Consider the following 144,179-nt stretch of genomic DNA (forward strand, 5'->3'; position numbering starts at 1 on the left):
CGAACAATAAGGAGGAACGTCTTATCTGTGTAACAACTTTCTCCACAAAAAGTAATATGGTGAAGAAAACTATCAACAAATATTGGAATCTGATATCTGAGGATCTCAATACTGTGTGCCCGCCCCTTCACGCCTTTAAAAAGGCAAGGAACATTCGAGATCACGTGGTGCGCTCTTTCCTCACGACTCCGGATGCACCATCAATTGCTACCATGTGGAATTTGCCTCCTATTGTGGGACACTATCGATGTGGTTCTTGTAAAGCCTGTCCAAATACGATTCAGACTAAGATCTTCAGCCACAAACAACACCAAGTTCCTCTCAAGTCTCACACCAACTGTAATTCCACCAATGTGGTATACTGTATAATATGCCCCTGTGACTTGATATATGTGGGACAGACACAACAACGAGTCAAAGTACGCTTCCTGCAGCACTGCAGCCGTGTTAGGTGCAAGGTCGTAGGTGCCCCTTTGGTTGACCACTGCAATGCAAACAATCACCCCCCGGAAAGTCTGAAGTGGACAATTTTGGAACAGGTCAGATTAGGCCCGAGGGGCGGTAGTGTAGAACCGGTCCTTAATGTAAGGGAGATAGAATGGATCCGATTTTTTGATTCAGTCACTATGGGTTTGAATGAATCTGAGAGTAGTTTTGCACAAATGGCAACCCTGTGAACCATGTCAATGTTCCACACATTGGTGGGTGTCTATACATATCTGGGACCCCTCACACTCATTGCTCTCTGAATTCCTTCCAATAAGTCAAAAAAAATTTTCATCCATTTAGTTTTCTGAGTGCCTTTAATGACCTATGAGCGCTTGACTACCATGTCTGGCAGGTCCGCGCCAGTAGAGTACCACCACAAATGGATGACAAAATGGTATAATCGGTAACACAAGTTTGCTTAAATGAGTGTATGACTATCATGTTGTTACAGTGGTACTAAGGATTGTACGTCCTTCTTCATTTAATTTGTACCCCTTTTTGGAATATTGAGCGCCTGACCGCCGTGCCTTGGCAGGTCCGCGACTACAACTTTTCCTGTATTCAGTAACGTGCATGTTGTTGGACATAATGATACATTCTGCAATATAAGAATGTCTTCCTGCTGTATAGGAAAATGAATGTATGACCACCATCCTTCACAATGGGAACAAGGAATGTACATTTTGTGACTGCTCTCATGATTAATCCTTTTCGGAATATTGTGCGCCTGACCGCCATGTATGGCAGGTCCGCGACTCCGTTTCTTCCAAGTGGTTTGTAGTAATGTAACTCTTCCTGCATCCAATAGCTTGACAGCTGTAGGTGTGGTTAATCAGGCGAGCGTTTCTGACCGCGTTGCTAGCAGGTCCACGCAAACCATGATGAGCCAGCATCTGTTGAACATAAGTTTTTCTTTTAAACGTCCGATTTTTCCATCCTGACGTTCTGTCGATTTAATTGATACATTCTGCGACAAAACTTAATGGGAGTCTTTCCTCCCCACACCTCACACTGGACGCTACCAGGTAACCTAGCAACACGTTTGAGTCTTTCCTCTAGGAGTCTAGAAATCTACCCCGGTTACCTAGGCAGCACTTCCTAGTTGCAGATAGACGCGGAGAGACGCCGGCTCCCAGGCTCGGCTTTGATCACCTCGGGTGAGTTTCTTAGAGCAGCAGCGGCTCTAATCCGTTTTTTCTAGAATCGAGCCATGCGTTTACTCCTAACACCTCTCGATAATCGGTGTCTTACAGATGGTTGACGAGTGGGCCTGATTATTTTATGGAACACACTGACACGGAGAAAATTAATCCTTAACTAGGAGACGCGCTGAGACGTCCGACTGTTCCTTCCTTGAAACTTTATCGTTTCTCCATCGGGTGAGTGCCAGAGTATAAGTAATGGTGTGCCCACCAGTCATACCTCTTCTGTCCGATGACTATAACTCCGTTTTAATTTTCGGTGTTTTTCAGACGTGGCACGATCGCATTGTAAATTTAGAGAATTTTGAATACACCAAGGCACGACGTCAAGATCGGTGATCTACACCTCAGTGTCTATTAAATAAGGTAGGCCCCCCATGCTAACGCCCCAGACCTTCTGCCAAACGGAGTACTCATTTTGGGGCTGTTATTTTAATATTAGTTTTTCCATTGTGATTTCCAGACAATACCACACTGGACAAAGGCACCGCCCGGATACGGACCAAGCCCGACGGGCAGGCCGTTTTCTCTACCTGCCTCGCCAGGTAACATAAAATAAGTCCATTGGGTTGTCCCAAGTTCATCCTTAGTATATTTAACCTCTTTTTAAATCTTTTTATTCTTCCTTTTCATACTTTAAATACCCTTACGGGTCTCCGTTTCTTTTTGAATGACTATGTCGGGACTTTTTTGAGACCGGTTTAAGTAATTTAGCGTTCTTTAATTTTGTGCCTAGGAACCAGCCCCACTTCACCCTCACCCCCCTTCCCCCTCACGTCCTGATGAAGACCCGCGAGTAAGGATCCACAGTCCTACACCTTTGGGTAGAAACGTAGACCATCATCTACAATCAAGAACTCCTAACCCCAGTTTGATAATAATAATCATTACGGGAGTCTCTTTTCATGTAAATTGTTTTGTTTGACATATGTTTTTCTTGACCTCTCCCATGTGGATCAATGATAATCATGGTTTAACTGTTGGATTCATGCTTTAGGATTTTTTTGATTAGTGATGTATAACTAATTGAAACACATCCCCTCCCTTGCACACCTTCCCTCCCTCCTGTGGGCGCACTTGAATTTTGTGTACTATACCATTGATTTTTCGATCATTGAATGTCCTTTGGTGCAGTGAAAATAAAAACACTGAGCACCATCATTTGTTTTTGATTCTATTTAAATAATTATGTGAATGAAAATAATTATCTATGTTCTTGGTCTGGGACACTTCCATATACCTCAATTAATTACCCAGGTCCCACTGACTACATGGGTCCAACCCCTCTATTTACAATATACTTCGAGCAGACGCTGGTCTGCGAGGTTTTTTCTTTCATAAATCTAATTTTTTCCTTTGCTTTTTGAACTTTTCAAATATATTTTTCATTCAACCATTATGGTTGATAAGGAGGTTCTTTCTTATACTGAGGATTACATTAAGCAATTTCTATCAGACTCAGCGAACAGTTTTTTGTCCTCAACCACACCTGCGATTGATTTTTCTCTTAACGATAAAGTTAATCAGTTGGAACGTCTAGAGAAAAAACTTATTAGAACCAAACTCCATGGGCATTTCTTAGCACAGTGTCTGCAATCCAACATCATCCCTGTAGGCCTACAGGTTAAAGTCGAACCTGCAATTTTTATTGACGTTCCCAAGTTCCGAGAAGGTTTCAGTTTTGTCGCGAACAATTGTTCGCGACATTGGATGGTCCTCGGCATTGAAACAGCTAGCGAACAAATTGCCATTCTAACCAAGCAGATAGCGGACCTCAAAGCCGAGATAAGTGGGGATTCCACTCTTACTAACTCCAAAGAGGCATTGACAAAATTGGTGGCTACCCTACAGGACTTTGAAACTACCACAATAAAGAAGAAACTTGAAAAATTAGCCCGCGATGTAAAGTCGTATGACAAAAAAAGAACATATCCCTATCTGCAGGACGAATACTACAGACAAGACAACCAAGGGAGATTTACAAATCGGGGCCGCGGGTCCTACCGGGGCAGGCGGAACTTCACAACTTTCTCAGATTCCTCGTATAGTTCGGGTGAGGACTCAGATCGAGCTGGTCCCAGTGGTGCATACGGATACCAGGACTCCTACGGTCCATCGTACCAACCCCCTTTTTTAGGACAGGGAGGATGGAGACCCCCACGGGGCAGAGGGAACAACTGGGACAGGGGAACTGGCAGAGGCCAATTCAATGCGGGCCAGGAGTGGGACTCCGGGAGAGGGAGAGGCACGAAGCAGGTGAGCTTCCCCAAAGAGGAACACGGGGAAAGATCCACCCGCAGGAAGAACTACAGATGGTAGAGAAGACCTCCCCTGTGATCAACATCTCAAAGTACACTCTCAAGGAGGATGAAACGAAAGTGTTAAGCCGTGGTTTATCCTTTGTTCCCACTTCCATACCGGATGCCTTCAACACTGTGGTCGAACTCCACAGGTTCTTTAGGAAGATAAGACTTAGATATTTTTTTAAGGACAAGCCTTATCAACAATCCTCGTCAACAACGAACCTAAGGACGCCGTCTACATTTGTACCATCTACGTATGCCATGACCCAACGCATCTTGGCATACGAAAGTCTAGTACTACGCGATGTAAAGACAATCCTGGAAGACAAGAAATTTGTTAAACACAACACTAGCAGAGCTGAAAAGTTCGCACTTAAATCTCTAAGGAACAACACCGAGATAGTTGTCAAACCCGCTGACAAGGGCGGCGCCATTGTAGTCCAGGACCTGGACAACTACACGAGGGAAATTCTGCGACAATTAAACGACGGGATCAGTTACAAACAATTGGATGGTGATCCATCTAAAGATCTTATGGCTGAAATTCTGAGGGTCACACAAGATGGTCTACAACAAGGGTTTCTTACAGAACACGAATTCCAGTACTTGAACCAGAAGCACCCCCGACTCCCCACCATTTACACTTTACCGAAAGTCCATAAGGATCTCCAACAGCCCCCGGGACGGCCCATCGTTTCTGGATGTGGTTCACTGCTGGAACCTCTCTGTAGGTATATAGATTTCTTCCTAAAACCACTGACGGAGGCCACAACAACATATCTGAGGGACACCACTCATACCATCAACCTGATCGATGGACATCCATATGACTCTACCCGACATCTCTTGGCAACATGCGACATTGTGTCACTGTACACTAGCATACCCCAGGAGGAGGCCCTTGTGGCAATGACAATTGCACTTGACAAACGGGAGGCACCCGTCCGGGTACCCACATCATTCATTATCTTATTACTCAAGATTGCAATGATGAGGAATTTTTTCATCTTCCAGAATTGCTTTTATCTTCAGACCAAGGGTGTGGCGATGGGGGCGGCCTTTGCCCCGGATCTGGCCATAATCTTCATGTCTATGTACGAAGATACTTTTATACTCACCAAGGCCAACCCATTCAGATCTCAAATACACATGTGGATGAGATATATAGACGATATCATTTGCATCTGGTCAGGAACCGAGGATGAAATCACCACCTTTTTCAACTGGCTCAATGATAGGTCTCCCGATATAAAATTCACCATCAAATTTGATAAGAAGTCCATCGACTTTTTGGACTTAACAATCTTTGTGGATAATGAGACCCTTCAAACTACCCTTTTCAGAAAACCCACGGAGAGAAATTCTTTACTTTTGTACTCTAGCCATCACCCTAGGGGCCTCCGCGATAACCTCCCATTCGGCCAGTTTTTGCGGATCCGCCGTAACTGCAGTAGGAAGGAGGACTACATGGAACAATCAGCAATACTAATGGAAAGACTACTAGAACGCGGATACCCAAGGCGATTGGTCAAGAAAGCCATGAAAAGAGCATGGTTCAACCCCAGGGAAACTCTACTACAATCAGGAGAGAAATCGAACAATAAGGAGGAACGTCTTATCTGTGTAACAACTTTCTCCACAAAAAGTAATATGGTGAAGAAAACTATCAACAAATATTGGAATCTGATATCTGAGGATCTCAATACTGAGTGCCCGCCCCTTCACGCCTTTAAAAAGGCAAGGAACATTCGAGATCACGTGGTGCGCTCTTTCCTCACGACTCCGGATGCACCATCAATTGCTACCATGTGGAATTTGCCTCCTATTGTGGGACACTATCGATGTGGTTCTTGTAAAGCCTGTCCAAATATGATTCAGACTAAGATCTTCAGCCACAAACAACACCAAGTTCCTCTCAAGTCTCACACCAACTGTAATTCCACCAATGTGGTATACTGTATAATATGCCCCTGTGACTTGATATATGTGGGACAGACACAACAACGAGTCAAAGTACGCTTCCTGCAGCACTGCAGCCGTGTTAGGTGCAAGGTCGTAGGTGCCCCTTTGGTTGACCACTGCAATGCAAACAATCACCCCCCGGAAAGTCTGAAGTGGACAATTTTGGAACAGGTCAGATTAGGCCCGAGGGGCGGTAGTGTAGAACCGGTCCTTAATGTAAGGGAGATAAAATGGATCCGATTTTTTGATTCAGTCACTATGGGTTTGAATGAATCTGAGAGTAGTTTTGCACAAATGGCAACCCTGTGAACCATGTCAATGTTCCACACATTGGTGGGTGTCTATACATATCTGGGACCCCTCACACTCATTGCTCTCTGAATTCCTTCCAATAAGTCAAAAAAAATTTCATCCATTTAGTTTTCTGAGTGCCTTTAATGACCTATGAGCGCTTGACTACCATGTCTGGCAGGTCCGCGCCAGTAGAGTACCACCACAAATGGATGACAAAATGGTATAATCGGTAACACAAGTTTGCTTAAATGAGTGTATGACTATCATGTTGTTACAGTGGTACTAAGGATTGTACGTCCTTCTTCATTTAATTTGTACCCCTTTTTGGAATATTGAGCGCCTGACCGCCGTGCCTTGGCAGGTCCGCGACTACAATTTTTCCTGTATTCAGTAACTTGCATGTTGTTGGACATAATGATACATTCTGCAATATAAGAATGTCTTCCTGCTGTATAGGAAAATGAATGTATGACCACCATCCTTCACAATGGGAACAAGGAATGTACATTTTGTGACTGCTCTCATGATTAATCCTTTTCGGAATATTGTGCGCCTGACCGCCATGTATGGCAGGTCCGCGACTCCGTTTCTTCCAAGTGGTTTGTAGTAATGTAACTCTTCCTGCATCCAATAGCTTGACAGCTGTAGGTGTGGTTAATCAGGCGAGCGTTTCTGACCGCGTTGCTAGCAGGTCCACGCAAACCATGATGAGCCAGCATCTGTTGAACATAAGTTTTTCTTTTAAACGTCCGATTTTTCCATCCTGACGTTCTGTCGATTTAATTGATACATTCTGCGACAAAACTTAATGGGAGTCTTTCCTCCCCACACCTCACACTGGACGCTACCAGGTAACCTAGCAACACGTTTGAGTCTTTCCTCTAGGAGTCTAGAAATCTACCCCGGTTACCTGGGCAGCACTTCCTAGTTGCAGACAGACGCGGAGAGACGCCGGCTCCCAGGCTCGGCTTTGATCACCTCGGGTGAGTTTCTTAGAGCAGCAGCGGCTCTAATCCGTTTTTCCTAGAATCGAGCCATGCGTTTACTCCTAACACCTCTCGATAATCGGTGTCTTACAGATGGTTGACGAGTGTGCCTGATTATTTTATGGAACACACTGACACGGAGAAAATTAATCCTTAACTAGGAGACGCGCTGAGACGCCCGACTGTTCCTTCCTTGAAACTTTATCGTTTCTCCATCGGGTGAGTGCCAGAGTATAAGTAATGGTGTGCCCACCAGTCATACCTCTTCTGTCCGATGACTATAACTCCGTTTTAATTTTCGGTGTTTTTCAGACGTGGCACGATCGCATTGTAAATTTAGAGAATTTTGAATACACCAAGGCACGACGGCAAGATCGGTGATCTACACCTCAGTGTCTATTAAATAAGGTATTGTTACAGAAAAGGGGGTTAAACCCAAAAGTCACGGGGACCTGGGCGCTATGCGGTACATATGAGGGAGGGTCCCCGTAAGAAAGGTGTATTGTCAGAAGCATACACAAATTACTAAGAACAATTAAACAAAAATTTTTCACAAACTTATTGGAGTGGTAATAATGATTTATTACCAAACAAAGCGTTGTTTTCAAAATTAATAACAGTTGTATCAATTAATATTTTGCGAAAAAGCCCCAAAGGGGGGAAGGGAAGGAGAGAGTGCTCAAAAGGAGTGATAAGAATTAGAAGATTAACACAATATACAAGAATAACACAGCATTCCAGTTTTCTTGACAATGTAAGGATAATTCAAAATATCATGGCCAAACAATCAGACCAAAATTACACCATTACAATAAATCATATTCGCAAGGCACTTCTGATTGCTAGATTTGATCGGGGATGTGCCGGAATACAAACAGAGAAAAGTCGACGTTTCGACCCCTATCAACAGGCTCATTAAAGTCCTTTCACGGGGTCTTCATCAGTACGTCACACTGGGAAAGTGAGGGAGGGGGGCCAGTTCTGTGAAGAAGAATGTTTCACTTTAGTATATAGTAAGGACGGCAAATCATCCTAAAAACTATAACAACGAGTGGAATGATAATTAAAATAAATTACCATGGGGTACGGCCAAGACTGGCTCAGTACATGGATGGGACGCCACGCTAGGGAGTCGTGGTCTGTCGTCAGTGGCAAAGAACTACGCTACAGAGGAGATAAAAACAAAGGTGTCAGCGGACTGATATGTCCCAAGGGTTTATACAACAGAATATAAAACAATCTCTTGGAAAATAAGGCAGAGCCCTGAGAGGGTCCTAGGGCCTTATTACCAAAATAACCCCATGAGAGGGTAGTTACGGTAAAATAGAGTAGTACCTCTGAGGTCAGATGGAACGTCACGAGTAGGTGGGTAATTAAAATTTCAGCTTTTAAGTCCGCAATTTCCTTACTTAAGGAGACTACCTGTTCCGCACCACGTCAACAAATATCACAGGCTCGATTTTAATCGAGCCTGTGATATTTGTTGACGTGCCAAAATTTAAAGAGGGTTTTAGCTACGTGGCAAACAACTGCTCCCGGCACTGGATGGTGCTGGGAGTGGAGACAGCTGCGGAACAGGTAGTCTCCTTAAGTAAGGAAATTGCGGACTTAAAAGCTGAAATTTTAATTACCCACCTACTCGTGACGTTCCATCTGACCTCAGAGGTACTACTCTATTTTACCGTAACTACCCTCTCATGGGGTTATTTTGGTAATAAGGCCCTAGGACCCTCTCAGGGCTCTGCCTTATTTTCCAAGAGATTGTTTTATATTCTGTTGTATAAACCCTTGGGACATATCAGTCCGCTGACACCTTTGTTTTTATCTCCTCTGTAGCGTAGTTCTTTGCCACTGACGACAGACCACGACTCCCTAGCGTGGCGTCCCATCCATGTACTGAGCCAGTCTTGGCCGTACCCCATGGTAATTTATTTTAATTATCATTCCACTCGTTGTTATAGTTTTTAGGGTGATTTGCCATCCTTACTATATACTAAAGTGAAACATTCTTCTTCACAGAACTGGCCCCCCTCCCTCACTTTCCCAGTGTGACGTCCTGATGAAGACCCCGTGAAAGGACTTTAATGAGCCTGTTGATAGGGGTCGAAACGTCGACTTTTCTCTGTTTGTATTCCGGCACATCCCCGATCAAATCTAGCAATCAGAAGTGCCTTGCGAATATGATTTATTGTAATGGTGTAATTTTGGTCTGATTGTTTGGCCATGATATTTTGAATTATCCTTACATTGTCAAGAAAACTGGAATGCTGTGTTATTCTTGTGTATTGTGTTAATCTTCTAATTCTTATCACTCCTTTTGAGCACTCTCTCCTTCCCTTCCCCCCTTTGGGGCTTTTTCGCAAAATATTAATTGATACAACTGTTATTAATTTTGAAAACAACGCTTTGTTTGGTAATAAATCATTATTACCACTCCAATAAGTTTGTGAAAAAATTTTGTTTAATTGTTCTTAGTAATTTGTGTATGCTTCTGACAATACACCTTTCTTACGGGGACCCTCCCTCATATGTACCGCATAGCGCCCAGGTCCCCGTGACTTTTGGGTTTAACCCCCTTTTCTGTAACACTTTCTGAGCAGGTGTTGACCTGCGAGGTTTTCCTAAATTAAGTTTACTTATACCATGGTGGAATCAGAATTACTTTCATATACAGAGGAGTATATTAATCAGCTCACAAAGGATTTGTCAACTACTTTTCTCTCTACTTCTGTCCCCCCAATTGACATCACCCTAAATGATAAGATAGCTCGTCTTGAAAGATTAGAGAAGAAACTTATCAGAACACGACTCCATGGGCACCTCTTTACGAGGTATTTGCAAGAGAACATAATCCCGGTGGGATTGCAAATTAAAATCGAGCCTGTGATATTTGTTGACGTGCCAAAATTTAAAGAGGGTTTTAGCTACGTGGCAAACAACTGCTCCCGGCACTGGATGGTGCTGGGAGTGGAGACAGCTGCGGAACAGGTAGTCTCCTTAAGTAAGGAAATTGCGGACTTAAAAGCTGAAATTTTAATTACCCACCTACTCGTGACGTTCCATCTGACCTCAGAGGTACTACTCTATTTTACCGTAACTACCCTCTCATGGGGTTATTTTGGTAATAAGGCCCTAGGACCCTCTCATGGCTCTGCCTTATTTTCCAAGAGATTGTTTTATATTCTGTTGTATAAACCCTTGGGACATATCAGTCCGCTGACACCTTTGTTTTTATCTCCTCTGTAGCGTAGTTCTTTGCCACTGACGACAGACCACGACTCCCTAGCGTGGCGTCCCATCCATGTACTGAGCCAGTCTTGGCCGTACCCCATGGTAATTTATTTTAATTATCATTCCACTCGTTGTTATAGTTTTTAGGATGATTTGCCGTCCTTACTATATACTAAAGTGAAACATTCTTCTTCACAGAACTGGCCCCCCTCCCTCACTTTCCCAGTGTGACGTCCTGATGAAGACCCCGTGAAAGGACTTTAACGAGCCTGTTGATAGGGGTCGAAACGTCGACTTTTCTCTGTTTGTATTCCGGCACATCCCCGATCAAATCTAGCAATCAGAAGTGCCTTGCGAATATGATTTATTGTAATGGTGTAATTTTGGTCTGATTGTTTGGCCATGATATTTTGAATTATCCTTACATTGTCAAGAAAACTGGAATGCTGTGTTATTCTTGTGTATTGTGTTAATCTTCTAATTCTTATCACTCCTTTTGAGCACTCTCTCCTTCCCTTCCCCCCTTTGGGGCTTTTTCGCAAAATATTAATTGATACAACTGTTATTAATTTTGAAAACAACGCTTTGTTTGGTAATAAATCATTATTACCACTCCAATAAGTTTGTGAAAAAATGTTGTTTAATTGTTCTTAGTAATTTGTGTATGCTTCTGACAATACACCTTTCTTACGGGGACCCTCCCTCATATGTACCGCATAGCGCCCAGGTCCCCGTGACTTTTGGGTTTAACCCCCTTTTCTGTAACACTTTCTGAGCAGGTGTTGACCTGCGAGGTTTTCCTAAATTAAGTTTACTTATACCATGGTGGAATCAGAATTACTTTCATATACAGAGGAGTATATTAATCAGCTCACAAAGGATTTGTCAACTACTTTTCTCTCTACTTCTGTCCCCCCAATTGACATCACCCTAAATGATAAGATAGCTCGTCTTGAAAGATTAGAGAAGAAACTTATCAGAACACGACTCCATGGGCACCTCTTTACGAGGTATTTGCAAGAGAACATAATCCCGGTGGGATTGCAAATTAAAATCGAGCCTGTGATATTTGTTGACGTGCCAAAATTTAAAGAGGGTTTTAGCTACGTGGCAAACAACTGCTCCCGGCACTGGATGGTGCTGGGAGTGGAGACAGCTGCGGAACAGGTAGTCTCCTTAAGTAAGGAAATTGCGGACTTAAAAGCTGAAATTTTAATTACCCACCTACTCGTGACGTTCCATCTGACCTCAGAGGTACTACTCTATTTTACCGTAACTACCCTCTCATGGGGTTATTTTGGTAATAAGGCCCTAGGACCCTCTCAGGGCTCTGCCTTATTTTCCAAGAGATTGTTTTATATTCTGTTGTATAAACCCTTGGGACATATCAGTCCGCTGACACCTTTGTTTTTATCTCCTCTGTAGCGTAGTTCTTTGCCACTGACGACAGACCACGACTCCCTAGCGTGGCGTCCCATCCATGTACTGAGCCAGTCTTGGCCGTACCCCATGGTAATTTATTTTAATTATCATTCCACTCGTTGTTATAGTTTTTAGGATGATTTGCCGTCCTTACTATATACTAAAGTGAAACATTCTTCTTCACAGAACTGGCCCCCCTCCCTCACTTTCCCAGTGTGACGTCCTGATGAAGACCCCGTGAAAGGACTTTAATGAGCCTGTTGATAGGGGTCGAAACGTCGACTTTTCTCTGTTTGTATTCCGGCACATCCCCGATCAAATCTAGCAATCAGAAGTGCCTTGCGAATATGATTTATTGTAATGGTGTAATTTTGGTCTGATTGTTTGGCCATGATATTTTGAATTATCCTTACATTGTCAAGAAAACTGGAATGCTGTGTTATTCTTGTATATTGTGTTAATCTTCTAATTCTTATCACTCCTTTTGAGCACTCTCTCCTTCCCTTCCCCCCTTTGGGGCTTTTTCGCAAAATATTAATTGATACAACTGTTATTAATTTTGAAAACAACGCTTTGTTTGGTAATAAATCATTATTACCACTCCAATAAGTTTGTGAAAAAATTTTGTTTAATTGTTCTTAGTAATTTGTGTATGCTTCTGACAATACACCTTTCTTACGGGGACCCTCCCTCATATGTACCGCTATTAAATAAGGTAGGCCCCCCATGCTAACGCCCCAGACCTTCTGCCAAACGGAGTACTCATTTTGGGGCTGTTATTTTAATATTAGTTTTTCCATTGTGATTTCCAGACAATACCACACTGGACAAAGGCACCGCCCGGATACGGACCACGCCCGACGGGCAGGCCGTTTTCTCTACCTGCCTCGCCAGGTAACATAAAATAAGTCCATTGGGTTGTCCCAAGTTCATCCTTAGTATATTTAACCTCTTTTTAAATCTTTTTATTCTTCCTTTTCATACTTTAAATACCCTTACGGGTCTCCGTTTCTTTTTGAATGACTATGTCGGGACTTTTTTGAGACCGGTTTAAGTAATTTAGCGTTCTTTAATTTTGTGCCTAGGAACCAGCCCCACTTCACCCTCACCCCCCCCCCTCACGTCCTGATGAAGACCCGCGAGTAAGGATCCACAGTCCTACACCTTTGGGTCGAAACGTAGACCATCATCTACAATCAAGAACTCCTAACCCCAGTTTGATAATAATAATCATTACGGGAGTCTCTTTTCATGTAAATTGTTTTGTTTGACATATGTTTTTCTTGACCTCTCCCATGTGGATCAATGATAACCATGGTTTAACTGTTGGATTCATGCTTTAGGATTTTTTTTTGATTAGTGATGTATAACTAATTGAAACACATCCCCTCCCTTGCACACCTTCCCTCCCTCCTGTGGGTGCAAGATATGGGCAGGCTCATTTATGATTTTTGTTTGTTTTTTATAGCCCTGCAAAATAAAGAATACATGTGAGGCTTTACAAGTTACAAGAAAACAGAAATTGAACTCTCTAAGGGAAAGTACAAATATTTGTACTCAAATTGTTGACGTTTCTAGACGTAGTTCCCAATAATGCACAGTGCTGAACTCATGTGAGGCAGAAAAAGCCAGAGTAGATGGTCTACAAAGACACAGCAGTAGTAGACAGTCATGCTTCCAGTTATCAAATATGTTCCTTGCCTTGTGTAGTGGGATGGAAACCTCTGCTTATCACATTAGTATTGTCACGAAAAGATAAAATTTACAGGTTGTTATTATTGAACAAATGTGTAGAGCAATAACATATGTTACTCAGGGGCTTATTCATAAATGGATGGACAGGCCATTGTTCTGTCTGGGGGATGGAGTAATTTACCATATCCTCCTGGTCGAGGGACCACTCGCCACATTTATAAATGATTGCCAAGCAGGCGGTCATTTAGAATGCATTTGCAGTAACCACTGTCAAGGCAGTTCCTGCTGCTGCATTTCACTGTTTGAACAGTTTTCTTTTTTTTTATTTTCACAAAGAAAATCCCAAAATACGATGATCCATGACTGGCAGGATACGTTACCTAAAGTCACACTCTTTCTGGTTAATTTTTTAACCTCAGATGCCTCGCTGCCCTCCCATCTCAACTTTCTCTTTTCTTTTAACAACTTAAGAGTTCCCAAGTTAGTTATCAGCACACTGTTACCAACTGTTGTTCACACTTCGCATATGAGGGTGAAGTAAGGTGGAATGCAACCGTGACTCCACTATATCATTTCCGGGGCGGTCGAGGGACGAAGTGAAGCCACATGGCAACATAACAGTGTACCTCAGCAATGCTATGAATTTCTCTGGACCTATTGTGGTGCCCAGGGTATATTTTAATGTGAGGATTCTGCAGTTAGAGTATCCACCAGAAAGAGTGTCAATATTTATTTGTTCTTTCGGTGCACCGCTGATGCTTCTTTTTCCTAGGTTGTAATATGTTTGTTTGATTTGTCTCAAAAGAATGCATTGCTTGCCATTCAAAGATGTTTTTTGATGGCTAATGAGGTGCTTTTATTTGTGTGGTTAGATTTTTGTGATATATTCTTTTACATGGGAGTTGACATCAGTGAAGTGTTCAATGTTTTCTAGTGCCTGGCTGAGGTGGGCCCCTAGAACTTTTTGGCTTATTTGTTAGGAGTTTTTTTCAGGATCTTCTTTGGACATTTTTGGATAGTGTGATATGGGTTCACTTGTGTTATATTGAAAGGGTAGAGGCGATGATAGGGCCGTTGACCTTGATGGTCTCTGCAAAAGTTAGATGAAAGGGACAAAGATGACTCTAGTGTTTTTCTGGCTTTGTGGGAGGTGGGTGTTAGTGGGTCAGTAAAAGTTGAATTTCTTCACATGAATATTGATGTTGAAGGAACACTTCTTGTTTCTCTTTTTCCTCTTAGTGCTGAAGTCACCATGGATGTTATTTTCTGTAGAGAACATTTGGCTGTCCATGAAATAATAAATGAAGTGCTTTGAGAAATCAACTCTGTTTTCTTGGAGAATGTTAGATGATTTTTATGTATGTTCTTTTGGGTGGCAAGGTTCTGAGGCTGATTTTGAATCCTTTGAAGAAAAGTTCAAGGTTGCAGATTTTTTGATGATGCGATGTGAGTAAGTGGGTGGAGCCAGCGAAGGAAGTGGGTAGAGCCAGAGAAAAGTCGGTGTGGCCTCCGACAAACATTTAAGCACCTGCACTTCATATTTTACAAATTAAGCGCTGCCCTTCTCTTAAAGGGATTTCCAAAACAGCCTTTGTAGCCATGAAGGTACTGTTCGCGTCTTTACGAGTTTCCCGGGAATTATTGTGTTGCCTATAAACAGCTTAGATACGAAGGCTCGTAGCCTAGCGGTATTGCATCTTTTGTAGAAAAAGGACGCCTGCAAGCCAAGAATGACAGTCGCATCAGGGATCCTTTATTGCTTTGCCTGAAAAAACAAAGGTCAACTTGAAAGCCACAGTGGTTACATCTGCAACAGTTGAAGGAACCACTTGAGTCATGGTTTAACCCTTAATTTAATCCTTGATTGTATCATGCCTGAAATGCTGGGCACTAAACCCGAAACCCAGACAATCAAAGAATTCATGGAATAATCTATTAAAAGATATTTAGAGGAGGAACTAAGGACCTCTGTGAGGGAGGCGGTGGATGCGGCATTGGTTAAGAGGAAGCGGGAGACCCCTGTAGTGACTGTTTTTTCCCCCACTCTGATGGGGACTCCCCTTCTACCTCGGAACCCCAGAGAGGGGGCAAGGATTCCCACAAGAGGAAACTTACTGAAAAGGCATTTAGCCGTGCCTGTGACACAGATAGCCTTTGCCCTACAATAGAAAGTGGTGCTCTTAGTAGCACAAAGGAAAGGGGCCAATTTGTTAGGGCATAAAGAAAAGTTGTCCATAGCAGCATGATTGAAAGAAGTGACCTTTATGGTACAAAGGATATACTTAGCAGCCTAAACTCCTGTGCGGAGAATGATGATTTGGAGATAGATGAATTTGTTTTTGATCCTCAGGACAGTTATGAGTTTTTGGCAGGAATAGACAAGGATCTGGATCAAGGCTCTTCCTACCAAGAGGTTAAGAACCTCTTTGGGGTCGAGATATTTAACTCCACTATGATTAAACATCCACACAGCGCGAAATGGTGGCCAATGAACAACGTTGCAAAGCACCTCAAACATTGGGTCTGGAAGTCTCTTGATAAGGAAACATGTAATTTGCTTCGGACAGAATGCCCTAGGCCCCCTACAGTGGATAACATGTGTAATACGCCAAGTCAGGATCCAGAACGTATTACTTTACTGTTTAAATCTGACAACAGCCTTTAGAAAGGGTATTGAGAAATGTTTAAAACAATGTCAGGAGTAAGTCCTCGATATTCTGGGCCCACTTACACATATCCTTGATAAGGCAGAAGAAGCCAGAGGCAAGGACAGTAGGATAAACATTGACCTTTTATGGGGTTGGGCACAGCATGCCATTTGTATGCTAGGCAATGCCAATGCGGGCCTGTTTGCAGAATGATGTAAGGCAGTGTTAATGAGGACTAATGCTAAATTGGCTGATCTGTCCTCTTGAGACGACATGGGAGATCTCAAATGTCTCCTTTTTGTGGAACGTTTTGTGAAATCCTTAGGGGAAATATGTTTCCAGCTTTACAGCCTTTAGCAAGGCTCAAACTAGCATGTGCAGGGTCTTTGGCTCTAGAGCTATTTTTTAACATGCCGTCAGGAGGGGACAGGCTGTCAGCCACGGTTCATTCAGGTCCCAGTTTTATCCACAAGGGCAGATAAACTTTGGTATACTATGGCTGGCGTTACAGCCCCAATTCAAACTTCTATCCCCACATACGAAGAATCTCTAGAAACCGTGGAGGAAGGTCTAGGACTTCAGGTTCAGGATATCAAGGAGGGCAATATGGAGAAGGTTAAAATTCTTTGTTCAAAATTGGGAGAAGATCACAGAAGACAACTGGGTGTTAGAAATTGTCAGTGGCTTCGGAATAGAGTTTTCGGAGTTTCCAGCTTAAATGGTAAAACCCAAAAAGTTGTTGTTTGATGCGCAGAGAAGATGGTTTGGAGATAGATTAATTTGTTTTTGATCCTCAGGACAGTTATGAGTTTTTGGCGGGAATAGACAAGGATCTGGATCAAGGCCAGATCCTCCCTGGACTGGAAACAAGCAACCTAGGACCATTTGCTCACTACACCACTGAATTGAAGCTAGTCTGGCTGATGAAGGGTGATGCCCTGAAACTAGTCCCAGGATGCTTGTTTCCAGTCCAGGGAGGACCTGGCTTGGCAGTTCGGGCTGGACTGTTCCCACAAGGAACAGGGTCAAGACTGATTTGCATCTGGCTGGGTCCAAACTGGGGTGGTGTGGTGAGCAAAAGAATGATGGATTAAACCCAGATCCTTTTGACAACAAGAAGAACAACAATTAATGTGAATGTTTGCATTGTTCAGCATTCCATCCATCAATTGTTTCTTTCTAAGTGGAAAGGGCATGCCTAGATGTGGTTCCCATGCTCACTACACCACTGGATTCAAGATAGCCTGGCTGGTTAAGGGTGATGCTCTGAAACCGGTCCCAGGATGCTTGTTTCTGGTCCAGGGAGGACCTGGCTTGGCAGTTCGGGCTGGACTGTTCCCACAAGGAACGGGGTCAAGACTGATTTGCATATGGCTGGGTCCAAATTGGTCCAGTGAGCAAAATAATGATGGATTAAACCCAGATCCTTGTGACGGGGGTGAATGTTTGCATTGTTCAACATTCTGTCCATCAATGGTTTCTTTTCCAGAACAGGGAGCACTAGGGGGCTTTGTGAACACTGTTTTTCTTATAAAAAAGAAGAACAAAGGTTGGTGCCCTGTTATACATTTAAGAGAGTTAAACAGATTTCTAATCTATAGACATTTCAAGATGGAGGGTATCTATCTTTTATGAGACATCTTGCAGGCCAAGGATTTGTCAGTAAAATTAGACCTCAACGATGCTTGCTACACGATACCCATGGACGGGGACAGCCAGAAGTATCTGCCCTTCTCTTAGAGAGGCATTCTTTATCAGTTCCTTTGCCTTCCTTTCGGGCTGTCCTCGGCTCTGTGCACTTTTGCCAAGGTGCTAACTCCTGTGGTAAGCTTCCATAGGCAGAGAGGAGTTTGCCTCATTATATATCTAGACGAGATCCTTATTATGTCTCAGGACAGAATGGAACTTCTGAATCATTTATAGATAGAACTTCTGGAAAACCTGGGTTTCATAGTGAATACAGAGAAATCTGTCACGGTTCCCACACAAAACATAGAGTCTTGGGGTTTCCAGGTAGATATGATGATATCTCAAATGATTCTGCCTCAGAAGAAAGTGTCAAAGATAAAGCAGGAGAAGAGATCAGCTTTGTCCCAAGAATTAATTTTCCAAAAGGAATGTGGGGAAAATTCTGGGTCTTCTATTGTGCTCAATGTAGGCAATTTGTCCTGGCCCACTACATTACAGGGGTCTACAGAGATTGAAAGCTTTGGAATTAAGGAAAGGCTTATGTTATGGGGATTCGGTTCCCCTATTAAAAGACCCTTTGGAAGATCTGGAATGGTAGTTGAGGAATCTCGAAGCATGAAAAGGCAAGGCCATCTTCAGGAAGGTTCCTGACATTGCAGTGGAATCAGAAGCAAACAACTGGACTGGGGAGCTTGGCTGAACAGGTCAGAGACAGGTAGATGATGGTTAAAGGAGGAACAGTCACTTCACAGAAACTGTTCAGAAATGTTAGCTGGTCTGAATGCCTTAATGACTTCAGGAAATTATTGACAAATTGAAGCACACTGATTAAGTTAGGCAATTTCACAGCCGTCTCTTACATAAACTGATTTGGAGATGCAAGGTGAAAACCTTGGCAGGTGTTGGGTGACAACTTTGGTATCTGTATTGGGTAGACAAGAGTGTGCTAAGAGTGGAGTGTATTCCAGGCTTTCAGAATGCAAGAGCGGACTGGAAATCCAGATTTCTCAAGGACTCCAGCGATTGAAAGTTATACTCAGAGATTTTCAGTTTGATACAAGGTTTGTGGGGGCGATTCTGGTAGGCTTATTTGTAAGCAGGTTAACAGTCCAAGTACCAAGGAATGTCCGTTGGAGGCCAGCTGCAGGGGCAGCGGCTGTGGACACTCTCCTACAGCTCTGGGACAGGAACAAGGGATATGTGTTTCCCCCCTTCTCCATGATTAAGGGAGTATTGTGGGAAGCGAGGTTGGAGTCCTCCAGCATTATCCTAGTGACTCCCTTAGGAGGTCTATGGTTTGGTTCTCAGGAGTGATGGAACTCGCAGTAGCCATTTCATGACTGGACCAGGTACCCTTGGGTCTTCTACAGGGTTTAGACGGAGGGGAACATCCTTTATTTTCAGAAGGGAAGATGAACCTTCTTGTTTGGAAGATTTCAGGGGTTCAAGCAGATATTCACGCCTTTCAGGAGAAGCTAGGGGTTTATAGGATGAGTCATGAGCCCCAGGAACAAGGAAAAGGTACAAGGGTGTTTTGAAGAAATGGTGTAGTTGGTGCGTGGAAAGGGGTCGGGATCTCGTTGAAGCTCCTATCCAACAGGTAGCCAATTGTCTAGCGGAGCATTTTGACTCAAGACTTTCTTATAGGATAATTCATTGTTATAGATCTGCTATTTCTTCTGGTCATGCACTGATTAATAATTTGGCAATTGGGAGTAATCATTTAAAAAAGGAGTCCTGAAGGGTGTGAGGTTCAGAAGACCCCATAGGGCTCGTTATTGGTCCCTCTGGGATGTTAATTTGATTTTCAAACTCTTTACTTCTTGGCCAGCCAATGTTTACCTCTCTCCTAAACAAATATCCATGAAGTTAGCAATCTTGCTATGTTTGATTTCATTTAGGAGAGTCTCAGGCATCAAAGTTCTAGAGTTGTCCAATAGATTCTATTCACCAGAGGTTGTTCATTCTGATGTTTAGAAAAAAACGAAAAACAATGTCATATTCTGTTTTCTATCCTTTTTATCATGATTGTGACAGATTATGTGACGTTTGTTGTATGAGACTGTATGAGAGCAAGGTCCTGGATTTCAGAGCGTCTGGTGTTGATCAACTGCTTTTATCCTATGTAAAACATTGTAAACCTGTTTCTGCAGCCACATTGGCCAGGTGGATACATATGACTATGAGTGAAGTTGGTGTGGATCTTTCCAGGTTTGGAGCACATTCTTCTAGAGGAGCAATGACTAGTAAGGTTTTTTGGGCAAGTGGATCCCTACCTGAAATACTTAAAACAGCAGACTGGTCAAATACAGATATGTTTGCAAAGTTGTATTTGAGACCAGTGGAGCATGTTAGTAATGAAGCTTTGTATGGCTTTTAACATGCATGGTAGCCTCTGGTCTTGTAATAAATGGAGATTCTCCAATTAACATGCAGAGAGAACATTAATTTCATTATAAAGTCAATGGGCAAATATTATCCCACCCTCCTCACCCTAAAGGAGAGGTATTAGGAAGGTGAGTATCCAGAATTAATATATTTCATTGTTATCTCTGTGGAGGTGGTTCTAGGAAAGTATCTCTCTAAATAATTTAGTTTACAGCTCAGGAGTTTACAATATGGATTAGATTTATTGTGAGGTTTTTTTCCATTCTTTTAGATAATGCTTCATAAAATTAAATGGAATTCCATTAAATGGCTCATTTCCTGTTTTGTCGCAGCCTAACGAGGAGAATGTCTACGTGCACTGCATATTTTTATGTTTTCATGAACATACTAAGTGCTTTATGATGTATTACTATTCTTTAAAGGGCTGCTTGTTGGGACAGCAATAAAAGGCTATTGCATAATGTTAGCCTCCGTTGTCTTTAATGAAATTACGTTTCTCTCTGCATGTTAATTGGAGAATCACCATTCTTTGGTGTCCTTGCAGTACTTGCAGGCCATGCAGTTCCCACATTTGTAATTTTTCGTCAGGGGTGGTAAACCCCGTTATGATGCAAGTATGGGTGTAGAGGGCTTTGGTAGGGCTACCCTTACTTATCAAATCCTTAATATTAGATCCCCTTTTGAATGAAAATATAGGGCTGTCTGGTTGTGTGCATTGTTATTAATGGCACAGCAACTTGTACCACTACAGGTGATAGATGCTTTATCTGCTCCCTCTTCTCTTTCCCTACAGGTGTTTTTTACAATATATAAACAGGCACTCGTCCTATGGAAGGCAGACATTTCTGCCATGCCTGGCACTGAGCCAAAGTCTCTAAACATGAAGTAAGCCCAACTCTAAGATTCAGTTAGTACTCTATCTTCTCTGTGCCATCTCCAGCTGACACTGGGGCACATATAACAAGCCCCGATCGCCACAGAATCGTCACTTTTTACGATGTTCCTCTGGCGATAGGGGCTTCTCCTTATTTACAAGGCAGAGTTAAGCCACTTAACGTGGCTTAACACTGTATTTTATATAAGGCCCCCTTTCAAGCTATGCTTAGCATGAGAGGGGAGGGCAATGAGTGTTGCTGTGGGCGTTCCACCGCAACACCCATTGATTATGATGCTGCCCCCTATTTACAAGGATGGTGTTAATTGGAGGCAGCGTCAGAATTAAGACCAGGGAAAACCTGGTCTTTCCCTGGCACAATGAGGAGAAATGTTTCATCTCTCCTCGTTTTTGCGTGTGTGCTGCATTGTACAGCACACTTGAAAATAGCAAAAGGCCAGTGATTGCTTATGTACAGGAAGGTCCCCCTTCCTGCACATAAATAATCCATTTTTTTAAAATGCCTTTTTGCAACATCTATGTGTGCTTACAAAACGGGATTAAAAATTGTTTATGTGCTGGATGGTTCCCCTTCCTGCACATAAACAATCTTCCCCTGCACGCAGACAACCTTGCACTACGGTGCAAATTGTGCCTGCGTTGGCGCTAGGCTGCAAAGTGTAGCACCAGTGCAGGGGGAAATGCAGAGCTGCACCATATTCTTGTAAATATGTTGCAGCCCTGAAGTGGCAGAGTGAGGCGTTAAGCCAGGAAGGCTAACACCTCACTACGCCACTTCCCTTGTAAATATGCCGTTAGGTGTAGACCTTTGTAGCTGCTAGTGGAGCAAGGAAATAGTGCTTAGAGCTTAAAAGGTGAAACAGACAAAACAAGCATAAATGGCTAGACCATATACACTTCCTATATCCCTATATCGGTAAGAAACATCATTATTACATTTACCTGGTGTGTAATGTATGCTAACTTCACCAGATGCCTGATTAAATTTGCAGAACAATATTTTGTATGATTTGACTGTCAATTCAGAAATTATTGGCAGAAAATGATTCAAGGCTGAAACAGTTGAAAATTATTTGAATCTGATTGGACGAGTGTGTAATTTCAGGTTGTAGATATTCTGGTATTAGATCTGGCATTTGATTGGCTAGCAGGGATAGGAAAAACGTTGTTGCTGCTGTCATTATGTAATGTCATTGCAATAAGTATGTGGCTAGTCGCAGATCCGACGTCTCTCTTCCCCCAAAAAATAAACAAATGTAAAGGGCGGGAGCAGCATCCATCAAACCCAAAGGGAATATGGAGGATAATAGAAGCCAATCACCATTTCAAGTAGCACTGGGAAGCCTTACAGTTCATCTTACATTTTACAAAAGGTGTCTGTACACACAGTCAGGGGTCCAGTAGCGAGCTTACAGCTGAGGAGTAGAAGAGCCTGCAGACTTGAACAGTGTCCACCCACAGGAGTCAGGACATCCTATCCTTTGAATGGTTTGATACGAAAAGTACCACTGAGGTGTTTTTGGTTCTGAAGAATGTGCGGGTTCTAAGTGACCTCCTTTCAGCAGAAGCTTCCAGACCAGTAGCTTGGTTCGAATGCATGTTCGGCCAGCTTTCAATCTTCTTCCGGACCGGGACAATAGAACATCAAAATCGTTTTTTTCTATTGCCGAAACAATTTAAATTTTGTCATCTCTTTTGGAAAATCCAACTTACACATTCCTGTTCCGCTCTATTTGGTTGTTTCGTTTGTGAGGATAAAGATCATGGAGTCAATGATGTGGGAGCTCATTTAGGAGACCCACCAGCATCACTCATCTTACTAAATACAATGCATCAGGAGAGATGATAAAAGGGTGTCATGTGCTGTTGTGCACAAACAAGCTGCATAACAAGAGACCTTCCTCGAGTCTGACTGACAGGGTTATATGCCCAAAGACAACACATTTGGGTAATGGGTATTAAGTGATATTCTGCTCTTCTCAGTTTCTAGAGGTTTCGGACTCACTGAGGTCAGGAGTTTAAGAATGCTTCCGGTGTAACTTCAGGAACTGATAGGAACTACCTTCAGCTGGACAGGAAGTGACTGCCTACCAGCAACATTCTTGTGCTGCAAGACATGCATGGTGGATGATCTGCGTTCTGAAACACCGTCTAATGTCGTTTCCAATCTGGACTCTTTTGTTCATTTGTTTAGAGTTTTGAGAGTGTACAATTCGCTAATTACCCTTTACCTCAGTTTTATGTGTCACGGGATTACAAAGCGGCAAACCCTACCCCGTCTGAACAAGAACATTGATTTTGCTATGGTAACCACCGCATCACACGAGGCATCATGTCCATTGATGTCATTTGGTGATGCGTTGAGATGGAAATGTATCTGTAAATCTCGTGTTTCATGAAAAAAGAAACGTGGCTGGGAAGGCACCGTCTGACTGCATGAAGGAAGAGAGGGAAAAAAGAGGGGCATAGTATGCTCAACATAAACAAAATGCTGTGGGATCCGTGGCTCTACATGCGGGCCCATCGTGAACGGGTGCCTGGTAGTATTTAAAGCGGCAATATTTTGCACACTGTAGCTGTTGATTCACAAATTATTGGCAAACACTGATAAATGGGTTGAAAAGTTTAAAAATTAGTTAAATCTGATTGAACGAGGGTGCATTTTTAGTTTTGACCATTCTGTTATTGGATCTAGCATCTAGGGCCTCATTTAGGAGGTATTTTTGGCACAGGGCAGTGCCCTGCATCAAAAGAAATGGCAGGAATGCACCACATTTATGCAATATGGAGGCGTTAGAATATGATGCATTCCCAGGTGTATGATTCCTCCTAAATCTGGGAAAGCTTCAGATTCCTTGGGTGTTGCGTGTTAACACCCACAGCAACACCCAAGGGGGCCTCATTTACGTGGCCCTAGCAGGAACTTTTGCGCCGCCGGAGTGCCACTTTTTTTATGCACCTGTGGCGCCATGTGCCGCAGCATATTTACAAGGCCACACAAAACCACTTTTCCTGGCCTTGCAAATATTTGCCCCTTTCAAACAGAACACTGCATGAAAGGGGAGTTCCACAGGTGTTGCTATGGGCGTTCCCACGTAGCACCTGTGGAATCTCAAGCATTCCCAGATTTATGAGGAATAGTAAATCTTGGAATACGTCAGATTCTAAGGCCATCCAAAGGGTGGCGCTGGGAAGACACAACAAGGAGAAATATTCTTATTTCTCCTTCTTTTTCCTTTTTCTATGTGTGCTGCATTCTGCAGCACACATATTAAGAGAAAAACACCTCTTGTGATTGTTGTTGTGCAGAAGTATGTCCCTTCCTTCGCAAAAACAATCACCCCAACAATGCAGGACACCCTTGCACCTTGGCACAAAGGTGCCTGGGTTGGTGCATGGCAGCCCATTATGAGCCAGCACAGGGGAAAAGGACAGGAATGCGCTGTATCTCATAGATACGGCACATTCCTTCCCTTTTCTTTCGATGCAGGGCAGCACAGCAAGATTCCTTGCAGCACTGCCATGCGCCAACACCTCGTAAATGAGGCCTGTTGAATGCCCCTGTCACGCAGTGTTCTGCATGAAAGAGGCACATATTTGCAAGGCCAAGAAAAGCCATGCAAAGTGGCTTTGCGTGCCCTAGAAAATATGCTGCGGCACATTGCGCCACCAGAGCATCAAAAAAGTGACGCTCCGGTGATGCAAAACTGCCGCTAGGGGCCTCATAAATGAGGCCCATAGTGTGTGGGGCCTCCGACATAGACCATTGGAGGATTTGCGCTTAGTAAAAAAGAAAGGTTTGCATGTCTTAATTAACCCACATCTGAGGCTATGGTATTTGTCCAGGACCGGCTCTAAGGCGGTGTGATCGGTGCCACCGCACCGGGCGCTGACTTGTGGTGGAGCGCCCTGTTTGCAAGCACATTTTTGTTTTAAAAGCACCTGCTGCAGCGTTCCTTGTTTCCGGCAATTTTCAGTGGACAATAAAAATGTCAAGATCACTCCAGTGATTATTGTTCCTGCTGGAGTGAGATGGTAGGTGGAAGTTTTAACTCATCCTAAGGTAGTGCAGTGGGTTAATGTGCCTATAGCAAAGAATGTGTACCATGCACATTAAAAAGTACATATAATGTAAATAGGTCAGTGGATTACTGCTTGTGTCCCAGGGATACTTTGTTACTTTTTTAACAGTTTAATAAGTTACAATTCTAATATAGCATAGTGAGCTATTAACTGTCATCAAATAGCAGCATGTAAACTACAAGATATGTATTAGCGCTATATGTCTTTTTGCCCTGTCTTTCATCAAACTAAACTTGCAAAAAGGGTTCATTTGGATTGAGGCAATACATATTTATTATTAAAGAAAACTCCTAACAGTGATGTTATGTTTTACATTATGAATTTGTGCTTTTCCAGACCAAGGACTCAAACTATACTGCCTATCAGTATAGATGACATATGACTCCTACACCTTGTAGTCCTCTGTCTTATGTAACATTTCCTATACACTGATTTACACATGCAGGATTGTCTCTGTGCGAATGTGTGTGTGATTTAAAGTGCTCTGACACCCTACATTGGTATGAGTGGCACTATAGAACGAAACAAGTCTGAGAAAGAGAGAGTGGTCATAGAGACTTGGGAAGCACTGTTAAATATTGGTAGAGCGGGAATCTGTGGTAGATGTGCTCATTGGGGGGGCGCCAACAAATGTTGCCGCACAGGGCGCCACTATTGCTAAAGCCGTGTATTAGTCACCGATTAAGGGTTCTGGGCATGTCGTTTTGGCTCATGTTTGTGGTATTTAAGATAGTCTTTGACAGGTTTGGGGAATAGGATCTCTAAGGTGATGGTACATGAGATAGATCCGATGTGAAGCTCTCTTTATTTTAGATTTGGTTACTATAACAAGATCACATGAAAAACTTGTGGGATATTGATGTTCTGAATTAAATTCAGTATGGCCAAGCTGTAACTTTCAACCTTGGAATATCACTCAGTACATAGGGACATTAAATGTAAAAGGTATGCATCACGGTGACTACATATTTGATTGACAGCATAGTGATGTCCAAAATCTTCCTTTGTGCAAAATTAGCACAATTGCGTAATCACATTGAGATGCAAATTTATATGTGGGTGCAACATCATCAAGAGTGACGAAACACTTTTAAGTGCACAAATCTGGTTTTTAAGATGAAATTCACATTTAGGAACACAATCAGGTGTAAAATCATCCTTGGTGCGATATTAGCAGGAGTGTGGAAGCACATTTAGCTGCAAAAACGCGGATAAGTCTAAAATACCACTATGCAACATTGAGAAGAATGTGCAGACACTTTTGGGTGCAAAAACACACAAAGGAGAAAAAATCTCATATAGATGCACATTTAGGTGCAATATCACCCTTGGTGCAAAGTCAGTAGGATTATGCAATCACCTTTAGGTGCAAAATCACTGAATACAGAGAGAATATACATCACTTTAGGTGTAATAGGAGTGCATCAGAATGACATCATATTTGATTACAACACAATAAAGTGAAAAATGACTCTTTGTGAACCTAAGTATGAATACAGAAAATGTAAAGGAGTACAAATCATGTTTTGATGTTAATTCACGTTTAAATGTAACATCAATTTAGGTGTAAAATCACAGTTGGCGAAATGTAAGCAGCATTGCTGTCTCATATTTAGAAGGAAAATCACATTTCAGAGCGAAATCATATTAATGTGTAAAATCACCTATTGATGCAGCATCAAGGAGTATGGAAACACTTTTGGCAGCACAAGTGTGTCTCCATTGCAGACAAGAAACACTTCGCCACACCATAAATGCACTGAAATGAGAAACCCTCTTCAGGTAGTAATCCAATGAGCTCTGCACATAAAATACTGTTCTTTGATATGCATGATACACATGATAAACATTCTTTGCAACAGGCATGTAACCCTAAGTGCTACCTTAAATGATTCAAAACTCCCATCTCGCTCCAGCAGGTACATTAGTCACCACACATTGGTGAACCACACCTGAATATAAGTGAGGGCACTTTTATTGTTGCCTGAAAACTGCTGGATATACAAGGAACCTTGCAGTGCCAGCCCCCAGTAACAACCCCCCCCCACCCCCACCTTTCCAGCCTCCCAAGAAAACGCCTAATGCCCAGTACGGCCAGTTCGGCCTTGCTACCACCTCCAATGGTGCCCCTCATCTTCACATAGACCCTCTCTCATGTGTAGTTAATTTCTTTTATAGTGCTACTTATCCGAAGGATGTAGGGCTGGGTGTCAGAGTGTTACATCACACACACATTCTATAGCGACAATGACTCATAAATGTGAAAGTCAATGTATATGAAATGTTACTTATGTTAATGGGGGCTACTAGCTGTAATCATTCTTTTATCCATAATTCAGTTTTTCACCATTCATTCTGTCCTTCCATATGTGTGCCCATCCATGTCCAAACATATTCAACCATTTGCAAACTTATCCATCAAGTATCCTTCCATCCACCATTTCACTCATACACCCCTCAATCCACTAGTTCACTCATCATCCATTGTCATCCATCCACCCTTTCATCCTATCCATCCGCACATTCATCCATCCACTCTTCCAACCATACAACCAGCCATTTACCCTTTCACCCATCGAGCCATCCTTTCACTTACTCATCCCTTCACCCAGTCACTCATCCTTCCACCCATTCACCCTTTAGTCATCCATCCATCCTCCATTTCTCTCTCCATCGACCCTTTCACTTAGCTATCCATCCTTTCTTCATCCACCCCATCCATCTACTCATCCACTCATGAATCCATCCATTGACCCTATCACTAATCCATCCTTTCAGTCATCCATCCTTTCTGTTATCCATCCGCCCTTTCACTCCTTCACTCATCTATCCATCCTTTTGTCTATCTACCCTCCTTTTCACTTACTCATCCATCCTTACATCCACCCTTTCACTCATCCGTTCATCCCTTCACTCTTTCACTTATCAATTTGTGGTAAATAAATAAATTATTACCGGATCTATTTTTCGGAATTAATCAATAAACAGGTAGCTCAATAAATAAGAGTCAAGATTCGAGGTAGCTGAAGTTTACAGACTTTAATCAGGCATAAAGGACAGGAACAGGACAGCCTGTACGGGAATAGGATGGCAGCTGCCGGGGGCAGGATCTGGGAGCATAAGGGATAACTTTTAATAACAGTGCACAATATATATAGTTAAACAAGATACATTACATTCAATACAGTAGGCGTAGCAGTAGGCGTGGTTCGTAACAGTCGCGAAAGATAAGGCAAAATGATGTAACAAGAAGGCGTGTACAGGGCGTATACATAGACAAGTGATGCAAACATAACAGAATATGTCATAAAACGGGGCGGAAACATGGAGGGGGAACCTGAGCAGCTGGGACCTCTTACCTAGTGGTGCGCGCAAACTGACAATGACGTGTTACCAGGGAGAACTGGGGGCTATGACTTCTATGCTAGAAGAGGAGACTAAAGTCTGGAGTGTCAGAGCGACATGTACCCAGGCATATCTAGTATCTGGTGTTTAGAGTACATGTTGATAGAATCCAAAAGTTATCAGGGTAAAGGCTAACAGACACTAAGACTGGTGCATGCATTATTTTATATGTGGTGCGTGTGCGGGGAATATTCTATGAATATTAATACAGTATTTCTCTTACATGGAGACATAAAGGCTAGACCATGACGGAAACTATTGATGCGATTCAGTAGCTTAGGAATGCAGAGAAGGAGGGCTGGACTGATAGCTAGAAACATATCATACTCTTGGCAGACTGGGAGGCAGAGCCAGGCCGGGCCGGGCACTGCGAGGCATAAAGTAAGCTAAGGGTCAGGGATGCAGGTGGGGGCTGTATCGCTCCTCGGAGAGGGTTCAGGAAACAGGAGCTGAATCTGAGTCCGGGCCCTTTTGAGGCCTAGAAACGGGGACAATTCAATGAATTAACGTGCACACTGTAAAACATGGCAACGTAGGTCAATACTCGTTGCTTTCACGAAGACTGGAAACTGGCATATTAGAGATGGACACAACTGTAATTGCGTCTTTAATCGGTCAGAGGGGGATACATGCATATCGATCATGCACATATGACATAACATGGGGAACACGTAGGCACATATAACATGACAAAATTTACTTTTCCACATTCCCTCCTTGTTCCCTACGTTTCCATCAGGAAACATCAATATTCATGATACCATCTATCATTTCATATAGCATCATTTGCTCGTCTCGAATTGTCTTGGAACGGGATTTAGGACTAGGAATACAAGAGGTAGCGCATATGCCGCAAATCGCAGGGCCACATTGTATACAGAGGCAGCAACTGAATATAATCATTACTGCAATACCTAGGAATGACAATACTTTCCATCCCCAGGCAGATATAATACTCCAGAGCCAACCGGACCATGTCCAGGTGCCTGGATTCTGGTGTAACTGATGGGCAATTTTGTGAAGTCTGGTTATAGCTGAATAAACAGACGGCGCGTTATTAGGAATAAAAATGCAGCAACTAGATCCGATGACTCTACATGCTCCTCCTCTATCAGCCAGTATGACGTCAAGAACGAGACGATTTTGGAGCACGACAAATCTCATAGCAGATTGCTCTTCGGTTAAGTTACCTAGAGCAGAAGTTGTCTCATTCACTACTGCTTCAAGGGTTCTGGTTAGTCTACGTATTAACTTACTATTCTGGACAGGGCCTATAAAGAAGAAGAAACCTTTATTAAAGTCTTGATACTGTTCTAGAGTAGTTTCAGTTTGATCGACAATTGGGGACTCGATCTCTCTTCTAGGTCTCACGTGTACTAGATGTGTATTTCTGTGATAATCAGATGGGGCTAGGAAAACTGGTGGCAGTAGGAAGGCAATGTAACATGTTCCATCCCAATCGAGGGGCAGACGAACATATGCAGTCTGACCACAAATAAAATAAGAATGACGTGAGGCTTTGAAAATAGATTTCCCACTGTCACTATACTCGACAGTAGTAGTACAATCACTATGTCCTACATGTGCGGAACCATTCTTTCTGACACATAATTCGCCTTTGACTGGTAGTACTGAAATAGCAGGCAAATCCGGAGTGGTATCAGACTGAACATTCAGGACCATAAAATTCGAAGAATAATTACCTAAATTGTAAACTTCATTTTCTAGGTCTAACCCTGTTCTATGGGAGAGACCTTGCTTGTCTGGAAAACATGTTCTATTCAGAAGGGACATATCATTTGAGGATGACGTTAAGGTGGACCATGCTCCACACGAACCATTATGTGAAAATGGATAAGGAAAGAGTGGCAGAACTCCCTTCGGTGTCTGGAAAGGGGGGAGTCGACCACACACCCAACAATTAGTGGCATTGCTGGTCTGGTGTGAATAGTGTAACATTCTAATAAATGTATTATTTCGCATAGCAAGACGATAGGATAGCTCGTGAGGAGGCAGATCACTAAACGTGTGCTCTACTGTAGCATTAAAAAACTTATTTACATGAGAAATTGGAAAACATAAATGTAATGCATAACTTGTGCAGGTAACCATTAAACTTAGAAACAATAAGAAACTTAGAATGACGATACATCGTATAGAGTTTTGACTAACTCTCTCACTATGGGGGTCTATCTCATACATGTCAGGGACCTGTCTAACCGTTTCACCCGAGAGGGACTTAGACAATTAAACTGGCTGACTTATTTTACTAGACCTCAACTTTGCTTTATACTCCTGCTGCGGAGTTTTCTCTAACAGAGGAACTTTAAGTTCAGAATAAAGTTCAGAGTCTCTTTTTGGGCAGTCTTTAGAAATGTCCTTTGTAAATGTCTTTTCACGAATTCCATGGAACTTCTTTATATGGGACAGATGGACCCATCCCTTCCGGCCCTCCAACTTCACAGCAGTCCTCGTGGTTAATAAGACTAGACGTGGCTCCTTCCAACGGGGCTCCAGTGGACTTGAACGATCAAAATTCCGTACTAGCACGAGGTCCCCTGGAATGACCTCATGTGGTTTCACTTCAGTATTGTCTGGAAATGCAGCGGCAACCTGTGAACGACAAGAGTGTAGGGCAGACATCAAGGAAGCTAGGTAATCTGTCAGCATATTACTGGAAACATCTGTAATACTGCGGGGTCTAGGTGTACCCCACATGTTTGGGGGGCGGCCGAATACGACCTCATAAGGGGACAGACCTGATCTGGAATGTGCAACCATCCTCATAAAAAATAAAGCAACTGGCAGGGCAACTAGCCAGTCTACACCTTTCTCTTTACATGTCTTGGCAATACGGATTTTCAGGGTTTGATTATGTCTCTCTACGAGACCGGCTGCTTCAGGATGGCGCACACAATGGAACTTCCACTGGTACCCTAACAAAAGGGAAACATGTTTCATAAGCTCGGATGAGAATGGCTGGCTGTTATCAGAATACACGACCCTAGGGAGTCCATAGCGGGGAAAGAATTCACGAACCAACTGCCTAGCAGTGGTCGCAGCTGTGTAATCTGGGACTGGATATGCTTCTGTCCACCTGGACAAAGCGCATACAACTACGAGGACATACTTGAAACCTCGACATCGCTCCATCTGAATATAATCCATCTGGAGGACTTCAAAAGGGTGGTCAGGAGGTTGGAATCCACCTTGTTCCACCGGGACACTTTTACCTGGATTGAACTGGCAACATATCATACAAGTACGGACTTTCTGCTTGGCTGCAGCTCGTAAGTGTTTGTTGAACCAAAGGTTCTGTATACTGTCTAACATGGCTTTTTCTCCTAGATGTGCTGGACTATGTGCGGTATTAATAATGACTTGAACCATAGAGTCGGGGAGAAGCCATGTGGCTTTTCCCTTCGTCACCCATCCTTGATCTGTCTGGACCCCTCCTTGTTCAGACCATTTCTTGATTTCTTCGGGAGTGGCATGTAACTGTATGTCAATGACATCTTGTGTAGGGTCCTTAACTGTCATACAAGTAGTCTGATCTGGAGTGAGTGTCTGTATCTTGTTAACTGGAATGTCTGGAGTCTGAGCTGTAAGCTTGGCTGTTCGATCTGCTAGATCGTTACCTTGGGAAATGATATCAGTAACTTTCGTATGTGCCTTGCACTTCATGATAGCGATAGCTGTCGATAAATGTATTGCATCTAACAGAGCTTGAATGAGGAGACCATGCTGAATCTTGGTTCCATGAGAAGTCATGAAACCTCTCTCCTGCCAGAGCACTCCGAAGTCGTGTACAACTCCGAATGCGTAACGTGAATCTGTATATATGTTTACTTTCAGGTTCTTGGCACGTATGCAGGCTTGGGTCAGAGCAACTAGCTCTGCTGCTTGAGCAGACAGGGTGTCCATACGGTGTGTTTCTATAACTTCGGTTTCAGTAGTCACTGCATACGCGGCTACTAGTTCTCCTGTACTAGTTCTCATACATGAACCATCCACATAAAGTGTCAGGTCGGGATTAGGTAATGCAATATCTGTCAGGTCTTGTCTTGGCTTGGTCATAGTGTTAATAACTTCCACACAGTCATGTGTGGCAGGATTTGAAGTAACTGACGGTAACAGTGTAGCAGGATTTAGAATGTTGCAGCGTCTGATTTCTATGTGTGGCTGGAACAGTGTCAGTTCATAACCTGTTAAACGTGCAATTGTCAAGTGCTGAGTCTGTGTTCGGTTTAAAAGAACTTCCACGGAGTGTGGAACTTGTACTGTCAGGGAGTGTCCTAACACTATGGAATCACTTTGTCTGATAGCTAGAGCTGTGGCTGCAACTGACTTGAGGCACGCAGGCAAAGCCTGGGCTACTGGATCTAATGTGCTAGAAAAATAAGCACAGGGCTTGTATTGTCCGGCTTGATCTTGTGTGAGAACAGATAATGCAGTACCATCACGTTCTGTGACAAAAAGTGTAAAAGGCTTACTGTAGTTCGGTGTTGCTAGAACAGGTGCTTGGCATAAGGCTTTCTTTAATTAATTAAAAACAAGTGTATGTTCAGATGTCCAAGGGAGGACAGTCGATACGGCTGCCTCCTGTGTCGTTAACTGTATCAGTGGCTTGGCTAGAAATGCATACTGAGGAATCCATTGTCTGCAGTAAGAAGTGAGGCCAATAAAAGCTCGTACCTCCTTCTGTGTCTTGGGCTGTGGAAGACTCGCTATTAACTGGATACGGTCTGGTGTCAACTGCCTACCCCACTTGGACAGTAAGTGGCCTAAGTAGATCACTTGCTGGACACAGAATTGTAATTTGGAAGGGGACACCTTGTGCCCCATCTCGGCTAGGAAATACAGAACTGTAAGTGATGCACGCTCGCAGTCACGTTCAGAACGGGCTGTGATCAGTAGATCATCGACATACTGGAGCAGGGCAGTGTCAGTTGGCATGTGAATATTGTCTAGTTGTCTCTTAAGTGCTTGACTGTAAATACTAGGACTTTCTGTGAAACCTTGAGGAGCTCGTGTGAATTTATAGCTCCTTCCATTTAAACAAAAACCGAAAAGGTACTGGCTGTCTGGATGAATGGGGACACTGAAAAATGCGTTCTTGAGGTCGATAACAGTGAAAAATGTAGCTTCAGAATCAATAGCTGTCAATAGGGATGAAATATCTGGAACTACTGGATACTGGGGTATGATACATTTATTAAGTTCTCGAAGGTCAATCACTAATCGATATACTGGAGGTGCATTTGGATCAGTACGTTTCATGACTGGAATGATAGGAGAATTACATACATTGGAGTCAGTTTCTACAACCACTCCTTGAGCAATAAGCTCGTCAATAATTTTGGATAAGGCTGCTACAGCCTCAGGTGGCAATCTGTACTGTCTGATTCGTGGCAAGACTATACCTTGTTTGAGAGTCACACGATGGGGTGTGATTTGCATAAAACCTACATCAGTTGGACCTTGCGCCCATAAATGCTGCGGTACATTCGATAATCTTGGATCAAAATCACGTAATACATAGTGACCTTTGAAGTCTCTGAGGAAAAATCGGATTCCTTCTGGGGAGCAGCAAATAACTGCACCTAATGCTTTCAGTGTTTTAATGCCTAACAAATTTTCTGGACATGATTTCGTAAGTAACAAATCAGTAGTTCGGGACAATGGACCAACTTCTAGAGAAACTGGTTTTGAAATCTCGTTCACAATAGGCTTTCCTGAAAATCCAAGGGAAACATTTTTAGAGCCTGAGAGCGGAGCCCCTGGAACCTCGTCATGACTGATAGTAGTCCTACTTGCCCCTGTATCAATCAAAAACTTTCTGTCTTTCCCTAATACTTGACTGTGTACATAGGGACCCTCTTGATATACAGGTATCTCGATGAGAGGCAAGCCTACCTCCCTCTCTAGGCTGTTTCATGAATACTGTTGATACTCTGGATACTCTGACTGGGCATACTGATACATCTGCTGTGTAACATGCTGTGCTGCAGCGATAGGCTGCGGTGCTGGAACTGTCTGTTGTGCATTCTGTGGTGACTGAGAAGTCTGTGAAACTTGTTCTTGTCTAGGCGGACGTGGTCTTTCTTTAGTCTTACCAGTAGCTATATTGTGTTTCAGAACTGCACACTCGTTTATAAAATGACCTGGCTGTTTACAGTAATTGCATGTCCCTTTAACGGGAGCTGCAGGATGACTGGCTTGATTCGGACCCCTCTTCTGACTGTCTTGTGGAACAGATTGTGCAACTAATACTTTCATTTTCGTGTCTTTCATACGTCTCCTTTCGTGTTCTTGCTCTTCCCTGATTCTGTTCTGGTGATACTGGAGCATCTGAAGCATTTGTGACGGGGTATTAGCTTGCCAGGTACTTTCGACTTTCAGAACTCGATTTTTAACTTGTGGACTTGAATTCTCGACTAGTTTAGTAACAAAAAGATGAGGGTATGACTCGCTACTCGTCTTCAGACCACTGTTAATAATAAAACATTTTTCAAATCTAGAATAAAAATCACTAGTGTCTTCATCCTGTTTCTGTTTACATGCTGAGATTGCATCCCAATCTTCCTTTTTCGTGGCTAGTAACCTTGGCAAAACTTGTATCAATAACTCGGGCAATTCTTTACATTTGTCCCCAAGACCGGTACCTGGTACTCGTATTTTATCTTCAGCTTCTAGAGCTGTCCAATCAATCTTTTTCTCTCCCACCTCCCATTCTTTTTCCTTGAGTTTTTCATATACCCCTGCGGGCAACAGGACCTTTAGCATTTTAATGATATCTGGATACGTGTATTCTCCCATACGGAGCATGTCTTTTAATTCTCGATGGAACCCTGCTGGTTCTTTGTCGTGACAGGGAATTAATTTCTTCATCTCTAAGAGTTCCATCTTTGTGATAGGGGTGTAAACAAATACTCGTTCTAGTTCACCACCCGCTGTCCTAACTGGGTGTACTTCTCGTAACGGATGCTGTCTATCCATGTAAAATGGTTTACTTTCTGGAGGTGAGACGTGAACAAAATGCGGATTCAGAAACGTTCTATATTTGTGGCGCTGTTCTAGAATGACACTAATTAAATCTGTACCTAAACCTCTCCATCTATACTGGAGTAACTCGTTCAGAACATCATGTAACGGACCTGGGTCAGAATGCTGTCCCTCATACAGTGTAATGAGGTGCTGGATCATGTACATACCCACCAGTCGCTGCTCGGCTGGGGGCAGTTTCAGAAACATTTGTGCCACTATTTTGTCTGGAAAAGTGGTAGAATCAGTAGTCCATCGAACTGCTGATCGGGCTAGTTCTTGTTCATGCATGGTACTAAGTTCACTATAACCGATTCGTGATTTCAGAATGTGCTCGGTAGCTTGAAATACTTGTTCTAGAGAACCTTGTTCTGGTGCTGGAAGAGGAAAAACTTTCTTGTGTTCTAGACGTGAATGTCGGTCAGGAAGTCTAGTTCTACCTACATACGCTATTCTGGTGGGATTCTCGTCGTCTACCTCTTCAGTATCAGAGTTGTCTTCTTTCTCGCTTACCTGTGCTGCTTTGCGTTTCTCGTGTAACCTTATTATTTCCTTACGAATTTTCTTGTACATACTCTCTATACAACTTAGTGTCCTGTGTCTTCCCTCAGCTATATGATCACTCCACCTTGTCAGGACTCTCATTTCGGTCGGATCTTTAGTCGGATAATCTTGTTCCCTTATTAAACAATTAATTAGAAACTTTAATAGCATGAGCTGAGTCTCGGCTTTCCTTTGAGACATGGCTTCGCCAATACTTTCTGGGTCTATTCCTGTACGGATGAAACAATATATTCTGTCTAGATCTTCTTTCATATTCGGTAGGGTGTCCAAATACTCGGTCACCCGTCTTACACGCAATGAATATATAACCATATTATCATCGCCTGGGACTGAATCATAACGGCATTCGGTAAGAGCTCGTTTGATATCTGCAACGGACTGCTGTTTGGGCGTACGCTGTAACGCACGTTCATGTAATTCGAGTAATGACAGACGTTTGTGTGGCGGCGGGGTACGAGGAGGATCTCCCCCCCCCGCGGCTCCTAAACTAGAATCGTCGACGGGTACTATTCGTGCTGGGAGAGTGACTGATGTAGCGGGTACATGGACTGTAGGCTGGACCGGGGGTACCGTAACAGGTGCTGTAACAGGTGCCCCGGTGGCTGGAGGAACAGGAATTACATTATTTACAGGACCTGGCGGAACAGGATTTGCATATTCTGGGACTGTGTCGTCCAAGTATGACGAGAGAAAAATATCAGCTGCGGTCGGTTTGTGACGCAGCTTAATCGGAACTAATGGCGGCGGAAAATTACATGGTGCTTCCGGGGTTGCTTTCGGCAAGCCCTCGGCAAGAAGAGGATACATACCCTTAATGAGGGCATTTCTCTGTCTGTCTGAATGTTCGGCTTTAACTCGTTCACCTACTTCAATTAATTCCCTTTCTTGGGCTCTTTCTGAGGATTCTCTACTTAATTCTGACTTTCTGATTTCTTTTTCTGTTCTTTTATGAGATTCTTTGCGCCATAACTCGATGGCATCTTTCTGGGACTGTCTGGCTTTCTTTTTCCATTATACTTCTTCTACTCGCATGATGCACTCGGCATCCCACGTACCTGATACGGGCCATCTATATTTCTCTTCTAATTCCTTGGTGTACTCCACCCATAAGTCTAGATATAATATGGCACTTATGCCATGCTTGTGATACATAAAATGACCTGGACTGTCCCTAGGCGGGACAGGAACTGCTTCCTCTAGCAGACCTTTTCTAGTTTTTAACTGACGTAATTTCAAAAACAGAGGCATAATTTAGGCTGGAGTCTGGACACAATACAATACACGATAAACACAATAGTAACTAAGAAAACAAATCACTCATACCACGACATTGAAAACACATGGAATAACATTTAAAATAAAAATTCGGACAGAATATTACCTGAAATACTGAAAACAGAACACATGAATTTCTCGAGAACAGAACTTACTAGAATGACTAGATGTACTGCTAAAACAGCACGAAACTTACCGGTCCCATAAAGAGACACGTCAGGACCCGCGTCCACCTAAGTGAACACTTCGTGTTGGATTTGCGTACCCAAACCCACGGACCAGAGACAAATTAATTGACCCTGTCTAGATACTACCCCAGCAACGGTACTCACCGGGCAGCAAGAACGGAAGGCCTCGGACTGGACTGGACTGCTACGACGACGGACGGACGAACTTCGGACTTCAGTTACAGGTGGGCCTCCGGATACCTCGAACCTTGGACTCTCGGCTTGGGCTCTGGTCGGGACTCGCCGCGTTCCTCACCGCCTCGTCTGGACGCTGGACCGCAACCTCCGTCTCCTCCGTGGGCCTGAGGGATACTTGAAGCAGAAATATCTGCACGTGCACGGTATGGTTCCGTCACGGCTGCAGAGGATCAGGGGGCCTGCGTGGCTTCTCCGGCGCGTGGGGAAAGGGCAAGTCCCTATTCGGGCGCCATTATGTGGTAAATAGATAAATTATTACCAGATCTATTTTTCGGAATTAATCAATAAACAGGTAGCTCAATAAATAAGAGTCAAGATTCGAGGTAGCTGAAGTTTACAGACTTTAATCAGGCATAAAGGACAGGAACAGGACAGCCTGTACGGGAATAGGATGGCAGCTGCCGGGGGCAGGATCTGGGAGCATAAGGGATAACTTTTAATAACAGTGCACAATATATATAGTTAAACAAGATACATTACATTCAATACAGTAGGCGTAGCAGTAGGCGTGGTTCGTAACAGTCGCGAAAGATAAGGCAAAATGATGTAACAAGAAGGCGTGTACAGGGCGTATACATAGACATGTGATGCAAACGTAACAGAATATGTCATAAAACGGGGCGGAAACATGGAGGGGGCACCTGAGCAGCTGGGACCTCTTACCTAGTGGTGCGTGCAAACTGACAATGACGTGTTACCAGGGAGAACTGGGGGCTATGACTTCTATGCTAAAAGAGGAGACTAAAGTCTGGAGTGTCAGAGCGACATGTACCCAGGCATATCTAGTATCTGGTGTTTAGAGTACATGTTGATAGAATCCAAAAGTTATCAGGGTAAAGGCTAACAGACACTAAGACTGGTGCATGCATTATTTTATATGTGGTGCGTGTGCGGGGAATATTCTATGAATATTAATACAGTATTTCTCTTACATGGAGACATAAAGGCTAGACCATGACGGAAACTATTGATGCGATTCAGTAGCTTAGGAATGCAGAGAAGGAGGGCTGGACTGATAGCTAGAAACATAACATACTCTTGGCAGACTGGGAGGCAGAGCCAGGCCGGGCCGGGCACTGCGAGGCATAAAGTAAGCTAAGGGTCAGGGATGCAGGTGGGGGCTGTATCGCTCCTCGGAGAGGGTTCAGGAAACAGGAGCTGAATCTGAGTCCGGGCCCTTTTGAGGCCTAGAAACGGGGACAATTCAATGAATTAACGTGCACACTGTAAAACATGGCAACGTAGGTCAATACTCGTTGCTTTCACGAAGACTGGAAACTGGCATATTAGAGATGGACACAACTGTAATTGCGTCTTTAATCGGTCAGAGGGGGATACATGCATATCGATCATGCACATATGACATAACATGGGGAACACGTAGGCACATATAACATGGCAAAATTTACTTTTCCACAAATTCATCAATCCATCCATCATTTCAGTCATCCAGCCACCCATTCACTCGTCCATCATCAACCCTTTTACTCATCCATCCATTCTTTTACTCATCCATCCACCATTTTACCCATCCATCTACCCTTCCACCCATACATCATCTATTTACCTTTTCTCTCATCCATCCTTCCACTCACTTATCCATCCATCCATCCTTTCTCTTATTATCCATCCTTTCACCCTTTCATTCATCCATTCACCCTTTCACTAATCCATCCAGCCATCCACCCATCCCTTAACTGACTCACTCACCCACGTTTTCACATTAAATATGAGCTGAGCCTACGTCTGCAGAGTTGCAGACAGAAGAGGCCCATCATGAACTCCACCCTCGCTGTAGTTCCTACAGCAAATGGAGGGGTTCAAGATGCCCCTCTATATAGGAAATCTGAAAACTTGGAAGTCATGAGTCATGCATGATGCACAGTGCCAGGACGTGAGGTGACCGTGACATGGTATTGTTTCCAGGTCTTTATGTGGGATGACAATACTGGGGGGCCTCTCTAAAGAGTGTTTTTGATGTAATTAAAGGCGTAGCTTAAAACACCTAAGCTAAAAATCTTTGCTTAGCATAGTGTGCTGCCCGACTGGTATTTTGCTGCCTCTGTCATTGCATCCAGATATATAATACAACAAGTAATGTTACACCTACAAGAAGCCAGAACTATTGGCTTTGTCAATGGTTGTTATTGCATAAAATAAAAAAGCAGCAACCATGGCTTCGTTGAATATAATATTGAAAAGGCATCAGTTCTAAAATGATGAGACTGTGACAGAACTATAACAATAACCCCTTCTTTTTAACTTCTTTCACCGCCTTCTTTTGATGAACTGGATTCTCACGTAGCAGCATTGGTGTTTTTGTATATTTCGTCCATCTGACAGGATGCCCTGCCCTAGACTGAGACTGAGACTGAAGGAGGACCAACTCATGCTTTACTAGCCCAGTCTGGCTCACTGTCATTCTGTATGTGGCAATCAGCCGCATACAGAATGACAATGGGCAGGGTGGGGCTGCTCGTGTACTCAGAGGAGGCGTGCGAGGCAGCCCCATTAGGGAGTTGAGGAAACTCACAGGGGAACAGTGCTGTTCACCAAAGCCCAGAATTACGGCAAAAGGCATCCGTAAAAGGGATCATCACGGACAACTGAAGTGCGATCCAAATTATGGACAGTCTATGAAATTTACAGGCGGTTGGTCACCCTAGTTACAGCTCTGTCTGATCATGCCTGGCTTGGTGCTCCCACGCCCAGGTTTCCAGGGTGAGGAAACACTGACTAGACCAAGTTTTACAGCTGGTATTTCTGGCTTTTGAAATCACACAAGGTTTTGCCTGCATCAGAAGCCAAGTCTCATCTACCTTTTTCTCTGGAAAGGGGGGAGCATACAATGCATTACCCAGCAAGAACTATCCTTCACCTGACCGCCTGTAGGCTCATTGGTACCTACCTTTTCGACGCAAAAGCCCTCGCTCACATTTACCACCCGCTACGAGTAGGTGGTAAATGTGTGTGTTAAACCACACAGAATGTGCTGAATTCCACATAGTAATTCCTCGTCCACACAGTTATTCCCTATTCCGGGGCTGGGGGAAGTTAACTTGTAATAGGCAGAATCCCATGCATAGCCACTGAAATTACGGCTGCTGGGACTCTCCACATGGAATTCCTCCTAACTTGTAATTGGGGCTGAACATCAACTAGTGGATGTCCAGACTGAACTTCTTGTTTGGTCTGATGCAAAATGTGAATGAGACTTACGTCATGTAACGACTGAATGGGGCTAACCCAAATGCAGCAATATTTGAAACGGGTTGACCCATAATTCCGAAGTACTTAATTTGAGCTGGATGTTTCAGATAGGGCCACCAGCACTGACTTTTAGGGACCGGCACTCGTTTTTTTTTCCATCAGCAAACTTAGATCCAGAAAGGAGGCAGAAAGAGGGAAAAGAAAAAGGAAGGAAGGAAACCAGTGACCAGGTAAGGAAGCAGGGATGCAAAAGGGCCTGCAAGAGGCAGGGTGTGTCTGATGATGGATGAGGGAGGCATGGAGTGGAATCGAGACTTTGCTTCCTAGCCATTGGGCTACCACAAGATTCAACAGAGGCAAAGGACAGCTGAGAAAATCTTTGGGCCCCAGCACTTCTTTTCAAATTAAGCATTCTTTATACGTTTTTGTTGTCATTGACAGGAGTGCAAGCAGACAGGTAAAGCTGTCTGTAGTCAGACCTAAACAGAACTGAGGGTCTAAACTGGATTAAAATTGCAGTGTAGTGCGTCTTCTACCTAAGGCTTAATGACCCTGCAAACTGCTTCCTTTCATTGCATCTCTTATAATAAGAGGGAAATAAAAAGGTTTCAGTCAGCAATGCTACCCCATGTGCTGTTAATTCCATCTTTAACTTTTCATTGTAAGGAATGAGGGGGCATATTATCAAGAGCGGCGTTAAAATTATCGCGAAGAGAATTCCAATTGAAGCCCATGTTCACACCAGAACCTGGACTTCTATTGGAATCCTCAAGGGCATATTATCAAGCCCATTATCGCCGCTTTAGCAGCAGTTTTCTGCAGCTACAACGGCGCTAATTTTTAACGCCGTTCTTGATATTATGCCTCGTGGTACTTGTGAGGCAGTGTTTTATCATCCTGCACATGGGTGTAGATAGTCATTGTTTAGGAATATTAATAAAGCTCCCATGAATGATTTGAGGTGGGTGACTTTCATTTCAAACCCAAACGTTGCCTGAAAGAGACTCTGAGTGCTGCACCTGCTGTTTTTGATATGTTCAAGGAATATAGAGGCAGATGTGAACAGCACGTAGATCTTGCCTAAGGATGCACCTTGTGAGACCTTGTGTAACCTTACAGGCTGCCCACTGCTTAAAATTGGTTGGCTTCCTTGTCACTCTCATCTGCTTGTTTCCTATTCATCATCTTCTGTAGGCGTCCGCCCTCTTCGTATGTTGTTTGTCCCCTGGAGCCTGGATGCGTTAATTGTGCCCTTCCACTGCTCATTTTTCGAACGGACCAGTTTTCTTTTGGCTAAGCATTCCACGAGAGTGTGTGTGTTTTTCAGCTGTCTCCGTCGTGTGATTCTCTCCCCACCCCTTCCATCTTTCTCCCTCCGTTGTCCGTGTGCTTGCTTGCACTAACCCCCTTGCCCACCCCTCCATTACGCGTGTGCTTGCCCCAGCCCCTCCCACCCAACCTTCATTGTCCACGCGTCTGCAAAAATGCTTTCTGCAATGCGATAAACCGATTGTGTAATTGTATCACAGGTTACCTAAGCACAAAATGGGTTTAGAAGGGCACAACGAATCCCTAGTTGGAAAGGGCTTCTTTATTGCATCTCTTCCAAATAGTGATTTGTTATGGCAAGTATCAGTTTTTGCAACTGAAATTAATGTATAGAACACTGAACATTTACCGACTCCCAAAATGGAATGGAACGTCATTTGCAAATGGGAATGTGTCCCTATGGTACACCTTTCATTTAGGGAATGTACAAAAAGTTTGTTGGGGAGTCGGCAATGGTACAGGGAGCTTTTGAAAAGTTTCTGACTATTTTTAAATGCAGCTCTGTTTCCTTTAAGGAAATTGGACTGCATTAAAAAATATATTTAAAAAGCGATCACAGACATGGTGATCTGCTGACCCCAACTAGGTCACCATCGCTGTGAAGGCTATTAACTGTAGCAAGTTGTAATTTCTCGTGAATAGTGATGATGTCAGTCAGATTGCAACCCACTACCATTTGGAATTTTGCGAATAAACTTATTTGTACATAGGTCGGTTTGCAAAATTCCACTTGGGTCACAAAAATACTACTCGCAGTTTCTGACTAGTGATTTGCAACCGGTATTTCGTACATCTGGTCCTAAGTGCTTCACAGAAACTTCACATTTAATTCAGACTTTCCAGATATGTTGCAATGAACAAAAGCACGTTATTTATTAGCCAATGTTTGTTATTGTTGCTGTACAGTACCGTCAATGCACTGATCTTTACTCTTTCTTTAAGCACCACGTGATCAGGAAGAGATCTGAGCCAGACTCATTGGGGTCTCGCGGGTGCATCTCCACAAGTGTCCGAAGACCTCCCGTGCCAGGGAGCCCCCTACCTGCCAATGCGCAAATGGATCTACCAGAGGCAAACAGCACCCCCACCTGGCTGACAAGAGCTGAGGGAGGATCGCCTCTAAACGGGTCACATGGACCAGCATTTACCGTCGACTATGATGACGAATTTCTGCAGTACCTCTGGAAGGACTATCTGTACCCCAAGCAGTACGAGTGGGCGCTCATCGTGGGGTATATCGTGGTCTTCCTCATTGCTATTGTGGGGAACATGCTGGGTAAGTTGAGCATAGCCCTCAATGTCCACTCAGGTTTGTCCATCTGACCCTCCATGCTCAGGATGTCACAAAACCTCATAGAATAAGGACCTCATTCTGAGTTGCAGGAAAACAGTGATCCAGGTGTCAGCATTGTTCCCCCCCCAAATCAGCTTCAGAAGCGGAGCTGAAATTTCGTTCTGACCCCACAGTTACCGAACAGTTCATCGTCCATGTAACGATCCCACGGGAGGCACAGGTCACAGTGGTCAGGGCTCTGATATTGTCACGGCTGGATTATGCCAATGTTCTTCACCTGGGTATTTCAGAATATCTAACCCAGCGCCTACAGGTAGTGCCAAACATGGTGGTATGCCTGTTGAATAAACTCCCTAAGCAATGTACCATATGATCCGCGCAGGGAGGGTGGCTGCTGGCCCCTCAGAGCTGCGGTTGTCCCTGATAACGCCGCTGGTGCTAGCCAGCTCTTGTAGGTGCTCCACACATCAGGAACGTGGCTAAGCCTCTTTTACTGGACAGTTTCGCCTCCTGCAGGACCTGGGTCTCTACTTTCCTCTCTGGGCAGAGAGGACACTTCTAGCCTCTAGGCAGATCCACAGCGTCTCTAGCAAGTTGTCCAGGCTACAGATGATACCCTGCACCGCTGGGAGACTGGCTGTTATGCAACCAGCAGGCCTGGATCACAGCAGTTCTTCCAGCTGCCGGCAGAACACTCCATTCCTCAGGAAAGAGGAGCTGGGACAATGCAGAATATTTGGAGTCCCATCTTTGAACTCATTATCCAGACAGGAGATTTGATCCAATATCTAAATTCCAGGTACCGGTTTGGGGAGCTTCGGTTGCAGATATAATTTTCTGGCTGCAATGCATCACAGCCATATTGCAAGCTAGTAGCTCTCAAAGCAGATTTGAGCGTGGAGATTTTTTTGTCCCAGGCAAAAATTAATGGCAATGAAGGAAAGACAAAAGAGCAGATCCTGCCTAAAAACATTGTCACTATTAACTATAGAATCTGCTGATTCACCCCCACTCCCCTACTATCAAGCAAATGGCAGTGCTCAAGAAGAATTAATCAGAAATCCCCTGCTCAGAGGTCCTCAAAGAATTTCTAAGCGTAGACCTTTTTCCATTCTCCCTCACTTCTGTGCCTCAGACTCTCCCCTTCACGTCCAGAAATGCAAGCAATACACTGCCCCTGTCTGGGCGGATATATTCCACCGTAAATCTTATGTCATGTCAAACAATGGGCTATCCAAAGTTGATCCCACTTGTGTCAGTAACCAGCATCAGACCATAACAAGTAGTCTTGCTACCATCCATACCTTATATGCACACACTTGCCATGCACACTAGATGTCAGCTCAAGGACCAGATGCCACACCTAAGTGGAACTTTACAAGAGAAGAATAGATAGACCTCAGTCTTCCTGGATCATCAAGTAAATCTGTTCAGTATTATAAATCCACAGAAATTGGTATTCTGCCACCACCTCTTCATATTCACAACTCAAACATGGATAGTAGCCCAATGTCAATAAAGAGGGAATGCTTGATACCTCTGTCCAAGTCACGTAACAGGTCAGGTTCTGGGCCTTGGATTCACCGTGCACAGTCCTATGCCCCAGCACTCACGCTGGCTTAGCATGTCAGCTTGGCCAACAAAAAGTCACGATACCACTTTCACATGCAGTCACATCATTCGGGACAGAGGTACATTCTTGTTTCCCACATAGTGAACATTCCCATTCCAACACCCAGCACATTATCTCTGGAGTCAAAGATCTAAGAAGCTATTAAGTCCTATTTCAAAGGCCCCAACATAGACCAAGAGGACGTGTTTCCTGCCACCAGCACAGACTGTAGGTACCTCAGTGGTCTGTACAGACTGAGGGAAGTGTCTTATTGAAACCAAAACAGACTACATGGACCACCTCTCTGACATCAAAGTTGACTTTCAAATCCTCCCCAACACAGCACACAAGATCAAGATGTACTGATGGACCCCACCACAGACCCAAGAGACCACCTCACCGACACTGACAACAGTACAGAGTAATCAGACTGTTTTACAAGCCCTAGCTCAGACTGATGGGGCTAATTAACTGGCACAATTATAGAATGAAGAGTTCCTCTTTCTAAATGACACCTCCACAGACCGTAGAAGTCCGTCAACATACTAGAAGTGTGAGAACCCCCCCTCTCTCTCTGGCACGTTTATTTTTCGTTCTCGCTCTGTTCTTAAAGTTGTTGTGATTTTACTCACACATATTCTGTTCACTCTCCCTTTCCCCATGTCCTCCTTGAATCGCTCATCCCGCCCTACCTTCCCTGCACGTCTTTGGTCTTTGTTCATCCGCCCTCTCCCTCTCTCTGCAGTCTGCGTGGCCGTCTGGAGGAACCATCACATGAGGACAGTCACCAACTACTTCATCGTGAACCTGTCCCTGGCGGATGTGCTGGTGACGGCCATCTGCCTGCCGGCGAGCCTGATGGTGGACATCACCGAGAGCTGGCTCTTCGGCCACACCCTCTGCAAAGTGATCCCCTACATGCAGGTGAGCAGCGCAGGGCGAGGCGCTATGATGGGATGAGTAGATAGGACAGTGTTGACTTCCTGTGGGGTCCAAGCACATCAAGGGCAGTGTAACTAGGGCAGGGTCTCTGCATGTGCACTGCGAGTCCTCTCTCAGCCACGGGTCACTGAGACTACAACTCAGGTCAAAAATGGTTTCCCGCTCTACACAAAGACGGGAAACCTGGGAAACGGAATAGTTTCTTCCTAGTTAACGTTAAATGAACATGAACACACGGACGCAATATATGTCCTGATTGTACGACTGACATCTTTCCTGCTCAGTCGGTGTACACAATACATTTACTAAGAGTGGCTAAAACATATTGGGGCAGATTTACTACTTCTGGTGCATCTCTACTAATCAGCAGGGATGCGCCAGAAGAGTTGCGACGCATCTGCCCACCCGTGCGCCACCACTGATGTGCCGCATTTGCGTGTCGTTCCCCCCCCCCCCTCGCCCCTCCGCGGAAAGCCGACGCATTGCTGGAGTTGCGTCGCAAGCGCGCCGCAGCTCCAGCAAGGCTTGGGGCGTCTCTATCCCCAACATGCTGCGTCAATCCTTATGCCTGCTTCAAGCAGGCGCAGGGTTTTGACGCAGCATGGCTGGAAAAGTGACTCAACCATTTTTAGGAGGCGTTCCTGCGCTGGAACGTCCCCCCTGTGCAAGAACGCTCACATGCAGCGCAGGGCTTTACAACGTGACGCATCTCCCGAGATGCGTCACATTGTAAATAGCCCGCAGCATGGCGCTGGCTTTGCGTCACGTCACAAAAGTGACGCAACGGCGGCACAAATCTGGCGTAAGGGGCTTGTAAATTTGCCCCACTCAGTTCCTTTCACCTACAAGGACACTACTCCTAAAGACACTATAGAATAGCTCAACTTTTCAAGTACGCAAATATTTAAGTGCTTCTTTAAATAATTCACATCACCATGCAGGTTAAAGGAATATCATTTCAAATTGTTCTTACATCATGTGCGTGTAGATTAGGGGTGTTGCAATGAATGTTTTACACTGGTTAACAAATAACTGGTTATGTTGTGTAATTCGGCGCATGCTAAAGTGGTCTGTGTGTCCTGGACTGGCCTCACACAGTTTGCCACTCCACTGCAAGTTTGGAGGCGAGTTCCCTGTTTAAATAGTTCCTGCACACACTGCCCTAATCCTAGGCTGTTGCTAAAGCTTGTTGACTGGAAATCGGCGCACATATTCTTTCACATTTCGCTTGAATTAAGTCCTTAAAGTAGAGGGATCAATAAATATGATTTTAGATGGGGATCCGTTTGTGGCCGTTTTCACCCACTGTAACCTCTATCCTATGCCCTCTCAAGAATCTTATCTCAGCCACGGATTTCCATTTGCTGGTTTTGCCAGGCAATGCCAGCTTGAACGGGTAGAATCGGTGAACAGGCCAAACTTGTGTGACTTCAGATCGGCATGTGAGTTGAATGCCAACAGGAGGGCGAGGAGAGGTACCGTGGCTCGGCCATCCCTTCCATCACAGTCTTGACAAATTCTGTGCAGTGGTAATGCCGAGGACCGCGGGGGATGAGATGAACACGAGAGGAGTTCCCTACAGACGGGACTGTTACCTTCTCTTGTGCCTGCACTCAGTTCTCGTGTCAGGGCCAGACGAGACTTTTACATAAGGGTTGGAAGAAGGATCACACCGGACTGATTTTCCCACATCCTAAAATGTGTTGGACTGAAGGCCTTCACCGCTGCTTCGACTCTTAGGGAAGTGTTGTCTTCTGCCCTGGATCGAGTACTGCCTGCCCTTAATCTTTGTATAACAAAGGCGGACATTAGAAATATTACATCAGAGATGCACTGCATTAGTCACCTGTAAATTCACAAATGACATCCTGTTTATTTATTTATTTTTTAATTTGTAAAGCGCGCAGCTACCTCCAACGGAGGTGTCCCGGCACTAAGGCAGTCGACTGACGCAGGGCACACTCAAGCTCAGAGACGGTTACAAAGACAGGTTTTTAGAGGTCACCTGAAGGCAGGTTCTGGTTCAGTCAGGCGGAGAGGGAGCGGCATGGCATTCCACAGTTTTGCAGTCCTAACCGCGTAAGCTCTACCGCCTATCCTCGCCTTGTGAATGCGGGAAGTGGTGAGGAGCTTCAGGTGGTTAGATCTCTAGGCCTGGTCATGATGGTAGCGTTGGAGTCTAACTCTCAAGTAGGCCGAGCCTCGGCCCCTGGTTGCTCTGTAAGCCAGGGTGAGTGCCTTGAATTCTATTCTCCTTATGACGGGCCGCCAATGAAGGCTTCTCAGGTGGGGAGTGATGGAGTGACGGTAAGGCACCTTGTAAATCCGCAGCATTCTGTATCATTTGCCATCTGCAACTCAGATATGCAGGGAGACCCAAGTAAAGGGCATTAGCATAGTCCAGATAGGACGTAATTAGGGCATGAACCACGTCCCCCTGCAGTCAATCGGGAGGATGTGGAGGAACTTCCGCAGGGTACGATATTTACCGAAGCAGGAGGAGACTTGCAGGATCTGGGACTTGCAAGAAAGATAATTATCAAATTTGAAAGCCAAATCCGGATCAGACACAGTACACTAGAATTAACTCGACCTCCTCAGTTTTCTTCATATAAAACGTCACGGTGCACTTTGTTTGCACCCAGTTTGTGCAATTTCCTCTCTCAAATAGATGAAAGACATGCACAAGAAAACAGGCTGGATACAGTTTTATATAAATGCAAGCAGGTGACTTATTTAAGAAGCAACTTGTGATTGGTCCTTGTAAGGTTGAAAGTCTGGGGTTTCAGGCACCAGTTGTCCTTCCTTGTGTTGTTTTGTTTTTCTTTACCTGTGCTCCTGGCTGTCTTGTCCCTCTGTGACCCTTCCCCCTATAGAACTCAAAGTGGTAACGCATTGCTCACCAGTACAGACTGTGGCTGCAGCTGGCTAGAGGGGTAACCGTGGGCGTAGTTCGAGTAGTAGCGCTATGCGTAGGTACACGAAGTGCACTTCGCACTACGCGAGCTACGCGAACTGCGTAGTGCACTGTGCAAAATGCTGTTCGCACTGATTGCACAGTGCTGGATGCTTCTCCGCACCGTGCAATCAATGCGAACCGCATCTTGCACAGTGCAAGCGGTCGTTTTCTGCCGCTCGAGTAGTTTTCTACTCAAGCGGCAGCTTTCTCAACGCGGACTGGTAGTTTGTTATCGCGAGCGGTCGCGAGCATACGCGACCAATCGCAATGAGAAACCTGACCTACCCACGTTGAGAATCTCACCGGGAGGTTTATTTTCCACGCTCGTGATCGGCAACTTGATGCTGCTGATTGTGAGCAAGGAAAAAGTCTCGCCGGAATGTCATTTTGGTCTGCAAGCAAGCAAAAAATGACCGCTCCGCTACGCTACGCGTGTTTGCACTGTGCTACGTGCAATTCGCGTAATGCGAAGTAGCGCAAACTACGCGAGTGTAGCGTAGTACTTCACCCAGGGTTATAGAGGGGTACAGAAAGTACCCCATTCTTTGTCCTCTAGAGAGTAATCATCTCCTGATTGGTTATGAAGTGATTGGTTGGTAGAAGTCTTTCAGAGTTTTGGGGCAAAGACTTTTTACATTTTACTGCCCCTAGGGTGAAGCTTACCAGCCTCATTGTACAACTTCCAAGCATTCCCCAGGATCGAGGCTTTCGTTTCGTCAACCTTGACAGTGGTTTAATGCGAAGTCCCCCCGCAGATTGTAGTGGGAAGCCCCAGAGTTTCTCATATCTCAGATGAAGGTTCATTAGCCTTCAGCTAAATAGGGAACCCCCTGAACAGTGGGGCATCCCCCTATGCCACACGGGCAGTTGTGGTGGGTGTTAAAATAGTTGTATTTATATCTATGATCCCTGTTAGTGGTATTCAGGCCCACAGTGGGATTAGCACGCCACCAGTGGCCAGCCCTGTGCATGTGACCCTTTCCCACCTGAATGACTAATGGAGCCATCTGTAGCCCAAATATTGGATCGCTTTTCAGATGCTTGTGAGGTGTTTGGAAACCTACAAGCCAATCAAGTTCCTTCCAAACAGCCATGGACGAAACTTGGAAAATGCTATTTGCAGTGTGGTCAGAGAGTTTCAGACCTTGAACATTTATCACTTTCAATTGTAAAGTGAACTGATGTCCAGATACCCGGGACAGTATAGATACTGAACGGGATGTGCACTAGGCATGGTGTATTTTCCATTTCCCAGTTGGAATCAAGCTGAAGCTCTTCCCATGTCTACTGGCATGTCTGCCATATGTGACTGGTGAGCTGTGAAGCAGCTTCAGGTGAGCAAGGTGTATCAGGTGAGGAAGGTGTATCAGAGCTTCCAAGAACACCTGATGCGTAAACAACCCAGCCTTAGTTGAGACTGACTAACTAACCTGCACAAAATCTAAAAGACACAATGTTCAGATGAGTTTTTAAGGTGTGAATTCTCCTGGTGGGCACATCTTCTGCAGAACGGACCGTTGGCGCCCATTTCAGCACCGGAGGGAGCTGGTGGCCTGCATGGCCGTCATCTGAAAGGGTGCATTCCTGGGTCTCCCTTCAAGAGCACACAAGCTCTGATCGGCCTGGCGTCCAGTGAGACCAGCTCTAACCCTGTCACAAGTATGCATGGAGCGTGTTCTGGGTACTCTGTAGACACCTTTGCTGGACAGCTCCCGAAGAGTAGTGCTTCTGCCCCTTTGCACCGGGATGAGTGTTCACAATTTTAACTAAAAAGTCCAAACTGGAACACATGACCCGAACGAAGTGGGAATTGAGGCAGACGTAGGTAACCCTAACTGCAAACTGGCCAATGGGCAGCTATCTCTGAGCAATCAAGTAGAAACAGAGCTATGAATATGGTTTCTTGTCCAGTAGTTCATGCCCCTAGCCCTGAGGACAGTGACCCTCCGTGACATCCTGGACCTGACGTTATCAGGCACCAGCATCAAGGATTATTCAAGGTGCAAAGAGCCTCTGTTCGCTTACTGCTCGCTTGTGGAGAATTATGCCTGGGGCGTCCCAAACACAGTTCAAAACTAATGAAAGAAATTGAGTTAGTCAAAACCCAACCTAGTTATACAAGTTTGGTGCACATGTAGATCTGGAAAGCCTCCGGCATGCTGAGGCTGCAGCTGCGAATAAGGTTCCTCCTACTATGCTCACCCTGAAGCAGACCACTCCTGAAGCTGACGAGGATTCTGCTGCAGGAGACATCTCATTTCTTACAAGTGTTTCAACCAACATGGTGGCATCATCTTTGTCAGAAATTAATGATCTGCATGTTTTTCTGTAATAGTCTCACAGAAGCAAATCCCCAAAGAGCAGGTTTTTAGAAATAAAAAACAATGGACCTGATGTGCGGAGATGCTTCTCCCGCCACACAGGAATCTTTGTTGACTCTCCCTCCCTCCACGTAGGGTTGTTTGTTGATTATCCCTGCCCGGGTGCACCATGTCTTGCGTTGCAGACCAAGACAGGGGGCATCTGCAACAGCACTAGCCCTAAATAGGGAAGACCTCCCTGACGCCAGGCTTCACTGGCAGCCAATTAGAAACGCCCCCACCTAAAGGAGGCGGGGAAATGAGAGGTTAGAAGGACAGGTCCGCTGGTTTGACGTCTGGCTACTGCTCCCCAAACACGCTCGGCTCCTCGTAGGGGGGGGCGTGAGTAATAGGGTGGACCAATGGTTCACCAGAAGTGGGAGGGGCTATCCCCTCACCACAACCCCTAAGCATTGATTGGCTAAGGCCATGATGCAAGTTGGCCCATCAGGTGGTAGGCCGCGAGGGACAGCTTGCCTTATGATCGCCTGTAAGATAACCCACCATGTTGGCATATTTGCTATGCTAATAAACCTGCAGCAATTTTTCCCACCAAAAAGTTGTCTTGTCTGCTTATTTATGTTACATGTATGTTGCTGCGGGAGGGCTGGTGAGTGTGGCCGATATTGGCACTAATGCATTTCGCGGGCTCACATGTTGCTCCTGAAAGCAATGTGTAGTAAGGATGTGTCTGCTGCCTCGAGGCTTGAAGACTGGCACTGTTTATTTTGTTCACAAATGAAAAAAAACGACATTCTTTTAAGACGAAAGTGCTTGTGTCAAGCTAGTCTGACATGAAACTGCAACCTCAAATGTAATTACTGGGAGCAGTCTCCGCAGCGTGATGCGCCCGCGGCCTCTTTGGGCCACCCGCCAGGATCTAATTTACTCCCTTAGTGTTAGTTCACCAACCTCGCTCAACGGTGATGTGACCCAGAGGACCAGGAAAAGCGATTTTCTTAGGAAATTAACAAACGGAATAGAAAACATTTACATCACCCACGACACCTCCCACTAAACTACTTCAATAACTGGCTTCGGTAGTGAAAGACACCTTGGGAGTTCTCCATGGTGCTGAAAACACCACAGTTTGACAACTGTCCATTCAAGCCTCGCGTCTCACAAACCCAACTGCTTTGTGGAAGTAACACTCGGCGGTACATACAAGTTTGCTTGAAAGCACTGCCCTCTGGTGGTGAAAGCTAACTTAGCAACTGCGGAAAAGTCTTGGGAACGAATAAATGCCTCAGACGGTAACCCTTGTTTGTAGAATGGTTTCCCCTACAATTTTTAACAAAATATGCTAGAAACTACTCTTTTTCGTAGTTACTAATCCTTTTACCTGCTCTGTTCTTCTACGTGAATAGCAAAGACGTGCAGACATAGCATTTTCCAAAGTAACACCTCTGACTGGCCACTGACCTTCATGGCTGTATTAACAATTGTGTTTTATTGTACCGGATACAAAACTTCACACTTCTTCCCCTGAGATAAACCTTGACAGCTGGATCTCAGGTACCACTGGAGAGTGAAGTAAAGTAAAGTGTGCAGTCCCATAAACAACTGCAGTCCAACTATCTTGCACCCTGGGCCAAAGGCAGAACATGCTGTATCACATACCTGAAACTGCACAACCAACAGAATCTCGAAAAAAAAGTGTGAAGGTTCCAAAGACCACTCTACCCTTGTGAGCACAATTCCAAGAGATATCATCAGCCACAAGCAATAGCAAGTAAAGAAAAAGTAGAAAAAAAATTGTAGTTTCAATTCACTTTTATCAGTTTTTCAAAGGGAGGCTGCATCAGAACTTTCACGAGCCTGGTTTTAACTCCTTGCAGTATCTGGTTCATCTACAGAATAGAAAGAAACATCTTTAGAATGTTCCTGGGCTCTCTCAAAGAACAACTTCATCAAAAGGTTTCTTAAGAACAAATTACATACTTCAACCTAATAACTATATTACTCTTCTGGTTAAAAATAGGCAAACATAAACAACGTTTTTTAAAATATGTTCTTACTCCTATATCAGAGGGGATTTAAGGATTCACATTCAACTGAAATTGCTTCTACTTATAATTAGTAGATGGTCTTCTGAAGTCTTTCATTGTTTAAACCGAAACGGATGATGACCAATATTTAACATTTCAGGTGCTAGATGCATACACTCAGAGTACCTGCTTCCGATGCAGCATTGCTTATTGCCCATAGAGGCGCTCTTGGCTCACTAAGACCAACTCTGGCCAACATAGTCAGGAGCTGTCAACAGTAATGATCCCAAATGTCCCTTCTTTTCCTAAGCACTCTGAGTAAGAGGGGATTACGGAGGGCAAGGATTCCTGCTTCCCCACTATCCCTAACTTCTGAAACAGCACCTCTTTCCCAGCCCCATATACCTCCTCCGTGAGTTTCTCTACCTCACATGTTGGCTTTCTCATATCTACGAAACAGGAATGGTCATATCCTTTCCTTCCTGTTCTCACTAGATCATGGGTACCCGCAAAGATTTCTTGAGGGGCCACAAATTACTGTCTGTGGCTTCCTGAGGGCTGCACCAATGCCAGCAGGGGATGGTCGGGTGTTGAAATGTGGGTGTAGGGGGATGCAAAGCAGATGCATGGTACAGATAAGTTATCTAGCAAACATTCTTTGCTTCTTTAGCTCTAGTTTAGTTAGCCTGCAAACAAAATGCGCCCATTTCACAGCTTCCTGAATGTTCCTGCTTTGTCAAGTGAACAACAGCCCAGTGCTGCAATTCACCAGGGGGCCACGTTTATAGGTCAGGGGGGCCACATGCAGCCCCCGGGCAGTACTTTCAGTATCCCTGAACAAACAGGTCTGGTAAATTGATAAGACAAAGTCACAAAGCAGGCTTAGCACGCCACCAAGTGATGGTGGAAAATGTACGCAACTGGTCTAAAAGAACCTTTTTTAGTGCTTGAGGAGAGCATCAGGAAGCAAAGTTGTATTTTACCTGGAACTACAATAATGTGTTCCCCATTTCTGCCCACCAATACTTCAATAACCCATGAACTGTATACAGCAAGACCCTCATATTCCTTCCTTCATCCCTGGTGACCCCAAACCAAGAACCTTTTATTCTTCCACTCCTCCTCTTTGAAATAATCCAGTACACCACCATAGTATCTCCCATACCAAAACTGCTATGTCTCTTACCTTCCAGCCTCTGGCTATCTTTCACACAAAGTTTCCCAGATCCTCTGCAAACTCCTTCAGAAACAACGCCCCTATAATGCTTACACTTCCTTCATCTGGTGTGCTCTAAAATCTTTAGTCTTGTCCTCCGCCATGGTATCTTCCCTGATAAGGACATAATCGTCCTTCGTTCACCCTCCAGTGCATCTCCCAAACCAAGACTGGTATATCCCTTCAATCCTCCTCCCTGCTGCTACCTCTCATACCATTGTTCCAATATCCCAGCTATTGCCTTAGGACTCCCATACAAATACCGTCTCATCCATGCCCATGCCATAGCCATTCCTCCTTAATTCGGAAATTTCCAACACCCAACTCAGAAAACGCCTTCCTTTTTCAGGCTTCATATCCTATAGACAGAAACAATTGAATTTCATCCTGTTTGTAACTCCTTCTTCCTAAAATCCCCACTTTTAGACATTGCACCCATTTCCTCCTGTGATCTCTCTCACACGGCTCCCAAATCACTTGGTGTCTCTCACTTTTGTGGTCCAATATTTCAAATATTCCTTCCCTCTTCTCCATGGTCCTACCCACGCCAAGGACATATTTCACTTCACTTCTCCCATTGGTCTCTTCCAACAATTACTCTTATTATTTTCATCCTCCTTCCTGGAATCTGCCACTGAAAGGCCACCATATCCCTTTATGCCTTCTTCTTCGTATTGTCTAATTAAATACCTCTATATTTCCTTTCTTCTCCTTCCTGATGCTACCAAACCCCTATTCTGATGTCTCTTCCCTTCTCACTGATATCACACGCACCAATGCCACTATATCATTCTCTCCTCTTCCTCATACCTTCTATACCAAAGTTCTGATATACTACTCCCTCCTCTATCCTGGAATTTACAACTGCCTGGCCCTACCAAAGTTAACATATGACTGCCATCTTATTTTCTGGGATTTCCTGAGATCTGCAAATCTTCATTTCCTGCTCCCTCTTGCCTTCTGATATCTCCTCATCATGGACAACACATCCCTTCCACACTCCATGGTGTACCCTACACCGGTTACTACGCCTCTCCTTCTTGCTAGCCGCCACACCCCGTCTTTAACCACTTCGACGCTAATGACAAAGCCAGCTCGTCATGGGCGTTACCTGCCCTGCGCTCATGACGAGCTGGCTTTGTCACAAACAAGCCATTTGCTCCTCTTTCAGCGCAGGGCAGGTAAACGCGGTAGCGCTGAAGGTGTTAATACTTCTTAACTCTATTCATTGATATCTCTCTGGTCATCACAGATCCTTCCTATTCTTTTATGCCCTCTCTCCTTCCTGACATAAACCTCATCAAGGACTCTCTGTTTCTTCTCACCTAATCATCCCTGGAACCCACCACGTAAGAAACTCGAGATCCCTGTCCTGACTTTCTCTGTCTTACAGGATGGAACCCAAACCTCTACTTTCAGTCTTTTTCCCTAGTGTTGTCCACTCCTGGAACCCAAGACCGTCTCATCACCAAACAGTAGAGCTCTTACTCAAGGATTTAAAAAATCCACCATTCCCTCTGCTTATCATCCTACCTAGGCTTGAAAATGTTCAGTCTCTTATTTCTTCTGCAGGGAAATGTGTAATATCTTATTCAGCGGCATCCTCTTAAACCCTCACAACTGTACATTCACCCTCTTAAACACAATTTTACCCTAGCGTGTTTGATGAATCCACACCACATTCAGCCTCACTAACTCCTTGTTTTCTCCCTTCAGACTGTCTCTGTTTCTGTATCCGTGCTGACCCTCAGCTTCATCGCGCTGGACCGGTGGTATGCCATTTGCCACCCCCTAATGTTTAAGAGCACAGCCAGACGGGCAAGAACCAATATTGTGATCATCTGGACCATGTCCTGCACCATGATGGTTCCTCAGGCTGTGGTGATGGAGTGCAGCAGCATCATCCCGGAACTGGAGAACAAGACCCGCCTCCTGTCTGTATGTGATGAGCACTGGGGAGGTGAGACTATCCGAAGATGCTTTACATTAGCAAAAATGCAAGATCCATGCCCTGGGAGGTGTACATATCTCAAGGTGCTTTACATTGGCAAAGAATGCAGGGACCTCTCTAGGCCACATGCATAATGGGAAACCTCCAGAGCTTCACACAGTACAATGATATATCTTGCAGGTCCCCCTCACCCACACAGCCAGCACAACCTCCAAGTATTAATCCTGCAAGACTACATCTTCCCGTACCTGCAAAGGTGCACACTGAGGAACCTTCAAGCTTACAATTGCAGAGATGCCTTCCAGCTATACCCTGGCATAATCTGCACAGCATTCCAATTCATGGATACACCAGTTATATCTAGAAGGGATAAGGCTAAAAGACATTAGAGCGATTTACAGTAAATCAAACAGTGGGATCCTTACAGGGAACATCTTAACTACAGGAGAACACAGTAACAACTGAATGTGAATGTGAATGTGAATGTGAGGGGACAGTGTTGAAAAAGAGTATGATAGAGATTAGGTAATTTTTTTTTCCTGATGCTTACCAGAAGGACAATCTTTATGATTTCACTGAAAGGATCATGGAACAGCAGTTTCTGGATAGGAAGGTGACCTCTGTAAAAGGAGTGGGAAAGTGCGTGTGAGGGTTCAAGCTAAAGAGTCTCCTATTGATAATGAATTTGCTGTAAATGTTTCCCGCCTCACGAAATTTTCTGTTTTTGATTGTGGTGGGGGTAAGGTGGTGTGAAGTTAGTTCTGCAGGTAAGTTTGAATATGGTAGGTCGTATTGAAGTAGATTTTTTCCGAAAGGAAGCTTATCAAGATGTTTTTACGATCAGGAAAGTTATGATTGGACCTTTTCTCTTCTGTGGTCATACAAAGTGCGGTAAACATTTTTGAGCCAGGAGAGGAAAGAAGGCTTTAGTTCTTTCGTGGCAAGTACAACTATAAGTTAATGGAATTTGTAATTTGGATTTCGTTTTTGATATTTCGACTAGCTGTTCAAAATTATGAGTTGTTTACCTTCATTTGGGCATTTAGGTGGCCACGTCAAAACAGAGACCTAGCCAGGGCCCCACCTATAAACTTTATGCAGGCCGCAAGGAGCCCATGCCTGCTTGGCATTACCAGTGATCTAGCTGAGAAGTGGATGGTGTGAGTCGAACCCTCAAACCATCCTGCTAGGACACCAAGTCAGGCAGGCATTAACTTTGGCTTGAGTGATGAGAGAAATATTTGGGATCCAACCCTCAAACTATCCCAGTAGGATACCTCTAAGACCTCAAGATAAAAGGCATTAACTATTAGGACTCCTAGCTCGGTGGGCATAAACTATGGGTTAGGAGTGGACAGAATGACGCCGGCCCCTACACATCAAGCTCCCTGCCAGACCCCAGGCCTAGCAGGCATTTCCTAGTAAGATGCAAAACAAAAACCCTTAATATAACTCAGACGAGAATAAAACTCCCTAAATGTCCAATGTTTGCTAAATCTCTGAACCTAATCCCCAGAAATAAGAGAGGTGCTTTTCAGGAACTGCCTCTTTGCCAGCGGTATTTGGCTCTATGTTGTTTCTGAACCAGGATAATGGAAGGACTGTTCCAGGGCTGTCATGTTCAATCAGCATGTCATCCCATTCCTCTCTGGCTCAGCCGTGGACATGTCTGTACCGAACAGTCTCCAGTGGCAAACCCTCATCCCACTGGCCTCATCACGCCTTTTGGAGAACGAAATATAATAAATGTGTAACCTTGATGCCAATTTCTTAACCCAACTAGAAACCTGTGTCCTTTTGACATCGGGATCGGAATTCATACACGGTTGTCTAAAACTGTTGCTATTATAACTAGCCTACCTTTCTATTCACTTTAGTTCGGCCAAAAATGTGGCCATAAAAGCACACATAAACATGCAACAATCCATAAAAAAAAAAAAATTAATAATACGGTTTTGATAAAAACCATCAGCTAGAGAGTCCCCGCAATAACAATAGTTGTAAACATAGCAAAAATAATAAATTACACACTAGCTACTATCTTACATCGCAGGCTGGTACCTATAAAGTGAAGAGAATAGTTTCATGATCGAAAAACTGGTTCAATAAATTGAACTGGCCAAGGGGAAAACAAGATGCACCCTCACAAATCCTAGCCTAAACCTAGTGAGCAATAACCTATCCCAAGAGTCATCAATCCACTCTAGGTATGGTTCCACGGGTTCACTGACACAACTTCGATGTAAAAAATATTGAGGTTAAACATATTGAATACAAAATATATCGACTCCTATACTTTAGTACAAAAATATTGATGTAAAAAATATAGATGAATAAAATATTGAATTTTATATCAATATAAAATAATATACATTTAATATACATTTTAATAAAATATAACAAACATAATAATGTATACATATTATAGTTACTTTAAAACAATTAATAAACTATTATATTTAATTTATGTTAAAAGTTTGAAATAATATAAAAAATAAAAATATATAATGATTTAAACTATAATCTATAATAAACTAAAACATTAAACTATTAGAAGATATTTCAATATAAATTTCACAATTCAATCGGTGCAACAGTAGGGAAAGTGTTGGATAGCAAAGGGGTCAAATTAACTATTCCCACTCCAGGGAGTGCAAAAGTAGAGTAAGTGTTGGATAGCGGAGGAATTACATTTACTATTCCAACTCCAGTGAGTGCAACAGTAGGGAACGTGTTGGATAGCGAAGGGGTAAAAATTACTATTCCCACTCCGGTGGGTGCAACAGTAGGAAAAGTGTAGGATAGCGGAGGGGTAAACATTACTATTACAACTCTAGGGAGTGCAACAGAAGGGAAATTGTTGGATAGCGGAGGGGTAAAATGCACTATTCCCACTCTAGTGAGAGCAACAATAGGGAAACTGTTGGATAGTGGAGGGGTAAAAATTACTATTCCCAATCCACTGAATGCAACAGTAGGATAAGTGTTGGATAGCTGAGGGGTACAATTTGTTATCTCCACTACAGTTAGTGCAACAGTATGGAAAGTGTTGGATAGCGGTGAGGTAAAAATTACTATTCCAACTCCAGTGATTGCAACAGTAGTGAAAGTGCTGAATAGCAGAGGGGTAAAATTACTATTCCCACTCCAGTGAGTGCAACAGTATGGAAAGTATTGGCTAGCGGAGGGGTAAAATTTACTATTCCAACTCCAGTGAATGCAACAGTAGGGAAAGTGTTGGATAGCGGAGGGGCAAAAATGATTATTCCTACTCCAAATAATGCAATAGTAGAGAAAGTTTTGGATAGCGGAGGGGTAAAAATTACAATTCCCACTTCACTGAATGCAACAGTAGGATGAGTGTTGGGTAGCGGAGGGGTACATTTTTTTATTCCCACTCCAGTGAGTATAACAGTAGGGAAAGTGTTGGATAGTGGAGAGGTAAAAATTACTATTCCCACTCCACTGAGTAAACAGTAGGGAAAATGCTGGATAGTGGAGAGGTAAAAATTACTATTCCCACTTCAGTGAGTGCAACATTAGTGAAAGTGTTGGATAGCAATATTAAAAAATTAAAGCATAATATATATCAAACATATAAAAAGAACACATATTATAATATTAATTACATATGACAAAGACCTACAAATATTATATAAAATAAAATGGTGAATACATATATAAAAAAGAATTCTTTTAAACTGAAAAATATTTACAAACAAAAAAAGTATTACAGCATAAATCTATTTATTTTATTTCCTACCCTATAACACCACACAAATAGCAAAACACTTCAACATTTTTGATTAAATGCACTTCCATAATTAAAATAATTAATAATCAATAAAAAGATATTATCAATAAAAAACTAATATACATTAATTGACTGCACACGCTTTAACACTATAATATCCACAACACACACCTAAATTAAACTATAAAATGATAAAACACAATTAAAACTTCTTTTTAAATTAAAAACTATTAATATTAAAAACTAATATTTAAATAATTAAAAGGTATTTAATACCCACCCTTTACCCATTTAAAAATAAAAACACTCAAAAAATAATCAATTACACAAAATAAATATCAAATAATTAACATTAATTACCAACTTTATATTAATTAATTAAACACAAATTACTTCCCACCCTTTACTCCTATAAACACCACAGAAAACACCTAAAATTAGTTACAAAGTAACCCTTTAAGTATTTAAGATTTTTGTTTAGTACTTTGGGCAAAATAATCAAAATAATCAAATGGGGGGTTTACTTTATCCAGGCAACATTGCCACGTCTAGGGGGTGCGTTTGCACAGTGGTGCAGGAAGGGGGTGTAGCCTGATGTGACAAGTGTGCAAATGCGCCCTGTGGCACATTTTAAGTTGGGGGATTAAGTCCCCTTGAATCCTGAGGGTCCCTGGGGGCCAACTAGCCCACCAGGTACCTCCAGTATGCACCAGGGAGCTGCACTGCAGAGAGGTGTTCAGAGGCCACGCACCTTTTTACACCACTCTGCTACACAGCTCTGTGGTGCTTACTGGAGGCATCTGGTGGGCTAGTTGGCCCCCAGGGACCATCAGGGCTCAAGGCGAAGTAATCCCCCAACTTAAATTGCTCCAGGGGGCATGTTTGCACAGTGGTGAAGGGAAGGAGCGGGGCCTGACATAGCAAGTGTGCAAACGCACCCCTGGCACATTGTAAATTGGGGAATTAAGTCCCCTTCAATCCTGGGGGTGCCTGGGGGCGAACCAGCCCACCAGGCACTTCCAGTATGCGCCAGGGAGCTGCGTTGCACAGAGGTTTTGAGAGGCCAAGCCCCTCTTTACACCTCTTTGCAATGCAGATCTGTGGTGCTTACTGGAGGTAGCTGGTGGGCTAGTTGGCCCCTAGGAACCTTCAGGACTCAAGGGGATTTAATCCCCCAATTTAGAAATGATCCAGTGGCGTGTTTGCACAGTGTTGCAGGGAAGGGGCAGTGGCCTGATGTGACAAGTGTGCAAAGTAAACGTGCCCTGTGGCGCATTTTAAGTTGGGGGATTAAGTCTCCTTGAATCCTGAGGGTCCCTGGGGTCCAACTAGCCCACCAGGTACGTCCAGTAAGCGCCACAACGTTGCGTTGCAGAGAGGTGTAAAAAGGGAAGTGGCCTTGGACTACCTCTCTGCACTCAGCTCTGTGGCAATTACTGGAGGTACCTAGTGGTCTAGTTGGCCCCCAGGGACCCTCAAGATTAAAGGGAATTAATCCCCCAAATTAAAACCCGCCAGGTGGCGCGTTTGTACAGTGGTGAAGGGAGGAGGTGGGGCCTGATATGACATGTGTGTACTTATGCAATCACTCTGCCAAAAACCAAATACTTATAAATTCACCATGCACTCTCCTGGCAGCGCTCTAATCATCCAGTCACTACCCATGCACTGATGCAATGACTCATGCACTAACTCATGCACTGCTACAATACCCTGAGCAGTACCCATGCAGTCCAGCCATCACCCGTCACTACCCATGCGCTCCTCCAATCACCCAGCGAGCACCATGTACTTATCCAATCACTCCGTCAAAACCCAGGCACCTTTAAATTCACCATGACCTGTCCCTGCACTTCTCTAATCATCCAATCATTACCCAAGTTCTTATGCAATGACCCAGGCACTAATACATGCACTGCTACAATCCTCTGAGCACTACCCATGCAGTCCAGCCATTGTCCTGTCAGTACCCATGCACTTTTTCAATCACCCAGCCAGCACCATGTACTTATCCAATCACTTCACCAAAACTCAAGCACTTTTATAAATTCACCATGCACTCTCCTTGTAGTACTCTAGTCTTCCAGTCAGTACCCATGTACTCATGGAATGACCCAGGCACTAACACATGCACTGCTACAATCCCCTGTGCACTACCCATGCAGACCTCTAACCACCTACACAGTAATGATTCACTCCTCCAATTATCCAGGTTGTACCCATGCACTCCAGAAATCCCTCTGTCACTACCTATGCACTCCTCAAATCAGCCATCCAGCATACAATCACTCCACCCAAACCCAAGCAGTTATAAAATCACCATCCACTGTCCTTGCAGCACTCTAATCATCCAGTTATAACTCATGTACTCATGCAATGACCCAGACACTAACTCATGGCAAATACAGAGGAGGTCATGCTAATCACAGGGGTACCCCAACGCATAGTGTTCCCTAGTGTATGTAGGTGTTTTCACTGTATTCTAAGTGTCTTTTAGCATAGCACTGGCTCCGGTCCTGGTTAGTCAGAGTCAGTTACCACCAGTACCCGTCAGTAAAAGGTTGGGGGCACAGGAGGACTTGTTGCTCCTCTGTTGGTTCTTTCTGCACATCTCTTACTTCTTCCTGCACTTTTGTTCACCTTTCTGGACTTCTGTTGACTCTTTCAATATTTGTCTTGCTTCTTTCTGCCCTTTTCTTCCTCTTTCCTCACATGTCCTACCTTTGTAGGTATAGTTAGAAATTAGCATTTAAAAAACCATTGAAATTCACTGAAAAAACCATAGGTTTCAGGCAAGTTATAGTTAGAAATTATCATTTATAAAACCTTTGAAATTCACTGAAAAAACCATAGGTTTCAGGGACGTTATAGTTAGAAATTATCATTTATAAAACCTTTGAAATTCACTGAAAAAACCATAGGTTTCAGGGACGTTATCGTTAGTTTGACATTTCACTTGTACAAAATCATAGAAACTCCGCCGTCATAGTTAGTTGAGCGAACTATAACTCGCACCCCCGCAATGCACTGCTGATGACATCACATATTACATCATTCTTGACATGGTCAGTGACATCACTGATGACATCTCAAATGACATCACTGATGACATCACTAATGACATCATCCAGTGACTGTGTGTTTCTATAAAGTTTAAATATGTATTAGATATATGCCAAGGTGTATTGAAGAATGAGTGGGTGTATAAGTGTTTGGATCAGTCTGCAGAGGAAGATGGATGCCCTACAAATTATTGTAAAACTGTTATTTATTTATAAATATTGGGGAAAAACTTGGATAATGATCTTTTGGAAAAAACAATAACATTATATATGGTTGCTATGTAAGGAAATAAATTGAGGAAGTAACTAGATATAAATATCTCAGTCTGTTATGCACAAACACTTCAAACTGGACTGATCACTTTCAGCTCCAAAAAATATGAGCAACAATATTGGCAGGGGCTCTGCTAAAATTCATTAGGAAATATGACAGCTTCATCGTTCCCTCTCATGACTTCATACCTACCTAAAATTCCTCCAGTGGTATATGAAGCTGAAATTGCATATCTGAGTGGGAAATTCTCTTGATAGTGCTTCCTAAAGAGAGTACTAAACATACCAAAATGTGCTGTGATTCAGGCAGTTAGGCGAGAATTAGCCCTTACATCATGGCCAGAGCTCCTACAAACACACCTGTTAAGTTTCATTAATAAATTGTCTAAGGTATATACATAACATGTGGTATCTTATCTTTGTTCGCAAGAAGCTCTTAATAATGAGAGATAATTGCCAATCAATCTAATCAAAATGGGTGACAGATGTAAAAAAAAAAAAGAAACCATGAATCAATTGAAAATATAGATTCATAGGAATCGTTCCCCTCTAAAAAAGCCCTGAAAAAATCAACCAAAACAATATTGCAGAAGCAGGATTTTGAATATATCAAGCATGTCATTAGTGGAGCTAACAATAGAGCTGGTAGGTGACGAGGAATGATTTCCCTATCTATATAAATGAATGGACCAACATTCACGTTTAATAGTTTTAAAATTTAGAATAGGCTGTAATCCCATACTTCTGGTAGTGGAATGCTGATACAGATGAATAACGGCAAATGATATTTTCTACTGAACAGCAAATGCACTTAATACCACATCCCTCCTAATAGATTGTCTTTTGTTTATGAATATATGCAAAACGTTTTTAAAAACCTTTCTAAAAAAAATATTGCATCATGGTGTGCAAGTCGGTGATAGAATTAATGGTCAATAGGCACTTTTTAGATATGTTAATTGCGTTCAGAAGATTTATGATTACAATTATAAGTAACATGAAACAAATGAATGGGATAAATCTGATGTAAGTGAATTTATTTTTTATCTGTTTTTACATGTGTAAGATAACGTTTTAAGGGCAAATGTGTCCAAATAACCATACTTAAACTTGAAAAAGAAATTTCCAAAGTTGGTCCAGAAGCACAACAAGTAGTCCGATTATATGTGTACCTTGACAAGTGAAAAATTAACTTATCCACAGACTGATGACTATAACATAGCTTGATTCTCCGATTACGGAATCTTTAAATTGACATTGCCTTAGATTACACTGGTGGTTGGAGGCCTAACCGACATTAGTGTAATAAACGCTCAGAGTTGTTCAGGTCTTTCTTCAATGACCTAAACAGTCTCACCCAGTCTCCTCCTGACGCAGCCCTCTCTTTTGGAATTTTCCAGATGACGTTTATCCGAAGATCTATCACACCTGCTTCTTTCTGGTCACCTACCTGGCCCCGCTCTGCCTCATGTTTGTGGCCTACTTTCAAATATTCCGCAAGCTCTGGTGTCGGCAGGTAAGGAGGCTTTCAATGGTCGGGGAGGGCAGATCAGAGGAGGGCTGACAGACACTCACTCAGATGCACCAACCCCTCCGCCCCCGCAGTTGACCAATAATTAGAGAGTATGCTGCTTCCAAGTGTGGAGCCTTTCAAATTGGTGATCAATAGTAGCTTTTTACAGAGCTGTGCATTACGAACAAAGGAGAAGATGACAAACATACACCTCAAACACCCAATAAAACCTCATTAGCAAAGTGGGAATACAGGCTTGTTGCTATCAGGAGGGGAGCACTGTCAGAGTGGGAAGAGAAACCAGCCCTGGCACTTCCACTCGACCGCCGGAGGTGGGGGGTTGGGGGGGGGGCACTGAAAAACTCTAGTTGCAAGGACCGCTGCCGCTTTTATTTTGTTACATGGGGCTGATATTGCAGCACTGCTACAAGATTGGCCCCAGTGACAAAACCAGCCTCGACGGCCGCAAAACCGGCCCGCGCCTCCGGCGCACCAGGGAAACACGTGCCCACTACGGCCAGTCCGACCCTGGAGTGGAGCCTTTTATGGGTGGGGAAGAGACAACCCAGAGCAGGCCAGTGGGTAAAAAAAGTCAGATGCTGTTACCCACATGCACAACCAATAAACTCAGCATTACCGAGTTGATGGGGTTAAGAGACCTACCCTCAAACCACCCCAAAAATATTTCCTACACCTTGAAACTCGTGGCTTTAAGAAACAGAGAACACTCTCTGTTCTCGTATTAAACTCGCTTCTCATTCAGCGACGCCAGCTCATGTCCTTTAAAAAATCCATTCAAAACACCATACAAAGAATAATAGCTGGGTAACCTAATAATGGCAATGTTCTTCATGGAGGGGTTCTGAGCGACATCAAATAAGAATGAGAGCTAAGCTCGAGTTGTCTATGATGTCACTCAGAAATCCAAGGTGACTAACACGCCCTTTTATTCGCATTTTACCTATCCGTAATGTTATGTTGTCTATCGCCCCCTAAATCATCTGCCCCAGACTACAAAATGAATGGAGGAGCAAAGGGGTATGGGTTCACCACGTACAACATGTGTTTAAAAACAACCCATTAGAAACCTGGCTTCCTACAACCCACCATGTCCACCCTTGAGATATCTTCCCCTGCCTCTAAATAAAAAAAAAAAATCCCGGCTTGCCATCCAGCCCCGCCATCTTTTGCACAACGCTCTCCACCACTCCACGCAAACTAAACCAAAAATGCCATCTTTCCCCACCACTTTATGTATATTTCTGCCTCCTCCCAGTCTAAAGCCGTGCTCACCACTCCCACACTGAGAGCAGAGAGTCAGCAAAGCACAGGCAGCGCTCTTTGAGAATCACTTGGCAACACGACTTCATCCCCCCTCTCTGCACAGGGCAGTAGAGTCCCACACTGAAAGGGGAGAAGGCAGTTGGCATAGGCACAGCAGAGCCCACATCCGCCATTTCCCTCGCTTCCCCTGGGTGACTTCATGTCAGTGGTTAACCACTTTGGGGACGTCACAGTAAATAGCCAAATTCCAACCCTGTCAGTCACACTAAAGGCTTACAATGGAATCTGTATAGAACAAGGTATTTTTCTTCCTAGAGAAGCCATACCATCCAATAATTCTCTCCTATTTTATTAACCGTGCATCTGTTGCCCTCCCTTACCATGGTTTGCACTCTATAAACCCAAGGTGAAAAACATCGCCAGAACTCACAGTTACCCATCTAGAATGTTATGTTATGTATAGCCCCCAAAATCATCTGCCCCTGCTAATAACCACTAGGCTCAGGCAAAGGAGTAGTGGGGGTGCCATATATAATGAAGTGTTTCCTCCCTCTCCCCAATGTGAAAAAACCTTACCTGCCATCCTTAACCAACCCCCACCACCTTACCTACCTTTCCTCTTCCTCCTGTAACTCTGCTTCCAGGCAAAGCAGACATGCAGTGCTGCACTGACTGGCTTTGAGAAAGTCCTCCCAGAGAGCCTGGCCGATAAAGGCCTTTAGCAACAGCGAATGACGAGTATTGTTATCAACTTTTGCTACCTCATAGCAGTGAGTCACCAAATTTAGATTCTGGTGCAAATGAAAGAGGCTTCTTATAGAAGTCATCCATAATAAATGAACAAATACACCCTAGAAGTAGAGGTGAAACTGTAATGCAGAGCCTGGTTCAAATGCAGTGTTTAATAGGTATATGTTGATGTTCACAATTATGACTATCTGATAGTCACATCACACCAAGAATGGTGGGTGTTTAAGGAAGATGAGAATAATTAATCATCCATAAGACAGATAAGAATACAAAATACATGCACCAGGAAAAGAGACAATAAGTAACACTGTGCATGACTCTTAATAGACGGTTTTACCAGGCTTCTCCAACAAGTAGCTTGTGAGCTACTGGAGCTCTCCAGCTACCTGTAAGTAGCTTTCCTTTGTGTAGCCAAGCCTAACTAATTAGAAGGTTTTTGCTTGGCTGAATTAGTACATGTATAGCAAAATTGAAAAGCATGTATTTGAGACAAAAATGAATTTATTTTCAGAACTCATGGTCTGATTTTTGGAGAAAAAAGGGTGCATATCCAAAGTATATTTAAAGTTGATATTTGAGTGATGAATCATGGAGTCTTTGGGAGCCTTATTGGTAATTTTATTCCCTGGGTGCCAGGGGCATTGCAGCTAGGACTGATACGTATTATCTACGTAGAGTCATTTCCGATTGATATTGGACTCCCAAGAAATTGCACGGAGGCAGCCTTTTGTCACAGGCCTTATGTTGGTGATGTGGAGCCGGAGGCTGCTACTTACCGCAAATCCTGTGGCAATGGCCTCCAACCTTCCAGGATTGCTGTGTGGTCAACCCTGAGCTACCAGAGCCTGCCCATCTACCCCTTGATGCATTTGGCCCTCTTGCATGACATTGCGGACTCCCACCATACATACCCATAGAATGCTGGTGATGCCCCTCGCGTCAGCTAAGTTGCATTCTGTGGCACTGGAGGCAGCCTTCTCTCCCTACTCCCTTGGAGCTGGCCAGGGTGGTGGGCTGTGAACGCCTGATTTACAAGCTTAATGATTAAGTGGGAGTGCTTGAGACTGTGTGGGAACCCTTCCTTTGGTACCCTTAAGTACTGGTCGTGATGCATGTCCACTTCCTCGGGGACTGATGTGTCAGAGCCCTGTCCTGATCACCCCCGGCACATCAGCCCCCTTACTTAGCTGGTATGCCCCCAAGCACTGTGAGTAAATATGAGTCTGCCTCAACGGGCACTCACTTATCAGACCCGAACACGACACTGGTGCCTTAACCCACCCAGGACAGCTGCGTGATGCTGCAGGGGGATAGCCCCTGTACCCGTATGATGAGTGTTTTTCCACGTTCTTTGAATGGCACTCAGACTGCCCTTTAAGCGGCACTTATTTTTCATCTTGTGTTATCCTCTATGGTTCATTGATTGTACATTACTTGGCTTGTTTTCTCACGAAAGCTGCATTGGTTTTCCTTCTACCCTGAGGTGTTATGTTTACCTACATCTCTGTTGTGGATGTATCTGTATGCCATGAACAGGTCTCAGATTTAACCGCTATGACGAGCATTTTCCAGTCTTAGCACCAGATACCCAGAAGTTATGAATTGGAGATTCATTGCACTGTGACTCAAAGTAAGTAATAACTGTTTGCCTCCAATCACTCTACACAGTTCCTTTAAATACACCTTAAATATCCCTTCTGCTAAATACCCCCTGCAGGAACCAGCGCCTAGACTCCTTTTTTAGGTGTCGACCTAAAGCATTGCTTTAGCAATGCTTGTTTGTCGAGATTCTAGTAAGCGGTCCGAAAAGTCTGCCAAAACAGCGGATTAGCCACAGTTCATGTGATGTATGCGCATGCACAAACCAGCCATGTGGCACACCACCACTTGTCTGTGCCTCGCATCAGACTTCAAAGGCTGCCGCTCCCCCGCTCCCACCCTATCAGACTTCAAAGGAATGCGCTCCCGCCCCGCACCCGCCACAGCAATGCCGAGATCTGCTGCCACCTATTCTGTTGTTGTTCCCTGCTCTGCCTTTTACTCTGCCACGCACTCTCTCCTGCCCGTTATCTCTTCAGCATCTTCAGCATCGAGTTCTCCAACCCCAGCGCTGGAAACAACAACATCACCCCCTCGCAAGACCTCTGCGACTCACTCCAGCAAAATAGAAAAGAAAAGAACCCTGCCAGGATTAAATTTTAGGGTCCTACTCGAGAATCCTCATGTTAAATGAAAGGTGACAAGGGTAACCGTATCAGAGCAGACATAGAATGACACAAGGTCCAAACAATTCTCTATGAAAAATAGATATATTTTATTTGTGATTGATCGGACATAGACTCTAAATATACAATGGGTCACAAAATTTATAAATCAAAAACATTTCATCATATCCCACTTTCTCACACAGTCATCCAGAGCATGTATTCTCATTCATAACCTTAGTCAGCACAGTATTTACACATTCATACACAAACCATAAAGGGGATGCATGACAGTCCGGGGGGAAGTTTTTCAATGGCCATTCGGACTGAAACTATAACATGGAGGCAGAGCACAATAGATGGGATGGAGAAGCTTGCACTACACAAAAAGCCATCCAAGTAGGTCACGCCGACGCGCGTTTCGATGCGGTGCCTATTTAGGCTGCATCTTCGTCAGGGCGAGGAGGGCCATGGGAGAGGGCAGGACAAGATCACTGCGGATAAGAGAGGATTTAATTAAGGACACAGGTTCATGTACATTTAATCATATAACATTCTCTAACATAGTTATTTTAAAACATTAACAAGCATTTCTCACAGTTGATTGTGAAGACAAATTTTTTTTAAAATACACAATTTATATACACAGTATGGACAAAAATTGTTGAAGAACACTCATTTCTATTGTTAGACAGATTGGTCTAGGTCTAGGTCAACACTCTGATAGATAGGCGTCACTCATTGTATTGGAAAATTCCTCTAGGGGCATGTGCTCACGAGTTTGATCAGATATTCAGACAACTATTTCAGACATACAGGGGTATCTATCTGTATAAAAGGGGAGCCCAAGATTTAAGCTCCTTTACAGGGGAAAACTGGGAGATTCCTTATGGCATAGAACAGGTCTCGGATTAGCCACAGGGGGATACATCACATTACATAGTTTAGGAAAATTACCTTTTTTCACACTAGGAGGGTACAAGACGTTAGATCAGGGTCCAGGAATAATCAGATTCTATTTCAAGGGGGGATGCTGAGAAAATATAGGACAGATCCTCCATCCGGAGATGATCCTATGATGGACAAGATGGACTACATTTCAGATAAGGTATAGGGTGGGGGACAGGAAAAAATGATAGAACAACGTCTTAAAGATATGTAATAAGGTGACAGACTGCACCAATATATGGTCAGCGGATGATTTTACCTAAAATTAGGTGGCGCAGATAGTCTCTCAGCCGGTTATAGGTCAACTGATGATACGTGCCCCTGCGGTCCTACCACAATAAAAATAAGTTTTCCTGTTAGGTTAACCTAAAGGGGTGGTTCAACGCGATCCCCGGCAGGGTCACTTCAGAACAAAAGATATCTAAATACCTGATAAATAAGGACGAGAATTGCAGGGCAGCGTCCTCAGTTCTGATAAATGCAGGAAAAACAACAGCCGAATCCCGGCAGGTTCTGCAAGGTAAAACTTAATCTCATATAGTCGCTAATGTGGCAAAGAGATGAACTACAAAGGAGATCAAGGCTCGGTTCGAATTCTCTAGTTACCTTATTTATGGATGTTACAAATGCACCGTGATACTATGTCCTCAGTTCTAGTAGTTACGGTCCAAAATGGGTTAAAATCACAAACGATCCTGCAATGCAAAAAACAGCCTCCGGTTGGCTTCGATTGATATATAAAGCGCCACCTCAGAGTTATACCTCAGCAAGGGGAATTAAATTACCATAGAGTTATACCTCAGCAAGGGGAATTAGATTACCTTATTAAAAGATGATAGACGCAGACAGCGGGACAGCATGCTCTTTAATAGTCCGTCCTCCTAAAAGTTGGTTGATGTACCGGAAGGGCCTGTAATCCAAACAAAGGTCCTCCGGTTAGTGCAAATGGCACAGATGAAGGCTAATGAGTAGTATAACGAACAACACTCTAATTACCTCAATTAGAGATGCAACGCATGGACCGCTGCGCAATGTCCTCTGTTCTGATGAATACAGTTAGAGCTAGGCGGGTATCATGAAGTGTCCTGCAATATATAAAATGACTTCATGTTTAGCGTAAGAGGGGCCCATCAGGTGGATAAGGTCACGGCTACATTATGCTTTAGGCGCGGGCGCGGGTTACCTGGTTCGAATCGGGTGAGGGTGGACCGCGATGCGGCGTCTTCTACAGGTGCCGGGATGGCAAACGAGAAAGAAATGCCGGAAAGTTGTTTATATATAGCGTGTGTAGTTTGGAAATACGTCTCAGGTGGGTCAGTGTTTGCAGACAGTGCCGACGGACTAGACCGGTCCGCGAAATTGGGGTGGCGGCCATTTTAAAATGGGACAACAATAGTAGCTAAATGACACAGGCTCGTAATCCTGGGAGGTAATTACGGCGGCCATCTATAAGAGGGGAGAAAGTTTCAGAAACGGGGTCTTTATTCAGAAAGGAGCAGTATAGTTGCTACTGTAGGGTATGAACTAAACTGATTTCTGCATGACCAGTTCAAGGAGGGACAAGAAATTCTCGAGGTAGACTATGGGTGCCTCATAGGAGCGCATTTTGCCATAGACATTCCTCGTTATGGCCCTTAGTCACAGAATTAAACATAAACATCCAGAATACTTCTCTTTTTTTACGGAGATTGACGGGGTCAACTCCTGATAGAGCCACAATTTTCTCTAAGATGAACCATCGGAGATCTTTTTCCGTATGGTCTTTTTCTAGCCAGTGAGCGACCAATGGGGCAGAGGTTTTCTTATTGCGAATATTGGACTTGTGCTCCCCAATTCTCAGGCGGCACTCCTGTCCAGTTTCTCCGACGTATGGGAGATGACATGGACAGAGGATGATATAAATGACATTGGCTGTCCTGCAGTTGGTCATTCTTTTGTTTCGGGCTATCGAGATAGTTCGCTCAGTGGTGCTGATAGATTCTCCTACTATGGCATGTGGGCATGCTTGGCATGTGCCGCATCTATGATTGCCATAAATGGGTTCAGTGTTAGTAATAGCTTTTTGGATACTGGTAGAGTTCTGCGATATCTTTCCCCTGACCAGATGGTTTTTCAGATTTTTATTTCTTTTGAAAGCAAATATCGGTCGACTGAGGGGGATGTGGTCCTTTTCCAGATTAAGTAGATGCCAGTTCGAATTAACGATCTGTCGTATTTTGTGGTTCATGTTGGTATGACGTGTGACATAGACTAGTTGTTCCAGCCGGTCCGATCCCTTGGGTTCGAACATCACATCTCGGTTGGCGTATCTGACTCTTTTGAATGACTCTTTTATGAGTTTTTTGGGGTAGCCGCGGTGGGTTAATTTTTCTTTCAGGATATCCGCCTGGAATAGATAGTCACTTATATCCGTGCAGTTTCTTCTAATACGAAGAAACTGGCTATACGGAATGCTATCTCGTTGGTTTCGTGGATGGAAACTAGAATATTGTAGCATTTTGTTTCTCGGAGTTGGTTTGGTGTATAGCGATACCTTTAGAAGGTTGTCATGATGTTCGATCCATAGGTCCAGAAACTCTATCCGCTGGGCACTGTAGTGGCTGGTAAAGCGTAGGTTGGGGTCAGCCGCATTTAGCCACGCAATGAATTCCTCCAGGGATAGGTGGTCCCCCTTCCAGATTAGGAAGATGTCGTCGATAAATCAACGCCATCCCCTTACATTCTCATAGAAGGGGGCCACTTCATTGAATATGTTTATACGTTCAAACTCTCCCATGTATAGACAAGCTATACTAGGGGCACAGCTGGCCCCCATGCTGACCCCTGTAGTCTGTTTGAATAGAGAATTGTCGAATTCAAAGTAGTTCTCATGTAAGACTAATTCGAGGCATTGAAGAATGAATTCAGTGTTGGTAATATCGGATTTGGTACTCAAGATGTTTTCTATGGTATCGTATGCTCCTCTCTGGGGGATATTGGAATAAAGTGATTCAACATCAAGAGTTACCAATAACTCTCGGTTAGAAAAATAAGGGGTTCCTTCCACAAGACTGATGAAGTGTCCTGTGTCTTTGACATAGGATTCGAGTTCTATGACCAACGGTTGGAGGAATTTGTCTATGTATTTAGACAGTGGCTCAGTCGCCGACCCAATGGTGGATACTATGGGTCGTAGAGGGGGGTCTGCGCAGTTTTTGTGTGTTTTAGGGACCCCATAAATAATAGGTATCCTGGTGTTAGTGGGCGTAAGAAATTCTGCCTCTGCTTCGCAAATCAAGTTATGATCCACAGCTTTGGTTACCCTACTTAGGATCTCTAGTTTAAGTGCCGGTTCAGGATTTTGGATAACCTTTTGGTAATGTCCAGAGACGGAAAGGAGGTCATTCATTTTGTCTATATAGTTGGACGTCTCAAAAAATACTTCTTAAGGCGGAAGTATTTTCAGGACAGACCCCACTACACGGGACAAGAGAACAGATCAGGATTGAAACCTCCATCTTCATTCACCCCCTCTCTTGACATGCTGGGTCCAGAGGTCGACATCTTTGAAAAAGCTATAATCTCGAAGGTGGAGAAGATGATCAAATATGTCCCCATACCAGAATCCAACCTCCTCAGAAATGAGGAGGCTATCCTCAAAACCCTGAAGGATGACAACAATATTACCATCAAGCCATGCGACAAGGGCGGGGGCATTGTCTTATTTGAGACGTCCAACTATATAGACAAAATGAATGACCTCCTTTCCCTCTCTGGACATTACCAAAAGGTTATCCAAAATCCTGAACCGGCACTTAAACGAGAGATCCTAAGTAGGGTAACCAAAGCTGTGGATCATAACTGGATTTGCGAAGCAGAGGCAGAATTCCTTACGCCCACTAACACCAGGATACCTATTATTTATGGGGTCCCTAAAACACACAAAAACTGCGCAGACCCCCCTCTACGACCCATAGTATCCACCATTGGGTCGGCGACTGAGCCACTGTCTGAATACATAGACAAATTCCTCCAACCGTTGGTCATAGAACTCGAATCCTATGTCAAAGACACGGGACACTTCATCAGTCTTGTGGAAGGAACCCCTTATTTTTCTAACCGAGAGTTATTGGTAACTCTTGATGTTGAATCACTTTATTCCAATATCCCCCAGAGAGGAGCATACGACACCATAGAAAACATCTTGAGTACCAAATCCGATATTACCAACACTGAATTCATTCTTCAATGCCTCGAATTAGTCCTATATGAGAACTACTTTGAATTCGACAATTCTCTATTCAAACAGACTACAGGGGTCAGCATGGGGGCCAGCTGTGCCCCTAGTATAGCTTGTCTATACATGGGAGAGTTTGAACGTATAAACATATTCAATGAAGTGGTCCCCTTCTATGAGAATGTACGGGGATGGCGTTGATTTATCGACGACATCTTCCTAATCTGGAAGGGGGACCACCTATCCCTGGAGGAATTCATCGCGTGGCTAAATGCGGCTGACCCCAACCTATGCTTTACCAGCCACTACAGTGCCCAGCGGATAGAGTTTCTTGACCTATGGGTCGAACATCATGACAACCTTCCAAAGGTATCGCTATACACCAAACCAACTGCCAGAAACACACTGCTACAATATTCTAGTTTCCATCCACGAAACCAACGAGATAGCATTCCGTATAGCCAGTTTCTTCGTATTAGAAGAAACTGCACGGATACAAGTGACTATCTATTCCAGGCGGATATCCTGAAAGAAAAATTAACCCACCGCGGCTACCCCAAAAAACTCATAAAAGAGTCATTCAAAAGAGCCAGATACGCCAACCGAGATGTGATGTTCGAACCCAAGGGATCGGACCGGCTGGAACAACTAGTCTATGTCACACGTCATACCAACATGAACCACAAAATACGACAGATCATTAATTCGAACTGGCATCTACTTAATCTGGAAAAGGACCACATCCCCCTCAGTCGACCGATATTTGCTTTCAAAAGAAATAAAAATCTGAAAAACCATCTTGTAAGGGGAAAGATATCGCAGAACTCTACCAGTATCCAAAAAGCTATTACTAACACTGAACCCATTTATGGCAATCATAGATGCGGCACATGCCAAGCATGCCCACATGCCATAGTAGGAGAATCTATCAGCACCACTGAGCGAACTATCTCGATAGCCCGAAACAAAAGAATGACCAACTGCAGGACGGCCAATGTCATCTATATCATCCTCTGTCCATGTCATCTCCCATACATCGGAGAAACTGGACGGGAGTGCCGCCTGAGAATTGGGGAGCACAAGTCCAATATTCGCAATAAGAAAACCTCTGCCCCATTGGTCGCTCACTGGCTAGAAAAAAACCATACGGAAAAAGATCTCCGATGGTTCATCTTAGAGAAAATTGTGGCTCTACCAGGAGTTGACCCCGTCAATCTCCGTAAAAAAAGAGAAGTATTCTGTATGTTTATGTTTAATTCTGTGACTAAGGGCCATAACGAGGAATGTCTATGGCAAAATGCGCTCCTATGAGACACCGATAGTCTACCTCGAGAATTTCTTGTCCCTCCTTGAACTGGTCATGCAGAAATCAGTTTCGTTCATACCCTACAGTAGCAACTATACTGCTCCTTTCTGAATAAAGACCCCGTTTCTGAAACTTTCTCCCCTCTTATAGATGGCCGCCGTAATTACCTCCCAGGATTACGAGCCTATGTCATTTACCCACTATTGTTGTCCCTTTTTAAAATGGCCGCCACCCCAATTTCGCGGACCGGTCTAGTCCGTCGGCATTGTCTGCAAACACTGACCCACCTGAGACGTATTTCCAAACTACACATGCTATATATAAACAACTTTCCGGCATTTCTTTCTCGTTTGCCATCCCGGCACCCGTAGAAGACGCCGCATCGCGGTCCACCCTCACTCGATTGGAACAAGGTAACCCGCGCCCGCGCCTAAAGCATAATGTAGCCGTGACCTTATCCACCTGATGGGCCCCTCTTACGCTAAACATGAAGTCATTTTATATATTGCAGGACACTTCATGATACCCGCCTAGCTCTGACTGTATTCATCAGAACAGAGGACATTGCGCAGCGGTCCATGCGTTGCATCTCTAATTGAGGTAATTAGAGTGTTGTTCGTTATACGACTCATTAGCCTTCATCTGTGCCATTTGCACTAACCGGAGGACCTTTGTTTGGATTACAGGCCCTTCCGGTACATCAACCAACTTTTAGGAGGACGGACTATTAAAGAGCATGCTGTCCCGCTGTCTGCGTCTATCATCTTTTAATAAGGTAATCTAATTCCCCTTGCTGAGGTATAACTCTATGGTAATTTAATTCCCCTTGCTGAGGTATAACTCTGAGGTGGCGCTTTATATATCAATCGAAGCCAACCGGAGGCTGTTTTTTGCATTGCAGGATCGTTTGTGATTTTAACCCATTTTGGAGCGTAACTACTAGAACTGAGGACATAGTATCGCGGTGCATTTGTAACATCCATAAATAAGGTAACTAGAGAATTCGAACCGAGCCTTGATCTCCTTTGTAGTTCATCTCTTTGCCACATTAGCGACTATATGAGATTAAGTTTTACCTTGCAGAACCTGCCGGGATTCGGCTGTTGTTTTTCCTGCATTTATCAGAACTGAGGACGCTGCCCTGCAATTCTCGTCCTTATTTATCAGGTATTTAGATATCTTTTGTTCTGAAGTGACCCTGCCGGGGATCGCGTTGAACCACCCCCTTAGGTTAACCTAACAGGAAAACTTATTTTTATTGTGGTAGGACCGCAGGGGCACGTATCATCAGTTGACCTATAACCGGCTGAGAGACTATCTGCGCCACCTAATTTTAGGTAAAATCATCCGCTGACCATATATTGGTGCAGTCTGTCACCTTATTACATCTCTTTAAGACGTTGTTCTATCATTTTTTCCTGTCCCCCACCCTATACCTTATCTGAAATGTAGTCCATCTTGTCCATCATAGGATCATCTCCGGATGGAGGATCTGTCCTATATTTTCTCAGCGTCCCCCCTTGAAATAGAATCTGATTATTCCTGGACCCTGATATAACGTCTTGTACCCTCCTAGTGTGAAAAAAGGTAATTTTCCTAAACTATGTAATGTGATGTATCCCCCTGTGGCTAATCCGAGACCTGTTCTATGCCATAAGGAATCTCCCAGTTTTCCCCTGTAAAGGAGCTTAAATCTTGGGCTCCCCTTTTATACAGATAGATACCCCTGTATGTGTGAAATAGTTGTCTGAATATCTGATCAAACTCGTGAGCACATGCCCCTAGAGGAATTTTCCAATACAATGAGTGACGCCTACCTATCAGAGTGTTGACCTAGACCTAGACCAATCTGTCTAACAATAGAAATGAGTGTTCTTCAACAATTTTTGTCCATACTGTATATATAAATTGTGTATTTTAAAAAGAATTCGTCTTCACAATCAACTGTGAGAAATGCTTGTAAATGTTTTAAAATAACTATGTTAGAGAATGTTATATGATTAAATGTACATGAACCTGTGTCCTTAATTAAATCCTCTCTTATCCGCAGTGATCTTGTCCTGCCCTCTCCCATGGCCCTCCTCGCCCTGACGAAGATGCAGCCTAAATAGGCACCGCATCGAAACGCGCGTCAGTGTGACCTACTTGGATGGCTTTTTGTGTAGTGCAAGCTTCTCCATCCCATCTATTGTGCTCTGCCTCCATGTTATAGTTTCAGTCCGAATGGCCATTGAAAAACTTCCCCCCGGACTGTCATGCATCCCCTTTATGGTTTGTGTATGAATGTGTAAATACTGTGCTGACTAAGGTTATGAATGAGAATACATGCTCTGGATGACTGTGGGAGAAAGTGGGATATGATGAAATGTTTTTGATTTATACATTTTGTGACCCATTGTATATTTAGAGTCTATGTCCGATCAATCACAAATAAAATATATCTATTTTTCATAGAGAATTGTTTGGACCTTGTGTCATTCTATGTCTGCTCTGATACGGTTACCCTTGTCACCTTTCATTTAACATGAGGATTCTCGAGTAGGACCTTAAAATTTAACCCTGGCAGGGTTCTTTTCTTTTCTATTTTGCTGTTATTTCCCCCTTCCTGCCAGTATCCTAATAAGCCCCCCCCCCGGGGAACCCCCTTCTATTTCGTTATCTCTGCGACTCACTCGCCTCGTTCTTCCACCGCAAGATCGCCAATATACACAACAGCTTCGGCGCACCTACCACGCACCCAACCACCGAACCAACGCCCCCCACCACCACCCTCTGCGCCTGGACCCCGGTCAGCACTGAAGACACCACCCGCACAATGAACACCATCCACTCCGGATCACCAACCGACCCCTGCCCACACCACGTTTTCAACAAGGCCGACTCCATCATCGCACCCCAACTCTGGGACATCATCAACACATCCTTCAACACCGCCACCTTCCCGGAGACCTGGAAGCACGCCGAGCTCAGCGCCCTCCTGAAGAAACCAACAGCAGGCCCTACCGACCTCAAGAACTACCGCCCCATCTCGCTCCTCCCTTTCCCTGCCAAAGTCATCGAGAAGACCGTCAACAGACAGATTGCCGCCTTCCTCGAGACGAACGGATCCCTCGACCCCTCGCAGTCCGGTTTCCGAGCCAACCACAGCACCGAGACCGCCCTCATCGCAGCCACTGACGACATCAGATCACTGCTTGACAACGGGGAAACAGCGGCCCTCATCCTCCTAGACCTCTCTGCAGCGTTCGACACTGTCTGCCACCGCACCCTAGTGCAGCGCCTCAGCAACATCAGAGTCCAAGAGAAGACAATGGAGTGGATCATCTCGTTCCTCGCCGGAAGAACCCAGAGAGTCCGCCTCCCCCCGTTCAGATCCGAGGCCACCGCAGTCATCTGCGGCGTACCACAAGGATCATCACTCAGCCCAACCCTCTTCAACGTCAACATGAGCCCTCTCGCGGCCATCGCACGCAAACACAACCTCAACATCATCTCCTACGCCGACGACACCCAGCTGATCCTCTCCCTCACCAACGACCCCGCCACCGCCAGAACCAGCCTGCACGAAGGGATGAAAGACGTCGCCGAGTGGATGAAGAACAGCCACCTGAAACTGAACTCAGACAAGACGGAAGTCCTCATCCTGGGATCATCGTCCTCCGCCTGGGACGACTCCTGGTGGCCCCCTGCCCTGGGCACCACTCCCAAGCCAACGGACCACGCACGCAACCTGGGCTTCATCCTGGACTCCTCCCTCTCGATGACCAGACAAGTCAACGCCGTCTCATCATCATGCTTCAACACCCTGCGCATGCTCCATAAGATCTTCCGATGGATCCCCACCGAAACCAGGAAGACGGTCACCCAGGCACTTGTCACCAGCCTACTGGACAACGGAAACACCCTCTACGCCGGAACCACAGCCAAACTTCAGAAAAGACTCAAGCGCATCCAGAATGCCTCCGCACGACTCGTCCTGGACATCACCCGACACAGCCACAACTCCGGCCACCTGAGAGACCTGCACTGGCTCCCCGTCAGCAAGAGGATCATGTTCAGGCTCCTCACCCATGCACACAAGGCCCTCCACGACCTGGGCCCCAAATACCTCAACAACCGCCTGACCTTCTACGAGCCCACCCGCCAGCTACGATCGACCAGCCTTGCCCTCGCCGCCGTACCACGCATCCGCAAAGCCACCGCCGGGGGAAGATCCTTCTCCTACCTGGCAGCCAAGACATGGAACTCCCTCCCCATCCACCTTCGACTGACCCAGGATCACCTTTCCTTCAGGAAGCTCTTCAAGACCTGGCTCTTCGAGCAGTAACGGACCCCTCTCCCCCAGTGCCTTGAGACCCCACCGGGTGAGTAGCGCGCTATACAAATGTCCATGATTGATTGATTGATCAAGTAACTCTGTCCATCCCGTGCAATTTGAGATCTGTTGCGGCACCTACTCCCTCAGTCCTGAAACGGCCATGGAGAAAGCTTCATCTTGAAGACCTACACAATCTTCTGGTATTAAATCCTCCACCCCTTACCGAAGATTTAGATGTAAGCTATGACCAGTTCTGCCTATGGATCACTCAGGCTCTTGATATCCTGATCCCGGCCAGATGTTGTAAAGCTCGCACCCATACTGCTAGCCCTTGGTATAACTTCGAATTAGCTAGCCTGAAAAAGGAATGCAAAAAGGCAGAGAGGGCATGGAGGAAGAACTACGATGTCAATCTAAAACTAGACTATGTCATGCTCCAAAAAACCTACCATCGTAAGATCTGCAGAATAAGGGCGGCATATTATGCCAAGGAAATTAATAACAGCCTTAACACCTCGAAAGCTGTATTTAAAATCTTGAAAGATCTCACCGCAAAGAAAACTGTTAACACCACTATCACTTCCCCTGACCTCTGTAACAACATGGCCAATTTCTTCACCAACAAGATCCTGAAAATCTACGACTCCTTTCCCAAAGGCCCGCAGCCAGTTGCTATCTTTGATCCTACTAGGCCTTCTCTCTCCTCTTTTCCCGCGCTTGAGCGAGAGAGTTTCCTAAAAATCTGCAAAAAGATTAAATCAGGCTCTCCGGCAGATCCCCTTAAACCGGATACCTTCTGCGAAGCCCATGAATCTATCACTGAGCACATCCGAGAAATCATCAATCGGTCCCTTCTGACCGCTAAAGTTCCCTCCAAGTGGAAGCAGGCCTGGGTTTCTCCCATTCTGAAAAAACCCACTCTAGACCCCTCGCTTCCTGAGAACTTTAGACCTATCTCCCTGCTCCCCTGGCCTGCCAAAATCATCGAGGCACACGTCAACAATATTCTGACAGATTTCCTCCTTACCAATAACATCCTGGATGACTCTCAACACGGGTTTAGAGCTGGTCATAGCACCGAGACCGCCTTGCTCAGTGTTTCAGAGGACCTCCGTACCATCCTAGACACCGGAGGCACGGCAGCACTGGTCCTGTTGGACCTTAGTGCTGCCTTTGACACGGTGTCACACGAGGTCCTCTTGTCGAGATTGGAGGAGATTGGGATCACAGGGCCAGCGCTGGAATGGTTTAGAGACTTCCTTTTCAACAGGTCTTTTAGAGTCTCTACCCCTCCTTACATCTCTGAGGAACATAACATTGGACAGGGAGTGCCGCAAGGCTCTTCCCTGAGCCCCACCCTGTTCAATGTATATGTCCGCCCCCTGGCAGAGGTAGCTAGAAGAAATGGTCTTGCCCTGGTTTCCTACGCCGACGATACCCAGTTGGTGGTGTCACTTAATGACAACAGTGGTCTGGAGGCTCAACACTTCAAACAGACACTCACTGACATCACCAACTGGATGACGGCGAATTTTCTCCAACTAAACGCCGGGAAAACGGAGATTCTCCTCCTGGGCAAAAATACCTCGTCCTGGGGTGACAACTGGTGGCCGGATGTGCTAGGCCCTCCCCCTACGCCTAAGGAATGTGTCAAAAACCTGGGAGTTTGGGTGGACTCTGCTTTAAAGTTCACGCACCACACCAAAAAAGTTGCCGCCACATGCTTTGGCGTCTTGCGTAACATCAGGCCCATTCTGAAGTTTTTTGATTGCCGCACGCGCCAACTTATCGTCCAGGCGACCATTCTCTCCAGACTGGACTATGCGAGCTCCCTTCTATTGGGAGCGAATCTAGCTGAAATCACTAGATTGCAAAGAGTTCAGAATGCGGCCGCCAGGGCTCTGGTTGGTCTCCCGCGCCATTCCTCTATATCAGGAACCTTGAAGAAACTGCACTGGCTCCCGGTGGGCAAAAGGGTCCAGTTCAAAGCATTGTGCTTCGCTTTCAAAATTCTCAAAACCTCCTCCCCCCCAATGCTTCGCCCACTTCTGTCAGAGTACGTCCCTAGAAGATTGCTCCGGACAGAGGGGCAGCATCTTGCGATCGTCCCCCGCACCAGACTGGCTAGAGTGGGCGGCCGCTCTTTCAGTTTCCTAGCGGCCAAGCTATGGAATAGTCTCCCTGTAGCTATCCGCGGGATTCAGGATCTCTTAGTCTTCAGAAAGGCTATCAAAACACACCTCTTTCAACAATAGTTCCCTCCTTAGCGTCTCCACCTCACTGTATTTTGTCCTTCCGCAGCGCCGGGACGCCCCTTTGCTGAGGCAGCCGTGCGCTATATAAATCACTATAGCATAGCATAGCTATAGCATAGCATTGATTGATTGACTTACACATATGCGCACGATTTACCTTTGCTTCTGCCACACTCTCCGTGCCAATACCTCTGCCCCTCACTCTCCATTAACACTTATTCTCATGCTCTATGACTCGCAATGCTTACATTCCACTACGCACTTTATCCTCCCATCAATACTCATGTTCTAGCTTCGCTCGGCGTTTCACTCTGCCCGCACTTTATCTTGCTACTTATCAATATGTTTTTAACTGCCTGTGCCTCTTTCTCGTGTTTTATTATATGCCACATGGTATTGTATCTACGTGCCTGTAACTTTCCACTGCACTCTGTCCTGTTACCTATACTCATGCTTTTACTTCGCCCTCCCTTCGCCCTGAAACCCGACCCTCCTTCCGGTCTTCCACAACATCGTGCTCACAACCCCTGACCCCCCCGCCCCGCCAGCATTTCTTCACCTCCATTGAGCCTCCTGCAGTCCGGGAAAAATCCACTTCAAAGGCCTCCCCCTGTACCCAACCCCCTTGCGCCTCCTCCCCTGCCATGCGAATCCCGCCAGGTGACACCCATACTCCCAGTGGGACTTTAAACACTGTGCCAGGCACCTTTATGCCACCCCTTTGCCTCACCCCACACCAGACCGAGTTCCTCTTTTTCAAAACTGTGGGTCATTAATACTCTGCCCAGGATCACCGGATGTTGATGAGCCACGCCAAGATCTAAACATTATTTCCTCGCTCCAACGATGGCAGTTTTGAACACAGGGCCCCTCCACTCCTGCATCCAACCACCAATTGCATTACTACCAAGCCGATGCTCCCGCAGCAGACCCCACCACTTCACCACTACCGACCTGCACCTACCCTCTAGAACCAACCTAGCAGGCCCAACCATGCTCCAAGCCCGTTGCAAAGCGCCACAACACCCATCCTCCATCCCCAGGAAGCACACCTCCCCACACATATCTCCTGCAATCCTGTCTCCCTCTGTGCCCAGCATGCCCACCACGAATCACAAACCATCTGAATACCAGTGCACCACAGTACCCTTTCTGCCTACGACTAAATCAGTTATTTGAAGCCCCTACCCATACAATTTTTGGCCTCGGTGCCAGGACTGCTGTTTTTAAAAATCGCAACCAGCGTAAACTCATTTAATCCTATACTCTCACCCCCATCCTCCGTTTTTTCTGTATGTTTACCAGTGCTTATTGCCAGTCATTTATCTGGGGGTGTATATGCACTGCATGCACCTGCTAGTCTCTCCATTGGCTCACTTTTGTTTGCATATGGTTGAGCTTTCTATAGATTTTTATGGAGGCAATGCCATCAAGCTGGCTAATGCACTGGAGCGCCCCCTCATGTAACAAGCATTTGCAATACTATAGGTCTTGCATTTGTGAGTTTGAGCTATTGCCATTGAAAATAACAATGCCTTTTATGTATGTCTTTTAAAATCTTGTAAGCGGTCGTAAACACTCACTTTTCTGATTATAGTCGTTGCTTCCGAGAACCAAGGCTGGCAGTAATTGCGACTCATTTGCTGCCAGACTTGCTTCTCCTAAGCAAGGACTACAAGTACAAAGTGCTTATTGACGCACCGCTTCCAGGTTTTCAAAACACATAAATAAAAGGTATTGTCATTTACAATACCAATAGCTCAAACTCGCAAATGCGAGACCTGTTGCATTGCAAATGCTTGTCTCACCTTCAATGACTGGGTGCCCCTGTCCTCACCACAGTACTCTGAAGCTTGTTTTCCAAGCAATGCCAAATGCTTCAGCTTTCAGAGCAATCCTGCCCTGAACCTCTTGCCTCCACAAGTAATGCCCTGATACTAAAATCTTTCCCACTAATGCTCCAGCCCTCCAACTATCCCAGCAATGCGAAAGTGATTCCCACCCCAACAGTCATTTCAGAATACCAGCATCATGTGCCAGCAAAACAGTGATGCTCCAGTCTGCCCAACAATGTCGATGTGGTTCAGCGTCCACCAGTCTTGCCAAGGTGCTTAAGTCATTTGCTGCAATCCTCCTATCTCCACCAGGAAAGGGCAGATACCAGAGTCTTTCCCAGGGAAGACTAATAGCCCAGTTTACATTCTATCTCGTGCTCTTTAATTTGTGAGTTTTGATTGTTTAAAAGTGTCATATCTCTCTCCCGGTCAGATTCCTGGATCTTCATCTGCCCTCAGCAGGAAGTGGAAGGCAGGCTCAGGGCACCTCTCAGTCAAGCAGGTATATGAACAAGCTGTGCCACGAGCCAGTGCCTTCCTGGCAGAGATCAAGCAGATGCGGGCGCGCAGAAAGACGGCCAAGATGCTGATGGTGGTGCTAACAGTGTTCGCTCTGTGCTACCTGCCCATCAGCGTCCTGAACATACTAAAAAGGTAAGACAGCCGGTGGTAGGAGGGTTCTGCTAACCTTCTTTTTACAGTTACTCTGGTCTTAGTATATTCAGCACACAGTCTTTTTTTTTTAAAACAAACTTTATTGAAAGATTGCACATATTCCGCAGAGCTCTGCACACTAGAGATATCTGCAGGACAAATATACCACATCAGTTGAGATGCAAGCGACTTTTTTCTTTTTGGGTTTTATAAACAAACATAAGCAAAGCAATACTAAGCACCCCCACCCCTACCGCCCCCTAACCACACGGGGCCTCATTTATGAGGCCTTGCGTCAGTTTTGCGCTTCCGATGCGTCACTTTTTGTGACACATCGGAGGCGTAAAACATGCCTCCTGTTGCGCACTATTTACAAAGTGACGCATCTAAGCAGATGCGTCACTTTGTAAACCCCTGCGCTACATTATACCTGCGTCAGGTATAATGTACGCAGAGGGGGCGTTCCCCCGCAAAAAGACTTGTAATAGTGACGCAGTGAAATCTATGAGATTTCACTGCATCACATTTAGGACGCTGTTGCGTCAAAATCTTGCGCCTGCCTCACAGCAGGAGTAAGACTGACGCAAGCCCTTTCACATGGGGCGCTCCCCATGTGAAAGGACGCATTGCTGGAGTTGCGTCACTTTTGTGACACACCCCAGCAATGCGTGAATTTAACGCTTACAGATACGTCAGAAATACTGACGTATCTGTTACTCCTTGCGACATGATGCGTCATACTGTAAATATGACGCATCATTGGTGTCGCAAGGAGGACGCAGTGAAAAGTGACGCATTGCTGTTTTCACGCAGCGATGCGTCACTTTTCATAAATGAGGCCCACGGTCTTTTGATGGTGACGCATATCTAAGACCATTTTAGCCCCAGTCTAGGCCAACCAGACCCCCTCTTTTGCACCAAGTAGTACTTCAGTTGCTGGTTGTGTGAAGGTTTTTTTAAACAGTAAATATGTGAAGGAAAAGAGCATTTTTCAGTGTTTTATGTAACACCGACATGTCCCCCTAAGGCCACTTCCACGCAGAGCGATCTGAGTGCAGTGCCAGGCCAGGCACAGGAATTGAGACAATGTGTGATGGGCAGAACAAGTTAACCCCTTCCATGCGCATGACGAGCTGAGCTCGTCATGTAACGCTGTTTTAAAAAAAAAGCCGCACAGCGCGAAAATCGCGGCCGCACGCAAGCGGTTAACAGACGGCAATGATCAGGAGAAAATATTTTAAAGAAGTAGGAGAAGGGATAAAGGGTATCTGAAACAACTGAGGAGAAGCCAGAGGACATTGCTGAAAGTGTCATGGAAGACTTTACACTAGTAAGAAACAAATGAGTCATTAACAACAGTGATGAAAAATTACAAACTTAACAGGTGCTGGTGGTCAGGGAACTACAGATTTAAGAACGCATCACAGTCATTCACTATCATGAAGTCAACACAACAATTGTACAAAACCAAAAAAGCATATATTGTCATTAAGTATTTATTCAATACAGTTATATATACAATATCATATAAAAACATTTCATTAAAATTACATCATTGTAAGAAAACGGTTGTCGACGCTGCGTTTCGGTGAATACGTGAATAAACACCTTCCTCAGGACAGTTTTCTAACCACAGTGACGATGATGCTAGAATTCAATTGTGCTAACACATCTGGCGAATAAAATCTTGTGATTAAAATCATATGTGGAGAGTGAAATGATGATCTCCACCCCGGTTAAAAACCTTATTCATGAAGGTAATCACATTGTAGGTTTGTATATTGGTGCCACCGTTGGTTTATAACATTCAGATATTCGGATGAACCGTAAATATGAGGCACCCACCGCTGTGTGGTGATTGGTGTTCTAAAAGTTTGGCTGATATGCCACGTTTTTTGAGTAATGTTGTGGATGAATTAATGCACGTCCGCTTATCCAGGCCTCCAGATTGTAACCTGGTCAGATTACCGCGGCCTCCCTGCAACCAATATACAGCATCCGGGTCGACCAATATACAGCTTCTGGGTCGACCCGGAAGCTGTATATTAGTTGCATTTTGTGATTTTTCATCACTGTTGTTAGGGACTCATTTGTTTCTTACACGTGTTCCCCTTGTCCCTGATTGGATTGTAAGGGGACCTCCCTTGTTTATACAGACTTTACACTAGCACCACATAAAGACTGTCTGGAAACTCGTAAAGCAAACATGACCATAGATCTTCTGGATAACATACCTCTTGCTATGCCTTTACTTAGCATGGGCCACTCTAGTCCCACATTCAATAGTTCAGACTAGCTTGCACCCCAGCGCAGATTTTAACAGGATCTTTCCTTCCCACACCGTCTGGGTAAATGAACTGTGTGATGGTGAATCGAGTCCGCAGTGTTCAAAAGATCATTCTTAGATGGCTTACCATCACAGTCATACATTAACCATAAACGGACATCTCAGTGTAAACAGCACAGACTTGTAACCATCAAAGCCATCGCCATTCATCCATAGAAACAACTTAATATTGTCTGTCAGTACAATGTCGGACCCATGTTGTACCCTCCCCTCTTATAATCAATATTTTACTCTGACGTGTTTCTCCATTTTCTATTAACACCTTGTAAGCTGTATGCTCTGGGCTCTGTTGTCCTGTTCAGCTCTCTCTAAACTCTGCCTCAAATCTTCAACACAGACTATGATAATTGTATTATAAGCACTTTCTATTCAGCGCCTCCAACAGAGCACCTATGTTAACATTTTATCCTCTTGTTTACCAGGGTGTTTGGGATGTTCAGAAACACCAACGACAGAGAAGCCATTTACGCCTGGTTCACTTTCTCCCATTGGCTTGTTTACGCCAACAGTGCTGCCAACCCCATCATCTACAATTTTCTGAGCGGTAAGTAGATCTATCCGAGATATCAATTAATCAGTATTTGTAGAGCGTGGCTACTCATTCATGAGGGTCTCAATGCGCTGTGGAGGAAGGGGGGCGCTGCAGGTCTGTCTAGGCACTGAGGCTAGTCAAAGAGCCAGGTCTTGAGATCCTTTCTGAAATGGGTCAGCGACGGGGATTGCCTGAGGTGGAGAGGAAGAGTGTTCCAGGTCTTGGCAGCGAGGTGGGAGAAGGATCTTCCTCCAGTCCTGGTCTTGCGGATCCATTGTACGGTGGCATGGGCCAGATGGGTGGAGTGGAGGTGTCTGGTGGGGACGTGGAATGAGAGGCGTGGTTTAGGTATGCTGGTCCGGTGTCGTGGAGGGCTTTGTAGGTGTGTGTGAGGAGCCTGAAGGTGCCTCTTTTTTTGTTAACTGGGAGCCAGTGGAGTTCTCGCAGGTGTTCCTTGATGTGGCTGCGGTGAGTGACTTTGAGAACCAGTCTGGCTGCGGCGTGTTGAACGTTCAGTAGTTTCCTGAGAAGTTTCTGGGTGATGCCTACGTAGAGTGCGTTGCAATAGTCGAGTCTGCTGCTGATGAATGCAAGGGCGATCATCTTTCCTGACTCATTGGGGATCCATCTGAAGGTCTTTCGAAGCAGGCAAAGAGTTTGGAAGCATGATGAGGAGGCAGTGTTTATCTGGCGGTTGATAGTGAGCGAGGAGTCGAGTGTGATACTGAGGTTTCGTTCATGGTCCATGGGTGTGGGTGTGGATCGGGAGGGTTCCTATTGCAGTGAGCCACCAAGAGTCATCCCAAGCGGAGGTGGTGGGCACCAGGATGGGGACTTCAGTCTTGTCTCAGTTGAGCTTGAGGCAGCTGTCTCTCATCTAGGTGACAATGGCCTTCATCCCACCGTGGAAGTTCTTTCTGGCAATTGTGGGATGGTTGGTGAGGGAGAGGATCAGCTGGGTGTCATTGGCGTAGGAGACCACTTTGATTCAATGGTTCCCGATGAGGAACCATTGAGAGAGGGCCCATCTGCGAGAGGGCCATGTAAACATTGAAGAGAGTGAGGCTCAGGGAGGAGCACTGGGGGACTCCACAGTCGATCTCTGTGGGTTCTGAGAGGAATGCTGGTTGTCTGACTCGATGTTCTACCAGTGAGGAAGGAGCAGATCCAGTCCAGGGCTTTGGCGCGGATGCTGGCGTCACATGCTTAGGGTGCGGTGGGAGATGGTGTCGAAGGTGGCTGAGGTCCAGGAGGATGAGGGCTGATGTTTCGCCCCAGTCGAGGAGGGAGCTGATGTCATCGGTGGTGGCAAGGAAGTCGAAGAAGAAGTGGATGTCATTGGTGCCAGCAAGATATGGAGTAACTCACCATACTTATAGGAGATAAAAGAGAACCTGTTTTTTGTAATCAGTACTTCTGGCAAAACCTGTAAGCCTGAGTACCTGGTGGCCTTTCTTGGAATTATGGGGGCTTCTCAGCTGGAGTCCTGGATGTACCCGGTTTGAGACGCGCTAATCTCTTTAAGTGTGCTGCACACTTTAGCGTGCATCATTTGGGAAGACATATGAAGAAACACCTTAATGTATTATTACTCTAAGTGATCTTTATTGGCAAGGCGGCTTACGCTAGTGTTGCCAAAGGTACTATATAACATGTAACCAAACCACCAGCAATTTGCTATACCATAAGGTTGGTCGAGGCATGGAAAGGCACAGATCCCACTAAACTGGGGTGAGTGAGGCCAGCACATGAAATAAACAATGGCTCTGAGAAGGAAATCTTGCTCTCACTTGTACACCAATGCATTAGTGATGCAACAAACACAATAAAGAGATAAACGCAATAGCCAGGCAATAAGCATCCAAGCACAAAAAGAGTTTGGTAAAGCTAAACCTTAAAGAAGAAAACTCCAAACAGGATACTTTAAAACAATATCCTATAATAATTTGCTATGTCTATATCCCGAACATACAAAAGTAGACACATTTAAATTGGAAGTCAAATGCCAGAGACCTATAAGCCCACATTGAAACACCGTAAACACACACAGTCATACATAACAACAATTCAGAAATAAGGCGCAGTAGCTAGTTCAATGTTCGCAGCCTCAAGACGTGATGTCAGAATTAAAACAACACGCACATGCTGTTATTAACAGGGCCAGCTTTAGCTCTAGTGGCACCAGGTGCCACAATCACTTTTGGCGCCCCCTCCCTTGACCGCCTCCTCGTATTCTCTCACTACCACCAGCAAAAGTGCCCCTCATCTCTCCTATCATAAGATATTGCTAAGCACAGTGCCCCTGTGAGCTCACAACGCCCCCCTCTGCAGGACAGTGCCCAGTGTGGCCGCACCAGTCGCACTGCCCTAAAGCGGGCCCTGGTTATTAATAATGGAATCAAAACATGCTGCACTCCCTAGGCGTTGAAGATCCTCTTGCAGGTGATCAGTAAACCCAGAGACTGCTCCCGTCATGTCTGGGAAGTCAACTTGGAGGACCATAAATAGGTAATTGACTGGGCCCTGGTTGTTACAGACACTTCGCTAGGTTTTTACTTCCTGAGATCAGTGTTATATTTGGGCATAATCAACCACCTCGAGGTTTAACATTTCTTAGCCTGACTTTATAAAGTGACTATCCAAGGTTTATTTACGTTTCCCTGCTCAGTCCCAAACTGTTAGTTTCGGTGAGGAGTTCTTATTCCAATAGTTAAATACCTACTTTATTATTAACAAATTTGGACAAAATAATGGTTTCTTTTTGGGGATATGCATTTGTACTAATTTGTGGGTCAATCACTAGGTCTCTTCCCTACTAAAAATACGTAAATAAATAAGTTGATCAAAAATGGGGTAAATTGACTATCGAGTACTTTCATTAATTCAGACAAAATACAATCCGGACCGCCACTTTCCTATTCATAATAACTGGCCTTGCTTCCTCTGTTGAAAAATGCCGTCCGCCAGACAAATTTAATGCGGGTGGACCTTAGGGTTAATCACGGCAGAGACTACTCCTCTCTGCGCTGGTTTATCCACTCTAATGGCCTGCGGAGTAAAGGCTGTTGGAGGCTGACCTGTCATTATGCCCACCAACCCACCTAATTTAGATGGGTGGAATGAGAGTCACCTTTCACTGCCCGTCACCGCCAAGAAACCCCAGGTGGTAAGGGGCAGTGAAAAATGCTAATTGCTCCCCTCGCCATGGGAGAGTGCTCCGATGGGAAGGGGAGCATTCTATTTGTTATTTTCCTACCTTTCATTCCTTACTTGATGACCAATATGGAGCGTTTTAATTTGAACCCTTGCCGAGACTGGAAACCTATTGAGTGGTCTCATCAAGGGGGCAGTCATATCAAACTTACGGCTATTTGTGTCAAGTTACTCAGTCTCATTTTGTAGCATCCAGAGACAGAGTGCTATGTGTGCCGTCAGAGGCAATGAAGGAACCACCATAAGGCACATTCTAACAAATCCATTCACACATTCCCTGCAGACTGGCAGCTTCAGCTGTAGCCACCCTTCGTCTTGAGTTCAGCTTTGGGCAAATTCTCTATATGCCCCTCCATGGTGAACCTATTGTATGTCACTGATCTCCCTGGCATCTGTGGTGCCATTACCCTGAATGTGCACTATGGACCATGCTCTGGGTACGAAGGACAATCAAGCTCTACAATGGATACGGATCGCTACAATATTTCCCTTCCCATTCCAAGAATCTTTTCCTTTTTGGGAACAGCTTGCACTAAAGACAACACTGCCTCCTCCTCGCTGGAGGCCAGGCTCAACACCAGCTCCAGGACTTAATCAGTAAGCGACTCCAAATATCTCGCTGGTTCATCCTCATGGTCCGGTGATAGAATACTTTTTCCCTGTTTTGATTGGAATACTTATATTTGGAAGATGAATCTTTACTCTGGGATCTCGATTTCTTCTTTCTATGTTTCTTTGTAGCAGATCCCCTCTAATATCCACCTCCTCCTCTACGCAGTGACTATGATGGAAGTGTCATAAGAGGCAAGAACAAGCTATTCCTCATTCTCATTGGCTTCACTATCTGAAGACAAAATTTAACAAATAATCAGTTTTCTCCTCTTGAGCTTTAGGGTTGCGAAGACGAGAATAACATTGCATTTCGGACTGTCACGCCGAGCAGGCATACACCAGGTAGATGGGTGATGGACTTCAATCTTAGACCTCACCTTTTGCAGCAACTCTTGAAGCATGAAAGACATTTACTCAGGGCGAGGAGCCAAAGTACAATTAATAAATAAGAAAAAGCGGAATGGGCTTTGAAATCGACTGATCTTCAGTGCTAGTGAACAGGGCTTCTAGCATGTCTGTGGTCCCAACACCTGAGTGACAGGAAACTGACGGAGAAGGTAGCAGGGCATTTATGTACAATGGGTCTGTTCCAGGTTATGCAGCATAAGTGTGATATCCTTGGACAAGTGTGGCACTGAGTTTAAAAAATTTGCTGGGACCACTGGCTGTAGCAAGGACATTTCAAGGATAAAGAATCTGCAGTTGAAAGAAAGTGCCATGAGGCACTTCTTGATGAATGTATGCTCTACAAAAACACGTGTTATGTGATTGTGTGATTTACTGTGTGAAATAGTCGTAACCCCTTGCACTTAATTATTTCTTTTGATGTCAACCCTCCTTTAAGCCTGACTTATATATTTTTTTCCTTCCTTTGCCAGGGAAGTTCCGGGAACAGTTCAAAGCTGCCTTCTCCTGCTGCTTCAGCTACTTTGCGGTCATGAGCAGGCAATCCGCTAGTCAAAAGAGTCTCAATACACACTGCAAGAGGCACAGCACCTCCAAAGCTTCTGAGCAGGTGGTGTTAACCAGCATCACCACTGGCCTGACATAAGGATGGCAGATCATGCATCATCTTGGGTGGCTGCAGCGGAGCCAGCTGAGATCCTCCAGCCAGGACCCGCGTTCAGGCAAAGGACTCTTGGCACTACAAGGCATTTGGGACTATTGCCTGTTCTCCTCAATCCTTGGGCTGCCAAGAAACAAGATCATCTTATCAGGAAGGTCATGACAAGCACAGCCGGATGTCCTAGCAGCAGTATCAGCGACGTCAAGAGAAGGGGACGCAGCTAGGAGCAAGAGGCCCTCATGCCAAGAAGGGTTTGGAGATTACCACATTGCAAGCTTCAGAGGGCAACCACCAGTCTCTCGATCTGACAGGCACAAACAAACAAAAGGTTAACTAAACATATACAATGAGAACGTGCAAGTTCTACAGGCAGAGTTCCTCTGCAAGTGTCACTTGAGAGGCAATGCTTCATGCTGCGACTAGAAGTAACCTCTAGGCGCTGTCACCAGAGAAACGAAAGCCGCCCACAATACACGGTAAACTGGCAGTGGAGCAAGAGGTGTAGGAACCACCCAGCAGTTTGTTCATAAATGAACCTGTACATGGTAACCAGGCAACTTTAAGGCATTTACAGCAGCCCTTGGCACCAAACAGTTTAAACAAACACAGGTCATGGCCAAACCTGCTTGTCTCCCTGCGCGTTTCTTTCAGCTTACATCTGATGAAACGATGGAATGGATAACACACTAGTGTACACCGCTGAACGGAGGATTGTGGGACAGATTTTCAGGACGAACACACACTATGCAAACGATTCATATTTAGAGACACTCTGTACGTTTATCCAGGTAGATATTCTTTAAATTTGGAATACACTCGGTCCTCGTGGGCTAACACTGAAGCACTCAGAAGAAAGACTCATGTATGAATTCGATCTGGAGTAGAAATAGGGGATTACCATAAGAGCAGTAGGGGCAGGGAGATGAGGGGTTAACTGATGCAATGGACCCTTGGGACAGTGAGAGAGGCTTTGGGACAGGGTAAATGACATTCAGACACAGTCTTAAAGTTGTATACAGAGAGAATAGAAGTAACAAGAGGCATCTCCAGCCACACTGTCCTGACAGTCCTTGCTGTCAAACTAATACATGAAATTACTATAACTCTCCCTCCAAGCTTATCAACCCACCCCACATTTGACTCTAACTCCTGACCCTTCTCCCAATTCCACAACTTTCTTAATCAGTGCATTTAATATCCTCCAAGAGGCCAATAGCGGTCTAGTACAGGCCATACCGATTCACTCTAGTGGCCTTCTATAAGCCAGCCTGCCCACACGTGGACCATGGTTGACCCTCTCCTGGTACCTTCAATTTGTTCGACCCACTTTTCTCAACTAATCATAAATTGTAAATACCACTCATCACTTTTCTTCTCGTGTGACTTTCTACGAACACCCCGCTGGCACATTCACAGAGCCCTCCCTATATACTCCTATCTGCTCTCACCAATGCAGACCAAATCCTCCCTTTAAACCCGGCCTATGGGACGGCATTCTTTGAGGCAGCTGTTATATAGTTCAAGTACCAGGTCTCTATTTATCCGGGTTAACTTCTATTCTTTCCCCCTGAACTCCTCAGTGCAATTCATCTCCTTATGCAGAAGTTTTAAAACATTCCTGACCTATACCACCCAAAACCTTTCCTTTGTACTCTCTAGCAAATGAGCCCTCAGTGGCATTGTTATGGCTGTATAAGAAAACGTCTTACATTTTACCTCTTTTTGTCCACTGCCATAGTCCCTATTCCCTCTCCTTTTGTATTCTTTCCTACCACTAAGCCTGCACCTCATAAACATCCTTCAGTGGATGAGTCACAGCATTGTCAACACCCTGTTTGGGTACTGCCCTATTTGCCTTCATGTTCTTTCTCCTTTTCCGCCTCCTTCTTTCCCCACGTCCCCTGCCCTTTTTTCCCTTTGTTTTAGCTATTTGTTAAAAAAAATTACACCCTCCCATGTCACAGTTTGCGAATTGGTCAACGTGCTCCCTTTCATACCTCCACTCTCCACGGTGTGCGTTGCCCCATTGACGTACAGAAAAACAGCTTTTCAAAAAGGCAGAGAAGCAAACCTGCACCTGTCGCCTGAAACTCTAACATAAATGCACACACTCATTGTCTGAAACATGACCTCTGGTCCACACGTGCACACGCTGTGAAACATAACATAATCTGTATCCATCTATAATGTTTATGTCATAAAGTAAAACCTCAGTTGCAGGTGAAGCTCTTAAGTTATCATACTGTGTGTAGGTAGGTAGGTTGCCTGTGTTTTTCTTTTACATTGCTATATGTAGTGTTGTTTAGCTTTTACACACTGAAAACAAAACCAAACTAATTGTCATAAAAATAAAAATGAGATTTGTGAAACTATTGCCTCACCTGTCAGAGCAGACAAATACAGATCCCGGCCTGGAGCTTCTAACTAGTCTGTCCTTCATACTGGCCCAAATGCGCTCTGGTACCCTCTGAGGTCTGCACTGAACTCTTGCCAGTCACTTCTCTCATTCTGCCAGATGCACTGGGCTCATGAGGCTCTCACCTCAGGCTACTCCTTGCTGAGTCAGTCGGTGGCGGCCAAGGGGGGACAGAGGGGCAGATTTACAAGCCCTTGCGCCACTTTTAACATGCCAAAAGTGACGCAAAAGTGGCGCAAGGGGTTTGTAATCTGCCCCAGAGTGTTTTTAGATAAGAGAGAGTGGGGAAGTGAGCGCACGAGAGAGAGATAACATGAGTATATGTCTCTGTTCTAGGCTGCACGTTATATGATGTCTGCTACTCTTCATTTTACTCCGTGTTAGTAGTTATTATAAATGTACACAGACGTTGTTATCAGCCGCTGCAGGTACGAGCGGTGTGGGGGTGGGGCCGGGGAGATTTCGAGAGACGACCACTCAATAATAATTCGTGGTCATCTCTCGAACCCCCCCTCCCCCCCCCCCCCCCCCCCCACTGGGCCTCACCACTCTTACCTGCTGCAGCCGCGGCTGGTTGTTAGACCTTCCAAAGGGAGCAGTTACGGAGTAGATGAATGCCAGGGAACTGCTTTTAAGATGCTGGTGTGTTAACATACGTGGGAATTAATAAATGCTTTGGGCAAATACATGTTGCTTTTGTCAGCAAAACGAAAGTTCTTACAGATATCGAGGACCCTTTTTAAAGTGCCACAGGCACTGGCAGTGAAGGCAGCGTGAGGACGAGGTGCAGCAGGTTGTAACCTAACACCCCAATCCCGCTCAGGGCTGGAAGTCTGTTTTTTTGCACATGAGAAAATACAATGTATCCCCCGTGTGCTGTGTCATCATGAAAACGAGTCCTCCAGGCTTGGCACAGGCAGGCTTAATTCCTTCCCAGCAGTGTTTAATTTGCAAAAAACATAAGTGCCAGGGCTCTCGTCGGGAGGTCACTGCACCTTGTGCCACGCATTGCCCCTGCCAGTGCCGCCAATGATAGAAACAACACAAGTACTAACTAACACTCCTACGGTGTGAACATTTGGACTATTTCAGGTCCCCAAAGCTATAAGAATGGCTTGGGTGGCAGGCATTATTCACTTTTAATGTATATTGAGTTAATAATTAACTGTTTTTGTGGTCATCTCTAAATGAGCCAGACAGCGCCACCTTGTGGCAGACTGTTACAGACCCCGGTGCTGACAATTAAGTGCCGGTGCCCGAGCACCAGAAACCACTGGCTAAAATTAAGCACTGCTTCCCAGACAGAGCTGTAGTACAGAGATTCAGTGCTGCACACAAGGTAATTTTAGAGTGCCTCATCACCCCCTAAAGCATGTCGGAGAGCTATATATTCGTGACCTATGCATTTTAATGCGCTGATGTGCACACCAGCATTAAAATGCATTAGTCTAACTCCTGATGTGTGATACTTGGAAGGGCTCTTTTTTTGTACTGACATAGTGGCACCCTTGCCCCCTTTTTTCCATCTTCACATCTTCAACCACCTGCATCGAGCCTGTTGCTGCGATCTATATCATTAGGGGTCAATGCATTGGCTACTACCCCATTCCACTTCATCCCTACCACTCTCTCTCATGCCGCACCCAACCTTTAATTTGGCAAAGGGAGGGGTGAGTGGTGTAGCCCATCATGACTCTCTCATGCCAGCATCCATGGGCAGTTCAGTCTCCATCTAAACCCGCTGAATTCCTGCAACCCTTCATGCCCTGCAACTCACTCCTTCATTGCCTCCTCTTTTCTTTCCCCTTTTTCTTGGATTGCTATGCAACTGGAGTCCATTCCCCCCTGAACTCAATGATACTTCTACAGATGCCACCCTTCTTGGACTATGTGGCATCTCCTGTGCCTGGGGAGGGCCATCAGAACCATCCCAACTCCGTTACTGTGCACGTTGAAAGAGCTCCTGTGCTTCACGACCTCTTCACTTTGTGTCACATTGGAGGATTGTTGAATACTTCATGTCCATGAAATGGCTAAGCTCCCGCGCCACCGACTAAGCTCTGGCTCGATTGCACCTGAACATAAAGCATCGGTCTTTTTCCCAAGAATGCCAGAGGTTTTTACTTGGCACAGGTTTAAATATTATGCGGGGCACCCCACATGGCACAATTCTTCAAGGAATGAGCAAACCTTGCAGCACCAGTTTCAAATGCCATGTAGTGGTATACATGTATAAGATCATTAATAGCGAGGGAAGGCTTGCTTCTAAATATGTAATTACCTTTTTCAGAATAAACATATGCCCTGAAAAAGTGCAGTGATACTTTAGTATCGCTCTGTAAAAGTGCAGGGCCTGGGAAATATTACCATCCGTTCCCTCCACTCGGGGCCACTCTTGCAATGCACTAAAGACATGTGGACAGTGGAGCTCAGGCTATGTGATTCCATGGAGATATGGGATGGGGAGAGAGGGCAGTCTGATGCACCAGAGAAGGGGAAGGAAAGGTTGTGTGATGCCTTGGAGCACAGGACGGAGATAGAGGGCTCAACTAAACAATAAATGTACGGGATGCAGAGGGAGGACAATATGATGCACTGGAGACAAAGAATGGGATGGAAGGCTAAGTGATGGATTGAAGAGATGGGACCAGGACGGAGGGTTGTGTAATGCACTGGAGCCATTAGGAGAGGTTGGGATGTAGATGTATACTAGCAACATGGACATTGAGGGATGGTTGTGTGATGTTCTTGCATTACATGGCACAGAGGAAGGGTTGTTTGATTGTCTGGAGAGATGGGAGATGGAGGAGGATGGCTGCACGACTGTCCTGGAGCCATGAGACGGGGCTGTGTGACTTTGTAGTTGTGCTGTTCTATACATGTACAATCCTGTGTTGGGGAGGTGTTCTGTAGTGTTTAACACCACACAGTGTGTATCACGCATCCATGCACTCTGGAAGCCGGGTAAAACACCAAGAATAAATGATTACAAAGGACCTCTGCATTTTGTATAGCTAGAGTGTCCTCCATGTGTTCTGGCTGAAAGCCTAGTTTGTCATCACTGGTGACAAAATACACTGGTGAGAAGGATGAACCTGCTGCACAACCACCCTTGCTAAAGTACACTCAACACTAGGCATTACCACACAGCACCTTGAGTCCCAGCGGGAAACAACCTTTACAACGCAACCATTAGATCACACTACATTTACAACGCAGGCATTACATCGCAACATCCTTTACAACGCATGTCACCATGATCCATCCATTACATTGCATGTCACTACAACGCATGACACTACATCGCATGTCACTACAAAGCAGGCATTACATCGCATGTCATTACAACGCATAGTACTCCTACACTATCCAACACTTATCCTACTGTTGCACCCCCTGGAGTTTGAATAGTAATTTTTACCCCTACACTATCCAACACTTACCCTACCGTTACACCCCCTGGAGTTAGAGTAGTAATTTTTACACCTACACGGTCCAACACTTACCCTACTGTTGCACCCCCTGGAGTTAGAATAATAATTTTTACCCCTATACTATCCTATACTTACCTTAAATGCAATGTAATGGTATGCGTTGTAAAGGTATAATGCGATGTAATGGAATGCGTTGTAAGTGTAGTTTTAAAAAAAATTGTTGTAGTGGTATGCGATGTAAATGTATGCGTTGTAAAGGATGTTGCGATGTAAAAACTGTGTTGTAAAGGCATGCGTTGTAAATGTATGCGTTGTAACGACATACATTCGTCCCAGCAGATTATGGCTCATCGCAACCCATCCGTGATAGTGCAGGAACTCTTCTCCCTTCAAAAACTTGGGGAAGAGACCGAGGAGCTCCTGTTTAAAAAAAAAACGTATAATACACGAAGGAAGGAAATAAAAGAAGACAATAACTAAATTAACAGATCTGAAAGTGGAGGGAATTGAAAAATGCACTCTCCAATTACAACAAAAGGATTTCACGTTGATCTGCTGCCATGGATGTAACAATCAGACAGACTACCTGTCACAGCACCCAGTCAGCAATGCTCACACTACTGCATCCCAGACAGATGAAGAAAAAGAGTATCTACTATTGCTAGCTCATGAACTGCCCTAAAAAAGTTGTCAATGAAGGAGGTCTCTGTAGAGTCAGGAAAGGATGAACGTCTGCAACTAGCATCTGAGGTAGCCATAAATAACAGATGAAAAAACTTCCTATAATGCTTGCAAAGTACACACCATGAAAGGCGAAACACAACGATCTACAATCTAGAAGGAATGCCACAAGATGTGTGCTATGAATGAGGGTCTAGCACTTCGAGGGTTCAGGCTTATAAATCCTCACTCACTTAGATTCGGAAAAACCTAGCAGGCACACCAGGACCCCATCAAGTGATATCAAAAATGGAAGAGAGAATTCAACAGGAGGTCTGGTTGGCCAACAACCACATCACGGTAGAGCAAATGATGAATGAAAGTTGATGGTGCCAAGCTGGTGATCAGCTGGCCCAGTGACAACTGATATGTGTTTGAGACACCATGGATGGACTTTAGCACTGACCTTGACATGCTATAAGAAGGGGGATTCCTGTTAGTTCAGATCAATGCATGCATGCAATGTATAGCTGTAGAAATGTGTGACCCTGACATTCTTTCGAGGGTGTCAAACAAAACCTGAAACCATAAATCATAACTGCCAATGACATTCTGGCTGTCAGAAAATAACAACATTCTAGACTTCGAAGGAGTTGGGATCCAGACATCCATTGACACCCATAGACTGTACCATCAGAAGATCACTCGATGGTGTGGTCACACGTCCCTGAAAAAAGTACACCCCAAAGTTTTACTGCAAACAAACACCCACAAGTTGATGAATCGGTGGCAGTGTTAATCCACAATTTCATGAGGCAATGTGTCCTCTACATAAAGCTCCTACAAACACATACAAAATATAGTACATTGAATAAGGTCCCCCCAAAACCTGAGATCCAAATCAGTCGAATAAATGTAAAGGTCTATTACAAAAATTCAAAAGGTGCAGTACAGAGTCAGCATACAGTCATCACTGCGCGCAGCGGTAACGCGCAGCGGGGACGCCGTACTGACGCCGGAGTTACGCCAGAGTTCAGCCCGTCTGCGCCCGTCCGCGCTGAGGACGGGCTGCAGGTCGGGCTGGACTCTGTTCTTACTCCTTCCCCTCCTGACAGGATAACCAGGCTATATTCAAGATCAGAAATCCTTTCATTTAGACCTGTATCCCAGCCCTGTCTACATCGTTATTCGCCTGAGGGGATCCTGCACTATCATAGGTGCAGGACCTGAACGGCCCCTTTTGATTTTTCCTGTAATGGATGTGTAACATCTACTCTCCCGCCCAAACAACCTGATGCGCCCTCCAGATCGGGTTTTCTGATTAATGCCCGTTCGCTTATTAAGCACAACGTCGCCTTTCACGATTTCGTGGACGAGCGACAGCCGGACTGGGTGTTTATTACGGAGACTTGGGCCTCCGATACCTCAGGACATGACCTGATTTTGGCCATTCCTGATGGTTATTCTCTTTATAGACAGGACAGATCCCTGCGCAGAGGAGGAGGCATTGCCATTCTTCTTAAATCCTCCCTTTCTTGCTTTACTAAATCTCTATCGATGCCGTCAGATCGGTTCGAAGCACTTTACTTCTGTATTACCCTCTCTCCATCAGCCTCTTTTACTGGGATTTTGATTTATAGGTCCCCCGGTCCCAGAGCTAGTTTCCCTTCAGAACTACTGACACTCTTGGAACCCTACTTTGGGAAAGCGGCTTTTACTATTTTGGGTGATTTTAATTTTCACTTGGATGAGGTCAACTCAAAGGATACAATATCGCTGGTTGATTCACTTGGCGCATGTGACCTCGCCCAACGTGTGAGTAGTCCCACTCATAAGGCCGGGTACATACTCGACGGAGTATTTTCTAACGACGTCAGGATTTCTACTGGCCCTCCGCTACCACTGGTTTGGTCTGATCATTGTGCCGTGCCAGTGGAACTTTCCCTTCCTGCTCTAGGGATTATTAATATGGGAACTTCCCCATTTATCCTTAGGAGAAATTTTAGGAAGATATCGGATGAGGCCCTTATCCCGCTTGTTTCCACCCCCGAATCTCTATCATCTAAAGACGTAGCTGTGGCAGCTCAACACCTGATGGATTCTATATCTATGGCAGTGGAACAAATTGCCCCTCCGTCTCTGCGCTATGTCGCACGTCGAAAGCCTACGGCACCTTGGTTTTCTGATCAGTTGCGACTCTTGAGGCAGAGATGTAGGAGTAGTGAGAGAAACTGGAGGAAATCTTGGGACGCCAATGATCGGGAGGCTCACAAGTCCGCACTGCGGGAATATAAACGGAGAGTAGTGATAGTGAAGCAGGACTATTTCTCCAACCTCACCAGCTCACTCTCCTCCTCCAGGGAGCTCTTTAAAATTGCTGACACCTTATGCTCCCTGCAACTCCCAGATCCCGTAGTCAGTTCGCAAGAACTCTGCGACAACATCTCCGACTTCTTCCACAATAAAATTCTTGGCATTCACGTATCCTTGGAAGCTCACTGTCATGCCTTGGATCAAAGCGTACTGTCTGTTATTTCTAGCCTTGATTCCTTAGGTACAGTTCCCTCCTGATCTCTTATGGACTTTCCTTCCTTATCCCTGGAAGGACTGAACCTGTTGCTTGACAGGACTAAATCTGCTTCCCCCCTGGACCCCCTACCTCTGAAAAAACTTAAAGAGTGTAGGAATAGCCTTCTTCCTCCTATGCTTGAGGTAATGAACATGGCTATTACCCAGGGTTCCTTTCCTGCTGTGTGGAAGAAGGCGATTGTAAAACCTCTCCTCAAGAAGCCGTCCCTTGATCCGGCCTTACTGAAGAACTTTAGGCCCATCTCCCTCCTCCCTGCCCCTGCCAAGATGCTTGAGGCGCATCTGAATTTCCATCTGTCCTCCTTCCTTGAATCATCTGAATACCTTGACAACACGCAACACGGCTTCAGAAAGCACCACAGCACTGAGTCCGCTCTCACTTGTGTGGTCAATAAAATCCCACTCAAAGTGGACTCAGGCCAAACCACGGTCCTGGTTTTGTTGGACCTCACGGCCGCGTTTGACACCCTCTCCCCGGCCATTCTTACATCTCGGCTCAGGGAAGCTGGTGTCAGGGGACCGGCCTTGAGTCTCCTCAACTCCTTTTTGTTGGAAAGGAAGCAGAGAGTGATGCTGGGGAACCACCTCTCCCCTGCCAAGTCATTGCAGTGTGGGGTGCCACAAGGGTCGGCTTTAAGTCCGACCCTGTTCAACATCTATGTGGCTCCCCTGGCAAGACTAGTAAGATCGCAGGGGATGGAGGTGGTGTCCTATGCAGATGACACCCAGATCATGGTGTCACTGGCTCACTCTTCTGTTAGGACATCTGCCGCTTGTTTCAGGGCATGCATGCAGTATGTGGCAGACTGGATGACTATAAATTCCCTGAAACTGAATGGCGAAAAGACGGAGGTGTTGATCTTTGGGAAGGACCAAGATGCTTGGTCAAGTGAGTGGTGGCCATCTTCTCTTGGCATCTGCCCCACCCACTCCCAATCTGCCAGAAACCTTGGCGTAATTTTCGACACCTTGCTTTCCCTTTCCCTCCAAGTTAACAGGACTGTGGCCACTTGCTGGGGTGTGATTAGGATACTCAATAAAATACGTGGGTATCTTTCCCTTCAGGCTCGTAAGCAGGTTGCAGTTGCCTTGGTAGGATCGAGATTAGATTATTGTAATTCTCTTTATACGGAAGTCAATAAAAGCCTTTTGCATCGATTGCAGGTTGTGCAGAATGCTGCAGCTCATTTTGTCTTGGCCCTTCCTAAAACCTTCTCTGCTACTGCAGCTAGGAAAGAACTCCACTGGCTACCTGTGCAGCACAGAATCTCTTTTAAAATTCTGTGCTTAGCCTACAGAGCGGTGACAGAAGGTTCCTCCAGTGCCATTGGCTCTCTTCTTACGCGCTACGTTCCTACAAGAGGCCTTCGTTCTGCGGGACTCTGTCAACTGGTTGTTCCGCGTTTCAAACTAGCCAGATGGGGAGCCAGAGCGTTTTCTGTGGTTGCCCCTAAGCTCTGGAATTCTATCCCTCTTGATATAAAAACCCTTCCCACAATTGAGCTATTTAAAAAAGCTCTCAAAACCTGCTTCTTTAAGAGGGCCTATCAATGAGAGTATGCTGCCGAGTGTATTGTAGGGGGCTTAGCTGTTATATTTGATTTAGGCGCCTTGACGCCCTTTTGGGCTAAGTTTCGCGCAAGATAAGATTCGTTTCATTCATTCATTCATTCATCACCATGAAGTCTCTTAGCAAATACACTATACAGAATAAATTCAGTGGACGAGCTGGGTGAGATTGGGACAAGACTGGATAACTGGGATTGGGTGTTTTTCTATGGAGAAAAAGGCTGGAAGGAAAGCAGGACAGAAGCTGGCACTGAATAGGAAACTAAGGGCCAGATGTAGGTAATTCATATTTACCGACTCTTAAATACCGAATTTTACCGATTCGGTATTTAAGAGTCGGTAAATATGAAGGGGGGAGATGTAGGTATTACAGATTCTGTAAATACCGAATCGTTAAGATTCGGTATTTACCGAATCTGTAAATACCGATTCGGTATTGCCCATTGATTCCTATGGGCCTTGAAGCCCATAGGAATCAATGGGCAATAATCGGTAAATACCGAATTTTGCAAGGGTGCAGGGGGTGTCACTTTGACACCCTCTGGCACCCCAAAAATAGGCATGTGCGCCATGTGGCACACAGACATGCCCTAAGGGCATGTCTGTCTGTCACATGGCTAGGTGTGCATGCACACATGTGCATGCACACCTGAATTCGGTATTTTAACACCCAATTGGATTTGGGTGGTAAAATACCGAACTTGTAGGGCCTTTGGGACTCAGAAGAGTGCCACCTACATACCGATTCGGTATTTTACAGAATCGGTAAATTTACCGATTCGGTAAATTTACCGATTCTGTAAAATAATGCCCCTACATGCCAATTCTTAAATACTGGTCGGTAACGGCCGAAATCGGCCGTTACCGACCGGTATTTAGGCTCCTACATCTGGCCCTATAACTCTACAGGGAAAATTATGCAGATTACGCAAGTAAAACAACAGGAAAGTAAAGCTGGGAAACAATAGACAAACTATCAAATGATAATTTGTCTGCTACTCAGAAGTTATCTCTCTGTGAGGTGAGACAGATTTTACAAGAAGGCAAGGAGCAGATTAATCTCACAAGAGTTCTGGGAAACACCCAGCGCTCATATAGAGTGCTGGATGGAACTATATATAAGAGGCACAAGGCATCGATCAGAAACACAGTGGCACCCTTGGTAATAATGGTAATTAAGATTATAATATAACACACAAGAAAATACCAGAAAGAACAGAAAAGGAACAACAAAACAGAAACTGGGCTCAGGGAAAGCAGGATTGGAATCAGGGTTAGGAACAGGACTGATGTGCACAGAACTGAAATACTGAAAGCAAGACCACGAAAGATCTACACTCTTAACAAGAAAATACAGAAATATGCAGGCAAGCAGGAAGACAGAACACAATGCAAGTAGTCTGCATATAAAAGGGCATATTAAGAGGAGTGCAGATAGGAGACTATGAACACTGGATGATACAAGAACAGAGATGAAGGAAAACAAGGAACAGAAACAGATACTACAAAAATAACCAAGCATGGGAAAATGTGTTCAGGAAATAAGGGAACCTGGATCAAAGAATAGGCCTGGAATGACAGCAGCAGGAACACAGCAAAGAACAAAGAAACGCAACAAAAGTAAATTGCGAGCCGCTGTACTATTTTGATTGGACTAATATAGCTGGAAGGGAAGAGCACAGGTGCAGGGAAAGAGCACCAATGAAGGTAAGGCAGAACTAGGATTTGGAAAGGGGAAGACCATGGAAAATGGCAGATACAAGGCAGGACATGAGAAAACCAGGAAAGCAGTACAGGTCGAAGCAAGTAGAATGAAAAGTTCAGAAGCCAGGTATAACAAAGCCTGAATAGCAGTGGCATGAAGGAGCAAGAGAGCGAATAGAGTACAACCAAAAGGTCTTGATCATGGCACTGTTTGGAGACAGAACAGAAAAGTCTACAGGAACAATGATGCATCAGGAAGGTGGTGCAGAAATCTAGATTGAAATATAAAGTGGATGTGGGGATGCACAAGTAGCACCTAAAGGACGTGATTATGGCACTGTTTGGAGACAGAAAAGACTACAGGAACAATGATGCATCCTGAAAGTGGTGCAGAAATCTGGATTGGAATATGAAGTGGATGTGGGAATGCAAAAGTAGCAGTGTGCATAACCCTTTTCTGGGATGAAGGCAGGATCCCAGAGGACCTTCACTAGCGCCACCTAGTGGTCCAATGGTAAAATCCTGCCAAATGGGGATGTGTCTATGAGCGTCAAGTTGGCGGTTGCACTGTAAGATTGCTACTGACCCCTCCGTCATCCGCTCTCATCCCGACAGACATCGGAACCTGAGGTCTTTCTATCATGCAACGCTGTCAACCTCGATACTTGTGAGCTGCAGCGGGTCAATTAGGTGCAGCTCTGGCTCCGGTGAGGCCTATCACACTCTCCGGCGCAACATGGGAGCCCCCTGGCTGGGCCTCACCTCTTTGACGGTCTCGGAGCGACGTCACGGAAACTTCGGGCTGCCTGCCCTGACAACTGTCGGAGCTGTGGACCCTCTGGCTGGTCCCCCTCACTCCCTCAGGCCGCCAATGTGCCGGGTTAGACTTCTGCCCTACTAGCTGGGGGTGCAGCCGCACCCTGGGGCCTGCGACGTGGGCTTCTTCCCTCCCCTGCACCTGCAGAAACAGCAGAGACATGGAGTTGGTGCTCCGGGACTGGCAGACAGCCCCAGCCTGTGGGAGCCCACCAGTGGATGAGCAAACTTCCTGCCTGGAGGGAGTCGGCTGAGGAGAGACGATGCCCAGGTCTACATTCCAGAGGAGCTGATGCAGCCAGGCCTCACACGGCGGAGTAACGCAGGCCGTGCACCATGTTCCCTGGGCTGGTGTGTATGGAGAGATCGCACAGTTGACTCCGATACCCGATAAGGACACTGTGTGGGGCACGTGGTGGCGGTGAGCGGTGCCACCCGCCGCCTCGTTTCTTCTTTCTTCTCTACCACACCCAGCTAGCAGGTGGGAAATCTGAACTTTCATCCACCTGAACTGAGCACATAATGAGGACCAGAGCTCCTGGGCCCTCTGGTACTTTCTTGAGATGGTGGGCAACCTAGGGGCACTCTGGGGCCCCAGAGGCTTACAACCCTACTAACTTGCTCACGACCATGGGCTGTTGAACCTTAGGTAGCATGCGACTCTGGGGGTTGCCCAGTGCCTGGGAGAATATCTAGTCTGCTGTGGTTTGAGCTGGGCACTGAATTGAAACACAAAGAACAGCGAGGGGTGAGGCCACTTGGTTGTGGACTGCAGCAGGGCTGCTTGCTGAAAGGAGTGTCATGACATGGACATAACCACTGTGGGGGGCCTTGGTCCTTTATCTTAGACTTACTGTATCCCTGAGCATTGAGGAGAGTAATAGCGGACTGACTCTTGGATTTCCTACTACCTCTGTCCATCGGTACTGCACGGGCAGTGGCCTGGAGACGACCCTGCCCGTTTTATTGCGAACTTCCTAAGCACCGCATTCCCTCCACCCCCATTGGAAATGGAGTAACATGGGGGGGGACTCCCTCCTACCTTGGTAGGCAATTGACTGTCTCCTGTGCCACATTAACCTACTTGCTACTGAGCGCCACACCTCAATTTCTTGAAGTCCAGGATTCTGGGGTGCCCCTGAGAGCGGTGTGTCAACACCCCTTGAGTACACACGTTTCCATCTGGATCCTGGTGAATGCTCCATCCGAGCCAAGAACTTAACAGAGGTGCTGCTTCTCTATGCTCTGTGTTCCCGGGTCCCTACTCCCAGCAGACTGGGCTGTGAGCTCCATGTCACTTTGAGAGACGTGTATCTACGGGCCATCTGCCGGCAACAGCCATCTCCGGCGCACAACTTAGCCCCCTTGTCTGGTTTGCACTAAAACGTCTGGGGCACACAGCTCGTGCACCGGTACTTACCCCTTCCACAGGCTTTGGACATCACCTTATCTTTTTAGAGCTATGGGCAAGCACAAACCCAGCTGATTCATAGACCAGCATAGACTAATATGCTACCAGTTTTGGCAATATCAACAGTACTTTATCGGACAAGGCCCGATGCCAGAGAGTGACCTCGCCACCATCCGCCAAGCCATTCATACCTCTCAGACTTCAGTTTAAGTCAAAATAGGAGAGGTACGGATTTACATGGCACTCATGTGACAAGACTTGTGCAATGCAATAGCAAGGATCACCGAAGCAGAATCCCACATATCCACAATGGAAGATGATATCACCACCTTGAAAACAGAAGTCTCCTGATTGCTCTTAGATACAGCCAATCTCCACCGGTGAGCGGAAGATGCAGAAAACTACTCCCACCATAACAATTTGCGATTCATAGGTATCCCTGAAGGGGCAGAGCCAATGCAAATAGCCACCTTTATCACCTGGATGTTCCCGGAGCGCACGTCCCATGGTTCACTGTTGAATGGGCACATAGGGCCTTTGCGCTGATGCCACCACTGGGTACCCCCCTCGGGCTCAATAATTGCCTGTATCATTAATTGTAGAGACTGGGACACTGTTCTGCAAGAAGCTCATGCCCTTCTTGGATTTATCCTACGACGGCAGCATGATTCTTATATTACCAGACTACACAAAAGAGGTAAAATCTCGTCGATGGTCTTATACAGCAGTTAAGCAGAAGCTCTAAGCCATTAACTTTCCATACCAACTGTTTTTCCAGGCTCACCTCAGGCTGGTATTCGACGGTAAATCCCACTTCTTTGACACTACAGTTACAGCCTGGATGGGGCTTACAGAGGAGCGACCACTGCAGGATCAGGAGGTCCCCACCTTAAGGCCTGCGGTCAAGCGGCTTGACCGGGGTAGATGCAACACCCCAAGCCATAGAGACACCGTACTCGTTAACGCAGGGGGTGCAACTCCAAAAGGGTGCTCTCATTGTCACCCACCTCAACAGCAGTGAACCGGACTGGATCTCCAACACCAGCTACTTCGTCTCTCAGGCCTATGGACGGTGCCATGAATCAAGATGTTCCTCGTGAATGACCCACCAACGTGCCGGCTGCTCAGGTGGACGCCACTGACCTCTCAAGGAGCCCCACAATATTATGAAACAACATTCCTGCTTGCTGCCGCTGGCTGCATAGCGCTGCTGATACTTATTGAATGACCTTGGGTCCTGAGTTACCTAGCACGATCCTACATAATGGAAGGGTCCACCACTCCTTTCCCAAGTTCAGTCTGTGTTTTAATTTCGTTTTCACTTATGGGATGACAGATGCTTCAGGGATCGGAGTATGGGGAGGGGGGTTGGTTGGGTGGAATTAGGGAATGCATTTTATTGTTGTTGTTTAATTTCTGCCTACACCACACACCACACACCACGTCTCTTAGCAATACCTTGTTTCCACATAATTTACACGATGCTGAGATACACCACCTCTCTTCTTGCATGACACAGTGCCACCACCTCGCATTCCACCTCAGTCAGATCACTCCATGCACCACACCTCCATGGCCTCACTGTACCCTGAGCGAGAACATTTCTAGGTGCTTTCCTGGAATGTCAATGGGCTTTTGGATTGTATAAAGCGTAGTGCAGTCCGTAAATATTCCCACCGATTTCTTTCGGCGGCACTGGTGCTACAAGAGACCTGATGGGGAACCACTGTCCACTCTTAGCATAGCAGGGATACAATAGAGTCTTCCACGCAGGCTTCTCACATGGCTCCCAAGGAGTGGCACTAATCCTTCACCACCCCTTTGCCCGGAAGGTTGCAAAGGTAATTAGGAACCCCCAGGGACACCTTGTAGCCCTAATTGGGACTTTATGAGGAAGGATTGTTAATCTAATTTCTGCTTATGCACCCTCAGTGGCCCTGGACACATTCCTTCAGGACCTCTTCAATGTACTATCGAAACTTCCAGAGGGCCTAACGGTGGTTGGAGGTGACTTCAATGCAGTGATGGCTCCTCATAAGGATGCCACAGGGGTTTCCTCAGTGAGTTGCCATTCAGATGCTAGGCGTCTATCAGACTGGCCCTCCACCCCCCAACATAGATCACATATTTATGCCTGCCCCAGATTGCCGAATTGTCACTCATATTCAAAATCCTCTCTTGCGGTATTTCGAACCATGCCCCACTGCTTGTTCGCCTGGGTACCACCACCAACGAACTGCGACCCATATGGCGTTTGAACACATGGTTTCTTCTCGATGAGGTCAACAAACAGGCATTTGTAGCAGATATCAAGGCGTACTTTCAACTTAATAACTGCATGGTACAGTCACTGGGAACGTTGTGCGCAGCAAGCAAGGCTACTATTAGAGGCTCTGCCAAGGGGTACCTAAAAAAAACAACAGACCCAAAGCCAGAACCTCTCCCACATGAACGCTCAGGCCCTCTGCCTAGAAGAAACAATCACAAACCTAAATAGTGAGGTAGCAGGAGGAAATTTGCCACATCTCTCTTGAGATGACTAAACAGATGTGGAGAGCTTCCACAATGCAGCTTCATGCCCAATGGAAGCACCAGGCACTGTCTCCAACGCCTTCACGTGGCATTAACCCATCAACATCTCCTGCCGCCCAACTTGGCCTTACCCCTTATAGATTTTGAGAAGTCATTCGATACTGTGTATTGGAGATATTTAGAGGAAGTGCAGGCAAGAGCTGGTGTGGAACCGTGCTTTCACAGACTCATTTGTGTGCTCTATTCCAACCACACGGCTCAAGTCCAGGGAAATGGTGTTCCTTCAGTCTCCTTTCCCATCTGCAGAGGGACACACCAAGGCTGCCCTCTGTCTCCCCTTCTCTGTGCCTTGGCAATTAAACCTTTGGCTCGCCTCGTCAGATGTGCCACCCAGATCAGTGGATGGTGGTGGGGGAGGTCCGGGAAGACCACATTGCATTCTATGCGGATTTTGTCCTGCTCTTCATAGCAGACCCTGCGACAATGGATCCCTGATGCCTTCAGATACTCCAGCTGTCTGGTGAGGCTTCTGGACTGTGGGTTAACTTGGCCGAATCTATTTTAGTACCCCTAAATGACTGCCAGGGCTATACCACATTGCAATCGACCATCCCAATTCGATGCATCAGTTTCCGATACTTAGGAATCTGGGTGGCTCTCCTCCCAGAGCTTACTTAGGCCTTGAACCTTACCCCGTTGACTAACAGGGCTAAAGATGACCTAAGCGGATGGAACACTCTGTCATTAAACCCAATGGGTAGAATAGCCTTATATAAAATGATGATTCTTCCCCAGCACCTTTATATGTTTTAGAACCTCTTGGTTTGCCTGCCTCATCATTGTTTTTTGACCATGAACAGGCTGGCCGCTTCATTCTTTTGGGGTGGATCCAGGCCCTTCATGGCCCTTACACACTGTCAGCGTGCTCCCTATGATGACAGACTAGAATGTCCAAGTACTATTATCTGGCCACCCAAATCCTGGAAATTATTGACTGGTTCTCTGGAGGTTGGTCTGACCCATCGTACCAACTGAAAGTAGCTTCCCTGGGGTTTTCTAAGACCCAGGCGATGCTGTACAGGTCCCAGATTCCCAAAACCATTCCTGTAGTTTTCGTTGCATGGAGATATGCGCTTCTGCTCCCCCATACTACAAATAAATACACAAAAGACAGTTTCTTCATGGAAAGGGTCAAAAACATTCAGGGCGTTTGGGGACAGCTTAGGTGGGAAAGTTAAGATTATCCCCTCATTGAGATCGTTTTTTAAGATTAAGGGAACAGCGAACCTAATTAAAAACACTAATCCCGGCCCAGTTCCAGCTTGACCCGTAAGGCAATGAATGGAATGCATAGCTCAGAGAGCACTCTGAACACGGATAGTTTAGAGTCTCCTGAAAATACTTCTGAGCCGATCTTTATTTCTAATCAGTTCACAATACTAATGGATTGATCACAGATGGACGATATATCAGAGGTAGGTTCGCAATCTCTCCCAGAAAAGGATAGCACAAATGCAAACAAAAATGCGGAATTGGCAAGAGTAGATGTTAGTCAAATATTACTTTCTCTCTCAAAAAACATAAAAGAAAAATTTGCGATCTCAGAGAAAAATCAAGAAAAGATACATGAGGTATGTGAGAATTTAGAGGAAAAGCTGGCTACCATTACAGAAAGGCTTGTTACAATGGAAGAGTCGCTACAAGAGGAAATAAAACCCAGCCATAAAGATATTCAAATTTTAAAAAAACGAGAGAAGGAAATCAGAGACAAGCTAGAAGCGATGGAAAACAATTCAAGACAAAACAACCTAAGACTCCTAAATATCCCAGAGGGCATAGAAGGAGGGGACATAAAAGCTTTTGTTATCAATCTAATAAAGGAATTTATCCCTGATACTGTAGGTCAGGACCTAGAAATGGATATACAGAGAGTGCACCGGGACCCTCTTAAGAGAAACCCTGGCAGAGAAAAACCAAGAAAAGTACTGATAAATTTTCGCTCTTTTATAATTAAAGAAATTATCTTGACAGCGGCGCTCGTAGCAAAGCAATTTAAAAAGGATGATTGTTTTTTCACTATAAGATCTAACATAGCAATTGTCACACAAACTCGCCAATGGGAACTAGGCAACATATACAGGAACTGAGAACTTTGGGGGCGAATGCGCAGTTAAAATTTCCAGCATTGCTGAAAGTAATATGGAATAATAAGATGTATAACATTAAAGAGGTGTCTGAGGCAGAGATTTTGGTTGCACAGATAAAGAAAGGCTCATAAAACGTGATCGGAACAAAGGAGCTCAGAGGGTATAATGTATTACTCAGCATGGCAAAATGGAAGGAGCCCCCCTGGGTGGGTTGGGTGGATGGCAAGGGTTTTTTTTCTCTCTAACTCAATTAAACACTGGTGTGGGTGCAAAATAGGGAAAACATCAATAAAATGGTTTAGAGTCCTCATGTGCACAAGAAGACTAAAGGTTTATATGGGTAGGAAGTCAATTATATATGCCAATGCTAAAAGACGGTAGAGAGGCTCATGATTTGAGGGTATTAACCTGGAATGTGAATGGGCTAAGAGTCAAGAATAGGAGAACGAAAATATTGGAATTACTTAAAGAGTCAGAAAATGACGTTATAATATTGCAAGGGACACATCTGCGTCAAGAGGAATGGGACAGCATTCTTAAGGGGAATAAATGGATTACACATTTTGCATGCACCAACAAAACATGCATTGTTAAGGGGATAGCAATTATTTTCAAGGCCTCTGCACGAGATAGGGTAGAAAACATCTTTGCTGACCCAGGGGGTAGGTGCTTGATCTGCAATACTAAATACACAGTGTAGGGTACTCCTTCATAGGATATTATGGCCCTAATATAGATAACCTGACCCCGCTCAAAGAGGTATATAAGCAACTTTTGGGAACAAGTTAACTAATAATAATGGGTGGGGATTTTAACACTCTACTAGACCCAGCTCTGGATAAATCCACTGTTAAATCTACAATGCATTCCCCAAAAATGAGGGAAAGTCTACATCAGCTTATTAAGAACTTGGGGCCATATTATCAAGAAAGGGTGATACATTATCACCGCTTTTATCGGCACGAAACTGCCACTAAAGCGGCGATAATGGGCTTGATAATATGCCCTTGTGAATTCCCATAGAAGCCCAGGTTCTGGTGTTAACCTGGGCTTCTATGGGAATTCACAAGGGCATATTATCAAGCCCATTATCGCCACTTTAGCGGCAGTTTCCTGCCCATAAAATCGGCGATAATATATCGCTCTTTCTTGATAAAATGGCCCTTGGGGTTAGTAGACGCCTGGAGATTAAAAGAGGGACGGAAAAGAGAATATACTTTCCAGAACAAAAAGTACTCGCACGTCTCTAGAATTGATTTATTTCTGATAGATTGCAAATTTTAAAAAGCATAAGTAAAATAACGCACCAGCCAATAGCCTTATCCGACCATGCATCCATAAAGGTAGAGATATCACTAGGCATTTCCCCAGTCTAGGCTAGATGGACCCTAGATAGAACTCTCCTGAGAGATATTAGACACTGGGCCAATACTATTGAATTTTTTAGTTTCAATGAACACTCAGCCCCGGGACACATTGTGTGAGATGCCTATAAAGCCTTTATCCGGCCCAGGTTAATAAGCTAGGTAGCACATAAAAGAAATTAAGCTAGGGATAAACTGCTTCATCATCTGGACCTGCTCCTCGTTGGGCCGGCGCAGCAATGCCCAATGGGCACCCGCGAAGGGGCTCTTTGTCGGAGATCTTTTGTTCCTTTGCCGTTTGATGAAGTGGGAGTGTGTGGCCCGAGATCATATAGAACATGAAGCATGACACCTAGCTTGCTGGGTGTGTGAGGACCCTAGTTCCGCCAAAGCGGGATCCCCCATCCCTCTTCCTCCTAGTGCTAGTCAGACACCCCCTCCACCACCACTGAATTGCTGGTGCGTGGCTTCTATTCCTAGAGGAACAGTTTCCATCTCCTTGTTCAGCGTGACTTTGGTGCGCACGGATACTGGACCTCTTTAAATAGCCCTCTTATCCCCCACTTTGATATAGATATCTGCCATTGACACATATCCTGCACCGCCCATTGTGGTTTCCCTATGTTAGCCTAATTGTGCACGTTGTAGGTCACATTTTCATTTGCACACATTACTATATAAACATACTTGCTTTGTGCCACACTGTACTTTCACACACAACCTGCATATGTTTTTACGTTCTGTTCTTTTCTTGGGCGTTAGTCTGAACATCATTGACAAGGTCAAATAACAATACAACAATGACCCTTGTTATTCTCTCTGGTCAGACACTAGCACCTAGACATAACATGAGAACGCAGGTGCTGTTTGTAAGCACACACGTTTTGTCATATAAATGAGCACAAGTGTGAAAGAAAACACACAGATGGGGGTGCTGAAACGAGATTGCTACATCAGTTGAGATGTAGAACGTCCATCTGTGTATGCTAAGGTACGGGTCCACCACTAATCCCAGAGATATTTAATATATAATCATTTAGCTTCAGTCGAGGGGGACAGAGGTTTAGGCTAAATCTGTCTTACAACATGGCAGGACTTTTTATAGTATATGGTTCATTAGCCCTCCTAGTGGTATTTTTGATATGCATTATTTTTGTAATTGTGGCATGTATACTACATTTTAGAGCATGATAGTTTAAATAAATATTCTAAACTTCCTTTGTGTCTCTTGTTTATATTATTGTGGACGAGTGAGAGAGCGAAACAGTGTGTTTGATTACTTAAAATCCTTACAAAATGTTGAAACCTTATGACTCACGTATACATATATGAATTTAAAAAGGAACAGAAGAGGAACTTTGATTAATACAACAGCAGTGCAATTATCTAGCAATAAAATTGAATGAAATTTAAAAATTGTCCGAATGTGCGTTTACCTTTTACAAATCAGCTCATTAAATAGCATACCAGTCACAGAGTGGTTTAAAAAAAGTTTAAGTAGGGGAAATAAGTCAATTTAACAGCTGGTTTTGGGGAGCTGAGAACGGTGTCCATGTAGGCCTTGCGGAGGAGGGCCAGTGGCCGCTTGAGTTTTTATTACAGGGTGATGTCTGGGCCGACCGGCAACGTTTTTACAGCTCTGGCAACAAATTTGGTAAACCGGATGTTCAGGATTATATTTTCTTGATTCATAGCTGCAATTATTGCCTGACGACAAGTTTAATTTCTTAAGCCGGGTGGAGCAAGAACAGGAGATGGTAGAACTGCAAAAACCTACTGTCAGAGCTAATTTTGTTCTGAAGACATCGCCACTCCTCGAACCATATATTAGGATTGTATCAAATCCCTTCCACCGTCACCTTTTAACCCCTTCGCTGCTCATGACGAGCTCATGACAGCTCCAGTGTGCCTCATGACGAGCTCAGCTCGTCATGAGGCACACTGGAGCTGTGCTTATGACGAGCTGACCTTGTCATGAACAATGGGATTTCTCTATCAACAGCACAGGAGGGGAAAAGTCATAGCAGCCAAGGTGTTAATCCGATTTAGGCTTAACATTGCCCATTTCTCTCTGGGCCATTTTCCTGTTTGGGGCAGACCTGAGTCATCAATCCCATGCAGTTGTGATAATTTTTCTAGCCAGACTTTGATGCATTTTATTATGTTTTGTGACCATTATGCCGATATTAGGAAACAGTTTTTGGTACCACTTCTTAGAGAAGCAGGGTTCATACAAGTAAGGCCCGCATTAATGTACCTACAACTCCTGGGTAGTACACAGGTGATCTACGGGGTTGCATGTTTCCTGGTGGCTGCGGTCCGAAAAAAAGCTAATAGACTAGCGGCACTAGAGACTGTGGGATGATTAGAATTCTACTGGTACTGAATTTTTATCTTTTGTATTGTAACTTTTATGAATTCGATGCTCATTGATGATGAAATTGGTTTTATTGTATTTTTAAACATAAATGTACTATTGTCATTGCTTTTATGATTTTAATTAATCGAATAAAGTGTTATTTGACTTTGACTTTGGCCTGACGACATGTACGAACACCTAATTTAATCCACTCTGCTCTCAGTAAGGTCCTTCTGTCTTGTAGCAGAGCTGGGCATGCGCAGGATATGTGCTCCAGGCTTTCGGAGTGGTAGCCGCATTCTCTGCATTCGATTTTCTGATTGGGGCGCCGCCGTTGCGATAAATGCTCTAAAAAAAGGCCATTCACCTAGCCTTAGGGCCATAAATTTGACTTTCCAAAAGATTGAATAGGTACTTGATAGGTAGGCTGACTCAACTCCCGGTTTGTAGTCTGAGACAACGGCCCAAGCGTGCTTCCTCCTGGATAATTTTGCTCTGTCGGAATGAAAGGACCAGAGCCGAACGCTTTGCTTAATTACGCTCTTCAGTGCCTGTTGTGAGGGGTTTGTCCCCCAATATTCTGAAATTCCAAGGAGCTGTAGGGATTGATCCAAGTGGAGCCGCTGTTTTTGGCTTGATGTACTGGTCGATATTTCGTTCCAGAGTTTGATCTCAAGACTGTTTTCCGGGGAATTATGCAGTCTATTACAAAACTTAATGAAAGCACCAGCCTCAACACCACTGTGGTCTAGCAGACCAAGCTCTAATCTGACTTGTGCCGGAGATGAAGACCTCGGCAGACGCCATGCTCACTTGAAGATTCTGATGATTGATTTATTAACCTCTTCAGTGCTGCGCGAATTTCGCTGCAGTGCTGAAGGGTTATAAATCATATTGGCTCATGACGGAAATGTTCCGTCATCAGCACCGGAGCACCGACGCTGATGACGGAACCGTTCCGTCATGAGCATGGAAGGGGTTAACTACGATGTTTGTCGAGCCCATCATAATCCTATGGCCATATGATAGAGAATTTGTGATCTTGGGCTTCATCACCTTGAGCAAGGGGGTTAGGCTTGGTCCTTGTAGATTTTTTGAAAGTTTTGCCGACTCGACCTCCAGGGACAGTGCCTTAGCCTTGATGGCATCTTTTTATTTCATAAAGGAAGCTCTTGAATCGAGAAAAAGTTATAAAAATTTGTAGTGTGGCACTGTATCGATGATTTGTTGTTAAAAAACCACCTTCTTTTCTGCTGTTTCTGTTTGCTAAAATGAATTATTTTTGTTTTTGACAGGTTCAAATCCAGGGCATTTTCAGGCGTTTTCAGATTTACTCACCTGAGGCGGAAAGCCGGGTGAAATCAGGCTCAGAGATCATTTTTAAAATTGCATTTGGAACTTTGTGTATTTTTAACTTAGCTGCCTTTGTGTACCTGTTTTTATTTGTACTTGCTTAGTTCCTTTACCACCTTTGCATCCTCACCCCGGACTCCCTTGCAGCCGAGTAGGTGCTGCTCCGGGACTTCACGGGGAGAAGCAGCCGCCATTTTCGAGGGATTGCGAGGGTGGCGGTCTTGTTGCAGACCTCACCCCGCCCTCATTCCTACCTATAAATGTGTATCTGCAGTCGTCCGAGCAGCAGGCAGGCGCAGCGGGCGCGCCCATGGCGCACCAAAGGCGCGCCAAAGGCGTGCCCGTCTGCGCCCGTCCGCGCCAGACCGGGACCCGGGACCCCTCACTATGCCGGTTTTAATTATTCCTCTGCACAGTTACTGGCCCTTCGGGGTGAGTGGCCCATTAGTAGTTTCACCCTGGCCCGCATTAGGAGTCTGGACATCTTGCAGGTCACTCAGGCTTGCCTTGGGCCTGGTAGTCCATCGTTGCCCACATCCTTTGCTCCTTATCCTTTACCCTCACCCCCGCTGCTTTGCACTAGCCCCCCGTTCATGGCTTCGGCCTACCTACTTAATACTCGCTCTGCTGTCAAACATCAAGCTGAGCTTTTTGATTTTCTGGACTCTACCAGTCCGGACCTTTTGTTTCTAACGGAAACCTGGCTGACCCCTGACTCATTGCCTGATATTTTGTCTGCCCTCCCCGAGTCCTATTACATTCTTCGGGCCGATCGCCCTGGAGGGAAGCTGGGTGGCGGGGTGGCAATGGTAATTCGCTCCACACTTCAGTTTCAACTACTCACTCACCCCCTCATCCCTGCAGTTGATTTTTTAGTAGTTTGTTCCACTAACCTTGTGACCCCTTTAACTTGTGTGCTCCTCTATCGCCCCCCTCAGGCTATGCCACAATTCATCCCAGCCATACAGGAACTGCTTGCCACCCTTGTGGTTAATAATACAGCGGTCCTTTTACTAGGAGATTTTAACTTCTGGCCAGGAGATCCCCGTGAGGACTCCATGTCCAAGGACTTCTCGGACACACTTCATTGTATCAATTTCAGCCCGCATATTTCTCTTCCCACTCACACTCATGGTCACACTCTTGATCAAGTGTGGACCACCAACCAGTCGATCTCCACCCCGATAATTTTTCCCTGTGCATGGTCGGACCATTCTCTTATTTCTTTTACTCTAGACCTGGGGACGGTCAATAATCCTCCGCCCCCAAAAAATACTTGGGCTCGAAACTGGAATCGAGTGGAACTGATCGCCCTAGGCCGCTCTTTACATTCCTCTGCCCCGGTGCTGACAGATATTCTTCCTAACACCCAGGTGACCTCCATTAATAATTGGCTATCTTCAGCGTGCGATCGAGTGGCCCCTCGGAAATTGGTTAGGACTCGTCGCCCGTATGACGCCAATACGTGGTTTACTGATACCCTTAGAACCCAGAAATTGGCACTCAGGCAGGCGGAACACCATTGGCGGCACAGCTATTGTCCAGATTTGAAGGTACAATACTCTATCCTCCTCCGGACCTACAAGAAAGCAATTCTTGCAGCTAAAACGGAGCATTACTCCCAAAACATCTGTCTGGCTACAAACAGAACAAAAGAAATGTTTGCCATTGTTCATGACTTAGCAGCCTCCGACAGAGCTACTCTTAGGCCTGTTCCCTCGCAAAACCTTTGTAATGCTCTCAACGACTTCTTCATCGAGAAGATAGTGACCATTAAGCGAAATATACCCCCACCGCCCTCTTCCTTTTCCTGTCCACTACCTCCGTTGAACTCATCTATTTTGGACCATTTTCCCCTAATTTCGAAGGAGACCTTCTTCACTCTCTTAGGGAAGGCCAAGGCTCCCCATCCGACCTTTGTCCTGCTCATATTCTTAGGGAGCTCTTCTCTAGTTGCCCAGATCCCCCCATTACCCTCCTCAACACCTCTATTGATCAAAGTGTGGTACCGGACCTATTTAAAGCTGCTACGGTCATCCCCATTCTTAAAAAGCTAGGTGCGGATCCCACTCTCCTTTCCAACTTTAGACCCATTTCCCTGCTTCCGTTATTGAGCAAAATTATGGAGAGCCATGTCACCTCTTGTCTCTCCGCTTACATCGAGGACAATCACCTGTTGGCTGCCCATCAGGCAGGGTTTCGACCCTCACACTCCACGGAGTCTGTGGTGCTCTCTGTGATGGATGAGCTTAGGAGAAGTGCGGATGTCAACTCACCACAGGCCCTGGTTCTTCTCGATCTGTCCGCTGCCTTCGATGCGGTCGACCACTCCATCCTTCTCGACCGTATCGAGGGCACTGGCGTGCGGGGTTCGGCCTTAGCCTGGCTTACCTACTTTTTGGAAGGTCACACTCAGGCTGTTCGGTTGGAGGGTTTTTCTGCCCCTTCTTGTTCAGTTTCCTGTGGGGTGCCTCAAGGCTACTCTCTGTCCCCTCTTCTTCTCAACCTTTACATACACCCCCTTATTGTTTTTTTACAGGAACTGGAGGTCACGGTGTTTCATTATGCCGATGACCTCCAGTTGATCTTTGACCTTTCTTCCTCCCCTGACTCTATTTTCCAATTTCCGCTCCGTCTTGACTTTTATTTATGATTGGATGAACTTTAATCAATTAAAGTTGAATCCTGACAAGACGGAGTTGGTTCTGGTCGGTGGCCCCTCTAACCCTTGGTCTTCTGCTTTCTGGCCCCCTGTCTTAGGTTCTTCCCCTACCCCCTCGGTTTCGGTTAAGACTCTAGGTATCAAAGTCAGTCAAGATCTTTCCATGCGCTCCCAGATTAGGTCAGTTGTTTCATCTTGTTTCTTATCCCTCAGAATCATTCGTAAAATCTCCCGTTTTTTTTTTCGATCGAAGCCCTTAAACTTATTGTCTTGGCAATGATTTCAACTCGCCTAGACTATGGCAACGCTCTGTATGTGGGCATTCCCGCGTACGAGCGCCGCTGCTTGCAGCTTATACAGAACCAAGCCGCTCGCTTGATCTACCGGCTCCCAAAATCTCATCACATTACTCCTCTGCTTAAGTCCCTTCATTGGCTTCCTATCTTGGAACGATCTCTATTCAAGGTGGGTTGTCTGATCTTCATGTCACTTGCTGGCACGGCCCCTGTCTATATTAATACAAAAATCAGTGCCTAGGTCCCTGTTAGAAGATACTCTGACTCCCGCACAGCCCTCAAAAGCTATCTTTTTTCACTAGCCTATACTTTTTGATTTCTTTTCTGCTTTCCCATGGATCAGTTTTTTTCTGCAGTGCCAAGAAAACGCCTGGTAATAGAGCGCTTAACAAGTTCCTTTCAACTTCAACTTCATAAGATAGAAGTTCGTCAAGGAGCCTTTCTAAACCAACCTTTGTGTGGCTCAATAATACGAGGTCGTCAGCATATAACAAGTTACTGATGCGGGTCCCATCCAGTTGAGGCGGATGCGAGTTGACCTTGTCAAGTATGGAGGATAGGTCGGAAATAAACAGGTTAAAGAGAAGGGGCGCCAAGACGCACCCTTGTTTGACGCCGCTTCCTGTTTGAATCGTTTTTGAAACGTGGGACCCGTCACCTAGCTTTATCCTTATCCAGGTCTGTGTGTGGAGTTGGATGATGGCTTGTAAGAGGGCTGGGGGTATACCCCAGCCGGCCAATTTTTGCCACAGATGACCGCGTGGCACTCGATCGAAGGCCGCCTTGAAATCAACGAAGCTGCAGTATAGTTGCATGCGACAGACGTCGGCCTTCTCCGTCAATACGGCTATTGCGAGTAGGTTGCTGGTTGTGCCTGACTTGGCTAGAAAGCCGGTCTGGTTAAAGGGAAGGCGCTGTGTTGATTCAACCCATGAAGATAACTCTTCAAGTAGAATGCTGGCATAGTATTTGGATTCGATGTCAAGGAGAGCTATCATTCTATAATTTTTGGGGTCGACTCTTTTACCACTTTTGTAAATGGGATGAATGATGGCACCTTTCCAAGAATCCGGGATGTGATTGTTAAGCCTGCAGTGTAAGAAAAGTGGTGCGAGGAGGCCTGACCACAATGTTTCGTCTGATTTAAACAAGGCCTGAGGTAGTCCATTGGGGCCGGGTGCTCCATCCGACCTGCCTTTCCTGATAATCCGGGCGATGTTATTCATTAGGATTCTGTGTGTTGTCGGCGTTCCTGGAGTGAGGTCGTTTAGTAGCTCCTCAGATGATGGTATGACCATAGCACCTTCTGTCTTGGTAGATGACCCAGCGTTTCCTCTGTATTGATCTTCGGTGAGTGGTAGCCGGGATTTGAATGTCAAGTGTTACCAGGTTCCATGAGAGGGTCGAGAGTGTTGTGTTCTGGGATGCCGACTCACTTGTTTCTCTGGTAAGGTTAGGCAGGCAAGTGAGGCACTAAAGCTAGTCGGACCCGGGATCATAGGTACTGAAGTGGTTTGGTAACTCAGTCCCTACACGCCGATGTTATATGATCCCAAGCATAGTTCTGTTCCTGAACGGAATCCCTGCAACACCATCACCTTGTTAAAGATCTGTTTATTGTTAATGCCTCCAATTCGGAATTCCGTTCCTGAGAGGGGTAGGTTTGGAACTTCCATAGAGCAAACTGTAGAATGAGTAGCTCCCCAGTCCATGAAAAATTACATGGAGTGGCCCTTCATCTCACCATCTACATTTGAGTCACTTAGTTTACCTCAAGGACTTCACCAAGAAAGCATTCCTCCGCAGGCACTGTCATTGGGAATTATTATCTGAGGGAAATCATTATTCACAATCAATGAATTCTGCAGGTACCCTGGACTTTAATGCGTTTTATTTCTCATGTTTTGCTGCATCACCAGAGCTGCTGGCATATTCCCATGGTACTGCAATATTACACTCCTCCCTGAGCACTCCAGCTATATATGTCAATGTAGACACTAAACTGTTTCTAGCATTCGGTTTCTCGTAATAGATACAACTAAATACTTCTTACATTCAACGATACATTGGGTAAATTCCATCAATATATAATATATCTCAACAAGCAGTATCATACAAAGTACATAATATGATCATCCACTTAGTTCTTCAAGTATAGGTCCAACTCAAAAGTCTTGAAATATATTTATTCCAGTACACTCTTCTCCAAAAGCAGCCAACACGTGTTTCGTCATGCACTAATCCGTGCCAAATGACTTAATCAGGGCTGCAACCCAAACAATAATAATAAATGTATCAATAAAGTGTAAATGTTATCAACACAAACATAAAAAGGTATTTAAACAACTATTTGTACTGTACTCAATCCAAAACATATCCTAATCAGTCATACGCAGGATTGAAAAGATAGTCACAGAATATCACAGAGATGGTGTTCAGTTAGATAAGAAAGGAAATACACCAAGACACCAAGTCACTGAAGTCACCATAGTGCTCAATGCCACCAAAAAGAAGAAATCATAAGTAATTATTCAAAAGATATGCAAATCTCCTAATTGGCTAAGTCTCGATACTCGCCAGTATTAAGTATACTGGGAATCAAAAGAAATTTATATTTTCGATGATCACTGTAAAAAATCACATATATATATATCAGATATTAGCTCTGATCCTTTTATATAGTTGTGAATAATAGATGTCCTCATTCTTCAACACGGACTCGAAGCCTGCTTAAACAGATAATAGTTCCTATTCATAGAGAACCCGAGTTATAATGGTTTACTAAAGAATCTCAATTTAACCCCGATAGGTTACCGAGAAAGTTCACTGGCGCTCTCATTGAGTAAATCAACATTATCCGCTTATACTAATAACAAGACTATCTATCGCGTTCTCCACAAAGATATAACTTAGGGCTCACCTGTATTGGTAAGTCAATCTATAATTTTAAATAGATACAGATACGGGCACTGGTGTCTTATTCACCCCATCCTAAAACGAAAAACAATTGTAAACTCATGTTTTCTCATTATTCCATTTACGTAATAAAGACGATAGTTTATCAAGTATAGCTCACCGTATTTAGTTTGTCACTAATATAAATGGGTAAGGTTCCTAATCGATTTCTTTAACTCCAATAATCCTAAAAAGAAATTATATGTGGGTTCCAGTACTAATTTATACAAAAAACGCTCGTAGTAAACATGAAAGTAACATTACCAATCTGTGGCCTCTCACTCCTATTTCCACTTGGGAGGATATACGACCTGTAGAGTATAAGGACTATAGTGATTCAATTACTACTTTTCTGTCAAAAAATATATATACCCCTTACGGTTTATTGAAGTCGAAAATACTTATTCACACTTATTCAAATAGTCAAGATAGTTCTTACCTAAATTATCTCCTCATTCAGTACTCCTAAGTAGGTGACCTGAAATATAAGAGCCCCAAGTGAATTCACGGTCCTCTATTTATCGTATTACAAGTAAAACTATACCGGGAAAGAAGTCGCTCTAACCTATTCCGACGTGTCAGTCTCTCCTAATAAAAAATCCCACGTACTGCACGGGCGCCATGTCTACACTGTTATTTAAGTACTACTTACATGAGCGCCATCTTGGAAGGCTGGTTTTCCACTAGCAAACGTTCTAACTACGAATATTCATATTTGTTTGCGTATACATCACTATAAGTCTAAATAAAGTTCTAGTCTTATATAAAAGAACATTAGTGAAGTTGGAGTCAATTATCGCGTATATTAAGAAAACAAAACGTTTGTTTCAATATTGGCTTCAATCCCGCTTATTAAATCTTTCAATTAAAGGAATCAATGATTATTAAGGTTATTTCGGGAAATCAATATCCTAAATTAATGAAAATTCCTGAGCTAAATTATACATTATTCTTGAAATAATCAGTCCATAGAATCAAAAACAATTGTTATCTAATATATTATAAATAGTCTCGAACCCACATCTCTGGGCTCCCGAGACCGATGTGTATACATAGAGCTACACTATCTTCATGCGTTAAGACGCCCCTTCTAGAGTATAAACTAATTTGCAATGCTTCAAGTCCATGACGAAGAATATGTTATTATCAGTATAGGAAGAAGATCTAGAGATGAAGGTTAGAGGTTTAGGGAAGATACAAAATAGTTTTTCTCGAAATCAATACAGATCAATATAGTGTTTACATAATGAACATACATTTGTCATCTGGCCAAAAATGTAAGCATTACACATAGTAAATTGTTATATATAGGTGTACATTATACATAACTGATATTCTTTAACAATTTTTAACATTATAATCAATTAATTCATTTTGTATCACAAAACACCTATAAGCTACACCTCCCATACTATCACAGGTATAATTGTACAAAAGCTGTAGATGTTACCCGTGAAATTTAGCTAATGAATCCACATATTCGTGCACATAAAACATATCCAATATTCTATGGTCCCAAAAAGTATTTTTATTCTGAATCCAAGTTCAATCCCATTTCCATGGCCCTCAATTTCATTATCCACATAGCTTCTCTGCGTCTTAATTGTAATATCCTATTTCAAGTTCAAGTTTAGAATTTGTATAGCGCACTACTCACCCAGAGGGTCTCAAGGCGCTTGAGGGAGGGGGGGTGCTTTACTTATCGAATATCCAAGTTTTAAGTTGTTTTCTGAAGGAGAGGTGGTTCTGTGTAAGGCGAAGGTGGGTGGGGAGAGAATTCCATGTTTTGGCCGCTAAGTAGGAGAAGGATCTTTCTCCCATGGTGGATCTATGGATGCGTGGAATTGCGGCGAGGGCTTGATTGGACGATCGTAGTTGGCGGGTGGGGGTGTAAAAGGACAGGCGTGTGTTGAGGCATTCAGGTCCAAGGCCGTAGAGGGCTTTGTGTGCGTGGGCGTGGAGACGGAACGTAATTCTCTTGTTGACGGGGAGCCAGTGGAGGTCTTTCAGGTGGCCGGAAATGTGAGCTTGGCGGGGGATGTCTAGTATGAGTCTGGCTGAGGCGTTTTGGATGCGTTGAAGTTTTTTCTGAAGTTTGGTTGTGGTTCCGGCGTAAAGGGTGTTTCCGTAGTCCAGTCGGCTGGTGACCAGTGCGTGGGTGACCGTCTTTCTTGTTTCGGTGGGGATCCAACGGAAAATTTTTTTGAGCATGCGTAGGATATTGAAGCATGATGATGAGACGGCGTTAACTTGTCTGGTCATCGAGAGGGAGGAGTCCAGGATGAAGCCCAGGTTACGTGCGTGGTCCGTAGGTATGGGTGCGGTTCCCAGGGCCGGTGGCCACCATGAGTCGCCCCAGGCGGAGGGGGATGAACCTAGTATGAGGACTTCCGTTTTGTCCGAGTTCAGTTTTAAACGGCTGTTCTTCATCCATTCGGCTACTTCTTTCATCCCTTCGTGTAGGTTCGTTTTGGCGTTCTTTGGGTCTGAGAGGATCAGTTGGGTGTCGTCTGCGTAGGAGATGATGTTGAGGTTGTGTTGGCACGCGATGGATGCGAGGGGGCTCATGTATACGTTGAAGAGGGTGGGACTGAGTGATGATCCTTGTGGTACGACACATATGACTTCGGTGGCCTCAGATTTAAAAGGGGGGAGGCGGACTTTCTGGGTTCTTCCGGCGAGGAACGAAATGATCCAGTCAAGTGCTTTTCCTTGTATTCCCACGTTGCTGAGGCGTTGTATGAGGGTGCTATGACAGACAGTGTTGAAGGCTGCGGAGAGGTCGAGTAGGATAAGGGCGGCTGTTTCTCCGTTGTCCAGTAGCGTTCGAATGTCGTCTGTTGCTGCGATGAGTGCGGTCTCTGTGCTGTGTTTGGCTTGGAAGCCGGACTGTGAAGGGTCGAGGGATTTGTTGGATTCGAGGAAGGCGGCGAGCTGACTGTTGACGGCTTTCTCAATGACTTTGGCTGGGAATGGGAGGAGCGAGATGGGGCGGTAGTTCTTAAGATCAGTGGGGTCTGCTGTGGGTTTCTTCAGGAGGGCGCTGAGTTTGGCATGTTTCCAGCTTTCCGGGAAGGTAGCGGAGTTGAGGGAGCAGTTGATGACGTCTCGGAGATGGGGTGCGATAATGGAGTCTGCTTTGTTGAAAATGTGGTGGGGACATGGGTCCGTTGGTGATCCAGAGTGTATGGAGTTCATCAGGCGGATGGTGTCTTCAGTGGTTATTGGGTTCCAGGCGCAAAGATTGTTGGAGGGTGGTTTTGGTTCGGAGGTGGGGGGGGGGTTGACTGGTCTTCGGGCTGGTTTTCAAAGCTGTTATGTATGTCAGCGATTTTGTTGTGGAAGAATGAGGCTAGGGAGTCGCAGAGGGCTTGGGAGGGAGTGATGTCGTTGGTGCCGGTGGTGGGGTTGGTAAATTCTTTGACGATGTTGAATAGTTCTTTGCTAATGTGGGCGTTGTTGTCGAGTCGATCCTTGAATGCTGATTTCTTGGTGGAGCGGATCAGTTGGTGGTGTTTGCGGGGGGCGTTCTTGAGGGTGGTCATGTTGTCAGTTGTTGTTTTTTTTTTCCAGGTTTTCTCGAGGGTGCGGCAGAGCTTCTTGGATTTCTTAAGGTCATCATTGAACCAGGGGGCTTTTTTGCTACCCTGCTTGATTTGATGGTTTTTCAAGGGTGCTAATTCGTCAGCGCTGTGGGTGATCCATTGTGAGAGGTTGATTGCTGCAAGGTTTGGGTTCGATTATTTTGGAGGAGGGTTTTGGTGTAGTGATGTGAAGAGTTGTTCGGGGGTGATTTTGTTCCAGTTTCTGCGGGGAATTGGTTGTGGGTGGTTGTGGGTTGTAGTCTTTTTGTAGTTGAAGTGAACGCAGCTGTGGTCCGTCCAGTGGAGAGCTGTGGTGTGATTGAAGGAGATGTGCTTGCTGGAGGTGAAGATTGGGTCGAGCGTGTGCCCGGCGTAGTGGGTGGTGGTGTCAACAAGTTGTTTGAGTCCGAGATTGGCGAGGTTGTCCAGAAGGGTGGTGGTGTTGTTGTCGTTATTCTTTTCCAGGTGGAAGTTGAGGTCTCCCAGTAAGATGTAGTCCTCGGAGGGGAGGGCGTGAGGGCTGATGAAGTCAGTGATGTCTTCGCAGAATTGTGTGCGGGGTCCTGGTGGCCTGTAGATGAGGGTGCCTCTGAGTGTGGTATTGGGGTCGGTGTGGATCTGGAAGTGAAGGTGTTCGGCGTTAGCAAGGGAGTCGTCGGAAATTGTCGTGATGTGGATGCAATTTTTATGTTTGGTTGATGCGGTCCTTTCTGATGATCTTGTAGCCGTCCGGGATGGCTATGGCTATGTCGGGCGCTGAAGAGGCGTTCATCCAGGTTTCTGTAAGGAAGGCAACATCCGGGGATGTGGTGTCGAGTAGGTTCCAGAGTTCAATTGAGTGTTTGTGGACTGAGCGGGTGTTGAGCAGGATGCAGTTTAGGTGGTTGGTGTTGGAGCTCAGTTTGCCGTTGGCGGATTTGGTGTGTGTTTTGATGCAGTCGAATTTGCAGGAGTGGCAGTTGAAGGGTCCATGGGTGTGTCCTGGGGCAGCTTGGTAGCATGGTGTTGAGCGGCCGGGGTTAAGGGCTGAGAGGGTAGCGGTGTCGTATGTTATGCGGGCGGAGTGGATTGCGCGGGGGCCAGGGGGTCTGGCGCTGGGCGCGGTCCTGGCGTACACGGGCTTACCTTTGGCGCACCTTCGGCGCGCATGGGGCGCGACCGCTGCGCGTGAACGCTGCGCGCAAAAGCATTTGTCATAAGTGGATAGTGCAGGGGGGTGGGGCGAGGGGGGAGCAGCTGGGCGGCGGGGGCGGGGTGGAGAGCCGGGCTGGGAGGCAAACAAGCAAACAACAAGATGGCTGCAAGCCCCAAGTAAAAGCAGGACGAGATTGGGGCACGACCTTCCTTAAGCAATATCAACTGGGCAGCACAATCAGGCAACAATATGCAAAGCGAGTGGCACAGCAATTGATAATGGCACAGTTAAAGATAAATCACAGTCTGCTCATAAAGCGCTACGATGATTCTAATCACGGTCTGCTCATAAAGCGTTACGATGATTCTATATTTAGCAGTGCGCTCGAGTCTGGCAATAAGCGCTACTATGACAGTGCAAGATAATAGCAGTGCGAGGCAATTACAGCGCTACAATACCACGTGGGTGAGCAGGGAGCAGCGAGGGGAGCGACCGCTTCTGTGAGGCTCAGGACGGTCACAGCGCTGAAGCTGCGAAGGTAGAGCCTACACTCTCTGTGGGAGGGGAGAGTAGCTGGGAGGCGGGGGCGGGTTGGAGAGCCGGGCTGGGAGGCAAACAAACAAACAACAAGATGGCTGCAAGCCACAAGTGAAAGCAGGACGAGATTGGGGCACGACCTTCCTTAAGCAATATCAACTGGGCAGCACAATCAGGCAACAATATGCAAAGCGAGTGGCACAGCAATTGATAATCGCACAGTTAAAGATAAATCACGGTCTGCTCATAAAGCGCTACGATGATTCTAATCACGGTCTGCTCATAAAGCGCTACGATGATTCTAATCACGGTCTGCTCATAAAGCGCTACGGTGATTCTATATTTAGCAGTGCGCTCGAGTCTGGCAATAAGCGCTACTATGACAGTGCAAGATAATAACAGTGCGAGGCAATTACAGCGCTACGATACCACGTGGGTGAGCAGGGAGCAGCGAGGGGAGCGACCGCTTCTGTGAGGCTCAGGACGGTCCACCTCTCCTATCCATTTTGATATGATCTATACCATGGAAGCTAAATTTATGAGCTTGTTGCTCATCACAGTTTTGTATCAGATGTGCCGCAATTGGGTACCTCGTGTCACCATTCTTGAGTGCTCGAAAATGCTCTGCCATCCTGTCTTTCAATCTACGGATGGTGCTCCCCACATAAATTCTAGTACATGTACATACAATTACATATACGACAAAATTTGTGTCACAGTTAATGAATGTGTTTATCTTGTAGTTCTCTGTCTTATTGTAATTGAATTCAACAATTCTCCTCACAGCCCATCTGCATGAGCTACATTTACTGCAGCAATAAAATCCTTTTAATTTATTACTCAACCAATTGGTATTCTTAACTTCTTTCGGATAGCTGGGACTTAGAATATTGGATAAAGTAACCCCCTTCCTGAAGGTGATATTTGGTTTGTCATTCAGGTATGGTGAAATATCCCCATCACTCCTCAAAAGATGCCAATATTTAAAAAGCAATCCATATAATTTGTGGTTGCCTTCACCATAATTAGTAACCAGTCTAACAGTTTCTTGCTTTTCTTTTATTAAAGAAGATCGGATTTTAGTTCTAAGGGTTTCTTCCCTCTTCAGTCTATTTGCCCTCGTCTTTGCCTCACAGATGACCCTTTCATGTTACCCTCAGGCTTTAAATCTCATTGTCATATCCTTAAGATTCATCTCAAAGTCCCTTTGTTCAGAGCAGTTTCTCCGTGCTCTTAACATTTCCCCATAGGGGATGGCGTTGATCTGACTTTTAGGGTGACAACTACTTGCGTGTAATAATGCATTACAACTTGTCTCCTTATGGAACATTCTGCTACACAATCTGCCCCCCTCCACAAATATTTCAACATCTAAAAGGAAAACACGTTCCAAATCATATACTGTAGTTAATCGTATATTGACTGCATTAGTATTCAGATATTCAAAGAATACCTTGATCTCATCCACTGTCCCTCTCCATATGAGAAGACAGTCATCTAAAAACCGTTCCCAGTAATAGATGTGGTCGATCCATTTACTGCCTTTAGGGCCCCAGATCCACTCCGCCTCCAACTACCCCATAAAGAGGTTGGCAAAAGACGGAGCGAATCTGGAATCCATTGCAGTACCAAGCTTTTGCCTGTACCATTTATCATCAAATAGAAATATGTTGTTTTCTAATACCATTTTCGTCATCTCTAGTATCATTTTGGTCTGCCTGTAAAGTTCCGCCGGTCTTTTATTCAAGAAACTCTCCAAAGCAGTTAATCCCAGATCATGATCTATATTAGTAGATAATGATACTACATCTAATGTAGCAAGTATCATTCCTGGTTCCTATGTGATGTCATTCATCAAGTACAAAATATGCTTAGTGTCCTCTATGTGAGAGGGCAGATTCTGTACATATGGTCTCAAATAAATATCAATGAACTGTGAAATCTTCTCAGTTGGGCCCCCAATCCCTGAGATAATTGGTCTCCCTGGCGGTTTTTGTTTATTCCTATGTATCTTAGGTAAACAATATAAACACGGTGATCGGGGAGACTCCACCCGTAGATATAAATATTCATCATGATCCAATAGGGAGTTCTCATACCATTCTTTGAGTTTACTATTGATCTTATTCATAACTGACTGTAGGGGATTAGCTGTCACCCTTTCATAGTATCTATCATCATTAAGTTGGGAAAATACTTCCTGATTATAGTCACATTCATTCATTACAACGATGTTTCCACCCTTGTCTGCCATTTTAATAACCACATCTGGGTTATTGGTCAAAGCTCTCAATGCCTCTCTTTCTTTCCTCTTTAGATTATCCCGAATAGAAAATGTGTTATTATTCTTGCTCCCTTTATCAATTAATCTATCTATCTCCAGGTTCACGGTCTTGTAAAAGGCGTCAATCACATTACCTGATGAAAGTTGAGTGGTCCACCGTGACTTTGTTTTAAGTCCACTGCCTTCTGTATATATTTGATTAATCTCCAAGTCATATAGTAACTGAGACATAGTCACCGGGTCCCCCTCACTTTCTGTTAGTGACAAGAGTAACTTAGTATCATGTATCGCTTGTATAGAAATATTACATAATTCAGGTCTATTAGTAAAAGGTCTGGCCACACTCGATTGGTTTGCAAAATGTTTCTTTATTTTAAGCATCCTAACAAATTTGTAAAGGTCCAATTTGGTCATATACCAATCCATCTTGGTCGTAGGACAAAAGCTCAGCCCTTTCTTCAAAACTGATAACATATCAGAGGATAATTCAAATGAGGAAAGATTAACTATCTCTATCTCTTTAGTAGTAACAGTGCTATCCTTCAGTTCTTCCATGATCGGGTTCTCATCCCTTGTCTTGCTTTTGGATCTTCCTTTCCATCTTGCTCCTCTCCTGGTCTTAGTCCGCCTGTGTCTCGAAATCGCACCCCTGCTTCTCGATTGCCAATTCTTATCCTTCTTACTTCCTGTAAAAAATTATTTTCACTCGGTGTAACTATCTGTGCATCTGCCGTCTCCTCATTCTCACTACTCGAGACATTACTAGATGAGGACTGTACATCACTCACACTAGACATATCACTCTTCTTTTTAAGATTCTGATCTTTGTTCATTAGATAATCAAACCGGCGCGCAAAAGTAAATATGCGACCGGTCCTGTAATCATTCTCATCACGTTTTAATTTTCTGGCCTTCCTTCTTTTATTATCTGTCTGTAAAGTTGTTAATATCTCGTCCAGTATTGTGTAATTCTTTACTGTCGCTTCAGGCAAATTCAACTGTTTGATCTCATCTTCACATGACTGAATCTCAATAAGTAATTTTTTTATTTTCCTCTCCGCATTCTCTATCAGTATCTTAATGAGATTTCTTGAGCTATTAGTTAATTCCTTTTCCTAAGTATGTAGTAAATCTGGTTATAAATCCTCATAAGTAGGCATTATTTGTGACCTCAGTCCCCTCGGTATCCTGTTCAGTGCGAGATATTGTTTTAAAGTGGCGGCATCCCACCATTTATTCAATTCAGCTTTTTTAATGCGCTCCAGTTTGATGAATTTAGCCTTCAAACCTCCTGTTTAGAGTTCTTGCTATTACCAACAGCTGTACCTATAGATGATCCTGCATTTAGGTTGCTAAATAAGTCTTGAGCTTCCTTATCTCTGTTCATTTTGACCCTCAACGGCTGCCCACACCTGTGCAATTAAACAATCTAAGTTCCTGGTAACCAGTTCTAGAGTGGGCGCACTACCATCAGTCAGGGTAAAGTAATAATGAGTACACGTATCTGTAAATAGTGCATCCAAAGGGTAGGAAAAGAGGCCAGACAACCCCACAAGGGCTCACGTAGTGAGTACCTAAACAATAATATTACACTCCTCCCGGAGCACTCTAGCTATATATGTCAATGTAGATCCTAAACTGTTTCTAGCATTCGGTTTGTCATAATAGATACAAATAAATACTTCTTACAGTCAACAATACATTGGGTAAATTCCATCAATATATAATATATCTCAACAATCAGTATCATATAAAGTCCATAATATGATCATCCACTTAGTTCTTCAAGTAAAGGTCCAACTCAAACGTCTTGAAATATATTTATTCCAATACACTTGTCTCCTATAGTACTGCCCTTGCTTTTGCACATTCTGCACAGAAGGTGGTTGGGCTGGGGGTTACCGACTTGTCTACATCTGATTCATTTTTCATTGCATCTGGGGAACAAAATCATTCTGAATTCTGTCTGCACTCACTTTTGCACTGTCCTATTTTACATAGATATGACAAGCAGCGCTCTTTCTCAGCAAATCAATATTTGCATTAACTACAGAATTAGTCACAACTCCTCTTCCATGAACTTGGATCTGTACCATCTCATTTCCCATTCTCACACCTTGCATCAAATGTGTTCCACTCATTCTGGAACAGTCAGACAACAAAAAAACTATTTCCGAACATATCATTTGATTCTTACCATTTCCTGAAACTGTTTCATATGAGAAACCATCACCATCTCCTTGATCCTTTTCCTCTTCTCATCAAAGCAATCACTACTGTATGTGGTATACTTCAGGATCTCATCGATATGCTTAGTCTGCCAACACATTACACTCTGCTGCATATTTGCATACTAAGCTTAGGACGCAAAATCATAAGAAAGGCAGATCTGAAATCAGTAACACCTTCTTTCTCTGGATCTTCAACTCTGCTGTAGTTCTTAACAATCTGCATAAGCCTATCATAATAAGCATGTACTCCTTTGGCCCACATGTAGTTCCCAAGATCTTTGCTCGATAATTTTCTTCTTTGCCACATTCTTTTTCAAAAACTCTTTCATTGCTCTACACTTGTCAGCAACTACCTCAAATGGACTGTTATTAGTCGCAAAACTAGCTGATTCCACAGTCTGACAAGCAGCAGAAACCCTACACTTCATAAATCACTAGGAACAACAATCTCAAACAGTGTGTCCAAATCAGTCCAAAGCATTGTCAAAATTGTCATCTATCTATGAACTTCTTTATACCATTTCTCGTGTTTCTCTCACAATTTCGAAAAATTCATTATAAAGGCATGAAGATCACCTCTCGTCCAAGACAGATGAACATAATTTCCTCCATGTATGTAAGTCCCTCCATGTCAAGGGAAATTCTGCAACTACCTCTAACTCGGAATCAATAACAGGCCCTTTAATTTTCTTTCCTGCTTCTGAAGCTTTCTTCTTCATGGTAACTTTCTTCTCCCACCTTTATCTGTCCTTCAAAACCCACCAGTCCTTTGTCTTTTCAAAAGAATCCTTATTGAGAGATCATGAAATCAACAAGTCCAATTCTTTCATTTCCTCTTTGTTAAAATCAATGTTATAAATTCTCTGTACTGTTGTCAACCTTGCATTCCTCAGCTTGTTCCTCAAGCTTATCATGTGCTTCATTTGCACACTTCGCTGCTTCTCTGATCAAATACCTCATTTCATCCACATTGTATAACATTAGTCTGTTTATATCTATTGTCCCCTTGAACGTATCTCCAAATTCAGTCTTCAAAAGCCCAATTTTAATATCTCTCTCTCAGAGACTCAGCTGAAACAGTAGCAGACGTCATCTGAAACTGGAGAGATAACTGTAGAATTTCTGCTAATATTTGTCAAAAATTGTCAATGTACACAAAGGCCCAGGTTTAACACACCTCACCATGTCACGACACTCACAGGAGACCGCTTCTAGCGGTGTATTATGACAGATAGATGCCCCACCCCTGAAGATAGTGACCTGGAATGTGCGGGGACTGGGTGATAAAATTAAGAGAGGACTAGTGTTACAGGCCCTCAAACGCCAGAACCCACATTTGCTATTGCTGCAAGAAACACACCTCACTGGCAACACTTGTAAAGCACTGGACCACAGAGGTTACAAAATGGTAGCACACTCGGAGTACACTTCTGGTTCTAGGGGTACAGGTATCCTTTTGAAGAAAACCTCCCCATTCATTCTGTTGAGTCACACTGTAGACGATCAAGGCCGCTTTGCTGTGGTGCACGGGCAGTGGGAGGGTCGGCTCCTAAACGTTGTATCAATCTACATCCCACCGGCGCTCCTTACAGTGGCCCTGCCGGCACTAGGAGAATTCCTGCTCAATCTCCCAGAGGGGGAGACACTCCTCGGCGGAGACTTTAACGCAGTGGTGGATCCCAGGTTGGATAAATTCCCAGTCAGGTCGCATACACCCGGTCCCACTACCCTACAAGGTTTCCTGGTGGCCATGGGCCTGATAGATCTCTGGCGCCAAGGACACCCAAACGCGAGACAGTACACCTATCACTCAGCAGTACACAATAGTCTATCCCGAATTGACTATTTCCTGGGGATGGGAGATCGAGTGCAAGACATTGATACCATCGAGATCCTGCCCAGGGGAATATCTGACCACTCTCCGATAGTGTTGGCGATACACTGTCGGGAAAAGACTCGCAGAAGGATTTACCCCATATACCCTAACTTCCTGAAAATCCCAAACATCAGGAAAGATCTGAAAAAAGCGACGACGCATTATTTTACAGAGAATAGAGGTTTGGTGTCCTCCCCCTCGACCCTGTGGGAGGCGTATAAAACAGTTCTTCGTGGGCAGGCAATTACCTCCATTGCGGGACATAGGAGAGCACAGAGTCTGGAACTCGAAGAATTAGAACGTTCCTTACATGCAGCCACCGTGGCCCAGACGGCAGATCCCACGACTGACACAACTCACACTTTACAGCTATGCCAGCAGCGACATAGGGAACATCTCAGACTGCAGGTACTGAATAATATCTCGGCTACGGCCCACAGAATATATGAGGTGGGCGATAATGCAGGAAGATGTTAGCATGGTTAGACAATAAAGATAGGAGCGGAAGGGGCATTCAGCAGTTATACACTAATGCGGGTCAACTACAAACACACCCAGAGGAGATTGTGAATATACTAGCAGATCACTTCGAGGAAGTGTACACCCCAGTTCGGGAGATCACAGAACATGCTGCCTTACATTCTACACAACACATAGAGATCTAAACGCTTACACCAGAAGTGACCCAAGACTTGGAAGCCGACCTCTCTGTCAAAGAAATACAATCAGCAATCCACGCATTACAACCAGGGAAAGCGGCAGCCCCGAATGGGATTCCCATAGATATGTATGCGGAGAGCCGAGAGAAGGCAAAACTCCTCGTAGACCAATGAACAGCCACCATAGTGGCAATCCTGAAACCCGGCAAGCCACCTGCAGAGTGCACGTCATACCGCCCAATTTCTCTCATCAATGTTGAAGCCAAAATCCTTGCAAAAATACTAGCTACGAGACTGATGCCCTATCTCACACTATTGATACACCCCGACTAATCGGGCTTTATGCCGAACCGGAGCACTGCCCTCAACCTCAGGCGAGTACATGGGGTGATGGTGCGGGCTCCGTCGCTATCGGAACCAGCTGTGATTCTTTCGTTAGATGCAAAGATGGCGTTTGATATGGTTGAGTGGGGGCACCTCTTCGCAGTCCTGACACGTGTGGGCTTTGGCCCCAAGTTCATTGCTTGGGTACGTCTCCTATACGCAAATCCGATTCCGCATATCACAGCCAACAGTCACATTTCCCGCACGATTCGTCTGGCGAGAGGGACCCGACAGGGCTGTCCCCTCTCCCCCTTGCTGTTTGCCCTGGTCTTGGAACCACTGGCGACACTGATCAGAAATACAACGTTATTGAGAGGTATCACCTGGAATGGGGGATGGGAGGACCGCGTGTCCTTATACGCCGATGATATGCTGGTGTACCTTACAGACCCAGAAAGAAGTATACCAGCCCTATTGACCATATGTGACGACTATGGGACGTCCTCAGGATATACCATTAATTGGTCTAAGTCTATCCTTTACGTACTAAGGAGGCCCACGTCGCAGCTCGGTATACAATGCCCGCTGCAACTGACCACATCATTCTTTAAATACCTAGGTATTCACATAACTGACAGCCAGGCGGACTTTTTCGATAAAAATCTGACTCCACCCAAGTCCCGGCTCCGAACTGATGTTAAACACTGGGCTTCGTTGCCTCTGACACTCCTGGGTAGAGCTGTGCTTTATAAAATGATGGCACTCCCGAGGTTCCTCTATGCACTAGAAAATTCACCCTACCCTGTCCCGGCGAGTTATTTTCGTCAAGTACAAGCCTTGGTATCCAACTTGCTCTGGAGCAACAAACCGGCACGTATCGCCCAAGCCAAGCTGACCAAGAGTTGGTATGAGGGGGGGATTGCTCTGCCGAACTTGCAATTGTACTACTGGGCCGCCCAACTTAAAATTGTCAACCAATGGATTCATGCACCTCGAGATGACCCCGCATACAGGGTAGATAGGGCGCAGCTAGGCACGGAATGTATGCTATCAGTACTCTACAACAGAGGTAAGACAGCTCGACTGATAGGACCCACGAAACACACGGTCACGCTGTGGCATACGGCGCAGGCGAAGCTGGGATGGAGAAATACCATCACTAAACTTACTCCACTTTGGGACACTAGGGCCTTGGGGCAGCTGAGGAAGAGTAAAGGATTCACACAATGGGATAACATTGGCATATCCACGGTGGGGGACCTGTGGGACAGGGGTGCGGTGGTCCCGTTCTCCCTTCTCCAGCAGCAATACAATCTAGGCCCAAACGAAACATATAGATACGTACAGATAAGGCACGCATTGTTACAGGCGATACCACTGGGCACTGAGGTCCCAGAATACTCCCCGCTGGAGGATAGATTGCTTACGGATTATATGCAACACAGCGCCACCTCCCTTACCTATAGAAAACTATCAAACAACCAACCAGACCCAACGCTGAAACTGCGCGAAAAATGGGTGGACGAAATAGGGGACATGGACGAGACGGAATGGAATGGTTTGGTCCTCCTGGAACTCATACAGGGGTGACCTGTGCGATCCACTGCCGGAAGATGATGATACCGGCTCTGACGAAGAGCTGGAGAGAGAGTGGGAATAGTGGGGACATCTTTGGACCAAAGTCAAATGCGGGGTGAGATGTCATATTTGGTACTCTGCGGGTCAACTCTGATCCCAAGCGTGACTTTACTTGTACACCTAATGAGACTAGTGTCGTGTTGAATGTCGACGAGTTTGTTTGTTAAATGTTTTTATATAACTACACTGTGAGACAAGACAGACTGTAATGAGAAAGACATAGGCCTTTTCGATGATCCGATGTACACATTGAACACATTATGTGCACCATTCCTTGCAACGCCGCCGGACCTCAGGGTTGTCAGCTAAAGGGCTGTGTTACCAATATACCATTAAGAATTGATTGCAATTGATGCGGCCGGCCCCAGGGGTTGTAGGCCAATAGCTGTGTTATTCCAGAAGTGTGCAAAAAAGGTCTTAAAAAAAAAATAAAGAATTGTCAATGTATCCTCAGTTGGGATACACCCTGATGTACCTGTAACTGTACTCGCAATCAATCCATGTGCCTGTACACTCATAATCTCACCGACTGCACCCATATCAGGTAACGCTGAACTCTGCACCTGTCTCTGGATTCCCATCATTGTATAGAGGAGGTCAGGAATTCAAAAGATCATTTAAAAGGTTATTCTCTCATCTGAATCATGTTCTTGACTCTGCTTCTCTCTCACATCATCTTTTTTGTCAGTTGTTACTTTGACTATTACAGGGAAAATGCTCATTACTTCTACCATATCCTCCATCCAACATCTCTGTTGATGGTCCTACTTGCCTTCCAACTACTGTCTAAATGAATCCTTTACCTACGTCTTCATTTTCGTTCTCTCCTTTTCAGTAGCTATACTATGTAATGCCTCAAACTGTATATGCCTGGTTGTTGGCTTTCTCTCTTTCATGGTCTGTGTCGACAAATAAATCTATCTTTCTAATGTTAAAGGTACCCTCTAAATGAAGTTGCAAACCCTAGTCACCAGAGGTGTATTCATGCCAATTAAAATCCAGGTACATGTATAAAGCTCATTATTTGTCAACATCTAATATGCAAATGAACCCTCAACAGGTATTTGCCGTCCCTCAATAGCAGGTATGCTAGGTCCTTTATGCTTTGTCAACTCTACATTCATTATTCTCAATCAAAATAATCCAAAAATCTCACAAAACAAGCTAACAGATCAACAACCAATCCCAGTGTGGCTATGCTAAAGGTTAACTAATTACAATTCGGCCTTGACAATAACCAACCAATGAAAATGCGACTCTGCCGGTGACATCTCACCAATCCTAGGAGCCCTTGGTTGACTACCCAATCTCAGCATGGCTTTTTGTGATGAGCTTTGTAGAAGACACATTAACACTCTATGCTTACTTGATTCAAAACTTGGACTAGAGAAAACACAGATTTCTCCAGCAAATATGTTACCCTCCAAGTGTATCTTACCATTATTAATGTTCCCTGTGATTTATAGAGCACCCGAAAATCTATGCAGCAGGTGCAAGATATTTATAAATGCAGACAGTGCAACCAATTAAGCAGAACAGATTTACTGCAATATTTCTCCTTGCTGCAATGTTCTTGTCCCAGAGTTTTAGAAAAATGAACGTCTATGCTGAGGTCTCTGTTTTGCTTCAGGGCTGTGTCACTTTTTTGGAACAACCCAGACACAAAATCTCATTTGTTAAATATGATAATGTGCTCAAACGTACTCATGGTATACCAGCAAAACATACCTGTGAGGTGTTAACTTCTTGTGAGGTCATGAGATGCCACTTCCTGTGATGCCACACTGTACTGTTGCGCTGTGATGTTACGAGTTGTGATGTCATTTGCATACTGCTTAACTTGCTTAGTTCTCAAACTATTTTTTAGGACTTGTGTCCTAGAAAAATGGGACTGACACATTAACAGACTAATGGTTGAAAAGTGCAGGCTGAAAGCCCCTACAAAGGTATGTATGTATTTTATATATGATTCCAACTAAGTATAATGGGGTTGGCTAACACCAGACCTAATAGAAAGGACTGGCTTGGTTGTGCGCAGGTGCAGATCAAGTCGACCAGCCAGTTACGAACTCAAATATGTACCTACATTCTCACTGACTGCCTAGGGTGCCGTCGATGGAAGGAACAGTACAGGTGCCAATGAACAATGTGCGTCAATGGTGGAGTTTAGCAGGGGAATGTGGGTGTATTGTATAAAGTATAAATTGAAGGGTGTGTGGAAGGTCCAATATTTTATGGGTTTCAGAAGAAAAAAAACATGGTGCCATGAAAGGGTCGACAATGACTGAATTAGTGTTATCTGGATGGAGGTGTAGTTGATGTGTGGAGGAGACACAGGAGGAGGCCTGGTTGTTTCAGACTCACTCCAAATTCTCCGCAAGCCAATGTTTTCAACCCCTGACCCTCCTGGTAGGTCGCTTCCCCTCCACGCAGCTCCGCCTGCGTGCCCATGCCCCTGCTGCCGCCGCTAAAGACTCGCTGTGCCCATCCGTTTTCTTTTCTTTCTGTGTCACTTTCTTTTTCCCCTCCTGTGTGCCCCGTTTTTCTTCTGTGTCACTCGTTTTCCCCCTCCTTTGTGCCCCATTTTCTCTGCTCCGTGCCACTGTCTCCCCCTCTTTTCTTCCCCGTTTTTCTTTCTGTGCCACTCGTTTTCCCCCCTCCTTTGTGCCCCCTCTTTTCTGCCCCGTTTTTTCTTCTGTGTCACTCGTTTTTCCCCCTCCTTTGTGCCCCGTTTTTCTGCTCTGTGCCACTGTTCCCCCCTCTTTTCTGCCCCGTTTTTCTTCTGTCTCACTCGTTTTTCCCCTCCTTTGTGCCCCGTTTTCTCTGCTCTGTGCCAATGTTTCCCCTCTTTTCTGCCCTGTTTTTCTTCTGTGTCACTCGTTTTCCCCCCTCCTTTGTGCCCCGTTTTCTCTGCTCTGTGCCACTGTTTTCCCCTCTTTTCTGCCCTTTTTTCTTTCTGTGCCACTCGTTCTCCCCGCTGCTGTGCCCCCTGCGGCCCCGCCCCAGCCCACTCGCTGCTCCCGCCTCCCAACTGCTCCTCCCTACCACCTCCCCATATATGCCGGACGCTGCACGGCCGCACCGCTGGCAAGCCCGTCTGTGCCCGTCCGTGCCTGGACCGCGCCCAGGGCAGAACCACTGGCCCCCGCGAATGCCACAACACCAGACTCTGCCAGCACCCTCCACGCACTTAACGCCGGCCGAGACCGCAGCTCAGTGGCGGTGCGTCCATTGGGGGCGTTGGGGCCGGTGCCCCACTAGCCATGGACGACCGTCACGCTGAACAGGCAGGATTACATATGTAAATAATAAATGGAGCGTGAGCTCACTCGCAAATTTCTCTGCGGCAAGTCGGCAACGCTAGCTCGAGTCAGTTTACCAGGACATGCCCGTCATCGCGGAAGGTGTGTGGGCGGGGCTGCGGCAGTGATTGACAGCGCAGCAGCAGTCTGCAGAAACAGCGCAGCTGCAGTGTGCGCATGTCAATTTTGGGGCTAGTGATTTTTAGGACTGTCCCGCGCATGTGCACACGGTACAGTACCTTCCCCTCCCTCCCCTACAGCGAGTCAGGGTGCAAGGGACCCGGGCCCCCGGGTCCCATGATGGGCAGGCACATACCCTGCTCTTAGCCAATCCTGGCGCAGTGGGGCTGCTAATGCAGCGCCAGGATTGGCTGAGAGCAGGCGTCACCACGCAGCCATCATCCTTCCCTCCTCCCTCTCTGAATTGTGGCCTGGTGGCAGAGGGGCCCTGATCCTGGGTGGGTGCTCACAGTCTTAAAGGAGGGGAGGGAGCTGCTTGCAGAATGCTTCCTGTTCAAGAGCAGCCCAGGACCCGACCCAGGAGCAAAGGTGGTGCGGACCTTGTCATGTAAGTTTTCAATTTCACATTATTTTAATGTCCTCTACCACCCCCTCCCCCCCACCACCCCCGTAACCCACACGCGAATCCCCACATGGACAACTCCTCCCCCTCCCTCTGCCTATTGCGAGCCGCGACTCAGTGTTTGGCCATTTATAATCAGTTCCGACCTTATCCGTAATTGCACTCAAAGACAACACCCACTGGAACTGTGTAAAGAACATATTTTTAGCCAATCCAGGAAACAAAGCTGTTTTCGTTTCCTACAGTTTTGTTGCCTGGAAAAATATGGTTGGTGAGAGGCCGCTTTTGCTGTGTTCGTTCTGGTTTGTTTCATGCATCGTGCACATTGGAAGATTTGAACTTCTGGTGTGGTTTGGTCGTCCCGAGAAAAGGAATGCAATTGCACCCGGTGCCTCCCCATTTTCAATTAACTTTATTTAGAGCATGGGTTATGGGGAGATGCGGTTTCTCGATCTCGGAGGCTATTTGGAGCTCTCCCTAGCGAGGGTAACTAGGGCTGCGAGCTGTTTGTCAGAAATCACTACTTTGCTGGCAGAATACTTTTATCTAATTGTTATTAGGAGATTTTAAAATCGAACAACATTTTTATTCGGGGGGCTCCGAAATTGTATATTGAATGTGATTAATGCTTAGGAACACTGACACCCCTTTACACGCTATTATTTCTCTTCCCTGCCTCGCCCAGCCGTTTTTTTGATTCGGTTTTTGGCGGCGGTGGGCGCCATCTTAGGGGTGGCTGGGGGTGCACTCTAGTCGCGCTGGCCTCCCGCCCTCCCAGGCTATTTAGCTCGGCTTTACTACGCCCGCGCTGCCTATTTGGAGCTCTCCTTAGCGAGGGTAACTAGGGCTGCGAGCTGTTTGTCAGAAATCACTACTTTGCTGGCAGAATACTTTTATCTAATTGTTATTAGGAGATTTTAAAATCGAACAACATTTTTATTCGGGGGGCTTCGAAATTGTATATTGAATGTGATTAATGCTTAGGAACACTGACACCCCTTTACACGCTATTATTTCTCTTCCCTGCCTCGCCCAGCTGTTTTTTTGATCCGGTGTTTGGCGGCGGTGGGCGCCATCTTAGGGGTGGCTGGGGGTGCGCTCTAGTCGCGCCGGCCTCCCACCCTCCTCACACCCTATATAATGTTCATCATGGCCAGACGGTGCAGCGGGCTGGCGCAGCGGTCGCGCCGGGCGCGCGCCGAAGCCGCGCCTAAGCCAAGCCCGTCTGCGCCCGTCCGCGACCGGACACGGCCCAGGGCCATATCCCCTGGTCTTGATGGCCGATTTACGTGGAGCAGGAATGATTTGGTAAGTCTGTCCTCTACTACATGCACATTCGGCCATCATAGCATAAGAGTTGGGGAGGATGAAGGGTGCAGGCACTGCCAATTTCGTTTCTGCACATTGACAGCAGATTCCAGGGCCAGTTGCTTCTCTCTGTCCTGTGCTCTGCTCAATGTGAGGTCGCTTCGTCGCCACAAGCATGACATACACGATCTTCTTGCGGATAAACAACCTGATCTGCTGTTTATCACAGAAACGTGGTTGGATGCCAATTCTGACTCCGACATCATTCAGGCACTACCAGATGATTACCAGATGGTGAGACTGGATAGACCTGAAGGCAGAGGGGGAGGAATTGCGATTGGGTTCAAACAGCAACTTTCCTGTCAATTGGAACCAGTCCATCTGGCGGGAAGTGAGGCTGGTGTTTTCACCATAAAAATTGATGGGAGAACAACTGTGAAGGGCTTCTTAATCTATCGCCCACCGGGACCTATGGCTAGGTTTAAAGGCAACCTTTTAGAGTGCATCACAGAAACAGCGATAAGGAGAGACAAGTTCCTGTTACTCGGAGACTTAAACACGCACCTAGAAGATTTGTCCGACAAAGGAGCTATGGAGTTCCGTCTAGAACTTCCGACTCTACAGTTAGAGCTAAAGGGGCAGCTTCCTACACACCAACATGGACACTTGTTAGATCCAATATTCACCAACTGGGAGGAAGTCTTGGTTGCTTCCCCGGTGCCCCTGCCCTGGACCGATCATTTCCTTGTACCATTTTCAATCTGCCTTCCTAAACATAAAGCCACGAACCCCACCCCCTCAACTACCCCAGGCGCAAATGGGCTAGGTTTTCCCTGCCAGAGTTTAATAAGGCTCTCACCGCAGAGGGGCCCCCGGGAGGTGACAATGCGGATACGGCAAACAAACTGCTCAATGACCGTATCACAGCTGCCCTGAATTGCACAGCCCCATTGGGCCGGTCTAAGGAGGGGGCCCGGAGGCAAAGAACTGCACCTTGGTTCAGCGAGGTGTTGCGCTGTGCCAAGAGGGACTGTAAACGTGCAGAAAGACAGTGGAGAGTGGCCTACGATAACCAGTTGAAAGAGAGATATCTCGTCAATAGACGGGTTTATCACAATAAGATCCGGATAGAGAAAGCCGCATATTATGCTGACAAAATCTTGGGTGCAGAGAACTCAGCTAAGGAACTGTTCAGCGTATACAAATCCTTGTCCATCCCTAAAACCTCGACAGGAGGGGAAGAGTACTCGGTAGCCACCTGCAATCGTATTGCTAACTATTTTGGGGACAAAGTGTCCAAGATCTACTCTGCTTTTCCTGTCCCATCCTCAGTCGCGGAAGTATTAGCAGTACCAGCAGGAGAGGAAGCTGGACAAAACCTGCTTCTCAATTTTATTACCCCCTCATCAGAAGATCTAATTAAAATATGCAGATCAGTGAAGTCAGGT

The 144,179-nt window shown here is 45.1% G+C and overlaps 1 protein-coding gene across 1 annotated transcript; it reads left to right on the forward strand.

Moving 5' to 3' along the window:
- The first annotated feature begins 3,838 nt into the window (after positions 1–3,838).
- HCRTR1 (hypocretin receptor 1) lies at positions 3,839–93,079 on the forward strand. The gene is made up of 8 exons (XM_078682092.1): positions 3,839–4,942; positions 43,482–43,815; positions 46,191–46,369; positions 56,627–56,870; positions 65,351–65,466; positions 85,013–85,233; positions 88,003–88,124; positions 92,816–93,079. The coding sequence occupies exons 1-8, from the start codon at positions 3,839–3,841 to the stop codon at positions 92,986–92,988; spliced, it is 2,493 nt and encodes an 830-aa protein (XP_078538218.1). The 3' UTR covers positions 92,989–93,079.
- Positions 93,080–144,179: the final 51,100 nt, after the last annotated feature.

Source organism: Lissotriton helveticus, chromosome 3_1 (genome assembly GCF_964261635.1).
Source record: "Lissotriton helveticus chromosome 3_1, aLisHel1.1, whole genome shotgun sequence".
NCBI classification, from domain to species: Eukaryota; Metazoa; Chordata; class Amphibia; order Caudata; family Salamandridae; genus Lissotriton; species Lissotriton helveticus.

What these genes read in the sequence shown, in the direction of transcription:
- HCRTR1 (XM_078682092.1), top strand. Translation starts at nt 3,839, where the DNA reads ATGGAGACCCCCACGGGGCAGAGGGAACAACTGGGACAGGGGAACTGG. An exon ending in AACGGGAGGCACCCGTCCGG is followed by an intron (nt 4,943 to 43,481) that starts GTACCCACATCA and finishes TCTTTCTTTAAG; the next exon opens with CACCACGTGATCAGGAAGAG. An exon ending in ATGTGATGAGCACTGGGGAG is followed by an intron (nt 56,871 to 65,350) that starts GTGAGACTATCC and finishes GGAATTTTCCAG; the next exon opens with ATGACGTTTATCCGAAGATC.